The sequence below is a fragment of the Protopterus annectens genome, chromosome 5.part0, assembly GCF_019279795.1.
Source record: "Protopterus annectens isolate FY-2018-M chromosome 5.part0, PAN1.0, whole genome shotgun sequence".
In the NCBI taxonomy this organism is placed as follows: domain Eukaryota; kingdom Metazoa; phylum Chordata; order Ceratodontiformes; family Protopteridae; genus Protopterus; species Protopterus annectens.
In genome coordinates this window covers 499,367,737-499,511,915 of record NC_056735.1, presented here as the reverse complement: position 1 = coordinate 499,511,915, position 144,179 = coordinate 499,367,737, and positions in this window count along the sequence as shown.

Genomic DNA, 144,179 nt, shown 5'->3' with positions numbered 1-144,179 from the left:
CAAACATATAAATCTTACAACTCATTTGGTGACTCACTATTTGCTAATCACATTGCAAAAAACTGGAACTCAATCCCACAATACATACTCACTACCCCTACCAACTTCATGTTTAAACAACTACTCAGACAACACCTCCTTAACAACTGTCTCTGCACCTGTAGTACACCTGGCTAAACTCCTCTTTCTCATTTCACTTCCCACTGTACTACTAGGTTGCCATATAGTAAAGTATTTTTTTCCTTAGTATTATGTTAATGTTATATATCTATAAATTGATAATAATGTTTAGCTATATTGCTATTTTTATATTCTAATTTCACCATGTTTTATTTTATTATGAGTTTTAAATGTTCATATCTACCTTGTAAATGTTTATATCTTGCTTGTATAATCTATCTGCTATGTATGTAACTATCTTTGGAGCCTTTCTCCCCGGGTTTCCGCTGAAAATGGGCTACTAGCCCAGTCGGACTATCCCGGTAAACAAATGTAAAATAAAATAAATAATGCAGTCAAAATTATAAAACCTGTGGTAATGTAAGGCAAGCAATCTAGCATCATACGACTGAAGGACAGCTTTTTCTAAACATTGGTGAAATTATTAAGTCTTTAACACAGATAATATAACAGCATTATTGTAAACATTGATGAGAATTCCTGCATTCTGGAGAACTACACATTTCTTTTTTTTAATTTTTAAAGACTTTATTGCAATACAATGAGATGGAAAAGGAAAGGAAGTGGAAAACCTGGAACTTGGGTAAGAAAGGAATAATAGGCAGCCATAGACATTTTCATAAAATGATATAATTTTTGACAGTGTTTAAATGCAGCATTTCAAAATAATAACAACTCAAAGGGGGAAAAAGCATCAACTGTGTAACATCAAGCCCAACAAGATTTATTAGACTCTGTACAGCACAACTCTGTGTAAGCCTCTTAGTCTGCCCACAAACACTGATATTTTGCAAATGTCAGCTTTTTAGCATTTTCTGCTAGCATCAAAAGTAGAATCAGAGATTATCAACCAGAAAAACCTGATGTGAGAAACTAACGTGAGTTCTGTAAGTAGCCAGTAGGACACCAAACGTTAAAGTAATTGATAAAAAACACTCACTTCTCATTTAATTTTTCATGCCTGTATCATCTGTCTCTGGCAATAGTTGAAAATGTTTTGATAATTTTCTACAATATGTATCTAAGTAATATTGCCAGCACTGGTCCAGAGCTGTTGCAAATATATGGGCCAATCAGGTAGGGATAAAACTTCAGTCTAAAAGACGTAGCTCTCCATCACCCCAGAAAAGAAACTACCAGAATGATACAATAAGAGAAAGCCTCACATCTCTTAAGTTGGCACAGATCCTTGAAACTACACACCTGATGTCATCCATTGATAATACCTGTTTCTATATCTCCTCCACAGGAATCCACAATGTATTTATTGTCGTCATTTGTGATGGATATATTTTTCAGCTATTCAAAGTGACTGACACCATACCACTAAAACCTAAGTAACAAGCCTGACAATAAACCAAAGAGGAGTTAATTGTTTAACCTCCTTTAATGTAATACCTTTTGATCGTCAATGAGCTGAAGGCCACACTGGGACCATTTCCCACCTTATTCTTGGAGCCTATTTACTCACAGCATTTCCGTTTCCTTCAGACAGAAAAAGAACAGAAAATGTCCAACTTAACTCATTCCCATGAGAATTTACTCATATGAGGTTATAAACCTAAAATAATGTTCTTAATCATAGGAAATCCAATAAGCAAGTCTTTCATTTTACTTTTTGCTTTTTTTTCCGCCATCATAATCCTCACCTGTTCTGTGCCCTCTGTTAAGAGTCAACTTACCCCATTTGATCCTGAAGATCTCAACATCTATTGCATGCCATAGGGTCTGATAACTTTTGGGCACTCTACAAAAAATATAGAGTTTGGCATCCAAAGTCCAAGATCGATGAAGTACAATGTCTATTAGTCATCGTGTCAGGAGACAATAACCTACAAAGAAAATCTTCAATCTGTTTATTCACTGGCATGATTTTCAACTTAACCCTAAGCCTGATAAGTAACTATGAACACTATTACATAGTCTGTCATCATTTGGTTTACTATCCCTTTGAGGTTTAATTATATAGGTCAGCAGCAGATACAAAAGTTTAATCATAAGCACCACTGCATGCATACACATCTTACTTACTATTTGCAGTTTATTCCATCAGCTCTAAATGTTCTTCCTGAGGCATTTCCTAGCATTTGTAGCAAATCAAATATTGCATTTGTGTATTCAGAGTTAAGGTCCATAAGCAAATAATGTATTTGATTCAAGCTCTACTTAATGGGAAGATCTCTCAGTCATGTAGTGGAAGGAGAACAGACAACACAAAGAAACCAAGACTGTCTTATACTTTCATGTTCAAAACTCTTCATAGAAACAAAGAGATCCCCATGAAATTGTCCATGACTATAACCTTATGTTTGATAAGACTAAAAGCTGTGTAGAGGCAGCTTCCCTCACTGTCACCAGCTCTACCCAGAACTGCATAACAACCACCTAAATTGATGATAAGAACAAGCAGTAGGGATGAGACTATGTAACCCTGTTTTGTACTACAATTTGGAAACTTTTGCAGAGATGGTGATCATACTAATCAATGCATATGAACCCTAATAAAACTGCTTGCAGGGCCTAGAGTAGTCTAGAAGGGGACCAGACTTCCTTCATTACAACAAAGTGTTAAGGCCACAACAGCCTATCACAGGCTTTTTTTTTGTCTGCACAAATACTCATTGCAATTAAAGACAACAATGTATACACTTCCTTCAGACATCCCCAGGATTGACATCATTCTGACTTACAGACGCCAATCAGGTACAAAGTCAGTTTGGATAAGATATTCCAGACTAGGAATTAACTTCTGAAACCTCTTACACCACATAGATGTGTACCTTTTAGTCAATGTTTAGACACGAGATGAAATAGCAGTGAGGCCCTTGCCAGATTTCAAAAGCATGGATACCATAGTGGCCTTCCAGCAGTCAGGGGGGTGATTAGTAAAATTCTGGTAAGAAAGCACATACATTTAGCAGTAAGGTCTTGGCTTGTGTGAGTAACAGTTTATAATCTTCCACTGAGAGATCATTTGTTCCAGAGAGATTCACAAGTTTCAGTGTCCAAATACCTTATTCTTACTCTTCCCCCTGAAACATAATCCCAAGAGATTCCAGTTAGAGGGATGAAGAATGACACTGGCCACAAAGGCTTCAATATCTTCTGACAGATATTTTTGTATAGAACCAGCCTTTTCCCATGGGATCAAATCAGATTTCATCGGTCTCATTTCTGTAGATCAACTAGTGTAATCAGTGTTCTCAAATCCAAATGTGTGGTGGTATAACTTTTGTCCATTATCCAATCAGCAACAATATGAACCTATATATAAATTCTGGTCCCTAAGCTTTAAAGGTTAGGTAAAGATCAAACCCAACATCACCCTGTTTAATAAGTAGGGTTAGATGTGATACCAGGTACACAATTGTCTTCTTCCTAATGTCTTTCTTAGGAGCTAAGTAATCCACTGTGCAATCTGCCTTTAGAGAAATATTTTAAATTTTCCATGAGGATATGGAGCATGGAGTCTGACTTTGCATGATTTTCCTCCCAAATTTCCAACATTTCTTCAAGATTTTCCTGAAGCCCCTATAGATAAGCAAAAACTGAATCAGCCTACAGAGACAGAGATAGTCTCACTCCTTACTACTGGAATAGTTTGATTAGCCATCATCTGATAAACCAGAGAATGCACCTTGCAAGCTCAAAAGATCTCAGATACTTTGAGATGTACCCTTTGTTTACCTGGAAAGATAATCAATGGCTCATCAGTTAGTTAATAAAGACAATCCTTTTTTCTAAATCCCAGTATCTCAAACAGACCAAGCCACAGCCCACAATGGTCTTATTTACTTCAGGAGTTAAAGTGTTCATCTGCAGATAAAGGACATCACTGAAAAATCAATTATGCATTAAAGAGTTGAAATTACACATCCATTTAACTCCCTAAAGGATATTATGCACTACCACCTCAAATACCTTCCTAGCTGCAATTCTGCAGAACTGTGGGTACAGGTAGTAAGAAACTAAATTATAGCTATCATCACTCCAAACCATATTGACCTACACCAATGCTCACTTTGTATCATTAAAAGTATATAATAGTTTCAGCCCATGACAGTAACTGAACTCAAAATCACTATGTGTCTTTGCCTCCATACCCCATTTGAGAAGCAAAGTTGAACAAGATAGCCCTCTTCAGATAATATTTAATGCTGACCAGATAGCCCTCTTCAGATAATATTTAATGCTGACCCAATGCTGAATATATTTCTGGAACTATATAGCATTGCTCTAGAATGCTAAAACACAAACCACTGCCTTCGGAACACCAGTTTGCATAAATAAGTAGCCCGTAGGTGTAATCCTAAATTCTTTATTATACAATGACCCCCCATTAATATTCCAAAACGTGCACACTGATTGGTCAGCGTGCACGTTGCAAATCAGACTTATACTAATACAAAAAGGTCCGGTCGCCTGGACTTTTTCCATTAGTATGTCTTTTTTGTTTTTTACTTTTTTACAGCAACAGAGAACGCAAGATCTCCGTTACTTTTTAGAAACTGTCTCGCTATGCTAAAAGAGTTTAACATAGCGAGACAGCTTTAAAAAAAGTAACGGAGATCTTCCTTTCTCCGTTGCTTTTTTTAAAGCTGTCTCGCTATGTTAAACTCCTTTAACATAGCGAGACAGCTTTAAAAAAAGCAACAGAGATTCTCCGTTGTTTTTTTAAAGATGTCTCGCTATGTTAAACTCCTTTAACATAGCAAGACACTTTGTAAAAAGCAACAGAGATCTTGCTTTCTCCGTTGCTTCCACCCACAACTCTGATGTACTGCGTAAGCATACGCATGCGCAGTACATCAGAACTGTCACAGAATACCAGACAGCTGTGGAAGGGCAGCACAGAGGCATTATACAATGCCATTATTTAAGAAAAGTAAGTATTTTTTTCTTAAATAATGTCATTGTATAATAGCAATAACCCACTTCTGGGTGTGGGTAATGCTGGATTTACCCACGGTTGTCTTTGTTTGGCCACTCGGGCTTCGCCCTCATGACCAAACCACACCAACTGTGGGTAAATCCAGCATTACCCACACCCAGGCGTGGGTTATTGCTTAAATAAATCACAGTAAGTAAAACACAACAGTTTAGCACTTTCATCCCAACACCTTGTACTTCATCAGAACTAAAGACATAAAACTTCTAGTACAATACATATATATATATATATATATATATATATATAAATATATATATTTATATATATATATATATATATATATATATATATATATATATATATATACACACACACACACACACACACACACACACACACACACACACACACACACTCAAGTCATTTAAAATCCACCAATAAAATCTTTTCAATAAAACAATCAAACTTACTTAAAGATACAACACTATTAAAACCAGCATGTTAAATATAAACATAAAATATAAACATGTAAGTGTGTAAATAACTTGAAAAACATTTTTGTAAAACCTGTCCTAAAAACACTTGAATAATATGTTTGAATAATATGTAATAATGCACATACTATATAATTCTGCTGCTCTCAGTCTTAAAACTGGAATAATAAAAATGACTTCATTTAAGCCTGGATATCTATTGGCTTGTAAAGGCAATTGCCAAAACAGCATTCTATACTTTAAGTGGGTCTCTCATTTCCCTCCTCTTAGATTTTTTTGTACTATGTATGCAAAAGATTGTGATAATGCTCATTTAAAGTTTTTTGTTTTAGAACAAGTTCATAGGTAGGTTCATATGTAGGTACTAGGCTATTAGCCCTAGGGCCTATATAAGCCTAGCCAAAAAGGTACCCTGGCTTTTGCCACCCAAGAAAATTATTTTCCTGTACCCCTGTCAAGCAAAGCCACAGAAGTGATCCCTGAGGTGAATTTCCTATTTCCCATCCAGTCATCAAGATTTTTCTTGAAGAGTGCTAATGAGGAGCTCTGTTTGACATAGATAGGTAGTCTGTTCCAGAGTATGGGAAGTCTCTGGGAGGGATAGATTCCTGTCCCAGAGACTTCCCATACTCTGGAGCAGACTACCTATCTATGTCAAACAGAACTCCTCATTTGCACTCTTCAAGAAAAATCTTGATGATTGGATGGGAAATACAAAATTCACCCCAGGGATCACTTCTGTGGCTTTGCTCGATAGGGGCACAGGAAAATAAATTCTTGGGTGACGAAAGCCAGGGTATCTTTTTGGCTAGGCTTATATAGGCCCTTGGGCTAATAGCCTAGTACCTACCTATGAACCTACCTATGAACTTGTTCTAAAACAAAAAACTTTAAATGAGCATTATCACAACCTTTTGCATACTTTGCCAAAGCATTAGTCTCTACATTATGTGTTATATCATAAACATGTTCATATATACACTTTTTTAGTGCCCTCTCAGTTTTTGTCTATATAGAAGGCACCACTCCTACAAGTTCAGATGTATACTAAACCCACAGAATTTCAATTAAAATATGTCAGTGACCTTAACTCTTTACCATTGCTTTCCAAATAAATAAATTCAGCAGTATTGATATAAGTGCACTGTTTATAGCAACCACATTTAAAAGTACCATTTTTTAGTTGTTGAGCAGATAACTACATACACTATGTCCATACATATCTTTTAAACAAACACTCTTCCTGTATACAAACTTAGGAATTTTTTAAAAAATATCTAAAGTCCCAATAGTTGGCTAATTAACTTCCAATATTTTAAAATAATATCTTTAATAACATAGAATTCCTTATTATATTGCAGTTGTAGGTTATTCAAGTGTTTTTATGGCTAGTTTTACAAAAAAGTTTTTCAAGTTATTTATTCACTTGCATGTTTATTTTTTCTCTTTACATTTAACATGCTGGTATTAATAGTGTTGCATCTTTAAGTAAGTTTGATTGTTTTATTGAAAAGGTTTTTATTGGTGGATTTTAAATGATTATTTAACTTGAGTATATATATTGCACTAGAAGTTTTATGTCTTTAGTTCTGATGAAGTTTAAGGTGTTTGAACAAACGTGCTAAACTGTTGTGTTTTACCTGCTGTGATTTTTTTAAAGAATTTGGAATTACACCTATGGGCTACTTATTTTTGCTAACTGGTGTTCCGAAGGCAGTGGTTTGTTTTTTTAGTGGTACTTGGTTCTGCTTTTCTGCCACTTTTTGTTTTTATTGCTTGAGAATGCTCTTAGATGCAAAAACAGTGTAATCTTCAGTAAGGATAACCCGTTTAAATTTCATGAAGTTACACAAAGGCTCTTAGCCATGAAATCTATTTGAGATTCCAAACTTTCAGTTGTGTCATAAAAGGGAACATGTCCAGAAGGAAGGCAGGAAGTTCACCCAACTGTGTCCAAAGTTACATGATTATGAAACAGGCCCTAACCTAAAAACAGAAAGTATGCATTGTGCTGCTGAAAAAAATGTATACAAGTATAATATACTTCTATATCTTTATATATCTATATCTATATATGGGATCACAACTAAATCCCGAATACTTACAATACCGAAGACCGGAATCCTGAGACCAGATACCCGAAAGACAAGAAGACCAGAAGACCAAAAGCCTGAATTTCAAAATCGCGAAGTACGGAGATGTCAGGAGGTTAGGTAAGTATCTATGTTTGGTTGTATTGGTTAGGGGCTTTAATGTGTGTGTGTAAGTGTGTGTTGTGACTGTGATGTGTGTGTGTGTGTGTGTGTGTGTGTGTGTGTGTGTGTGTGTGTGTGTGTGTGTGTGTGTGTGTGTGTGTGTGTGTGTGTGTGTGTGTGTGTGGAGAATGTAGGTGTGTGGTGGTGTTTTCGTGTTTTTATCTGTATAGTGTGACCTTGGAGTTAGAATATTTAAGTAGGGGGGTGCAGCCCCCCACATGGGGGTGTGCAGGGTGGCTCACCCCCCTGCTTTTATGTAGTGTAGGTTTGTGTGTTTGTGTTTTGGGTGAATGTGTGTGTATGTGTGTAGTGTATGTTTAGTGTAGTATTCGGTATTTTAAATTTCACACTTCTGGTCTTCCGGTCTTCTTGTCTTTCTGGTATCTGGTCTCGGGATTCCGGTCTATTTGGGATTTAGTATGGAATCATCTTGGGCTAGGCTTATATACGCTCCAGGGCCATTAGCCGAGTACACACCTATGAACCTATATCCACATACATGTATATTTATATATATATATATATATATATATATATATATATATATATATATATATATATATATATGTAGCGAGAGAGAGAGAGACATATCGATATGTATGTGTATGTATGTATATATAAATATCTATCTATCTATCTATCTATCTATATATATATATATATATCTATATATATATATGTGTACAACCCTCATCTGCAAAGCCATGGAATGCATTATACACTGACCTTGTAAGCCAGTATAAAAAATCTTATTAGACCTAACTTTCAAACATTTGATTTTGTGAATAATAAATTCAATTTATTTAACCTGGTAAACTTCAAAATGGTTATGTAAGCTGTAAATAGTAGCTCTGTAGTGCATGCAGAATATTTTGACCAGACCTATTCCTTCAACACCATTCCTCATGTTGGCATGACACAAAAGCTAAATGCTTAGAGGGAGAGACAAAATAGCTAAGTGAAGACAGCAACTTTTTAGAGCTCCGGATAACTAGAATTAATTGCAGGAAAATAATTATTAAAAAAAAAAAAAAAAACTTCCCCACAAACTTATTGTTAGTAGTTCTGACTATTCAACTTAAAATTTTTGTGGGATTTCATGAAGATTTTCCTGTCAAATTTACTTGGAGACAGGTTTGTTGACTGAAAATGAGTAATTCTAAGCATTCTCATGCTGACACTTCTTTGAGAAAGGATCTGCAACTATTGGCATCTACTGATCAGGAATTATTCCTTAAGATGGATGGTTTTCAGGAGAATTTAGAAAATCTAAGTGAAAACTTTCTTAAAAATCGATTTCTTTAAAGAAAGACTATTACAACAACAAACCAAAATCTTTGATATGCAGAATGCCTTGAATGCCATAGTTGGGAGACTGAAAGAAGAGGAATCTTAAACGAACTTTTTACTAAAACAAAATACTTGGCTTCTAAACAAAATAGATGATTTGGAGAACAGAAAAAGGAGATGTAATATAAGGATCTTTTTGGTCTTCCAGAACAAAAAAAAAAAACAGAAGATGAGGATTTAACTTCATTCTTGAATTCTTGGATTCTAAAAATATTAGATCTTCAGGAAGGTTTTTCCTATGGTATTGAAAGAGCTCATAGAGCTATAGGCAAACATATTCCTTTTTCCTCATCTTCTCCTCTGAAATCTATTGTTATAAATTTTTATATTTTACTGATAAAGAATTAATACTCAAGATTACTTGGAGGAAAGCCCCTTTGAAATATAAACAATATGCAATCAGATTTGATAATGACTATTCCTCTAAAACAATGGAACTTAGGAAAAGCTGTTGGCCCCTCGTAAAATCTCTTAGACAGAATGGGCTCAAAGCTCAGATAATTTTTCCAGCTAAAATAAAAACACCTCTGTCAAATGAGATAAGGATCATTAATAATGTAGAAGAAGCATTTCTATTTGTTAAAAACAATAATCTTATACATATAACTGAAGACACTGACTGGTCTTCTCCAACTCTGAAAAGAACCTCAGACAAAAACACTTGGAATGATATGAAAAGAAAAAACAAAAGACAGGTTCTGCTTCAGCCAGCATTGGCAAGAACTCAAAGCATCTAGTCACAAAATAACTGTTACCTTTGAGTATTTTCTTTTATTTCTTGTCACATATTTATTCTGTATACAGTACATGATAATTTTTAAGAAGTATTCATTTCTATTATTGAAAACAACTAAATTGAAAGTCACAGGCCACATATTTTTCAGAATATGCTTTTATATCACTTCTTCTAAATTCAAGGTGAATGTATCAGGTCCCTATGTCAGACAAAACCCACTATTAACACACAGGTAACTTTTTTATTTTATGTCTCACTATTTAGATTATTAAGAATCCCCAGGATTTTAAAAAATTTGTGTAGGCACAGTGTAGAGCCTACATGGAATGTATCCATGTATATGGCCACGGTTCCCCCTTGGCAACCCACCATGCATGCATATAATACTTAGTTAAACTATCATAAATTTTACATATACATGTGATAAAATATGTATAAATAGTTTAACTAAGTTTTATATGTGATGTTTTATATGTGATGTTATATATTTGCTTCTTAACATAGGAAATTTTAGGAACATACTGATTGTTTCTTAATTACTTCTCATTGCTGATTGGCTGGTGAATGATGTGACATAGCATATATACTACAGTGTGAATTTAAATGGTATTATGGTCTGAGGAAATTGTATTTATCACCATGAAAGCACTTACCTGAATTAAGTCTTGTGGTTTTTGAGCATTGCATTGTGGACTGTGGCTTCCTACACTATTGGTTGGTTCGTTGTATGCTGTTAGTGAATATTTTGAATGTCCTGTTCATCAATGGACCATTTATTCAAGCTGTGACCATATTTGTGCTTATTGTAATTAATTATTTATTTATAGGAGTATTTAAGCATGTTTGCATGGCACGGCATGATGCTCAGCAACAAAAACAAGTAGTCTAGTAGTGTATGTGAAGGTATAATAGTTTTTGTAACATATAACTAACTACGTGGATAGAGTTATGGTGTTATGTGTACTAGATCCTGGGTTTGACTCCATAACAGACAGAATATGTCTGTAAATTAATTTTATTAAACTATTGTGAGTTTTGGCACTACTGCACTTAGCTAAACACTGCTCATCCATGCTAAGCAGTGCATAAACATGTTAATGGCTACCAATGTTAGCATGGCACTAAGCCTCTCTAAAACCATGGTACTGAGAGTTTTCATGCTGCTTAGCTTCACTTAGCTGGTTTGTGCACTGCTAAGTGACCCGGCGATTTTTTAAATATTGCTCACTGACATGTAAGGGTGGTAAAACAGCCTATATTAAGCCCAATAGGCAGGAATTCTGCAACAGTCATTGCAGTTCAATCAACTGTTGATATGGCTGGGGATTTGGTGAAGGTGTGTGCTTTTGGAGCCAAGGTGGGGTATTAAGGAGTCCTGGGTCATGTTCAGACTTCTTGTTAAAAACCATAAACCCTGGCTGATACATGGTAGATTCCAGGGCACAGATTGTAAGGCAGAGGCCTGGGATCATATGATCAGGGAACCCATCAGTGTTACTGGTGTTCCCAGCACAGGAGTGTTGTCACCATTATGATGACCTAAAAAGGGGAAAGACAGGAACATTGGACACTTGGGTCCAAGAGCAAGAGCAGGGAATGCCCCACAAATATGTAAGCAGTTTTTCCTCTGTTTTACTAATATGCAAGCTAAATGTCTGCAAAACTGGTATGCATAATGGTGTGTTTCTCACCCAACAGCTGCAGTTGAGATGGCTCACAATGTGGAGTCACATGCCGGGCACCTGACCAGGTTGCACTGTGGGCATGGTAAGTACAGACTTAGTATGCTAACTGTAGTGCAATAAGCAAGAAAGACTAAAACATTTAATGCAATGAAGTATACACAAGAAAATCTGTATATAGTTAGTTTAGTTATGAATAAATGGGCAGGTAGACCTGTAGTGCAATAAACTGGCAATTAGAGCTATAGTGCAATTCATGAACAATACTAATTGATGTTATGTTCAATAAGCAACAAACAATACCAACAACAGTAAACAAAATGGTGTTCAGCAGGATTGTGTTGTCATAACTATGGTAGTAGAGCCATATGCATTGCTTGTCTATGGTAAAGTTGCTGCAGTCAAGTATAACACTGCAACAACTGTGGAATGCAAAACTAATGGCCTGAAAACTGCATTGCTTAACTCATGGTACTGTGCAAGGCCATCTCCAGGCCAATTTTGGCCACATAATGCTCTCTGTTCCTCCTACTTCAAGTAATAAAGGTATATGGGTGAGGTCACCCACTCCATGGGCAGATATTGTGTGTGTACTTCACAGCTATTTTAAAGCAATAACAATACAAAATGCTCACCAACATTGTTGATACTACAATAAAGCTGTTTTAATATATGTAATTGGGTTGTATTCCATGCATGTGTGTTCTACTGTCACTGCAGTCAATTACAACACTATAATAGTTCTAGAATGCAAAAAGAAATGTCCTGTAACTTGTATTGTTCAACTCATAGTATGGTTCAAGGTTATCTCCAGTCCACTATCAGTCACGTAATGCTCACATTTTCTCTCTGCCAGGAAGAAAAGGTATATGAGTGAGGTAGTCTATGCTATGAACAGATATTGTGTTTAGATTTTACAGAGTCTTAAAATCAATAAGAAAAACGTGTTCACCAGCATTGTTGATTCATAAATAAATCTGTCTACTTCCAGTATGGCTGCATTCCTTGCATGCCTGTAGTAAGTTGCGGCAGTCACTTACTACATTATTTGCAGATGTCCCCTGCAGTCACAGCTATTAGGTTCTATTTCCATGCCAGGCAACTAAGGCATGACGGCTGTATTTTTTATAAACTGTACACAAACATGCCTCACAACTGTCACAATATCTCGTACTGATTTAATATTGTGAAATCTGTCTGTCACAGGATTACCACAGACATTATTACTTGGAATGCAAAGTCTTACCAAATCTGCTTAGACAATACCTTGGTAGTTATATTAGTTCACATGAAGTACAAGTGTTGTGTCTAGCTGTGTACCTGCATTTGTTAATGCTTGGCCCCTACTGTCCCATGAAACAGCTTGAGAGGTATGTAAGTGCTACATCACCTATAGGAGACTTGTAGTCTGTACACAAAGCTGACAATACACACCTGCAGAGTTAATATTACCAGTGTTTTCAGGGATATAATCTGCAATGTCACTAATGGAATGTTTTTCTGTCTCTCCCCTCCCCTTATCTGCATGTATATAATATTGTTATCTAGTTTTATGGTTTACTGTTAACATATTTTGTTAAAATAACTGCTTTTTGGGGAATGTGGGTTATTATTGTTATGTGTTATTATGCTTTCATATTGATATCTCTTGTTAAATTAACAATTTTATTGGCCTTACGAGGTTTATTATTGTTATGTGTTATTATGCCGTCATATTAATGTATATTGTTAAATTAACTGCATAGTTTCCCTTATGCTTTAACTGTTACTAACATGCTGTCAACATACTGATTGTTCTGTTATTTCTTGCTGTGTCATACATAATATACATTGCTATGTATGTGGGTTAATTGATATGATGTTCCATGCTGTTAATGCAAACAATGATTTGGCTCATAACTAACCTCAACTTATTGTTATACCTCAATTACCATAGCTTGTCAAGGTAGGCTAGTTCTGGCTGATCCCCCTACCTTGCCTCAACCATCCATGGTACTGGGTCCCAGCACATCTGCGAGCCAAACCGGTGTTGCCCCAGGTGTTGCAGCATCAGGCAATGCTGTCCCACAGGATGAGGCAGAGCCCCCCTCTGGGAGTGTTGGCAATGAGGGAGTTGTCACCCAGGCTGAGCTGCTGGTCTTGGTGCGCTGGATAGTCTACCATGGCTATGACTGCCACCTGTGTTGGACTGAGGACATACTGGCCAACCTGGTGGGACAGCCTCACCCCAATGTCCATCTTCCAGCACTGCCATCATTGGGGCATGGGTGGTTATGTGAGTCATGCTGATGCCATCTGTAGGCTCATGGGAGTTGAATTCCACAACACCCTCCCTATTTAAGATGTTCACCCCCATCATGTGTCATACACCTCACGTCTGCTATCTTATCTGTTTGCAAATGCATCCCCACCTACCCAGCTTACCTCCCCTACATGTATTTATGTCCCTTTCCCAACATAAAAAAATGGACACCTGTCCCAAAAAAAAAATTTCATCCCATACATAGCTCTCCATTTCACACATGTCCACTGGATGCATGTAATTTGGTCCAATTGGATTGACCAACCAGTTATGTTGCCTCACCCCCTCTCTCTGGGGTTTGAGACTCCAATTTCATCTTCAAATTCTCTCAAAGTGCACAATTATTGCTGTACAAGAAATGGATAGCTATGGTTCTTTCCTAAACCCTTCCTGCATATCCCTCCCTGCCTTTCACTATGTTTTTCCCCCTGCTTGCCACCATTTCACCACTTTCCTATCTCCCCTTTTTTTCTTTATATTTTTTATCAAGGCACTGAGCAGCACGCCATGTTGCACAACTTCATTAAGCTCAGCTAAATAGAGCTATAATGACTATATATGTTTATAGCATTGTAAGGCATGTATAAAATAAACACCTCTGACATGTTTCGAACCCAAGCCCATCACACCTGAAGAACACTGCATTAACCGCCATGCCATGCAACTCTTAAAACAGGTGATTTAAACAAAGCATAGTAATTGCCAATTACAGTCATTAGGCCTGTTTCAGTGGATCTGCGCACCATGCCACACCACACAAATTGGAATAAAAAGTAGTGGAAAACATGGGAGTGTACCTTGGACTCTGGTGGAATAGTACACCACTAGATAGCCAAAGACATGACAATGGATGTAATTGAGGCCTGTGATAGCAGGTAAATGTGCCCTTATATTAGCAACATGTAGAAAGTCACCTGCTAAAGCACTAATGGCAGAATACATTTCAGCTGGGACTCTGGTGCAGAATACTTCCATTAAAAAGCTATGCGCATACTGATGGATGTAGAAAATGTTTGTCACAGCCTATATGTGTGCACATATATCCTGCAAATACATGTGCTATAGCAGTGACTCAGTAGTTCAGTCTGTTGAATGCCTTGTATACAGTGCATTTTCCCACACAGTCCTGGGTTCAAATCCAGTGTTGTGTTGCATTTTAATTACATTATTGTGAAGACAGCAATTAATGAATAACTTATGCACTCATTATCCAAACAAAGCATTGCAAATTAAATAACTGCTTTACAGTGCTTGAAGTCACAGGCCTGCAGGTAGGGACACACTTCACATATCCATATAGCATTATTATATGTCATCTAATGCTCTGTTATTGACACAGTTGCCTAATATGCATAGCTTAAACACATGCTGCAACTGGAGTATAAAGGGTACCCTCACTCTGGCTCTGCCTCTACAACAAGGCTGACACAGATGACACAGATACACCTACAGCTTGTTTTCCTCCAAAGTGTTCATACTCTCTGCCTATTTCTATTACCTGTGGCAGCAGCTGCAGCCTGTGGTGCATACAGCTCTATGTAAATGTTTCTGCTATAGACCTACCCTCTGCAACAATGTAGTTTTCTCATCCCAGTAATGTCCATCTCAACACATAAGAAAGGGGCCCTGTTTTATATGAAGGTCTTATATATTGTACATTGGTTGCATGGCATTGGTTAATGATAGTGCAATTCCGTTCTTTAGACTGCAATTAAATCAGAGCTACAGATTGGTTTAGAGGCAATTACCTGCTAATGAGAAGCATGTTAAATGCAGCAGCTGGCTATGGGAAAACATTTTATATGAGACTTTTCTCACACAGAGCATGCCTTTGCAAAACATTACTAGTAGCACATTTTAACAAAGGAGTACTGCACTCCACCAGGTATGTAACTATTCATTGTGTATAACAGGATGCAGATGGGAGAATAGAGATATGGGGAATAGAGATTACAGCAGTATGCCAGTCTTCAACTTGTGGTAATGACATGCCATTGATTTTCTGCTGCCTTACACCTACACTGGTCATACGATACTTCAAGGTTGCATTGTCTATTGTCATTGTGACATACTGGTGTTGTTGGAATGTCCCTTTACATTGGCTCTAATATCACACTGCTATTTGTTCGGCACTGGTCTTATGACATATTATTGGGTGGATGGCCTTAGGGACACATGGAGTGTTGGGTGTATGATCATACAGCAGAATCGTTTATGGCACACAGGGAAATACCGCATTACTGATACTATCTTGGTTGTATCCACACACGTAGTATGTTGTCACACTGTGGGGTATGATATGTGTGACCAAGCAGTGGATAGTGCTGGCCATTATGTCCTTGCTGTATCTGTACATAGTAGATGCCCATGTATCTGATCCTGTAATGTGCTCCCCTTGTGTTGTCTTTCAGGAATAATGTACCATAGATGTGCAATAGACATGATGAATGCTGCATGATGAAGGGTAGCTGATGTAGCCAGGGATCGTGCCATCACTGGTGGAGGTCCTGTAGTGGAACAACCACAGTTGGTCACTAAGGAATTCCTGGTGAACCTAGGAACACACAACAGCTCCCAGGCATCCATCACACCATACATCCATGAAATGGGTGCCACATTGTCCATAGCAGAGGAGCATTCAGGTAAGCTTATTGTGATCATCATTCTAATACTGTAGCAGCTATTGTCTCAGGCTGTACATACTTTTACGTAGGTGTCAGGTCTATCTGCTTTAGTGGTGCTGGGGTTTAAGGTCAGTTGTACACTCATACACAGAATGTCACCAATACATCAAGTAACATAGTAGCTACTGTACAATTGAGATATATGTACATATTACCTTGTTGTGCTGCAACATGCAGTGGTACTGACAGTACCTCACATTCAACTTTTTACAGGTCCATCATGTGTTGTCCAAGGTCATGGTCCTGCCCCTGGAAAGCTTCATACTTTTTGTTACAGAACATATATCCGCTATTAAAGTTAAGGGCCAGAATAATGCCCTATGTACACTTAAGTTTGTGTGTAACCAGAGTAGAATGTTTGTATGTTCCATTCTGGAACATTTACCTAAGGTTCTTAGAGTGGGTAATCACAGGAGTGTAGTTAAATGAACAGAAACACTTTTGCAGTTATAGTTAAGATTGAATAAGCCTCCAGGTTTACATGAAGCAATTAATCCAACCTGCCTTTTAAAACCTGAAATGTTGATGGTACATACCTCAGGCATTGACACCTGTATTTGTATATATTTGTTAAGACAAATGTACTGTGTTTTATGTGTTGTTTTATCAAGTATAGTGTCATACTGAATAACTAAAAGGTAAACTGTACTGGTCAAGTGTCATTTGAAGTATGTGACATGCTTGTTATACAGGCCTTGAGTTGAATGTTGTGAGGAAGTCTGTTGTGCATGAAAGTGGAGATGAGAAGATGTGAAACTGGTAATGCAGTTGTTGATCCTCATTATTATAACTCTTGGTGGATTTTCTGTGAATAGTGCAGGTAGTAATGTACTGCTTTTGTCTTGGTTGTCACAGGGGACTGGGATGTTGGAGTCTCTCCCCCACACAACCTGATGTCAGTGTCTCTACAGACTCTGATGGTGATGGTGGCTACAGTGAGACACAGGTGGGAATCTGTCCCAGAGGATGACATCCCTCTTATTCCCCCATTGTCACTGCACACAGTCAGTATGCTCACACATACCCAGCCCCCACAGGCCACAGATATTGGACAGTCAGAGAGTGGAGGCATTGCTCAGGAGAGTGTGGAAACTATAGCTCCAGTGAGTGCAGATACTGGCCATACCAGAGAGTTGGCGAGGTCCAACACAGGTGAATTGACAGGGGCGCTTGTAGGAGAACCGCTGTTCATCCACCACCTGTTGCAGGTGTCACATCACAGGTCACTCAGAGCAAGTTTTGCGCCATCATGGAGGCACAGGCACATGCTGAACAGAACACCAGATGTATGCTTAGTGTTATGGATATAGCACAGTCTGACATCTGTGATTGCCTCCAAAACACTGGGGACACCCTGGATCAGTTCACTGATGCAGTGGACAGATGGTGGGCTGAGACAGTGTCTGTCTTGAACCACACATTGTCTGCTGGAGTTGGGCATTGGACCCATGGATGTAGGTCAGCAACACCATTTCCTGAGAGTCCATGTGACCATGCACAGTCACAATCCCTAATAGCAGTACATCCAGCGCTACAGAGGGGAGTGCACTGTCCACATCACAATTTGGCAGGCCATGGGTTTGAGGTCCTGGGTGGTTCTATGATGGACACGGTCCCAGCAGATAGTAGTCACCATCAGGTACTAGCACTGCATCTGACCTTGGGCATGATGGTGGTGCCAGTGCAACTCCTGCAAGAGTCAGTTCCCATGTTCAGGGCTAGAGATGGTAAACTGTCAACTCTACCATGTACAGTCCACAGCTGTCCAATTTACACAGTTGTAGGGCTAGCACTGAGCTTGACTGTGTACATGCACACACTCACACACCACTGTCACATGCAGGTCACCTACAGACACACACAGCACCTCTCCATGATCCATCTATCCCTCTACCCATGCTGTCAACCATTTGGGCCAGCTTAGGCCTCCAGCACCCCCATACAACACCCTCTGCATCTGATGATACCTGTGCATCCTTCCCATAGATCCAGGGAAATGACCCTAAGTGTCTGATTCACAGGGTGACTATATTACTTGACATGTATTTGTGTAATGCAGTATTGTTTTTCCATGCCACTTGAAGTGGTCACCAACAGATACTGTATGTTGGCATGTGTCATGAGTATGCAACATACTTTGTGTACCTTATGTTGTATGATGTTGCACTGGTGGTATTGTTGCACAATGACAGGTGTGTCATGGACCTCTGTATGTTTCTGTTCTAGGAGCCTGAGGGGGTTAACCTATGGACACATGGTGGCAATAAACTGCCAATATTATCATGGCAGCACAGCAGATATATGACTTCAGCAAAGTACAGCAGTATACGTGCATGCCAACATAGGTTCATATGTGTATAACAGTCTAACAAGGACAATGCTGGCAGTCAGTGTATTCAAGCATTCATAATTTGTGATAAGGTCTGCTACCCTTGATATGTGTCACCTGGGTATTTGGAACTTACACATACAAGCTGTGGTGATGGAGCTGACCTATCTACAAATATCCTGTGTCCAGTTTGGACAGTTGGCTGACATCACTTATGTTTGTCGTATTCTGCATCCCACTGTGTAACCTGCATATGATGTGTGTCACAGCAGATGTGTACTTTACATGCATGGGTGGCCTGTTTTGTGTAGTGTGTACTGTCTGTGTTACAAAGCAGTCCCCCCAGTATGTACTATGTATACCAAGTTGATGTTGTAAGTGTGTAGAACATGTGAGATGTGTTACTCCTGTCATGGCAACTCAGGAGGTACGCAGTGGGATCTGACACCTCTCTGTGTAGGAACACGCACATCATCTTCAAAGCATTTAGGAGATGGACTCATTTGTACGGTCATGACACAGACTCCATAGGACATATTATCTACACTGTGTATTGGTGTACCATGGCACCTGTGTGGGTGCTACAGTTGTACGATATGCCTGTGTGGTGACATGGCAAGGGTGCCATTGCACACAATGATAGGTGTGCTGGCTGCCACATTCAGTATAGCGATGACAGTCTGAGATTTACACCCAAACCTGTCGGTATAGGTGTTACAACAGTGAATGCATCCCCACGTCTTAATGAACAGTGACCGTCAAAGGGTACAGTACTGTATGTCCATACCTTCATGTATAATGGCACAAGTGTGTACAGTGTGTGGGCACTACAGTATTGTCCCAGGTTAGTGTGACATGAGTCCCAACATGTGATTTACATACACAGGGGTGAAAAGTGGGCACACAAACCTGGCCACATAGGTTTACACCTAATGTGCCTCAGATCACCATGTCTCTACAGTGGTATGGCAGGAATCATATGGCATAGCTGAGGCCACAATCACCACTAGATGACATATTCATGACTTCCACATAATCTTCCCTCAGCATGCCAATATCTTTTCAACTTGTACTGGCACTTGCACACAACAGTATAGTCCATCACAAGGTCACTTCACATCTTCAGTATGTGCTCACTGCTGATCTTCTGCAATGAGTGTCATTGCTGCCTGGCATATAAACTACTCAGAGGTGATCTGTGCCTTGCATACAGGGCAAGGTGTGACCCTGCTGGAGTGCATATGCTGGCTATCTGTAGGACGCACAGTTGAAAAATGACTCACTGTAAGGACATTAACCTACTATGTGACATTAGTACTATATGCTTGTGGGAAACATTTGTCTAACAAACTTAAACACAGCTTTGAATCAGACCCTGCCTAATGGTACACAGAGCATCTCAGTGCACTTCAGCACATGCTATCTGTATGACTATCTGGGTGACCATCATCTCAACACCGAGCATCTGCCTGAGTCCCTCTTTGACTGGGGCAATATGTGTTGATCCTGTACCGAGGTGATAATGATGCCTCTAATTGTAAGGGCTGTATGGCCATTATGCTAGTTAAGTTCACATGTCCTATGGCTCTGTAACATGTTGTTAAATGCCGTAACAGCTTCATACACAAACATGGCTAAATTCAGGCTAGCCCCACTTCCACTCACTGCATAAAGGACACAACAAGGCACACATGTAGTGTAAGTTGGCTGTATGTAGATTCAAACACTTACCTATGTACTGGTGTACACTACAGAGCACAGGACCTGATGCATGTAACACTCCTCATGTCTGCTAGCACTATCAGTTTACAACATATAATGCTTGCTGATATCAGCATCCCTGTGGTTGTCAGTCATTTGAGGGGGGCCACATCACCCACTAAAAATAAAGTAATACAAAACCCTACCTATGTCTATGTTGAAAAGGTTATCATATGTATGCCATATGGATGTATATATGCACCAAGTTGGGTGGTATGAGATTAAAAACCCTACTTATCTAGTTTCATACACTATAGCTCACAGTACCTATCATACATGGCATGGCTTTTGTATGATGTTAGAGTGTCAGCTGGCAGTCTTAGGGTGGATGACATCATAAGGCCATGTACAGGAGGGCAATTTAGAAGCCAGCAGCTAGTTGCAAGGCCAAAAGGCACATAACCATTGCAGGTGAATAGCCCATGAGGGTATATTATCCATTGTGTTGCAGGGGGATAAACACACACACACACAAACACACACACACACACACACACACACACACACACACACACACACACACACACACACACACACACACACACACACACACACACACACAGACACGCACACCAAGTTGGCTGGAGTGAGATTAGAACCTCTACCTACCTAGTCTTATATGCTATAGCTCACAGTACATATCTCATGCACCATGGCTTTTGTCTAATGTTAGGGCATCAGCCGGCAGTCTTCAGGTGGATGACATCATCAGGCCTTGTAGACAAGGGCAGTATGGAAGCCAGCAGCTAATTACAGGACCAGAGTCCATAACCATTGCAGGTGGATAGATCATGGGAGCATGTCCATTGTGTTGCAGGGGGACATATTCACACACACACAGTCACACACATATACCCACACACACCAAGCTGGCTGGAGTGACATTAGAACCCCTAGCTATCTAGTCGTATACACTATAGCTCACAGTACATATCACATGCACCATGGCTTTTGTCTGATGTTAAAGGGTCAGACAGTGGTCTTAAGATGGATGCCATTATCAAGCCTTGTAGAGGAGGGCAGTTTCAAAGCTGGCAGCTAGTTTCAGGGCCAAAAAGTGCATAACCATTGCAGGTGGATAGCCCATGAGGACAAGTCCATTCATTGTGTTGCAGGGGGATATACATACACACACACACACACAGTCACACACACTCACACACACACAACGATGGCTGGAGTGAGATTAGAACCCCTACCTATGTAGTCTTATAAACTATAGCTCACAGTACTTATCGCACATGCCGCAGGTTATGTCTGTTGTATATGTGATTGCAGGCACAGCACTTGTGGATTACACAAACTAGACTTGTTTTGCACAGCATGTGTGGCATGCAGAATGATATTGCTTTATACTATCTGCATCTAGTGTTCTATCAGTGAGAAAACTGTTGGTCTCCTTGCTATGTGTGTACAGTTACCAGTATGGCCATATGTGGCTGATTGCAGTATGACAGGCAAACCTGTGGCCAGGGATAATTTTCCCTGTCCATGTGTGCATTAACATTATACATTACACCACCTGCTCACCTGTGTCTGTCTACATGGTGACATCCAGCAGGCACAAGGTCTGTAGTAGAGTTGAATATGTACTGCTGCACCATTAGTTTGGTTCCTGTGAGCAACTGTATGGATGTGTTAGTGCATTAATATGGTATGTGGGACATTACATACATCCACACATATATCTGTCTATAACAGGGATGTTTCTATAAATGTACCTGTGTGTGCATGATTTGTATATGTATTATGTAGATATATGTGGAGTCTATTTATCATTGTAATATATATCACTACATGACAGTAAATAGCAATTGATATACTAATCAAGTGAGAGAGAGAGATAGGGACAGATGGATATGTATATGTATGTGTCTGCATGTACAGTGCATTTACAAATTGCAGGTCATTTTGAAGATGAAGCAACAGAATTGCGTTCATTTTAACTAAGTGTAGGAGCATGCCCAGTGGGACTGTGAGTATTTACAAGGTGACTCCAGGCCAGACCTACCTGTACTCCACTCCAGATTTTTGTGTTGCAGACATTGCCAGCTGTACCTGTTTCTGCAGGACTGCACTTCCCTCAAATTGTACATAACATTCCTGAGCTATCTGCTGTACTTAATATGTGACTGAGGTTCACACTATTACTCCACACATAGACTAACAGTTTGCATACCTCTCAACTGTACAGATTTTTAAGAATAAGGGTGATGTGCAGAGCTGTAGTAACTACAGGGGGATTAAACTGATCAGTCACAGCATGAAGTTATGGGAAAGAGTAGTGGAAGCTAGGTTAAGAAGGGAGGTGATGATTAGTGATCAGCAGTATGGTTTCATGCCAGGAAAGAGCACTACAGATGTGATGTTTGCTCTGAGAGTGTTGATGGAGAAGTACAGAGAAGGTCAGAAAGAGTTGCATTGTGTTTTTGTGGATTTAGAGAAAGCATATGACAGGGTGCCTAGAGAGGAGTTGTGGTATTGTATGAGGAAGTCGGGAGTGTCAGAGAAGTATGCAAGAGTGGTACAAGATATGTATGAGGGTAGTGTGACAGCGGTGAGGTCTGCGGTGGGACTGATGGATGCATTTAAGGTGGAGGTGGAATTACATCAAGGATCAGCTCTGAGTCCTTTCTTATTTGCAATGGTGATGGACAGGTTGACAGACGAGATCAGACAGGAGTCCCCGTGGACTATGATGTTTGCAGATGACATTGTGATCTGTAGTGAGAGTAGGGAAAAGGTGGAGATGACCCTGGAGAGGTGGACATATGCTCTAGAGAGAAGAGGAATGAAGGTCAGCAGGTCTAAGACAGAATATATGTGTGTGAATGAGAGGAAGGATAGAGGAATGGTGAGTATGCAGGGAGTAGAGGTGGCGAAGGTGAATGAGTTTAAGTACTTGGGATCAACAGTTCAGAGTAATGGTGAGTGTGGAAGAGAGGTGAAGAAGAGAGTACAGGCAGGATGGAGTGGGTGGAGAAGAGTGTCAGGAGTAATTTGTGACAGACGAGTACCAGTAAGAGTGAAAGGGAAGATCTACAAGAGGGTAGTGAGATCAGCTGTGTTATACAGTTTGGAGACAGTGGCATTGACAAAAAGGCAGGAGTCAGAGCTTGACATGGCAGAGTTGAAGATGTTAAGATTTGCACTGGGTGTGACGAGGATGGACAGGATTATGGATAAGTATATTAGAGGGTCAGCCCAGTTTGGAGACAAAGCCAGAGAGGCAAGATTATGTTGGTTTGGACATGTGCTGAGGAGGGATGCAGAGTATATTGGGGAAAAGATGCTAAGGATGAAGCTGCCAGGTAACAGGAAAAGAGGAAGGCCTAAGATAAGGTTTATGGATGTGGTGAGAGAGGATATGCAGGTGGTTCGTGTGACAGAGCAAGATGCAGAGGGCAGGAGGAAATGGAAACAGTTGATCTGCTGTGGCAACCCCTAACGGGAGCAGCCGAAAGAAGAAGAAGAAGAAGTCCAGAATGTTGCCTCATATTTCTGGTCTGTTCCTCATGCATTTGCGGTGTTCTGGTAAATTATTGTATATTGAAGTCAATGAATAACGCAAACTACAGACAAACATTTGAGTGTCAGACATTATATCCTGCAGATATTCTGTAATAATGCAACTCAATGTCATACTAACAACTGTCTAGGTTAATCAGAACAATTTGTACTGTCTGTCTCTATTTTTGGCCTTTTTCTGCATATTCTTCCTGGCTTGGTCCAGATTCCTTGCACTACCAGACTGAGAGGTATGACAGTCTGTGGAAACACCAGTATACTAACACCTCACATGCAAAAGCTGTGCATACTTCCAGATTCTAACCAACAACAACATTACCCATACTAACATCCCTAGTCCACTGTGCCACAAAGGCTGCCAGACAGAGATGTGTCCTTCATCACACAATCAACACCATACATATGTATGTTGTTATCCCTACATTACATGAGACATACACTGTGTCATCTGGTTCTATGTCAGCCCTGAGATTGACTGGTCTACTGATATACTACTGCTGGCTTACTGTTGCAGCATTTGTATTGGAATACTGATGTGTTGGGTTGGGGTAAGAACAGCACATGATCTGCTGGCATAGACAGTAGTGCAAATATGATGTGAACCCCCTGTTTAACATCTCCTTTGACTGCTGTAGTGAATATACCAACATTTAGGCATAGTGAATATTATGGAACACATAATATTGGACTGGGTATCTGTAGTCCCATGTAGATGTTACATCTCTCCAAATAGCACAAAATGTAAATAAATCCTCCCACTGCTGAGGTGAAACTGCCAAACAAAAACAGCAAGAACAGCAGACAACAATGACAGAAATATCACCCAGGCTAATGCTGTAAACCAAGTGGCTGTGAAGATAGAGCTGGAAACGCTGCCCACAAAAACACCTTAAATTTCCGTTTAAAACAAATTTAATATCTTTGAGGTTAAAAAGAAAATAAAAGTCCCTTATTGTTCACAAACAATAAGCACTTTCAAGAGAGAGCCTTCATCAGATCAGAATAGAAAGTGGGACACTCATTTTACTTACAAAAAATTATTTCTAATTGCTCAGCCAATGCGGGCTCGTGCTTTTTAGTTTTGTCCAATCAATTGTCTTACATTTCCATCCTATTTTAAATCAATAGGACCAATGAAGGTCCTCTATGGTTGCCACACCTCCAAATTCTTTACAAGTGCTTTCGTTGTCTAAAATAAAAGTTGCATGCATTTAGTTTGACGAAAGGTTTCAGCAAATAAAGGCCCAATGTTTCCAGTTGTAACCAACCATGATGGGTTCCTGATAAAATTATGTTAACACTTTTCAGCCAATACATTGCTTTTCTTTTCCTATTGGTATATTTTTGAAGTAAAAGCTGTATGCAATTTCAATTATTAGCAACGCGCATTATTAGAAAGATTAAACACATACGTTTCGTATGGTGTGCATCCTTTGATGTTTGCTGTGCAAAAAAAACATTTTTGTAATTCTTTTTATTAAAATATTTGATACTGATGGAAAAATGTCCTAGAAAAAAACAATCATGACTTCATATCTTATGTAAATAAGCTAAATGCTTCAACAAATCAAAGTCTTTGCTCTGCTGTTGCAAGCATTTGGAAATCCAATAATATTCGAGAGCTTAGTAACTTTTGGTTGGAAATTCCATTTTGACATCTACCAGTCCCAGTTTGCTTGGCCTAACGTATACAACTCTAAGAGAATTAAAGTCACTGTTCAACCTACGCAATGTTTTTCATTCCCAGATCAATATAAAAAATTTTTACGTAGTTGACAGCTCGCTTTCTTAAAAAGATTAAGCACATAAGATTCATATAGTGTGCATATTTTGGTGTTTACACATTTTTATGAATCTACTTGTTAATGTATTTAGTATTAACAAAAGGATATCCTATAGCAAGAGGTTTGTGGCTTCATAGCTTATGCAAATGAGCTGAGTATTTAAACAAATCAAATTCTTTGTTCTGTTGTTGCAAGAAGTTAAAAGTCCAATAATATTCAAGAACTTTAAAACTTCTATAGGATATTCCATCCTGGTATCTACCTATCCCAGATTCTTTTAGTTTTACGCATACAATTCTAAAAAGTTTTTGTGGCGTTTACCAATGCATTTATTCAGTTGCTAACATCTTTTTCACATTTGTAAATGCAAATCAGAAACAAATTAGGCAAATTTGAAATCCATTGACACACTCATCATAAGAGACCCCACCAAGGAAGTATTAATGATCTCAATTAATTTTGGTCCTATGGTTGGATGAAATTGTGTGCTGGAACTAATAAAATGCTGTCCTGATATATGATAGTCTTTCATTGTTTGATTCCACTGAAGCTGTCTTCAACAGAAGGCTATGCCATTACATATATTCCTATTTCACCCAAACATAATGAAAGGTGACAATGATGACGTTCCAATGCACTTGTATGTTAATGTGTGGCGTATTGCCTCAATAAGATAAGTAAATATAGAGTGGATGTCAGTATTTTCAGTCATTGAAGACAGAGGTCTTATTTCTTCACATGCCATCTGATTCAAACTTTCCATAGATAGCATAATGATCCTATGGATGATATATAATGTAATCAGCCTATGATAGGTTTCCTTTACAAAAATCTGATCTTTCCCGATCTTCATTCTCAACATCTGTATTTGTCTGTGAAGATTGTAACGTCTTCCATATCTTACTGATACTGATTCATAGCGTTGATTTTCATCCAGATGGGGATCAACCACCAAGCTTAAACAGTATCATACCCTTGAAACCTGTTCTGAAGATGAGAAGACCAACCATAAGTTAATATAATAAATCCCTGAATACAGGGTACTTATGGTGTAGATTAAAATAGTTGAAGTATATATGTATAAAATTCTCAATTTTTATTTTGACAGCCCATCCCTGCCCACCCTGTGGAGCTGTACAATCTCCAGCTCATGTAGCTCCTGGAAGGTTACCCTGGGTCTGTACACTCTTCTCTTTCTCTGCCTAGGCCTATTGTCAATAGCAGCAGCAGCACTGACTTCAGCATCTAGCACATACAGATGTAGCAGATCTGCAGCAGCCCCTAGCATTCTTTCAGTTAAAATTCCCAAGTCTGTACTCCAGTGGTGTCGAGTATGGGGGCAAAATCAGATTGTGTATGTATACTTTATAGTGCTCTGCTGTAGTTGCTTGACTATGTGGTTGGCTACCTATGATGCATTCCACCTGCCTAGTATATCTTTAACATCATTTAAAGGCCCCAGTTTAAGTTAAACAGGGGTTAAGCCTAATTAATATGTCATTGCCTTTTAGCTACACTCAGCATTGTGGCACACCACACAAATTTGCAGTCCATAGGTAAACAGAGCTTAGTACTTAGTGTACCCACCTCCCATACTTCCAGGCTCAGCACAGTAGCACGCCGCACAAATACATGGAGACGCACATCCCATAGGTAAACTAAGCTTAGCACTTATTGTACACACACCCCCAGACTTCCACACTCAGCATGGTGGTGCACAAAGCAAACAGGCACAGCTAAACTCAAATCAGTTTAGAAGTTATTGGACGCACTCTCCCTTGATGTCAGCTACCTCTTGTGTGAACACCAACATGGTTCTGTGCCTACACAGAGGGCATATGCGGACAAAGATTTCCATTTGTGCTATTCAGTAACTCCACCTCATTTGCATAGGGATCCATGCTCAGACCCTGGAAACAACATGGTTTAAAGCCCTACCATGCTAGCAACAGCATCAAAACACCACTGCAGATACTCCATGCAGGGTCCTGCACTACATTTCTGTCACATAATATTACTTTTGTTTTTCCAATATTTTGTTTTTTCATGAGGCATGTTTGTGCATTGCAGATTGCCAAGGAAACATGCACAGATTATGAAAAAAAAAAATTACTTTAAATTATTTCTGTTATTTTTTTAGACACACAGTGGATAATTTTGCTCATATCTGTATGTGCTATGCCATTTTTGCCCATCTACCTACATTTTTACAGTTCTTTTGTCTGTCTACATTCCTGTACATGGAATTTTTCAGTGTACACTACAGATACTGACAGGGGTTCTGCAGAGCTGCCTATATACTTGCTGGATCTCTCTACCTGACTCATTTGCATGGAATTAACATGCTTATGAGGTGATCTGCATGCTACAAATCTTTCATTGTTGGCGCATACATGTGCACCATCCACCTGTGTTTACTGAATCTACAACCTGCTTACTTTCATGTAAGCAGTATGGCGCAATGCCTACATAGAAAATGAGACCATGTAGACTTTGTTAAATTTCCCCCAATGTTTTCTTTCCTTTAATTTATAATTTTATTCATAGTTTTTATTTTTATAATAGTTATATTATCTAATCTACTCTTAAGAACTGACTGCTTCATAATTTAATTTAATTATATTTTTTCTTTGGCAAGAGAGTTCATATTTTTTTTTTACTCTTTTTATGATCTGTAGTTTTTTGTGTGCTCTTGGTGACTGTTTTCTTTTTTATTATGATGGTGAATAAATGTATTATTGAGATTGTTATATTATTTTTTACATAAGTCTGGTTGGGAGAATGTTTATTTGATGAACCTGCTCATTTGTGCTTCTTGTGAAGATTATTTCTCTTCTTTTTTTTGCACCATTTTCTTTACTAGAACAGTTTTTACTTTAAAATGTCTTTTTTTTTTCTCTGTACTTACCTCGAGGTGTGCTTCGTAAGTTTATTTTATATGTCTGAGACTGCTCGCATGTAGTAGATCTTATGGTGCTTTCTCCTCCAGTGTCACACTCTAAAGGAGGTAATTTGTGAATCTGCTATGCAACTTCCTTCCTACGGAATACGCTGATTTTTTAGTTTCCATTATTTTGTTTGGTAGCTTTCTAAAGGTTAGTACTACTGCAGATTAAAATAGGTTATTTTGTCTTTAGATACCAAAATTAGTAATAGGATCTGGAACTCATATGATTATCGCATTGATTTGTTGGCATTTCTGTAAACTCTGGGAAATCACATATCCACTGGGAAGCTTGCATGTTTTAATCAAAGAATGTTAATGCCACTGATGAGTCTTCAGAAGTTGAAAGGTAAATATACTAATGACAGTACTTTGTGTTATTTATTAGACATCGGTGTCTACAATCATATAGTTTGCCCTGGTCCCCTTCAATAGACACATTACACCAAATAATGTTTGATGACCTTTATTAAACTTCATTGAACAATATTTCAATTTATCACAGCATAGGCATCCATATAACGTTAACTAGGGCAGAGTGACCTTTCTCACCCTTACGTCTGCTCACTTCTTCTACTTATCAAACAGTGTCCCATCGCTCACTTTCATTTCCCACTTATTGAATTAAAGATTCAACCAAATAAGCAGTGTCCCTTCCTCTGCTCTCTTACTTTTACTTATCAAGCAGCATCCAACTGCTCACTTCCATTTCCCAACTCATTGAAATGAACATCCAACACCAGAGGGGGAACAGAAGAGGGACAAGCCTGCCCAACTTCTCCCCTACCCAAACTTAGAAAGCCACGCAATCCCCCAATGTCCAAAAAACAGGGAGGGAAGGCAGGTAACAATTTCACGTCAAAATGTGATTCCTTACCCAGTTAAACTTGCATAAAAAAATTTAGCTCCTCCCTATACTTACTTCATTTCCTTCCCATTGACTCACATTCCCATTTAACCCTTGCATCCCCTCAAACCAGCTTTCTTCCCCTACTGTCTTAATTCCCATTACTATTTCTCCTAACCCCCATGTGAAGATGTCCCAGGACAAATTGGTTTGTTACCAAACCTCATTTTTCCCAGTCCTTTTCAATAAAAACATTACACCAAATGACATTTGATGACGTTTATTATACTTCCAAAGACATAACTTAATTGACCGATATTTTAATTTATCACAGCATAAACATCCATATAATGTTAACTAGGGCAGCATGACCTCACTCACCCTGACCAAATAAGTAGCGTCCTTGCCCCTGCTCCCATCACTCACTTTCATTTCCCACTTATTGAATTAAACATTCAACCAAATATGCAGCATCTTACCTCTGCTCTCTTACATTTCCTTATCAAGCAGTATCCATCTGCTCACTTTCATTTCCCAGCTCAATGAAATGAACATCCAACACCAGAGGGGGAACAGAAGAGGGTCAAGCCTGCCCCTCTTCTCTGCCATTAGCCTGACCAGGCTGTTCCCCAACCTTCATACCAACACCTTTCACAAAACCAAACCATACATTAAACAGGTTGAAGCCAAACAACATTCAGTGCACTCCATCGTCTCTGAACCAAATTGGATCCCTGTCATCAACCTACAAATCCCTATCATATAAATACCCAAAGCAGCCAGTCACTTAAAACAGTTGAAATTAAACCAGTGATCCTTCTCAAACACCATCTCTTCCTCCTTTCTCCCTTTTTACTTTACTAAAAAAGAAAAATAACAATTTATTCAGCTACTTTTACAGTATTTGTGGTTACTCCTCCTACTCTGCTACTTCATCTTGCTTTTTCTGTTACTTGTTCCCTAAAGTGTTCAGTTTCATCTTTTCTGCAGCATTTATTACTGCTTGTTTTTAGCCTGTTTAAAGTGTAAGTGTTATTCTAAGCCTCTTAGTTTTGGTTTAAGTACTTGGGCTTTAGGCCTCCCCCTTAGCTCTCCCTGGGCTCTTTCCCTCAGATTCTGACAAATATGGATAGACAATTTCCTATAGTTTCTCCTGCCAGCCTGGTTGATATAGGCTTCTTGAGACACTGTAGCAACTGCCTGATGTACACAGACAACCCTCTACTACTACCACCTAGGAATACAATTTGTCAGAGGTGCAATTACATTAAGATCCTAGAGTGTAAGCTCGCTCCCTCACAAGCCAGTATATCCGACACTGAGAAGGTTGTCAATACAATCACTACACCTCAAACACCACTGACAACTACACAACACACACACACACACACACACACACACACACACACACACACACACACACACACACACACGCACATGCGGAGGTTCTCAACAAAAACAAACCCAAACAAAGGAAACCTCAGAGGCAAAAACACATGCAAACTCCACAACCCTCCACACCACATACCATGCATAATCCACACACATGTGGCTCACAACCACTAAGGCCTAAACATAAGCCCAACATATTAGTCATAGGAGACTTCATTGTGAGACACACAGATGTGCCCCTCACCAGGTTGGATAAGGAGAAAGTCACGGTTAGTTGTTTGTCAGGTGCCAGAATCTGCCATTTCACACACGCAATCAAGTTTCTCAACAACAGGAACTGTTATGACTCTGTCATAGTCCATGTTGGCGTGAATGACTTGAGATGTACCTCCCTGGGCTATATGAAGAGAGACATGATTGAGCTCACTGAATATGTGTCCCAGGCAGGTATGCCCCTAACCTCAAGCAGCTTTCTACTGTCACCCAGAATTATGCCTCAATGCAATAAATTCAAAAATACTTCTATTCACTGACATTTTAATAACCTTGAAAGATAATAAGAACTTACTTAATTGTCTATTCAAAATTGTCAAAAAATTTTAATCTAAATCGGGCCTTTCATTTAATGAAGACAAAACAAAAATATTATGTATAAACACTAATATTTCTGACATGCCAAAAAACTTTTCTAAATATGCAGTCAAAGATAATAAAATAAGTTATCTTGGAATTATGTTAACCTAAAAGATATAATTAATATAAATTATACCTCCTGTTTAAACAAAATTAAAACTCTAATTAACAGTTGGAATAAATGTATATTTACAATGGAGGAAAGATATTTAATAAAAAAGATAATACTCTTACCAAAAACATTATATGTTATAGAGTCATTGAACCTACCTACTACAGAACAGTATATAAAAGAATTCATTGATTCAATGCTTAAATTTCTTTGGTATCCCAACAAACCTAGGCTGGCACTTAATCATTTAAGATCCTGGACATATGGGGTAATAGATCTACCTAACATAGAATTGTATTCAAGCTCAGGTATTATAAAGACTATTATTTATTGGACAAATAAGAAATATTTTGCTAAATGGAAAGAAATACATGAAAGTATCTATCTAAACAGCAACCGTGCAAAGTATGACTGACATAACAAGTTAATCAACAACAACTTTCTTTAGATTCTAAAAGAATTTATATTAGAACAACAAAATATAGAGATACATTCAAGCTTTATTCTTACAACAATGAATAATTTCAGGAACATTGTTTACAAAGATTCAGAATATAAAGCATGGTTATTATTCTTGGCATTCCCTACAGTGTATACACAAAATAATATTAACACATTTAATGCATCTATAATGAATGATTTCAAAGACAAACCACTGATTTACTGGTATCAGTTTATAACAAAGAAAAAATAAATACCTTAGATTATATTTTGAATAAATTTGACATACATAATGAAATGCGGTTAGATGCACAAAATTGTAGGCTACACATAGAGAAAAAAATAAATCAATAAATCTGATGCATACATCAGTTAAAGAAGAAATACCTACATTTATAGACATTTTAATATTGTTGCTACATCAGGATGTCACAGATAAAGGATTAGTATTTAAAATATACAAAATCAATAAATTAAAAATGAATGATTGCAAAGATAAATACTGAGATTATTTTAGGACTGTTAACATTTGCCATCCAAGTAATAGTGAGAAAATCATAATCACCACATCTTTGGCACAAACCACAATGTCTTTGAAGTGGAAACTATTTTCCTGGAAATTTTTACATAAAACATGTATCACCCCACATAAAACTGAACTCATGTTTACTAAGAAAACCAATGCTGAAAGTGTGGTTTAGATATTAAAGCTGATTGACAACATATGATCTGTGATTGTAATATCATTAAACCATTTTGGAAGGATGTTAATTCTTTTCTACAAGCATTATTTACTGATAATTTCATTTTAAACAATTCCTTAATTCTTTTTAATACACCAATTACTTCATGTGTCAAAGATAATGATTACTCTCTTCTTTGGAGTCTACTGACTTTTGCAAGAAAAGTAGTCACAGCAAACTGGAAGAATGTCTCATCGTCATCAATAAAGGAATTTCTTAATACTGTAGCCGAAACCTGTCAAATAGAGATATTATTACTCAAAAGAAGAACCTCTAAAGCAACCTCTTTGCTTAATTCATGGATCAAACTTAAGAATTTATTAAACAAATAACAAACAATCACTAAGGATTTATAAGCTGAAAATAATAATTCATACAAAGTTCATTACTGACATTTTTCTTATTCATGCAGATACCTTGTAAATAGTTAATGCTACTGTTTTTGTGTTATTAATGAAATGTTCCTTTTATATTTAACAATGTAAAGTTCATTCTTATCGTTATCACTGTTATGTTATCGAATTAATATTTTTCAATAAACAGTTTTTGAGGGAAAAAAAAGAAAATGATTGACTTTAACAATTGGCTTATTTTCTGGTTTCATTTCTGGGAGGTCCACTACCTGACAGCCTGGGAAGATATGATCGACAGACCATGATGATTTGCTAGAGATAGCCTGCATCTGTCTCACTTGGGCTTCATGCTTCTGGCAAATGCCCTTGCCTCTCCCATTGTGCCTTTTTTAGGAAAAGTCATGAGGTCGATACTACCAACATAAAAATTTCCACAAAACACAAATTAAAGGTCATGCCACTAAATGCTAGCAGTCTAAGCATGAAACTGTACTTATTGCAAGCATTCTTAACACTGGAAGATGCTGACATTTGTGCAGTCAAAGAAACCTGGTTCAAAGCTGGGGAGAGCACCCTAGCCTTACCTGGTTACTCATCCTATCATACATTCAGACCCCAAACTGTGGGCAGCAAAGCCAAAGGAGGTGGAGTTTCAATATATATTAATTTCACACAAGTATAAGTAGTAGAGTTTTGTCCGTCAACTATGGGATGCAAAGGGGGGTTTTGTAAATTTTTGTAAATCTTGGGGGTGCCAAAGATTACTGGGACCAAGGGGGCAAGCATAGAAAGTTAGTTAAAAATCTTAACATTTACCCTACCTTTAATAAATAAGTCATTAATACAAATTTTAATTTTCTGATGAGCTGAATTAACTTCATTGATGGAAGCGCTAGAGTAGTTGTCAGAACAGTTGACAACTACTCTAGCGTTTCCTTGAATGAAGTTAATTCAGCTCATCAGAAAATTTAAATTTGTATTAATGACTTATTTATTGATGGTAGGGTAAATGTTGAGAGTTTTAACTAACTTTCTATGCCTGCCCCCCTGGTCCCAGTGATCTTTGGCACCCCCAAGATTCACAAAAATTTACAACCCCCCCCCTTGGGTCCCATAGTTGATGGATGAAACTCCGCTACTTATACGAAATTCGTGGAGAATATTCTCAAAAAAAATTCTGGTGGGGGAATCACAGATTTGTAAAGATTCTTGGTCTTTCTTAGATAGTACCAATAATTTGTGATTCATATCTGACTTTAACATTTTAACGATTGACGTTAAAGATCTATATACAGTAATACCCCATGATTTAGGAATAGAATGGGTTGGTTTGTTCATGAAGCAAAAGCATGCAACTAATATAGAAATTTCAATAGTACAGGAACTCTTCCACTTCATTCTAAATAATAAATATTTTTGATTAATAGAGAGTTTTTTCTGCAAAAAAAAGGGGGTAGCAATGGGTTCCCCCTGTGGTGCATGTTTTGTGAATATCGTGATAGCCTTTTGGGAGTGAGAATTTTTGTTCAGGAATGTTACAGTTTGGTAAAATTTACCCATATACACGTTACCTGGATGACATTTTTGTCATTTTCAAAGGCAACCAGGAAGAAGTATTGAACTTAGTTGAATTTTTAAACAGCACAACTGAGTTTTTATCATTCAATGATTCATTTGATACAGAGCATATAGCTTATTTGGATGTAGATTTGTCTAACGATAAAATGAATTAGAAATATATAGCCAAAATTTACAGGAAGGAAACATACTCCAATGACTTCCTACACTATTCCAGTGTCCACCCTGCATATCAGAAGAGATCGGTTGTCAAGGGGCAATTAGTCAGGGCAGCACAAATGGTATCAGAACACCAAGATTTTTTGAATGAATGCAACCTCCTAAGGGAAATGTTTTGTAAATGAGGCTATCCTGATATGTTGTTAGATTAACTTGTTTCTGAAGTCCAATCAAAATGTATATCGGGACATTTCTCACCAATATTAAGTTCCACATACAATATTGGACTTTCTTTAGCAGATGATAACATGATAATTGAAACAAGGACCCATATTAAAGAGGTGAATTACACACTAATCTTTTCTACCCCATTTAGTATTGATGCTTATGCCATTAAACAAATTTTAATTAAAAATTGACCTTTGATTAAGAGTGATAGTTCCTTGGGCCCAATGTTGGAGGAGAGACCAAGAGTCATATTCAGAAGAGGACAGAATTTAAAGTCCATACTTGAACTTGGACAGAAAAGGATAGGTAGATGCCCACGGATGGGGAAATGTGAGGCCTGCCCTTATTGTAAATACATTGACGTAGGTGAGTCTTTCACCTTACAGGGGAACAAATATAGTAGCAAAAACAAATTCAATTGTAATTACAAAGGGGTAGTATATCTGGCAAGGTGCCAGCTGTGTCCATGCTCTTATATAGGCAAGACGGACCACAAAGTTCTTTCTTCTTCTTTCGGATTTTCTCTGTTAGGGGTCGCCACAGCGGATCATCTGTCCACTCATGATTGGCAGTGGAGTTTTACAGTGTCAAGTTGCCAGCCCAGTGCCCAACCTTCCATAGAAGGCACACACACACACACCTAGGGCCAATTTAGAGTGTCAAATCCACCTACTGCATGTCTTTGGGATGTGGGAGGAAACCGGAGCACCCGGAGGAAACCCACGCGACCACATGGAGGACATGCAGACTCCGCACAGAAGACACCCTAGCCAAGAATCGAACCTCCTTGCTGTGAGGCGACAACGCTAACCGCTGCACCACCATGGCCACCCACAAGATGGACCACAAACTAAAGGAGAGAATTTACAAGCACCTATATAGTATTAGGAAGAACAAAACAGAAAATGCTTTAGCTAAGCACACTTCCTTGAACCCTGGGCATTCTTTTACTTTTAGTGTCATAGATCACGTTTAATTAAATAAAAGGGGTGGCTCAAAATCTTTATTCTTGGAACAGCTTGAATTATACTGGTAAATTAGACTGGACGCTCACATGTACCATGGGTTAAATGATTTTTGCTCCACCTCTTGTATATTGAAGCTCAAGAGTTTGGAGAGATAGACAACACACAATTTTGCAGTATAAATTGTATATACATTGTTCAAATATTAACCTTGGACCTTGTGTTATTTTATTCTGCAGCTTAATATTTTAGTTTAATTTACTTTATCCTATTCTTTCCCTTGGTTTTATATAAATTGGATTTTAAAATGGCACCTTTTGTCATGTATTTTTGAGATACTTTTGTGATACAATTTTTTATCATATGATTATTTGTGATCAAGTGATTGTTAATGTATCATGTGACCTGGTGTAAGACTATTTATTAGTCCAATAAATGTTTTTAACTTTGTCTGAAGATGTTTAGTTACTTAACTAAATGAAAGTGCTCACTGTGATTTGGTTCAAATAAACTGTGTTGGTTAAGAGTAATCCGTGCAGTTCCTTTGTGTATTTTATCAGTCTGTGGCTTTTGGTTTTATCTGCTTACCCAAACTAATGACTGGTGCCAGAAGCATGGCCTCAAATTGAATTCCAAGAAATGCATCATTATCCCCTTTGAGTAAAATGTCATCCTCACTAATTATCACATTAATAACAATGTTCTAAGCATGCAATCAGTTGTAAGGGACTTGGGCACCCAGGTTGATAGCAACCTGACGTTTGACCACCGTGTTGCCTCCGTTTTACGGAAGGCTTTGTACATAGCCCATCTCATAAATAAGGGTGTTTCTTCCAGGAACAAGGTGGTCATAACATTCCTGTACTCCTCCTTATCAGACCCATTATTGAGTGCAATGCCCCCTTTGGCATGTACCTTTCCAAGCACATGCAGCAGTTGGAGAGACCACAGAGGATCCTGACCCGGAAAATCCAGGATCTCAGACACCTATCCTATACAGATAGGCCAAAAGCTCTGTCCCTCTAATCAGTCTCATACAGACTGGTCAGAGGTGATTTGTGTCTGGCATACAAGGCCATTTCAGACCCAGCCTTGATGGAGTTGCTGCATATCCATAAGACAAACTCCACTCACCCAACCTACATGCAAGGCCTTAACCTGGTCTGTGACATTAATATAACTTGCTGGTGGGATAGATTTGTGTCCCAAAGACTTCCCCATCTGTGGAAAAGACTCCCTTGCCATGTCAAGCAGGGTACCTCTCTATCCCTCTTTAAGAGGAAACTGGGTGACTGAATGGGGAACAGAAAATATACCCCTGGGATCCCACCTGTGTCCCTGCTGGACAGGGAAAGCAGGTGCTGACTTTGAGGGAACACTGGCAAAATTCTTGGCTAGGCTTATAAGGGCCTCAGGGCAAATAGCCTAGTATCATCCTATGAACCTATGAACCTATGAACTAGGCATCAATCCATATGTTACCAGATGGATAGCAAGCTGGCTCACTGATAGAACCCACCTAATCAAAATAGGGGAAGCAACCTGAAGCAGTAGACCTGTAATAAGCAGTACCCCAGGGATCAGTCTTGGAGCCTCTGTTATTTGGGATATACTTCTCTGAGGTGCAGGCTAAAACCAGTAGGCATTAGCTGACCAAGTTTGCAGATGACTGCAAGCTGGGCATGGTCATCAATTCCCCAAGTGATGTGGATGTCCTCCAAGAGGGTCTCACCCAAACAAATGACTGATGCCAGAAACATGGCCTCAAGCTGAATGCCAAAAAATGCATCATCATCCCCTTTGGGGAGAGTGATCTCCACACATATTATCACATTAATAACAATGTCCTAAGCACGTAATCAGTTGTGAGGGATTTGGGCACCCAAGTTGACAGCAACTTGACTTTTGACCACCATGTTGCTTCTGTTGCATGGAAAGCTTTCCACATGGCTCACCTCATAAGTAAGGGTATCTCATCCAGGGACCAGGAGATTACAACATCCCTGTATTCTTCCCTTATAAGGCCAATTATTGAGTGCAATGCCTCCTTTGTCATGTACTTTGCAAAGCACATGCAGCAGCTGGAGAAACCACAGAGGTTTCTCACCAGGAGAATCCAGGGCTTCAAACATCTATCCTACACAGATAGGCTAAAAGCCCTGTCCCATTACTCAGTTTCATACAGACACCTCAGAGGTGACCTTTGTCTGGCATACAAAGCAATCTCAAACCCTGCCTTGATGGGACTGCTGCATATCCACAAGTCAAGCGCCACTCAAGTAACCCGCACATGTGACCTCAACCTGGTCTGTGACATCAATAGGACTTGTTCACAGGACAGATTTTCCCCATTTGTGGAATAGACTCCCTCTCCACATCAAGCAGAGTAACTCAATATCCCTTTTTAAGTGCAACCTAGACAACTGGATGGGAAACAGAAAATACACCCTGGGATTCAATCTGTGTCCCTGCTGGACAGAGGCTTTGGTTGCTGACTTGTCTAAACATGGGCTAAACTCTTAGCTAGGTTTATAAGGGCCTCAGGGCCAATAGCCTAGTAACTTCCTATGATCCTATGATCCTATGAAATACCCCTACCCTTGTATAACCTCTGTAAATCAAACATATCCTCACTTATCTTACTACTAATGGTAGCTTTGTAATTATTCCAAGGTCATTATCTGTGAAATGTACCACCAAAATGCTAAAAATTCAACACCAATCAAAACAAAGCAAGCCCAGATGCATGCCATCCTACCTAAACACAATGCCCTTTTGCCACCCAAAGGATATAATAATGACAAAAATGAGGTATCCTTTTCTAAAAGATCGATTTAATATTAATCCAATTACTATGCCCACTATGTATTATAAGGCAAAACATCTGAAAACCCAAACAACAATTGCTGACCAATGAACCAACCATTTTAATGATTTCCATCCATCCATAAAGCCAATATCCCCCAAACTGTAACACAATGAACCTCCATTTCCCAACACATAACCTCACAACCAAACTTATCTTGTCAATAGCCATGTTCTGTAAATTTTCCAGCTATCAAACCTACCCCAACCCTTCAAACATATAAGCCAGCGGCCAAAATTTAGAAAACTTACATAACACTGTCACCTGTGCAACTATACTAATCAGAGCAAAATCCCCCCTTAATCCGCCCTTGTCCAAAAATATTACCCCTCAACTTTTTTTTTTCTTTTTATAATATATATATATATATTTATCAAATTACCCTCACATCTGGTAAAATCTAACAAACCATAGCCTGATCTACTAGCAACCACAAAAACACAATGCCTCAAGCTTCTGTGCAAACACATCCCCAACACACCTGCATACCTTACAATGCTCTGTCAAACCCCTCACCTAGCCGTAAAAAAAAAAAAAAAAAAAAGACACCGGCTCCCCTGCCTCCATCCGATTGCCTGCCTTCTATGCCAAATCCAAAGAAGCAAAGAAGAGCAGTGCTACACTCTCAAAGTAGTATCAACCACTGAGCAACCCATCTGCATAGCCTTACTCCAGGCAAACTCAAACCTAACTACCATGACCAAAAAACCCGACCCAATGTCACATTGTTGTGACTCTACTCCACCTTTGAGCAACTCCAAACTCCCCATAAAATTATCCCTAACCTACTGTACCCTGCCCTTAACATACTTCATCCTCACTTTCTCCCACACTACTCCCAAACTGCACCAACTCTGATGTGCCTTAATGACCACATAATAAAACTGGATTACCTGCGGCCTCATTGTGCACTACTCTAGAGTCTAGCACATCTGGCCCAGCTGAACCCATCACCTTTCAAAGCCATTCCCTTCAGGACCCTGACTGATGCTCACTGCACACCCTTCCATATGCAAAAGAAAAGAAAATTGTAAATCCTCTGTACACATATCAAAAACTTCTTAATGACAACATTAGGTGCTGCCAAGGGCCTAACTTGTTCATCAACAGCACAGCCGCTACACTACCCCACCTCCCCTATCCGCAATAACCTGGCACCACTGTATCTCCTAGTAAATCCTTTAGCAGCCAGATAAGGAACACTGCAGCAAAATGATGTTATGCCACAAACAGCAGTAACTGAACCTATACATTCACATGACACCTATTGAAACACAGAATGTAAAGTGAGCCACCAACTCGAGTAGGAAGCTACTAAACACTGTGGATGAGGGCTCAGTTGAATATCAAAATACCCGGGTCATCTTGTGATTTCCATAGAGAAACCAATTCAACAGTTTATGGTCCAAGTGAACTTATTTCCTAAAACAGTCTTGGAAGCATTTCTGTAAACAAACCCTACAAGAATATTCTCAAGCAATCACTGTTACGCAAATTAAAAGATTAAACCAAAACTACACGTACCTCGGTTAAAGAATGCGACTATAGACAGCTTGTCCCATGTGCTGCTGTGTTCTGTAAGTACTGTAACATCAACTTGTACACCACAATGAAACTTAGTGTTTAAAACAAACAGTACAACACCTCCATAACCTACCATACCTCTCAGGCGTATATCATCTCAAGGAAAGGTCCTCATTTGTGGTCATAAGATCCACATCAAAAGTGTGTCACTCATTCCCTTTTAACAATTTAACTGATTATCCATGATAAATATTACATTAAAAGGCCTAATCTATAAAAAAAACTAGAATACATACACTGTTTAAAATGGGATAAAGTTGCTAGTGAGCCCTTAGAAAATGTCCCCCCTTTTACCCATTTGCTCCACATTGTAAGTGGCAGCATTCCTCATCTTGGAGATGAAGGAAATACAATAACTTGGATAAAGAAAAAATTAAACCATTTCATACTCCGGCCAATACAGCAGAGTACAGAGCCTGTGATGGCACTGGAGATAAAGAGGAGGGTTTACCTGATACAGCAATGATGGATCATGCAATGGCATCTGAGAAAAAAGGAGGGTTTACCTAATATCACCCCCATAACATTATCAAACTTACAAGTATTAGATGAGATGTGTGCATGTAATAGCAACACTTGCAGCCACAGAAAGCCACCATCTTCACTCAACCACTCATTCTCACAAGAGACAAACACTCAGACCCCTCTTTCATGACATCCCTTTACTTACCCTATCAACTCATTGAATAGGTGCCGTACTTAGCATTATGCATCAAACACACATTGCCTGCGAACTTCTCGGATAACAAATTAACACAAAGAGGCACAAGTAACTTAGCAGCATGAAACCTCCACCACAGCAGCATCCATCCTGCCAAGTCCATGTCCTTCAGGCCACTGGCTGATGCAAATTGTGTGCATCTGTTATCTGCAAAATATTAAGTAAAGAATATAAAGTCTGAGACCCAAACACCTGCCAGTGCCCAGTGAATTTACTCCTCACTAATTTGCCACAAAATCTAGACATTCTGCAAAAATCTAAACAGTTGAAGGGCATGGCCATGTTCTTCAGCCTCTTAGAACACAATCTGGACAAAGTCATGAACAATGGGGAACAAAAGCTCAAAATGGGGACAGCTTCAAATACTGCTCTTTTAAACTTGAAAAGTTAATATAATAACAGTTGTACAATAGCCTGACTTTTCTGAATGGCATGAAATCTGAGACTGAAATGCCTGTCAGTATTCTCTGGCTGCAATCTTTAATGATTCACTAATGCTTTACCAACAAACCACAACTGTATTAATATAGACCCAGAATTATGGGGCAAAATTCTGGACATTCTGTGAAAATCTGCGCAGTTAAGAGGTATGAGTATGGCAGGATATCTGCACCAAGAATAATCCTCCGCCATCCATCATGACAGTTAATGCCACCCCATGCACACACAGCAAGTGACTGCTACTCATGGGTAATTTGCTGCGAGCACAAAAACACCCCACCAGTCACTCACTGCATGATTGAAAGCAGCCCCAACACTGAAAGCCTCTATACCACCCTACCAAATGAAAAACCCAAGGGATCATGTGCCAACAGTGCTCTCTGATTCATATTCACCACCACCAGTCCCATTTCCCCTTTCCTGTTTTGTCTCACCCTCAAGAGTGTGCAAACCTCCATCACAAGTTACCACAGTCCATATAACTTGCAGGTGCAAGGTACCACAACCCCACATCCTGAAGTGCTAAAGCACTGTCAAAGCCCTAAGTGTCAAAAATGCATGCAGTGCAAAAGCCCATCCACCATAAGGAACAGCAATCTCAATTATCACCAAGCATGCCAAAAGCTTCCTCAACTTGGGAACTGCACTCCTCTGATGCACAACCACACAATGCATCTCTGTGCATCTCTTCAACAGAAACCAAACATACTCGACCATACTTCCAAACTGCTTAGTGCAAGAAATCTGGACAAGGCCTAACCTCATGGAGGGGCAAAGGCCCAAAATAGGGACAGCCATTAAATATCACTCCAACAAACCCAGAAAGTTTTCATTGACAGGTTCCATTCTAGCATGCATCCTCTGAAGAACACAAAGTCTGGAAACCAAATGCATGTCCCCATTTTGTGATCCCAGCCCTTAGCAGTTTGACAGAAACTACCAACTCCACGAGGGAGAGACCAAAACATGAGGCAAAATCTGGGCCCACTGCAAAAATGCACTTGACTCTCCAAAATGCCAAAATACAACATACACCCCACCAAAACAAAGCAAATGATTGCCCAAATTACCATCCTCCTCAGTCTAAAATAACTAAAGTAACATTCATATCAACTGCTTATTCCAGTGAATTTCTCAGTTATTTAAGGATTCTTAGAGGCTCGACATATTAAACTTTCCCTTCCAGTTTCAAAGAAGAAACTGCATGTCAAGAATAGGACCCCTTACCTTAACTTCCTGTGAAATAAATAGCCTGCCTGACAATGACCATTTTCCCTGTTAGTTCAGTACTGCTTCAGCACTGAGCCATACAAAACCAAAATAACTGCTCATGCTCACAGACATGAACATGCATATGCCATCAGCACCAAGCCATACAAAACCAAAATACCCTCTCATGCTCTCAGACTGAACATGCGTATACCAGGGCTTAATTCATCCTTCTCTATGGCAGCTGTCACTCTATCACACTTTTCTCCATTTTCTTTTCCCCTTTATTGTGCTTGTCACACTCACACCTTGAGTCTACCAGGGAAGCAGCTCTCAGCCACACTGCGCATGCCCAGCAGCAAAACTTAAATCATGGCTGTTCTTCAGCCTGCAAACAGCCCACAGCCTCGCCAATGACCAACCATTCATAACCAATGGAACTCTACTCCATGCATATTCATCCATTCCCCACCTTTATTTTTAATGCTAGTCTCCGATCCACACACCACCAACAAACAACTTGACTTCCCTCAGTCTTGACAAAATGTGATTCCTTACCCAGTTACACTTGCATAAAAACCCATTAAGCTCCTTCCTACACTTACCTCATTTCTTCCCAATCAACCCACATTCCAACCCTTACATCCCCCCCAAACCAGCTTTTTTTCCCCTGCCCTCTTAATTCTCATTACTATTTCTCCTAACCCCCACCTGAAGATGTCCCTGGACAAATTGGTTTGTTAACAAACCTCATTTCTCATAGAGTGACTTATTACTCTTGATCTTAAAAACAAGGTGTTGAGTCTAGTCTGCTGGTTACATATACTACATCTGAGCTCAATTCAGCTAGCTCATGCTGCTGTCACAGGTCTTTTCTGGTTACTTTTTCAGTTATATCAAAATATTAAAGTATGAATTAATACAACTTAATAACTGGAGATTATTTTTTTTCTTTTACATACAAATTATTGAAGCTGAGATATTACCATAGTCTTTATATATGACTATATTATGAAAATGACTATTGAAACAAAAAAAGTGTATTATTATAATAGTGTTCAATTTACATATGGGAACTGTTGAACAGAGGAATGTTATGAAGGAAGAAAGGAGTTGAAATGTTTGTTTACTTCATTAATATGCAATAGTTCACTGTATTTCTTCTATTTTATTTCATTTAACCTTTAATTGTTGGGATGTTGCATAAATAATAAAAAGTTAATAATTAATTAACATTAATAGTTTTATTTACAGTAATATTGAATGTACATTTAAACATTGCTCGCTATTCATTAAAATTTAGTCATCATAATTACTATAACTGTTCAAAGTGTCTTCTATAAAGCTGATTTCTAATATAATACAGTCTATATTATTGTTGACCAATTTAATACTTATTTTGAAAAAAGGAGACTTATGAATGTTTTAATAATATGTTTTGGGTGCAAAATGGAGTCAGAGTGACCTGTTTTGTTAAATATGTAATGATCTTTTTTTTTTTTCTTTTTTTTTTTTTTAAGTAATGAGATGATAAAGCTATAATTTTGTTCAGATTATTTCTGTATTGCATTGTGACCTATACATATTATACAATGACTGGCCATTAGCATTCAAAAACGAGCATGTTGATTGGACAACCCAACCAGCTTGCCCATTGTAAATCCAAGACTATACCAACGGGAAAAGTCCGGTCACCTGGACTTTTCCCGTTAGTATATCTCATATTTTTTTTTTACTTTTTTTAATACAAAATGAAAACAGAAGACATTTTACAATTGGGAGATGGCACAGACAGAAATAAAAGGATATTTCCAGTTAGTATATCTCATTTTTTTTTTTACTATTTTGTTAATACAAAATGAAAATGGAAAACATTTTACATTCAGGAGATGGCATTGACAGAAATAAAAGGATAACCAGGTATGTTCCACACAACTTAAAAAACTTACCTGATTATTCTATTATTTTGTCTGTTCCGACTCTCCCGAACATAAAAAGTCTCCCGGGTTCTTCTTTTTTTTTTTTTTTGTATTTATTGATTATAACAAAGAAGAAGCAATGGAGATCTTCTTTTCCTCCATTGCTACCTTTTCACAGCCCTGATGTACTGCGTAAGCATTGAAGCGCAAGTCACATACACATGCGCAGTACATCAGAACAAGGCAGAAATATACCACCAGCACCAGAAGAACAGTAATGCACCATTATACAAAGACATTATTTAAGAAAAGTATTTCTTTCGTAAATAATGTCATTGTATAAAAGCAATAACTGACTCCGTGGTTGTGGTATATTGAAATTTACCCATTGTTGGCCTTATTTAATCACTCAGGCTTTGCCCTCGTGATTAAACCACACCAACTATGGAAAATATTCAATATACCACACTGACGTCGTCAGTTATTGCTATAATACATAATGCTAGGTCTAGATGGGGTTTAGGCGCCTAGGCAGCGAGACATTTCCCTGTGGTACATTTGACTGGAGACACATGGCAGAAGTGACAGTCAGCTGCAGAGAAATATGTCTGTTACAAATTTCCTGTAGTACCGAATGGGTATCAATATTAATAGAAAGAGACAGTTTTAAGAGAAACAAATTATTAGTAGAAACAAAAAAACTGTGTGAAGAAATCACTAATATAACATCTAATTCTGCACTAGAATCTTTTTTAACCAACATCAACGATCGACTTTCATCCTATGAAAAGGATTTAATCAATCGGAAAAAGAGCAAACTTCAAAGAGATATTCGAGACTATGAACGGAAGAAAGCCTTTGTGCTCTCATCCAATCAACAACCAAAACTACGGAGCGTTAGTTTTCAAAAGGAGACGAATACATCAGGGCAGCATAAGAACAGGAGTTTTTTATCTGGAGAGAGTGGGGTGTCTTCATTGGAAGAAGAAGAGATGGTAGACCGAGAATTTCCAGATCTACCGAGACCTAATAATGCCGAGTCTTTTCGGAGAACATTTCGAGGTTCCAATGGACAATACAATGGAACCAGGAAACGTGGCTGGCAGGGACAGGACAATTATCAAGACCCGGGACAGGGTCGATACAAACGAGGCAAATGGACAAATTAAACAGGTAGATAATGTTAACACAGTACAATATGTTGTGAATTTGTCCGATTATGTTTTTGATGAAGTAGAACTGTCGGTCTTACAGAAAGGTTTAAAATTTGTACCAACAGTATTGCCGAGATTGTATGAAATGAAGGGGGAAATATTCAGGTTAGTACATAAAATGTACTTAAAAGATTATTTTTATAATAATGGATGTAAAAATGATAATGTGCAAGGAATAGAAACTGATTCAAGCAACAATGACAGTTTTTATTCCTGTGATTCTGGAACTGAGAGTAATGCGTATAGTTTGTTTGATACAACTAAAATAGTAACAAAAAGTACTTTTATGCCTCCATTCAAAAATGTTTATATACAGCGTTTTGTTTTTTCAATGTCTTTAATTTGATATTAGAAAAAGAAATGTATGACTTTGAAGGCATGGGTAAAGAATACAATTTAACCAAAACAGAATGGATGAAGCTAAAACAAATGAGTACTAATGATAGTATAGTATTTAAACCATCAGATAAGGGGCTAAACTGGTGGTCATGAATTCTTTGGATTATTATAAAATGTGCATGCAACATTTAAGTGATGAAGCAGTATATAGTAAAGTGGATGACATTACTTTAATCCAAGCACAACATGAATTACAAATATTATTAAAGAAGGGGGTTAGATTACATTATTTTACAGTTAGTGATGTGACAAATAAATTCATAAATAAGGAAAACGCAGTGGCAAAGTTTTTTTGCGTACCTAAAATCCACAAAAGTTTAACACAACCTCCAGGACATCTAATAGTGTCAGCAACAGGTTATTTTACTCAAAATATAAGTTGTTTTCTACATGAATTCCTGTTAAAGGAAGTACTAAAATTGCCATTGTATATTAAAGATTCCTTTGATTTTTTTTGAAAAAAATAGAAGGAATAGTATGGACAGAGGACATGTATTTTATAACAGCAGATGTAGTACATTTGTATACAAATATACAACACTGTCATGGTTTAGAGGCAATACAGCATTTTCTAGGGGATAATCCCAGAACACACTATATTAAAGAACTATTATATTTTTGTCTAACGAATAACATCTTCGAATTTGATGGTAGTTTATATAGACAAAACAAGGGTACAGCAATGGGGGTGGCTTTTGCCCAGTATATGCTAATTTGTTTATGGGGTTAGTTGAAAATGTGCATATATATAGAAGCACATTTTTAGAAAACACGTAATTAAGTACTTTAGGTTTATAGATGATTTAGTATTTATATGTCAAGGGGGAAATAGCCAAGTGCAGGCATTTGTACAATATCTTAATGCTAATGAATATGATATTCAATTTGATGGAATTCAGGTAGGTTTAGAAGTTAACTTTCTTGATATAACTTTAAAAGGTATGATGAGGACAAAAATTCATACCAAAATACATAGGAAATTCGATCAGATTAATTGGATGTTACATGCTAGTAGCTGTCATCCTAATCATACATTAGCTTCCATTCCCTATGGAGAATTGTTGAGAATAAAAACATTGTGCAGTGACGGAAATGAAGCACGCGATGAAGCTAGAAAAGTTGCAGCTTTGTTTGTAAATAGGGGCTACAGCCCGGAAGAAGTGTTGAGAAGTTATGCTAAAATTTATGACAATATAGGAGTTAAGACTCCAAAATTATATGGGGAGAATATTAGAAATGATAGTAACAAAAAAGAGACATAGAATAATTTTTTTTGTTTTTTGTTTCTAAATATACCCTTTTTTCGGGTAGATTTAATGAATTAGTTAGAGGGTACTGGAAACAAGTGAAGAAAGAAGTTCCTTCACTCTCTCAAATAGAATTGAGAATTTTGACGGAATCTAAAAGATTTTTTAGTTCATAGCAGATATTCCAAACCTAAGGAAAGAGTTATAAAAAGTTTGACAGAATTAGGAACTTTCCCATGTGGAAAATGTTCCATTTGTCAATATATTACAACTAGTTTTGACAAAATAGAAGGAAAAAAATTTGAGACTCAGGGTACTCATACTTGTATGAGCAGAGGGATAATCTATGCTATAGGTTGTTTGTGTAGAAAATATTATATAGGTGAAACTAAAAGGAGTTTAGGTGAAAGGATAAAGGAACATATAAGAGATATTAAGAAGAACAAGATTATAAGTCCCATAGCGGAACATTTTAATAGGGTACATTTGGGAGACGTTAAGAATTTGAAGGTAACAGTTTTGGAACAAGTCTCATAACAGTATGGAAATGTAGAAATGTTGAAGCATTTATTAAGGAAAAAAGAATCTATTTTTATTATTAAATATAACACCTTACAACCGAACGGTTTGAATAAGGAATACAATTGGCAAAGCTTTGTTTAATGTTGTTTTAACTTTAAGAAAAGTATGAGCTTAATTTTAGTAAATTGAATGTAATTAATTAATTGAAGGAAGTGAAATGATGTTAACATAAAATGAGAGGTTTTAGTAGAAGAAGTTTTTACTCTGTAAAGGCTGATTGTGGCCGAGGTGCTAAGAGAATTTTATTGTGGCATTAAATAATGTTTGGTGAACGGAAGAACAATTTTTCACTGGTCTTTTTTCTTTGTTGTGTGATTCTAAAGAACAATTTTGGTGGTTTTATAATATTTATCTTATTGACTCAAGTTATCCCACTTTTATTCTCTTATGTGAATTGCTTATCAGTTCTATTCTCCCTATTACTATAACTGCATATCCTTAATAATGAACAAAAAAACAAGAAAGTGGAGATAGAAAAGTAAAGTGAGATAGTAAGAAAAAAGAAGATGGAAATAGGAAAGGATGATATAAGTCAAATGAGTTTCTATCTTATCATCATACAATAGCCAACTATAGGTTTTACATATTCTTCACATTCAATTTATAGAACATTGGGACTTGTTATATATAATCTTGCAAAAGATATTAATGTCTCTATTATGTATATTGTCTTCTCCAAAGCTCAAATAGATGTTTTTCTTTCCTGTCAGTTCATAAGGTTTTAATTTGGTTAGGTAGTGATGGTTAGCTTAATAGATTATTTGTTTATCTTTTGGACTAGAAATTTTGTTAATTCCATGTTGGTAAATAATATTTATCATTTGCAACATTACTATAATCATTTTTATATTTCTTTTTTCTCTTTTTTAAATTATTTGACCTGAAATATTTATCTTTAGACTCCTTAATCACAAGAGGCATTCTGCTATATACTATATTAGTGTGCTCTATTCTTTTAAATATAGAAAAGAAACAAAAATAACCAGTTTATTATATACATGGAGATATCATTGTTATCTTTAAATGTCAGTTGTTTAAACAATCCAATGAAAAAATCAAACATAATGCATTATTTGAATACAAATACGACTCAAGTGTTATTTCTTTAAGAAACACATAATGATACCACAGTACAAACAGAAAATGATTGACTTCAACAATTGGCTAAGTTTCTGGTGTCATTCATAGGGGATCCATTATCTGTCTACTTGGGATGACATGATTGACAGACCTCAATGTTTTGCCAGAGGTGGCCTGCATCTGTCACCCCTAGGTTTCTGGGTACTGGCTAAGGGTCTTGCCACCCCTATAGTGTCTTTTTTAGGTGGTGTTCCAAAGACCAAATTATCACTGCAACAGCTATAAATAAATGCAATCTGAGGGTCATGCTGTTCAATGCTAGAAGTCTAAATCTCAAAATGTACTCACTTGAAGCACTCCTCAAAATGGAGAACATCGACATTTCTACTGTAACGGAGACCTGGTTTAAAGCAGCAGAAAGCACCCCTGCACTACCAGGCTATAACTCATTCCACACCTTTTGGCCTCAAAACATGGACCGAAGCTCCAAAGGTGGTGGTATCTCCATATTCATAAAGGAAATGCACACCTCCAGACTAGTAGCCCAGCATAACGCATCTGAGGTACTCCAGGTACAACTAACATTGGGTAAGATGGCAATTCAGGTCATAGCCTGCTATCGGTCCCTAACCATGTCCCAAGACTCTCACTCCACATTTCTAAGCACTCTGGAAACTATTAAGATCCAACCCAACACTCTCATACTAGGTGACTTCAACTACCCCTCCATCAACTGGGAAAACTACTCATGCACCAATGCACTGGCCCAATACTTCCTAGAATTCATCACTTCCAGTGCCCTGGACCAGATCATTCTTACCCCTGCTAGAGAAAGCAACATCCTTGATCTGGTTATTACTAACATGGGCAACCATTGCTCTACACCAAGAGTCAATTCCTCCATGGTTAGATCCAACCACAAACTAATCACCATGGAAATTCCCATCTCATCCACACCACCCACAAAGGCATCCACCATGAAAAACTTCTCCAAAGCTGACTCTGGACTCCTAAAAACAGAGGTGGCTAACTTCACTGCACCCATGCCAATGGAAAATAGATGCATGACTATGGAATCATACACCAATGCACTGTATGAACACATACATAAATGCATGGAACTAGCCATGCCCAACAGAACCAAGATGCTCTCCTCCAAAAAAAGGAAGCCAATCTGGTGGCCCCCTGCCATTAATAAACTCTACAACAGAAGGAAGAAACCATTGCAGAAAAAGGTGAAGTCCCAAGACTGGAAAGATTCCCTTTTTAGCCTCAACAAAAATTTGAGATCACTCATCAAAACCTTCAAAGCCAGCTATGAAGGCAGAATTGTGGCAGACACTATAAACAACCACAAAGCCTTCCATAGTTATATCAAGAATCTCCATGGCAATACCTGGATTTGCTCCAAGTTACTGCACAATGGTATACTGAGCCAACAGATATTGCCAACATACTGTCTGACAGATTCAGTGCCAACTTTACCCCTCTCTTTCCCCCAAAGGAGCAATCTCAATACCAGAAGAATGCCAGGCGCCCACCATTACTGCAACACAAGTTAAAGCTGCATTGTCCAAGCGCAAGAATACACCTTCCATGGGGCCTGACAATAGCGCTGGCTGTGATCTACATGAATTACAAAGTGACCTGGCACCATATCTATGTGCCCTGTTCAATCAGAGCCTCACCTCAGGCTTTATCCCTATGGATTTGGCACACTGCTACAGTCATCCCTCTCCTTAAAGGAGAAGGGACTATAGACCCAGTAAATTATCACCCAATTAGCCTGACAAGTCTGATATGTAAGGCTATGGAGGGCATCATCATGGACCTAATTAACAAGGATATAGGGAATCTCCAAACTCTATATCCCATGCAATTTGATTTTGTGAAAGGTAGATCATGCCTCCTCAACCTGGTTGACTTTTTTCAGTCAGTCACCAGAGCTGTGGATGAGGGTAAGGCAGTTCATACAGCCTACCTCAATCTGGACAAGGCCTTTGATACCATTTCTCACTCAGGAATTATTGATAAACTCACCAAACTATGCATCAACCCCTATATCATCAGGTGGGTTGCAAACTGGGTCACAGATAAGACCCCACAGTGTAAAAGTAGCAGACACCAAGTCAGACTGCCAACCAGTCATGAGTGGAGTCCCACAGCGATCAGTCCTGGGTCCTCTCCTGTTTGGCATCTACTTTTCATAAGTCCAGGCCAACAAGGAGGGACTCTGGTTGACCAAGTTCACAGACGACTGCAAGCTGGGAGCCATTATTAACTCCCCAAGTGATGCAGAATTCCTACAGAAAGGCCTCACTGAGACCAATGACTGGTGTCAAAACCATGGCCTTAAGCTTAACACCAAAAATTGTGTCATCATCTCCTTTGGGAAAAACTCATTTCCCACTAATTTATTTATTTATTTTTATTTAACATTTGTTGACCAGGAAAGTCCGACTAGGTTCCACAGATCCTGTTTTCAGCGGAGGCCCAGGGAGAAATGCTCCAGAAGCATGTTTTTAGAGTTACCACATCGATGGGAGCCCACTGAGCACTGAAGGTGTTATAAGAGATCTGAGAACACAGGTTGACAGTAGCCTCTCCGACCACCACATTGCCACTGTGGTCAGAAAGTCCTTCTATGTGGCACATCTCATTACCAAGGGTTTTGCATCCAGGAAGAAAGAGATCATCATTTCACTCTACTTTTCCCTCATTAGACCAATCATAGAGTATAATGCCCCATTTGGCATGTACCTCACTAGACACCTGCAACAGCTGAAGAGGCCATAAAAGTACCTCACAAAGAGGATCCTAGGCCTTAAACACATGTCCTACATGGCAGACCCAAAAAAGCTCCAGTTATTCTCTGTCTCATATCGTTTACAAAGAGGTGACCTGTGCTTGACTTACAAAGCCATGTCTGACCTAGCTCTGTTAGTAATGCTACATCTAAAGAAATACCAATCCCTCCACACCACATGCTCCAGAGACCTCACCCTCATTACCACAATCAACAGAACATGCTGGAGGGACAGGTTCATAACCCAGAGACTGCCCATGCTCTGGAATAGACTTCCCATACATGTCAAGCAGAGCATCTGACTGGCCCTCTTCAAGAGAAATCTTGATGAGTGAATGGGAAATAGAAAGTTCACCCCAGGGATGACTCCAGTGGCTCTACTTGCTACGGACACTGAGAGTTAACATCAGGTGGCACAATGCCAGGGCACTTCATTTGGCTAGACTTGTAAAGGCTCCAGGGCCATTAGCCTAGTACACACCTGGGAAACTATGAAATAGATGAACAAAACATTTGGAAACTTAGTAATTATATAATGTTAGCTCAGTCTTCCTTTACAACTAAGAGAAGAGGAGTCATGATTCTTTGGAAAAATATTGATTTACCACAATGGAAAAAATATTGATTTACCATTAATTATTCATAAGTATGAACATCAAGATGGTCTTATTAACCTTATAGTTTTAAAGTTTAATAATAGAATATGGACTATAGTGAATCTATATTGGTTCCAAGGAATGGGGCAAAACCAGGTATATATTACTTTGTCAAAGGTTCAATACTGCAAACCTTCCTTCATTGAATCAAATACAGTGAATGTACACTCCATCAAACATTCACCTCAATGAATGACTTGCCCAGGGAAAGGAATGAGATGACTATCATCAGAAATATTCCTTTTCCCCACTGTAGTGCGATCTCGGAGTTGGCATATATAGTTGGGTGGGTGTGGAGGGTGCAGCCCCCCACCTGGGCAAGTTTGAAATACTGTGCTTTGTGTGACATTCAGAATGCTGGGCAACTCATTCCTTACCCTGGGTAAGTTGTTCATTGTAGTGTAAATACCAAAAAAGCCAAAAACAAAAAAACACAAACTGGATAAAAAATCTAAAAAATCACTCCACTGGTCGCCCACAAATGAAATATAAGGTATGTTTTATTAAGATCTGATGGGTAGTGTTATCAAACTACATTACCCTTAAAGATGTCTGTTATCTGAAGAAGTCTCTTATAAGGAGAGACGAAAAGCGCTTAATAAAACGGACCTTATATTTCATTTGTGGGTGACCAGTGGAGTGATTTTCTAGCTTTCTTATCCAGTTTGTTTGTTGTAGTGAACATTCGCATAAGTGAGTGTTCACTTTATTTATTTCGATGAATAAAAGTTTGAGGTAATGAACCTTCTACAAAGTCATATAGACCTGGCAAAACCTTGCTAAGAAACATCTGCATTTTACTCTTGATAATTATAAAATCAATTTAATTATAGGTAGAGATTTAATTGTATTCTTAAAGAATATGATGAATCTAAGGTTGAATTCCACTGTGAAAACACTTAAAAATGGGTTGAATCTTTTAATTTAAATGATGCATTTGATATGAGAGATTCTTGTTCATCACCAAGGTTATAAATGTAGTACTCAGACTAGAATTGATAGAATACTAATTTCTCAAGACATAATCTCCATGATATCAGGTTTTAATACCATCCCATGTTCTCTTTCAGACCATGATACCCTTCTTTTAAAATTTCAATCTAATTTTAAAAGATTATATTTTTAACTAGAATCAATGCAGATATAACTAAGTTTAAAGAGTTTAAACCTTTGCTGGACTCTGAACCAAATTTATTGTATTTCAACTATTCTCATGACATTAATAAAGTTATGATCTGGGATTCAGTAAAGGCTTACATTTTTGGCAAAACTTTAACTTGGTATAAAAATAAAATTAAGGAATGGGATTCAGAATTACAAAATATTCAATCGAAACTTCTAGTAGATAAGTCTAAATTTACAAAAAATAAATAAATCCAATATAAATGAAATACAAATATTAAATATACAATATCTGGACATTTTAACTCATAAATCAAACTTTGCACTAGAAAGATTAAAAATGACTTCCTATTCTTTATTACCTAAACATATGCATATTTTATCAAAAAAAGTAAAGATGCAATCAAAAATTGATAATATTCAAAAAATTTAACATGAAGAAAATACAAAAGATATCACAGAGATAGGAGAAATTGTAGATGCCTTTAGATTACATTACTCATGCCAAAAAACAAGATACTAGCTCTGATATTAAAACTTCACTATTAAATCTGGATTCTCTTAATATTAAAAATAAATCCCATTGAAATTAAAAGTTGGCTTACAGAAACAAATCTCTCATAAAGAAATTATAAATACAATTAAAGCATTAAAATATAACAAAGCTTCAGGTATGGATGGAATAATAACATAAATATATAAACTTTTTCCTCCTTCTATCATATCCTTTTCTCATAAAACTTTGATTGAGATTCATTCTCAAGAAAAAATCCACCTTCCTGGAAATATTCTTTAATCACTCCTATACTAAAAGAAAATAGAAATCCTTAATTATGATCTTCCTATAGACCTGTTTCTCTTTTAAACACTGATTATAATATTTTCTTGTCTTTCATTACAGATATAATAAAGATATCCATAGCCCAGATAACTGATTCTGACTAGGCAGTTTTTATATATCAAAGACAAACTCAGGATAACATTATCCTTATACTAACCCTTTTCAATGAAAAAGCGTTTGACACTGTGAAGTGGAATTATTTATTTAAAATTCTAGAAATATCTAATTTTCCTAAAAGTTTCATTTCAGTTTCAAAGAATATTTATAAAGATAATATTGTTTACGTTAAAATTGGTCCCTTTACATTAGAATACATTTCTCTGATTACAGGTACTGAAGAAATCTGCCCACTTTCTCCAATTCTATTTGCACTAGCCATTGAAGTCATTGCTATTTAATTCAACCAAACACAAATATGTTAGGCAAAGATGTCTTTAACCATTATTCCTCTAAAAGTATGTTTTATTTATTTATTTTTTTGGATGATATTTTATTAACACTTTCAAATTCAAAATCAACTCTTATGGAATTAGACTTTATAATAACATTTTTCCAGTCTATTTATGGTCTTCAATTTAATTTAATCCTACATCTAAATTTATTGTTCTTAATAAAAGGATGACTTCCCAAATGCAAAGAAAAATATTTTATAGACAATCAAGTCTCCTGATTTCAATATTTGGGTATTACCTTACTGACGTCTATAGAGAAAATATTAAATGTCAATGATGATAATATCATAAAAACAATAATCAGCATTATTTCTAAATAGAATGAACTTATTTCCCTTCAAGATAGACTTCAGTTAATAAAATGATTATTTTACCTAAAATATTATATGTAGTTCAAGCCCTCCACATAAACACCACATTAGTGAGATAAACAAACATTTATTACAATTTCTCTGGTTTCCTAATAAACCCAGAATAGCTTTACTATAACACATTAGACCATAGGATCTTGGAGAAATCAATTTTCCAGAGATAGATACTTACATTAAAGCCTCTTCTTTCAAAATTATACTATACTGGATTGTTTCTAATTATAATTCTAACTGGGAACAATTATATTTAATTCTTCTTAAAAACAGCTAAGATATATTAGGTAAAAACAGTTCAACTACTCAACATAATTATCTATGGCAATTTCTTTGTAATTGTTTACATTAATCTCTCAAATTATGTGTATATAAGTCTTATACTAAACAACTTTAAAAACACAATCCTTTCGAATATAGATATTAACATTTGGTTCAAAACTTTAATTCCTTTTTAATATAACCAGAAACTTTTTAGTAACATATATGATCAAATGTTCACCATTTGGGAAACTAAAAAATGTGTTTGTTGACAATGTTTTAAAGAACTGAAAGTTAAAAAATGGAATAACTTATTAAAGAATTTGACTTAAACCCCCAAGATGGTTTACTCTTACAAAGTGTAAAAATACAGACACAGGAAGTATGTTTATCCCCTGCTCACTCGCACTACAAAGAAAATCCTAAATTAATTTTTCTATGAAATTATGTATAACAAATCACAAATTGATCATTTAATTTCAAAACTTTGCAAGATATCTATAAAAATAAAATACATTTCAATGTTAAATTTTGTAATCACATTACTTTGTGTCATTCTTCTTGTTTGTCTTCTCTTCCAATTATTATCCTCTGTTAAATATATCTATTGGTCTCATTATTGGCATATATTCCCTGGAAATTTTTACATAGAGTATTTTTAACTCCAAATAAAATAACTACATTTAAAGAAAATGATAAAATACGTTGTTGGAGATGTTTACATGAATGTAATGCTGACTGGATATATGTTTTCTTTCATTTTCTTTCTTTAAGCCTATTTTTGTGTAATATTGATGACTTTTTGAAAACTATATTTTTGACACCTTTTCATTATCCAAGTTTTCAGTTTTGTTTAATGTAAATGATGGATGTGACATGAAAAAGCATAATCATTTTTGTTATGGATAATTGTTGTGATAGCAAGGAAATGTGTTAGTAAAAAATGGAAAAAGACCACATCACCATTATTTGGAGATTTCTTATCACTCTTAAAATAAACAGGTATTAGAAAAATTAAAGATATAGAATAAAGGTTATATCCCAAATCATTCACCAGTAATCCTTTGAAGAAAATGATCATAGGATTGTAGGATCATTAGAGGTTACTAGGCTATTGGCCTGGAGGTAATTTCATTTCAATGTAATATCATAGATACTCTAATCAGTATCTAGGATTGTATTTAGTAATGACTGTCCATGTCTGGGAGGGTTGTGAGTGGTATCCCTGGTATGAATTTACAGTGCTCCATCAACTTGTCCAGGATCCTTTTAAACAGTGTCATAAAGGTGTTCTGCTTCACATGAATTGTCAGCACATTCCAAAGATGTGACAGTTCCTGGGAGACAAATCTGTCCCTCCAGCACATCCTATTCAAGTCGCAGGAGATATTTAGGTCCCTGAAATGGGTATCTCTAGTCCCATTTGATTTATTGATGTGCAGCAAATTCATTAGGCTTGGGTCAGAGATTGCTCAGTAAGCCAGGCATAAATCTCCCCTAACAAGTCTATATGATACAGAGTATAGTGATAGGGACTTTAGTCGGTCTGTGCAAGGCATGTGTTGGAGTCCCTTGATCTTCTTTGTTAGAGACCTCTGAGGTCTCTCCAATTGCTGCAGGTGCTTTGTATGTAACATGCCAAAACGGGTGCTATACTCAATTATGGGCCTGATTAGTGATGAGTATAGCGGAGTTATAACCTCCTTTGCTCTAAAGGCTATGCCTTTGCTATTCAAGTGAGCTATGTAGAAAGATGTCCTTACTACAGTGGACACATGCTGGTCAAAGTTAATGTCACAGTCTACTTATGATACCAGATCCCTTACCATTTCATAGGTACATAGGGTATTGTTGTTAATTTGATAGTGTGAAGGGAAATTGTTTTTACCGATGGTAATGATGATGCATTTCTTTGCATTTAGTTTGAGACAGTGACTAAGAGACCAGTCATTGGTCTGTATAAAACCCTCCAGAAGTACACTGACATAACTTGGGGATTTGATAACTGCACCCAGTTTGCAGTCATCCACAAACCTGGTCAGCCACAGCCCCTTAGTTTTGGCCTGAACTTCTAAGAAGTATATACCAAACATTAGGGAGTCCAGCACTGAACTTTGTGGCACCCCACTGGTGGCAGGTCTGCTGGTTGATGTGGAGTCACCCACTTTGATAGTGTGTGACTGGTTTGTGAGTCAGTTGGCAACACATCTTACAACAAAGGGATTTACATTCACTTTACTAAGTTTATCGATAATGCCTGAGTGTGGGATTGTGTCGAAGGCCTTGGCCAAGTTGAAGTATGCTGTGTGCACAGGTTTGCCCTCATCGGTGACCCCAATCACATTTCTGAAGAAATCCACCAGGTTTAACAGGCAGGATCTGCCCTTGATGAAGCCAAATCAGGTCAGATACAGGGTTTGGAGGTCACCTATGTCTCCATTTATGATGTCAATGATGATACATTCCATGGCCTTACAGCCAAGTCTGGTCAGACTTATGGGTCTATAATTCTCCAGATTTGTTGCCAGGCCATCTTTGTGGAGGGGAATGACTGTTGCTGTTCTCCATTCCTCAGGAGCATAGCCTGTGATTAGACTGTGATTGAACAGGGTACTTAATAGTGATGCTAGTTTATTTTTAGTTTGTTTAGAAGACAGCCTGGTTTGCCATCTGGTCCTATAGAGACTGTGTTTTTTGACTTAGACAATGCTTTAGTGACATGCTCTTTGGCTATGTAGGTTGGGGCAGAGAGTTGGTGGGAAGTTTGTGATAAGTTTGGGGGGGATAAGGGGGTGAAATTTTTGCCAAATCTGTCCACCAGCAGGTTTGCTATCTCTGCAAAATCAGTGTGTGTGATACTGTTCATCACTAGTTTGGCACATGCTTGGGTCCTACCTTTTAGGATATGTATGTAGTTGTAAAAGGCCTTATGGCTATCCTTGGCTGTGATTGCTAAGTTTTTCTCAAAGTTACCCTTAAAGGATTTGACATGTTGTCTTATTTGCCTGTTGAGGGTTAGGAGGGTACTTTTCCATTGTTGGGGCCTCGCCTTAATTTTCCTAGACAGCAACTTTTTGTGTTTGTTGTAAAGTTTGTTGATGCTAGATGTCTAGTAGGGCAGCTTGTTTTTACTTGGGGCTCTGGCTTTGATTCCCTTTGGAACAGCCAAGTCTATGCACTTATACAAGTGATTGTACAGGCTTTAGTGTAAGCTTTGGTGTAGTTTCCACTTCCATCTGGAGGTGTGGCTTGGAAAGCATTTATACCTTCCTGTATGAGGGTGCAGTTTGCCTTAGTGAAGTTTTTTAGTCTAACTTCACCCTTTGTGAGTTCTGGTGTTAGTGTAAGTTCAAAGGCAACTGAGTTTCAGTCAGATTTAACTAAATAGGGTCCAGCAGTTGTTGTGGTGCATCTGTTTGTCATGTTAGTGAGGACCAGATCTAGTATGTTTGTTCCTCTTGTTGGAGCTGGATCAACGTTTTTCAGGACATTTGAGTTAATGAAGTCAAAGAACTTTTGCACTAGGGAGTTAGGGCTAGTGTAGGTTTCCCAGGTGATGGTGAGATAATTGAAATCCCCCATGACCAAAGTGTTTAGCAATATTTTGATTGACTCCAGTTTGGTCAAGTAAGTCTCATGCACATGATGATCCTGTCAGAGGGATCTATAACTAGCTATGACTTGAATGAGGGTCTTACCCACAGTAATCTGAACTTGGAAGGTGAATTTATCTCTAATATAGACTGAAATACTGCCTCCTTTGATTCTCACACATTCCTTTTGTGATCTGAAGGTGTGGAAGGCATTGTAGCCTTGCAAGGCTGGGGTAATATCTGAGGCCTTGAACCAGGTTTCTGTGACTGCACAGACATCTACATCTTCCAGTGATAGGAGCACTTACAGGGTGGGCAGTTTTTGGTTTAATCTCCTAGAATTTAAAATCATAACCCTTATTTTGTTATAAGTGGCACATTTCACATTGGCAGTTTTGTTTTTGAGACCTTGCTTAAAAAAACGCACTATGGCTGAGGCAAGAGCCATAGTGGTGCCAAAAGCAAACAAGCTCTGGAAAAGCAAAGAGGTTTGTCGACAATGTCATCCTAGGCAGACAGAAACTATCCCCTTGGAATGACACCAAAAACTAAGCCAGTTATTAAAAGTTATCATTTTTTATTTATACTGTAGCATCATTCTAGGTGAGGTTATATACTCCTCAAGGCTATGGCCATCCCTGCCTGTGACACATATTCAGATAGCACAATCATGTCTGTCTTCATATAGACCAGTGAGGTATGTTTCAGGTAGTTCACGCCAACATGAGCGACGACAGAGTCATAATGGTAGTTGTTGCCAAAAGACCTGAGTGCATGTGTGATTTGATGAATCCTGGCACTGGACAGGCAGCTGACCATGACTTTTTCCTTATCTAACCTGGTGAGTGGGACACCCCTGTGTCTCACTACGGAGTCTCCAATGACAAGAAAATTTGTTTTATGACTGTTATAACTTAAGGGCTTGGTAGATGAGACATTGGTGTTGCTATGTGTCTTTGGTGCTGTGGGAACTGTGTTAGTTGTAGCAGTCTTGTGTTTTGGAGATCTCTGGTGTTTCAGTAAGCTTTTTGAGAGAACCTCCATGTATGTTGATTTATGTATTTGATGTGTACTATGTATATGAGTACTGGTACTTACTATGTGCATGAGCAGTGATGGGTGAGTTGACAACCTCTACAGTCTTACTGTTTTGAGTGTGAGAGAGCAGGGATTCAAGATTCTTGGTGTACATAAATCTCTTGCACTCTGTACTAGAGTGAGTTATTAGTAGAGGGTTGTCAGAGTACATGAGGCACATGCAATACTGCCTCAGGAGACCTAAGTCAACAAGGCTGGCAGGAGAAACGGGTAATTCCACTGTTCATAATGCCAGGTATGAAGAACTGTTATCACAATGGGGGTGCTTTCAGGATTGATCTAGGAGGTGCTCTGCAGATGGATGTTTCTGACAGGGTTTTTGGCTGGTAGTTTAATAGGTCACAGCTCACTAGCAATACTTCTTATACTGAAATGTACTAAAGATGAGGACAACACTAATGTACCACAGCTGTATCTAATGGACACATTTTTGGAATTATCTGTCTGGCTATGCCACAGAATTGTGTGGCAGTGTGCAGTGCTTCACAATGAGCAAACAAGCAGAAACCTCTCAAATGCGGGGCTTAAATACCAGAAGCTAAAAAAAAAAAAAAAAAAAAAAAGCTAATGAGAGTGCTTACTCCAAGCCATAGACCAATCACCCTTCACCAGACAGGTTCCAGTCAGCACACTTCTCTCACAAGAGTGCAGAAGGGTCTCTTCCAATCAAAGATGGCTTGAAAAATGTGCTCAGAGTACAACAGCTGCTATAAACAGACCCAGATGCAACAAACCTGTATCTGGACTATGCTACAACTGCTACAACTATGCTACAAATTAGCTACACTAATTCAGAGACAAGACAATAAAAAATAATTTAAACAGCAGAAAAAAAGCAGTGAGGCACTAAAAATGTTTTAAACAGCAGACAAACAGCAGGAAGACACTAAAGAATGTTTTAAATAAATAAATCAGTTATTTAAAACACTGTCTGGCAGGATAACAGAACAAATAGATCAGATGCTTAGAAACTGTGAAAAGTAGCAACAATTACTTTGTAATCAGTAAAACTACCAAAAAAGCTTTGCAAACAGTGAAGACAGCAACAAAGTACAATTTAACAGGCACAGTAAGGCAGGCAAATGCAGTGCAAACAGTGCAGTTTAGTTTGCAGTATTAAAATACAGTACTGAATAAGCAGAAGACAATAAAAAGTAAAGTAAATAGTATAATCAAGCAAAAAAAAAAAAAAACAAGCAACTTGTGGCTTATGGGAGCTCAGAAGCCTCTAGTCATCTGGAATCTCAGCTCAAAGTTGTGGCTGGTAGCCCTCCTCAGTTCAGCTCGATACCTCGTATTTACCTCTATCAACAGTATGTTGCCTCTGACCTTTAATGAAAGGAAGTAAGAGGAGGGAAGAAAAGGAGTAGAAAAGGAAGAAGAAAGGAAAAATAGAAAAAGGTTTATTTTCTTTTGTAACTTTAATAATATTATTTAATGTATTCGCACTTTTGTGTATATATTGCATATAGTTCAGATTGTTCTTCATTTGATATTGAATTACACGTTTATTATTGTTATATTATTATCAAAATTCAACGCTTAATACGTGTTACTGAAAAAAAGAATCAATAAAGTTTCTTTGAACAAAAAAAAGCTAAATGCTTTAAAATAAATAGCACAGTCTGAGTTGCAGGTGCCTCATCAAAAAGTACGTAAGAGAACAGCAGTGTACTATGAGTCTTGCTGGTGGGACCCCTCCATTCTGTCATTTACTTCTCAGATGTCCAAGATGAGAGCCAAGACTTATGTCTAACTAAGACTGCAGCTGATTGCAAACTAGGGGTCATTGCTAAATCAGCCAATGACGGCCAAACCCTCCAGAATGAACTGTCCATAGAAAACTCTTGATGTACTAATATAAGCTCAACTTGAATGGTAAAAAATTACAGTATCATCAGTTTTACTAGACAACTCCTCCACCTAACACTCTATATAAACAACACTACACACTGAAAATGCACTCAAGAGCCTAGGTACTTGGGTTGACAGGTCATTCCCTTTTGACCATTATGTGACAGTGGTTGCCAGGAACTCCTTTTATTTAGCCTAGCTAGTTGTCATAGGAATATCATCAAAAACTAAAGAGGCAATCACTCCAATATAATCAGCATTAATTGGGACACACACACACACACACACACACACACACACACACACACACACACACACACACACACACACACACACACACACACACAAAGTGGTTTCAATGACCAAATGACATGAATCTATCCAATTTATCAAAAGTGGTATAGCAAAAGGAAATTAATGGAAGTTTGGGGGAATAACTTTTGAACTGAAATCACAAAAAAGCCAGTTAACTACCTACTACAGCAAACTGCTCAGAAACATACATAATTATAAAGTCAGTCCTCATCCTGTTGATATAAAATAGCAATATCTTTGAAAAAAAAATTTTAAAAAAATACGCTGAGGCTTGTAAGCTTAAAAAAATCTGCCATACAAATTTGTACTTGAAAGAACACTACCCCCATAAGTAGCTAAATTATTGTAAAACAAGTTTATACTGAGTCAACGTATTGGTACAAGTAAGGAAAATCAATGCACGACTACAGACCTAAGAAGGAATCAGAACCAATGATTTCTAAACATGGTCAAGTGATATGTAGCAATAAGAGTTAAAAAGAAGGCACATACTAATGGGTTTTTCAGTATAGCAATTACTGTAGAAACATCAGAAAAGTAAAACCATTGATGGAATACCACATGTTCCACCTAGTTATCCCTAATGAAAATTCCAGATGTATGAGGATATTAGAAGTCTCTTCTTACTTTGCCAGGCCCATTCCATAGGTTCATAGGTTCATAGGTTCAATGGTTCATAGGTTGGTGCTGGACTAGCGGCCCTAGGGCCTATACAAGCCTAGCCATAACAATTCCCTGGCTATTTCTTTCCACACTATTTATTCCCTAGACCCCTGTCTAGCAGGGTGACTGACGTGATCCCCAGGGTGAATTTCCTTTCTCCCATCCAGTCACCAAGGTTCCTTTTGAAGAGGGCCAAAGAGGTGCTCTGCTTGACATGTATGGGCAGACTATTCCAGAGTCTGGGGAGTCTCTGGGTCAGGAATATACCCCTCCAGCATGTTTTGTTTATTGTGATGACAAGGTTTAGATCCCTGGAGCATGTGGCTCTGAGGGATTGGGATTTCTTTAAGTGTAGCATGTCCAACAGCTCTGGGTTTGACATGGCCTTGTATGGTAAGCAGAGATCGCCTCGGAATAGACGATATGCGACAGAGTATAGCTGGAGTTTTTAAAGGCAGTCAGCATAGAGCATCTGCTTTAGGCCTGCGATTCTTTTACTGAGGTATGTCTGCGGCCTTTCCAGTGTTTGCAGACGTCTTAAGAGGTACATACCAAATGGGGTGTTGTATTCTATAATGGGTCTAATGATGGATGAGTACAGTGGGACAATGACTTCCTTTTTTCTGGATGAAAAGCCCTTAGTGATGAGGTGTGCCACATAGAAGGATTTCCTGACTGTTGTGGCAATGTGGTTATTGAAGGTGAGACCACTGTCCACCTGTATCCCTAAGTCTCTTATCACACTTTCAGTGTTTAGTGTACTGCCACCTATGTGGTAATTCATGGGTACATGTTTTTTCCCAAAGGGGATAACTATACATTTCTTGGCATTGAGCTTGAGCCCATGGCTCTGGCGCCAAGCGTCTGTTTCTGTAAGACCCTTTTGTAGAGTATTGACATCATTTGAGGATTCAATAATGGCGCCCAGTTTGCAGTCATCTGTGAACTTTGTTAGCCAGAGTCCCTCAGTGTTGGCCTGTACTTCAGAGAAGTAGATGCCAAACAAGAGTGGTCCCAGGACTGAACCCTGAGGTACTCCACTTGTCACTTGTCTGGAGCTGGATTTGGAGTCAGCTACTTTTACAGTGTGGGTTCTGTCAGTAAGCCAGTTGGCAACCCATCGAGTGACATAGGGATTAATGCCCAGCTTAGTAAGTTTATCTGTGATTCCAGAGTAGGGGATGGTGTCAAAGGCCTTGGCGAGGTCCAGATAGGCTGTATGGACTGCCTTACCCTCATCCACAGCTCTGGAGACTGATTTGAAGAAGTCAATCAGGTTCAGAAGACAAGATCGGCCCTTCACACACCCAAACTGTCTGGGGTCCAGTGTTTTAAGGTTGCCACTGTCTTTGTTTATAAGTTCCATGATAATGCGTTCCATAGCTTTGCAGGTCAGGCTCGTCAGACTGATGGGGCAGTAATTCCCAGGATCCAAGGTGGAGTGCGATAACTGTAGCTGTGCGCCACTCAGTGGGCATGAAGCCTGTGGTGAGGGTATGATTAAACATGACACTTAGGTGAGGTGCCAGTTCATTTTGTAGTTCATGTAGTACACAGCCTGGGATGTCATCTGCTCCCATGGATGCTGTATTCTTAGCTTTGGATAGTGCGTTTTTTACCTGTGTGGCCATTATTACCAGAATTTGGCAATCTTCCGGTATTGAGATCGGCCATTTAGGGGGTGAGAGGAGGGGTGAAGTTGGCATTGAATCGATCTGCCAGGATATTGGCAATATCCTTGGGATCAGTATATTTAATGCCATTTTATTGTAGCTCAGAGCAGATCTGAGCATTGCCATTTAGATTCTTGACATAGTTATAGAATGCCTTGTGGCTGTCTTTGGAATCTTTGGCAATTTTTTTTTTTGTAACTAGCTTTGGAGGATTTTATGAGGGATCTCAGCTTCTTACTGAGGCTGGTAAGGGAGTTTTTTGCATCCTGGGATTTTCCTCTTTTCTGCAACAGTTTATTCCTTTTGTTGTAAAGTTTGTTTATGGCAGGGAACCACCAGATTGGCTTCCTTTTTTTGGAGGAGTGCATCTTGGTTCTACTTGGGATGGCACGATTCATGCATGAGTGTATGTGCTCATACAGTGCCTTAGTGTAGGACTCAGCAGTCGAACTTTCAGTTCCCGTCTGCATGGGTGTCATGAAGTTTGTAACTTCTGGCTTGAGTAGCATGACGTTGGCTTTGGAGAAGTTTTTTATGGAGGTTTCCTTAGAGGGGGGTGGGGGTGGGATGTGGATGTTAAGGGTGATTAGCTTATGGTCTGACCTGACCAACAAGGGGGTGACCATAGGTGTGGAGCATCAATTTCCCATGTTGGTAATGACCAGGTCTAGGATATTGGATCCCCTGGTGGGACTATGGATTAGTTGATCCAGGGCATTGGAATTTATGAATTCCAAGAACCGTTGGGCAAAGGTGTTGGTACATGAGTAGTTTTCCCAGTTAATGGCAGGGTAGTTGAAATCACCCATTATTAGGGTGTTTGGTTATATATTAATAATTTCCAGTATGTTTAGAAAGGTGTAGTGAGAATCTCGAGGCATGGTGGGGGATCTGTAGCAACCTACAATTTGGATTGCAGTCTTAACTGGTGTTAGTTGCACCTGGAGAATTTCAGACACATTGTGTTGGGCAATTAACCTGGTGGTGTGAATATCCTTGATGAATATGGACACTCCTCCACGTTTAGTGTTTCGATCCTGGTTTGGTGGCCGAAAAGTGTGGTAAGAGTTGTAGCCTGGTATTGCAGGGGTGCTCTCTGGAGCCTTGAACCAGGTCTCAGTTACTGCACAGATATTGATGCTCTCCATTTTTAGGAGTGCCTCGAGAGAGTGCATTTTGAGGTTTAGACTTCTAGCATTGAGTAGCATTACCGTCAGATTTTGCATACTTGTACCTGTTACAGTGGTGGCTTTGTCCTTTGAATTTTGCCTAAAACAGGCACTATAGGGGTGGCTAGAGCCTTAGCCAGTATCCGGAATCCCAGGGGTGACAGGTGCAGGCCATCTCTGGCAAAGCATTGTGGTCTGTCGATCATGTAATTCCAGGCAGACAGATACTGGATCCCCTATGAATGACATCAGAAAATTAGCCAATTGTTGAAGTCAATCATTTTGTCCTTGTACTGTGGTATCATTCTGGGTGAAGGCAGGATGCTACTCAGGGCTAGGGTCATACCTGCCTGGGCCACATGATCTGAGAGCTCTTCCATGTCTTTTTTCATGTAGTCCAGGGAGGTACGTCTCAAGTCTTTCACTCCAACATGGACAATGACAGAGTCATATTTGTACTTGTTGTGGAGTGACTTGAGTGCATGAGTTATGTGGCAGATCCTGGCACCTGACAGGCAGCTTACTGTAATTTTCTCCTTGTTCAGCCTGGTGAGTGTGACATCAGTGTGCCTGACTATAGAGTCATCTATGACTAAAATGTTAGGTATGTTGTCTTGCCTTAGGGGCTGTTGCTGGGTGGCACACTGGAGTTGTGAGCTATGTGACACTTTGGTTGTGACTGGTGTTTGTTTGCGTTTCAGCTTCGGAAGTCCTTGTTTCTTGTGCAGGTTACAGTTAAGGGCCTCCACATATGTGGATTTAGTGTTGCTATGTGTGGGTGTTGGTGTGAGTTTAGAAGGGCTATGTGTTGCTTGAGGTGTAGTGTGGGTGTTAACCTTCTCCTCTTGACTGTCTAGCACAATCATGGGTGGAGAGGGCTTTGCTTCCAATTTGGCTATGTAAGTGTATCTCTCACAGGTTGTAGTGTTGGGTGGTAGGAGGAGAGGGTTGTCTGTGTACATGAGGCAATTGCTGCATTGCCCCAGTATGTCCAGATTCACCAGGTGGACAGGAGAAATCAACGGAAGCTGACCCTTGGACATGCCTGGCTTGGTGCTTTTTTTTTTTAAAAGTACAGGAGCTGTTTTCCCTTACCTTAGCAAGGTACTTTGCAATTATAGGCTGTTTAGTGCCTATGATTAATTTCTCCTTATTAATAAGGAGAGTTGAGTGCTTGTATCAGTTTAAGGCTTCCAAGTGCTTTCCAGCAGGTATTAAAGCAAGTGCTAGTCACAGGGATGCTTAAAGGTAAGATGAAAAAAATGTTTTATCCTAAACACTGCAGTGTGCACTAGAGAAGTTAGATGTGAAAGTAGTTAACTTAAGTTTTACCTGTCTAAAAAGTTTTAGTGGAGAGTCACTATTTTTAAAAAAGCAAGATAGATTGAAAGGGGGTGATCACTTTTGCATTCCGGTACTATAGAATACAGTAGAATGGCCAATAAATTGATATAGTTGAAGGGGGGTGATTTCACAAAATGATAATTTAGTGCTTACTCCTTCATAAATTAGTTATGTCAGGATTAATTATGAGGTCTGAGAGCAAGGCGACCAATTAGGAGTAAAACAAGAGGGGAAAGAAGAGGTAGGGGAGAAGAAAATATAAATAATGAGCAAAGCATGAGATAACAGCCACAAAGATAAACTGCATGCAGATAATACTCACATAGTGAACTGCAGGGGATATTCTCCCCAGACTGTTAATATTGTTAAGAATATGCAGACCTTCTGATGGATTGTTTTGTTTGAGCATAGAGTCCAATATCAAAAATCCAAAAAGTACATCCATCTACTTAACTGTTGCTCATGCACCTTAAGGTGGTTAAGTAGCAGAACCCATGAAGTATACATGCAGCAACTCATATGACACAAACCTAGTGTGTATAGTTCCTAAAGATGTATCCCACAACCATTAGAATGACATTAGCTTCAAAGAAGAAATGAGCTCCGCTATTAGGAAAAGACAGCACATAGTTTGTTAAATGCATGCATGATACACTATTTACAATACTTTGCATATATGTTATCTTAAAACAAAAAAATACAATACCACAGAAACCACTTAATAATGGGCAAGAGAACAACAGTATAATGAAAATATATGAGCAGGAGAACATGTATTAGCATAAAATACTTTTAATCATACACTTTCAAAAACACTGATCTTTTCAGAAAACAAAACAAGCACACTACAGCACAATATTTAAAACACCTTTATCCAATAAAAATCCATACCTAATTAACAACAATAATTCTTCATTTAATTAATTTTAATTAAAAAAAGATGCAAAAATAAAAACCTATCTGACAAATCATTGTAATAATATCTTGAAACATTCCTAAAATAAAACCAATATTCAGTGTTTAATGTTTAATCTTACACCTTTTGTTTTCTTAAAAAAAACACAATGTTAATACTATCATTTAACCCAGTGTATTGCTCTGCATTTGATTTTATTTGCCAGCGGGTCTCTAAACTTTCTATCTTGTTTTTATAACCCCCCCCCCATATCCTTTGAAACTTGCTATAAAACAGCAAATAAATATTTATTCCACTTATTACATATTATATAATGTTTATATAAGGGAGCCTGCATGTCCACCCTGTGGTCGCGTGGGTTTCCTCTGGGTACTCCGGTTTCTTCCCACATCCCAAAGACATGCTGTAGGTTGATTGGACACTCTAAATTGGCCTAGGTGTGAGTGCATGTGTGTGTACCTTCTGTGGAAGGTTTGGCGCAGTGCTGGCAACTCGACACCGTAAAACTCCACTGCCCATCATGACCGGACAAGGTGATCCGCTGTGTCGACCCTTAACTGTGAAAAGCTGAAAGAAGAAGACGAAGATAGAATGTTTATATAAGACATTTTTAGGTCTCTAGATTTTATTGAATATAAATGTTCTTTAATTCTCTCCTCCAATTTATGAGTGGTCATTCCTACATAAACTGAAGGACATCCAGAACACATAGCAATATATACCATCCCCATCATTTTGGAAGTATATCTCCCTTTAATTTTAATGGTATATGCTATGTGTTCTAAGGAAATATAAGGAGAAACATAAATATATCTACAAATCCTACACGCACCACAAGCATACATCCCTAATTCTTTTTTACTGGTAAGAGATATAATATTGGTATCATCTCTCTCTAACATACTTTTAATACAATTATATCTCTTATATGCAAACTTGAGCTTATCCGCAATCAACTTATAAAGCTCTGAATGCCCTTCCAATATTTTCTGGCCTTTAGGGATGTTCTTCTTCATAAATTTCGGATGTAGACTCTTAAAATGTAAGTAGCAATTAGAAAAAAAACTCTGAAACTGCAAACTCACAAACGAATAACAGAAAGAATACACTGTAGAATAGTAGTCTCCACAAATTTATGGAAGTGCTTTTTGTTCAAGTACCATACAGAACTTCATCAGAATAAACAGATGTAAGTACAAAGCTTCTTTTATAACAATTATAAGTTGTGTGGTGTATATTGCTATGTGTTCTGAATGTCCTTCATTCTATGAGGGAATGACCACTCATAAATTGGAGGACAGAATTAAAGAACATATTTGATAAAATCTGGAGACCTAAAAATTAATTATATAAAACATTCTATAATATGTAATAAGTGGAATAAATATTTATTTGCTGTTTTACAACAAGTTTCAAAGGATATGACAGGGGTTATAAAAACAAGATAGAAAATTTAGAGACCCAGTGGCAAATAAAACTGAATGCAGGTCAATGCCCTGGCTTAAATTAGAGTATTAATTGTGTTTTTTTAAACGTAAAAGGAGTAATATTAAACATTAAACATTGAATACTGGCTTTATTTTAGGAATGTTTCAAAATATTATTACAATGCTTTTTTAGATACATTTTTATTTTTGCATCATTTTCTTTAATTAAAATTAATTAAATGGACAATTATTGTTGTTAATTAGGTATGGATTTTTATTGGATTAAAGTGTTTTAAATATTGCATGCTGTAGTGTCCTTGTATTGTTTTGTGAAGAAGTCAGTGTTGACAAAAACATATGATTAAAACTATTTTATGCTAATACTTGTTCTCCTGCTAACCCAGCCACTGGTGATGCACAAGCCAGTGCATTTCTTTGTGCCGGTTCCAAGCCCAGATAAATGGGGAGGGTTGCGTCAGGAAGGGCATCCAGCGTAAAACTTTGCCAAAACATTCATGCGGACAGCAGTAAATATTTACATACCGGAACGGTCGAGGCCCGGGTTAACAACGACCGCCACCAGTACTGTTAGCCAACAGGGTGCCGGTGGAAATTGTGCTACTGTTGGCCGAAGGAGGAGAAGAGGGAGAAGGCATGGCTGAAGGCAGGAAGAGAGGAGAAAGGCTAGGACTGTGGTATTGAGGGTCGGAACGTTGAATGTTGGCAGTATGACTGGTATAGGGAGAGAGCTAGCCGATATGATGGACAGAAGGAAGATTGGTATATTGTGTGTACAAGAGACCAGATGGAAGGGGAGTAAGGCTAGGTATATCAGAGGTGGGTTTAAATTGTTTTATCATGGTGTGGATGGGAGGAGAAATGGCATAGGAGTTATCTGAAGGAACAGTATGCTAAGAGTGTTTTGGAGGTGAAAAGAGTGCAGATAGAGTGACGTTTATGAAGCTGGAAATTGATGGTGTAATGATGAATGTTGTTAGTGCATATGCTCCACAAGTTGGGTGTGCGATGGATGAGAAAGAAAAATTTTGGAGTGAGTTGGATGAAGTGGTGATGAATGTACCCAGGGGTGAGAGAGTGGTGATTGGAACAGATTTCAATGGGGATGAGGAAGTGATGGATAGGTATGGTGTTAAGCAAAGGAATGCAGAAGGTCAGATGGTAGTGGATTTTGCAAAAAGGATGGACATGGCTGTTGTGAATACGTATTTTAACAAGAGGGAGGAGCATAGGGTGACCTACAAGAGTGGAGGAAGATGCACACAGATGGATTATATCTTATGTAGGAGGGCCAGTTTGAAGGAGATTGGAGACTGTAAAGTGGTGACCGGGGAAAGTGTAGTTAGGCAGCATAGGATGGTGGTTTGTAGGATGACGTTGGTGAGCAAGAAGAGGAGGAGGGATGTAAGGGCAGTACCAAGGATCAAATGGTGGAAATTGAAAAAGGGTAATTGTGAGGTGGAGTTCAGGGAAGAGTTAAGCCAGGCACTGGGTGGCAGTGAAGAGTTTCCAAATAGCTGGATAACTACAGCAGACCTAGTAAGGGAGACTGCTAGAAAGGTGCTTGGGATGACATCTGGACAGAGGAAGAATGACAAGGAGACATGGTGGTGGAATGAGGAAGTACAGGAGACTATACAGAGAAAGAGGTTGGCAAAGAAGAAGTGGGATTGTCAGAGAGATGAAGAAAGTAGATAGGAGTATAAGGAGATGAGGTGGCGAAGGCTAAGGATAAGGCATATGAAGAGTTGTATGAAAGGTTGGACGCTAAGGAGGGAGAAAAGGACCTGTACTGATTGGCTAGACAGAGGGACCGAGCTAGGAACGATGTGCAGCAGGTAAAGGTGATAAAGGATAATGAGGGAAACATACTCACAAGCGAGGAGAGTGTGTTGAGCAGATGGAAAGAGTACTTTGAGGGGTTGATGAATGAAGAGAATGAGAGGGAGAGAAGGTTGGATGATGTGGGGATAGTGAATCATGAAGTGCAATGGATTAGCAAGAAGGAAGTAAGGATAGCTATGAAGAGCATGAAGAATGGAAAGGCTGTTGGTCCAGATGACATACCTGTGGAAGCATGGAGGTGTTTAGATGAAATGGCAGTGGAGTTTCTAACCAGATTTTTTAATGAAATCTTGGAAAGTGAGAAGATGCCTGAGGAATGGAGAAAAAGTGTTTCGGTACCAATTTTTAAGTATAAGGGTGATGTGCAAAGCTGTAGTAACTATAGAGGGATTAAATTGATCAGTCACAGCATGAAGTTATGGGAAAGAGTAGTGGAAGCAAGGTTAAGAAGGGACGTGATGATTAGTGATCAGCAGTATGGTTTCATGCTGGGAAAGAGCACTACAGATGCGATGTTTGCTCTGAGAGTGTTGGTGGAGAAGTACAGAGAAGTTTAGAAGGAGTTGCATTGTTTTTTTGTAGACTTAGAGAAAGCATATGACAGGGTGCCTAGAGAGGAGTTGTGGTATTGTATGAGGAAGTCGGGAGTGTCAGAGAAGTATGTAAGAGTGGTACATGATATGTACAAGGGTAGTGTGACAGAGGTGAGGACTGGAGTGGGAGTGACAGATGCGTTTAAGGTGGAGGTGGGATTACATCAAGGATCAGCTCTGAGCCCTTTCTTATTTGCAATGGTGATGGACAGGTTAACAGACGAGATCAGACAGGAGTCCCCGTGGACTATGATGTTTGCAGATAACATTGTGATCTGTAGTGAGAGTAGGGAACAGGTGGAGGAGACCCTGGAGAGATGAAGATATGCTCTAGAGAGAAGAGGAATGAAGGTCAGCAGGACAAAGACAGAATATATGTGTGTGAATGAGAGGGAGGATAGAGGAATGGTGAGGATGCAAGGAGTAGAGGTGGCGAAGGTGGATGAGTTTAAATACTTGGGATCAATAGTTCAGAGTAATGGTGAGTGTGGAAGAGATTTGAAGAAGAGAGTACAGGCAGGATGGATTGGGTGGAGAAGAGTATCAGGAGTGATTTGTGACAGACGGGTACCAGTAAGAGTGAAAGGGAAAGTCTGCAAGAGGGTGGTGAGACCAGCTATGTTATATGGGTTGGAGACAGTGGCATTGACAAAAAGGCAGAAGTTTGAGCTGGATGTGGCAGAGTTAAAGATGTTAAGATTTCCACTGGTTGAGACAAGGGTGGACAGGATTAGGAATAAGTATATTAGAGGGTCAGCCCAGGTTGGAAGGTTTGGAGACAAAGCCAGAGAGGCAAGATTATGATGGTTTGGACATGTGCTGAGGAGGGATGCTGAGTATATTGGGAAAAAAGATGCTAAGGATGAAGCTGCCAGGTAACAGGAAAAGAGGAAGGCCTAAGATAAGGTTTAGGGATGTGGTGAGAGAGGACATGCAGGTAGTTGGTGTGACAGAACAAGATGCAGAGGACAGGAAGAAATGGAAACAGATGATCCGCTGTGGCAACCCCTAATGGGAACAGCTTAAAGAAGATGATGACGCGTTCTCCTGCTCATATATTTTCATTATACTGTTGTTCTCATGCCCATTATTAAGTGTTTTTTGCTGTATCATTTTTTTGTTATTACATACCCTTATCATTCTTTCTGGTTCACTTTTTTTTCTTAAACGAGCATCATAGAGTTCCAGATGTCTCCCTGAGCATAACTCACCCCCCCCCTCATAAAATAAAACTCTAATCCCACTGAGGTGGTCCCATAGAAATGCTGCCATCTATCAAAGTAGTTATAGACAGAGAGTGTGTGTGTGTGTGTGTGTGTGTGTGTGTGTGTGTGTGTGTGTGTGTGTGTGTGTGTGTGTGTGTGTGTGTGTGTGTGTCTGTGTGTGTGTGTGTGTGTGTGTGTGTGTGTGTGTGTGTGTGTGTGTGTGTGTGTGTGAGCAATACCCTAGACTATTCATGCCACAGGGGACAGACAATGGGAAGTATCAACATCTCACCATGAGACATGGCCAGTTCATAACAGAAAAGAATGCCCTAAGAGACAGCAACAGTTATTAATTAATGAGAAATATTTCAGGCTAAATAAGGAGCAGAGGATGAGAAAAGAGCTATACGGTGGGACTGCAGGCAGATAATTGTCATGCAGTAAGCTACAGGGGATATTTCACCAGGATTATTAATATTTTTAACAACATGCAGTGCTCCTGATGTGTTTTTTTTTTTTTTTTTGTGGGGAGGGGACACAGAGTACAATATCAAAAATCCAAAAAGTGCATCCATCTACTTGATTATAGCTCATGCACCATAAGGTGGTTAATTAGTAGAACTTATGAAGTACACATGCAGCAAACCACATGACACACAAAAGTACTTCTGTACTTGTCATAAAGATGTGTTCCACAACCATTAGAATGATATTAGCTTCAAAGAAAAAATGAATGTCACTATTAGGAAAACATAATACATGTCTTGGGAAAATACCTTCACTATATGTTTCTTTTTTTAACCAGCATCATACAATTCCAGTTGTCTCCCTGAGCATAACCAAAACAACCCTCTAATCCAGCTGAGGTGGTCCCATAGAAACTCAACCATATGACAACGCAAATATAGACAGAGTGTGTGTGTGTGTGTGTGTGTGTGTGTGTGTGTGTGTGTGTGTGTGTGTGTGTGTGTGTGTGTGTGTGTGTGTGTGTGTACATGTGTGTGTGTGTGTACATGTGTGTGTGTCTGGGTGCCTGTATATAGTTAGGACGGTGGCCTAATGGTTAAGGTGTTTGCCTTACAAACACAAGGTGCAGGGTTTGAATCTCACAAGGGATAATTGGCTAGGTTTAAAAGGGCTCGCAAGGGCAGTTAGCTTAGTACTAATCTATGAAGCTATGAACCTATGAGCAACACTCAAGACTATTCATGTCACAGGGGCAAATACCAATGTCTCACCATGAGACATGGCCAGTTCATAACAGGAAAAAAATAAATTAAGAGGCAGCAGCATGTATTAATTAATGAGACATGTTTCAAGGGTTATGGGTCTTACTGCCATTAAGATAATATGAAAGATCATATCTATGGAATTTAAACAATTAATAGTATAATAGGTATACCAGATCATACTTAGAAGTACAATGTCTATCGGTCATCACAGAATTGTGTCATGAGACAATATCCTACAATGCAAATAATGATTCGGACTTTCTAACAAAGATGGTCCTCCCCAACAGCAACAAACAGATATAAGAAGCAGACTCAGGGGAAATGATGCAAAAAACTGTTAAGCATTAAAGAAGCATCACTCATGTAATAATAATAATTGTAATAGAAATCCATTGATCACATGCATGTTTCCAAGGTGCATCACATGATTAAGAAGTCACCATGCTCCAGGTAAACAAAACATCAATCCACTCAAATAGAAAAAGGAACAAGTCCAGTCAGCATTCAACCAAAATGTCAGCAAAGTTTCAACACCATGTTATCCTGCCTGGTAGTGGAGGATTTATTCTTGGTAGTCCCTGTCAATTATGTGCTAGTCAGTTTAGTCTTTTCTGCTTCAGTATGCTCCTGATCTCCATTTCAGTTAGGACGCATAACTGCAGACAGGATTATATTTCATGCCACCTTTTGTAGTCACTGCTTCACTCTGTTGTCTGTCTCTTACCATGGCAAGATATGTAAGACATGACTTTTCAGACATATTGCTGCAAGAATCATTGAAGATCCAGCACTCTGTAACCTCCTGCATAGTATGGAATAGCATTCTCGGACATGCTAAAGTTTCAGTTATATTGAATGTGGCACTTTGACTAGGTGTTCATTAATATCTTTGGATTTGAACAGGCTGACAAGTTGAAAACTCTCAAACTGTTCTCTTTTCTATTAAAGGTAGTAACAAGTTATTAAGTTGGTATGCAATAACTTATCGGGGATTGTTTCAAATGTATGTATGTGTTTCAGTTTATAGTAGAAATCTTTATTTAAGTGGACTTTGTATGTGGGTGTTTTAGGGACATGGATATGATGATATAAATCCAATAAGCCATGGGTGGCTGGGGAATTGTGGGTGGGAGAGGATCAATGTGGGCACATCTCCTGAGCCAATCAGCAAGCACTTGTGCACAGTTGAGAGAAGGATGGAAGGAAATAGTGAAAATGTGGGTTTGATTATGAGCTGGCTGTGAAAATCAATGAAAATTAATCTCATCAAATCTCTTTTAACAGAAAAAGGCTTTATTTAGGAGTACTAAGTTATAATTTTAATGACAGTGCATAACACTTGCATAAAGAAAGGCACTACTTTAAAAGTATATAGAGTGAGGAAGAGCAAGAGTTCAGGTGGAAACAACACATAGCTACAACAACAATGCTTGATGCTGACAGTTCCTATTTAGAAGCTACTGAAAACACATCAAATTAAGTAATCAGAGTACTTTTTGTTACAGGTGCTATCAGCCGAATGTAGCTTGACAAGCTCAGAGATGGGTCCTGAAGCAGAAGGAAAGTACCCCAAGAATGAGGACCTGATCTACTCAGAAACAAAGTACATAAGAACTAAAATGAAGGGGAAAAAGCAGTCAGAGTAAAATGTAAGCCTGACAAAATATTAAGCGTCAAATGTTTCCAATATGCACATTTACATTGATCAGTTTCAGAATCATAAAAGCAATATATAGATATTCAACTTATTCAGAGAGATTTACTAGGCTTGTAGTCTAGGAGACCATTAAGAAGTCTAGCCCAAACTCCCAATTGCCCCTAAGCAACATTTGGTTAAGTGATATGCTCAAGGTCATACAGTAGTTAAATAAAGTCATCAAACCCTATACTTGAGGAACTATAACTCACAGCCTTGATCCTCTTTCTCAGTACAAGGAACAACAAAACTGCTGCAATATTTGTCTCTCAACATAAGATGCTTTAATCAGCATGTGCAATTCAGAGTTCAGTCTGAAACCTTCATAAAAATAATAGCAACTTTGGCTCTGTTTGCTTGACTCTTCCTTTTAAAACACTTCTGTCACAATAGGTACATTACCTTTCAATTGAACCTACTCCATTAAAGTGGTGGAGCAACATATACCACTTTACTGTCATACAATTATTAGCATTGTCTCTTTTCTTCAAGCTTTCATTTCTGAGCAACTCATGCATATGACTGCTTAACTCCCAAGCCAGTGGAAGCTATGTCCTACTTTGCTCCCCTCCCACACCCAATTCCCCAGCTAACTCCCAGACTACCCATTTTTACTTGTTCTTTTCTCCACCCACTGTCTCTCCATCAAGACACACCTCTTAAAAGATAGAACAATAAAGCCACACAGCCCACTTATCTCGCTACCCTGATAGTTAGCACTACAATATTACTGAAAGTCTTATCTCCCACTTACAACTTCCTGTACAACCACAGCATCCGTCTAATCAGTAATATTTTCCCATTTCCACACCTAACCCTGTTCTACTTCCTTCTTTTCTTTTTCACCTCCCTCTCCTCCTATTACTAGAAACAAACATCTTCATAAAATATGTACTGAACCAGTTATCATATCACTATGTGTTACCCTCTTCTTCTGTAACTTCCTCACCAACAAACCACCATCACAGCCCTCAGTAGTCAGACCAAACCTATTTCCCAAGATACCACTGTCAGAGTCATTCTTTTCTGGCTGCAAGACAAATTATTCCCACTTATCCACAAGCTTTATAAACCCACCAAAACTGAATGGCTATCCACTGAACTCAAATGTCGTTTAATTCTAAGGGATGAAGCATGGTCACAATTGAAATATACTCCCGCAGAACTGACAACTGCACCTCCTTTATAGTCTTGTGTAACCTAGCCAATAAGTTAATCAAAAGGCACATATGAAATCTCCACACAAACATACAAATTGTCCTCTTACATTCCTCCAAACACTTTTGGAAAAAAGGTTAACCTACTTATGAGAAGAAAACCTCATGATATCCTGTCTAAAAATGCCATTCAATGCAGTACAGTAAAACTTTCTTCTGAAGATTTCCTTACAGAATTTAGCAATCTCCCATTAATAAACTCCACACCTCCAATAGATCATGCACTGCTCATCCTTTTACCATTCACCCCCTCTTCTACTTCAAATGCATATGTCCTAAAAGTCTCTATTCAACTTGAAAATATTTCCACTGGCACCCCTCCTGCCTCTAATAACATAAACCCCCTGATTCATATATTACTGCAGAAATTATCTACATCTTCCTATCACCTACATACATTATCTATGTCTCACAAAACATCATGACAAGGATTTGGAAAACTGCTCTTATTAAAACCCTCCCAAAACAAACCAACCCAAAATATACCTCTCACTTCCATCCAATATCAATCCTCCCAATTCTGGGCAAACTTCTTGAAAAGATAGTCTGTACCCAACTCTCCTGCTATATCCAGCAGTACCACCTGCTGTCCTCCAAACAACATGGATTCTGACCTGGACAAAGTACTATGACAGCACTTTTGCCCCTAACTGACGACATCATGCTAAACAATTATTGTGGCCTACTTACATGTGCTCTATTTATAGACCTGACAAAGGCATTTTTACCTCATCAGCCACTATCTTTTCCAAAACAAACTAATTAAAATTGCTATCAGTCCAAACTCTGATCCCTGGTTTAAAAACTCCCTTACTGACAGACACTTCAGAGTTAAAATAGAATCCTCCCAATCAAAATCTGCACCTATTAAAAAAGGTGCATCACAATGATCCATTCTTGACCCCCCCCTCTTGTCCCTAGTCATTAACAAACTTCATTGTGACCTCCATAATCTCCCACTTATCCTCTGATGACACAGGCATTTACAGATCAGGTCACTCTCACACCAGCATTCCATGCCAACTCCAGTTAGACTTACATGATCTCCATCAATGGCCCATAAGCCATAAACTACTTATCAACCCCACCAAGACCAAAACAATACTTTTTGTAACTCCACAGAAAATTCATTAAGCACCTGACTTTATAACTATCTTTGGCCTACACATCCATTCCATAGAGATAACGTCTACCTTCAAATACTTAAGACTATGTCTTGATGAGTAACTAAACTTCCATCTCCACACAGACAACATGAGATCCAAAATAAACTCCATCCCCTTCTGGACCAAAAATATCTACCTTTTTCTATCCCAACCAGCCAGAATCAGCATTGATAAAAGAGTTCTTTCTCAGCTTAAATATGGGCTTGTAATTTTTGCTTCTTCCTCCAAGAAAAACATTGTCACACTCCAGGCTCCCTCTGTATCACCTTAGAAAAAGCCAAATAGCTACCCATAAAACAAAGATCTACAAAAAACAAACTACTCCAACTCCACACATTTACTCACCTTGCAGCTAGACTTCACAAAAAGCTCCTCATACAAGTGAGGCATTACTCACAAGCTACTCCAACTCTTGTTTTCCCTACAGCGAAACCCCACATCACTGCAGATATATTTTCCTCTTTGAAACCTACTCTTTGGCAAGCTCTTGTTATTGATATTAAGGAAATTAATACTTATTCCACATTCAGAATGCAACTCAGAAGGTACTTCTTCATCAAAGCCAAATGTTTCTGCTTCAACTCAGGACTTATTGTCTAACCTATCTCCTTTCCAAGTATCTTCTCCTCTCTCAAGTTTCACTGAAGACTGAACCACATTAGAAACTGATGTTTATATTGTACATTACACTCTGCTTAATTGTGCATTCACTGGAATGCATATACACAGTTTTTTCCTGTGTAATTAGTCTGAACTATTTTGTTATTGCTTACATGTCTGCATTTTTTGTTTGCAAAATGTTTTATGTTTCACACAGGCTGAGCCCAAAATTGGCCAATATTGATCAGTGAACTACCCTGGTAAACAAATCTATCCATCCACAACTCCTTTTCCCATATTTGCACGTGGGGTTGGGGTGTCCCTTCAACAGTGACAATCATCAACAGCCAGGTGGCTAGACCTGCCATTGCTGTTCTTCCATACCACACACTTACACCTATGTTTAATTTAGAGTGTCTAATCTACCTACTATATGTCTCTGGAATGTGGACGGAAACAGGAGCACCTGGAGGAAACCCACGGGAACACAAAAAGGACATGCAGACTCTGCACTGAAGGCACCCCAGCCAAGAATCAAACTAGAGAACATCTTCCTGTGAGGCAACAATGCTAGCCACTGCACCACTGTATATAAATAAATAAAGAATTACAATCATCATCTGGGAGAGAACTAATACTGTCCACGCTAGTAAATGAAACAACTTATGGAATTAATTAATGAAAGAAAAAGTATGTACCACAACCTTCTAACTTTTCTTTCTAGCTAAAAACAGTATATATTTGAGTCATATCCTAACATAATCTCATCAAAGCCGGTAAGATCCAAACCCTGACACACATCATTTATGTAGTAGGTAGTTACCATGTAACCAAAGCAACTTACAAGACAGGTGTAGCAAGAAAAGAGACAGCAAGGAAAAGTGGTTACAGAGGATTCATACATAGGAGCAGGCAACAGTACATAAATGACGTTAGTAGCACCCAAGTGCTTAATTCCAGTGCTGTGTATAATTTACTTCGATGTGAAATAAGGAGATGGCATGGATTGCTAATAAAAGATCTGGTAAGGTTATAAACAGAAAAAAATAATAAAAGGATAGAGGTGTAACAAGCCTGGCCAAACCCTCTGCCTGTGCAGGAACCAATCAGCTAGCATGATTGCAGAGCTGGGAGAAAGTTAAAATGAAGACAAGTGAAAAAAACTGGCTTCACTATAAGCTAGTTCTAAAAATGTCTAATCCCTTTTAGTGGAGACTGATTTTATATAAACTGAATGTATTTATAATTTTAATGGCAGTGTATAAAATTAGCAGAGAGAAAGTGCTTACTGAACAAGTATATAAAACAAGGAAGAGCAGGACTTTTGCTAAGAACTACAGGGTATAGCTCCAGCAACAACAGAGTGGGATACTTACCATTCTTATTTAGAAAAATGGTAAAACCTATATTATATTAGGTAAAAGAGATTACAAAGATCACAGGACTGCTTGTAGTAAATGCTGTCAGCAGACTGTACCTTGACAAGATCAAATATATCCCTTGAAACAGGGAGCGTTACAGCAGTGAAGAGCGAACCTGCTGAGCAGACAAAGTATGTATGGATCCGACAACCTCAAAGATATGCCTTGACACAGGAAGTTAAGTATCACACGAGCCTCATTTGTTTCTTCTGAGCTGTTCAAAAGTCTTTGTATGTACCATAGGTTAGTTTTGATACTTTGATAAATGTGAAATAATGCTTGTACTTTATGGCAGGTTTAGCATGGATAGGGTACCCAGAAAGTGACATAAGCTACTATGCAGATGGTTTGTCCATACTATGTTAATGATTAGTCATGGAGAAGTGGGGCACAGAAGCAGCCATGCCTACTTTATGTAAGTTTATTTAAAAGCAAACACCTTGCTGTAGATAATCTGTTCAATTTTAATATACAAAAATATAATAAAATAAATAAAAGTTTTACAAAAGTGAATGAGTATGTTGTAAAGCATGATACAAGGTTTTCACACTCTTCTCAAAATTTATCACAAACCACAGCTTAGGAAACTTGTGTAACTATTGAAATAACCGCTGTTCATTTGTTTGTTTGTTTGTTAACTAGTAGGTGAGCTAGACATAAGATCCATTTCAATTATGACCCAGGCCATTGGCTACACCTCCTGCCTGTAAGCTTTTCACAGAATATCCAGATTTTTGCCTTATATTTTTGGTCTCTTTCTCACAAAATGTGTGGTTTTCATGTAACTCAATGAGAACTGAAGTCATTAAATAATGACAGAAATATGAGTTTCAGACTTCAAATTCTTCAGAAAAATGCATGCTAATGCAGAACCTGTTATTCTAGTAACTTTCTAAATGTATAATAACAATAATTAAAATCTGTTCCTATGTTTGGGACTTTGCCCACCATAATTTCTGGTGATGTCCAGGCTTCTTATACTGAGAGACTGAGAGGTATGCCACTGGCATGTATAGGAAAACACTCATTTACATAAAGAAGTTGGAGATAAGGAAACAGTCTAACTGGGCATTTCTAGACTTGGAGAAAGTATATGACAAGGTCCCAAGATAGCTGATTTGGCAGTCCTCCAATGGTCTGAAGTTCCAGAGACATTGATAGAACTAGTATAGGCTATGTACCTGGACCCAATGTTACACTTACAAATTGTGCTTGGAATCACAAAGGGAGTTTCCAATGAAAATGTGTTCACATCAGGATTCATTTCTGAGCCTGCACCTTTTTTCTATGGGTGACAGGCTGCACCACTAAACAGGCTGGAAGAGACAGTCAACAAAGCAGCTTTTTTGCAATGACATGGTACTAAAAGCAGAGTCTGAACATGATTTTTAGCAAATGATAAGGGAGTGAAAGTAAAACTGAAGGGATATAGGATAAAACTGAATACAGACAGAACAGTGCTCAAAGCAGCAACTGGAGAAATTAAAATAAGTTTAAAACGGATTTTGAATTGAATGGAAAACAGTGGAACAGGTTAAAAGCTTTAATTTTCTGAGAGGTATGGCTGAGGAGAAGGGAAGTCTGAATGAGGAGGTCAAAGTTAGGATCAAAGGTGCTTCAGCAACTCTCACAAAGTATCAGGAGTAGTGCATGAAAGAAGAATGTCAAATAATGTGAAATACAAGATGTACACAACAGTGTTGAAACTGGAGCTACTACATGACACAGAAACCTGGGAAGTGAAGAAAAAACAGTTGTTGAAGCTAGAAGTGATGGAGATCAACTCAGCAGGAAATGCGAAGAAATGATGACATCAGTGCAGAAGCAAAAGTAGCTCCAGTTGCAGAGAAAGTCAAAGGAACAGATTGCAACGGGTCAGTTATATGTGCAGAAAAGTAAAAGGCAATTTTGTAAATCAGATTTGCGAAAGACAAAAAGGATCAAGAAAATATGAGGATAACCAGAAAAGAGGTGGATGACTTACATAACTGTTGAAGAAGGAAGAAGAGTGGCGTAGAGAAGTGATGGTCATACCACTCAACCACTTAGCACAACAGTTCTAGTCAAAACCAGAAATGATGTGGGGATAAAGGTGTAAATCAGGGTCAGAGTTTAAATGTTGCTCTTGTAAACTAGCACAACAAAACCCATTACTGGGCAGGTATACACAGTAAGGGAGTTATTAATATAACATGTATTACATTAGCATGCATTTTATGAAGCATAGGAAGTCTGAAATTCAAGTTTCTGTTATTATGTAGAGACTTCAGTCCATAATGATTTGCCAGAAAACCACAATTCTGATGCAGAACAGACCACAAATATGAGTCAGAAAACTGAACATTCTGTCAAATACTGGACAGTTGAAATGTATGGTGGTGACAATTAATGCAAAATGCTGGCCCCAAGTAAAATAGGAAAAAGGGGTTAATGATGATGACACATTCACTTATATTTACAGGAAGTAATAACTTGCTAATGTGATTACATTAAAACATATGTTATACAGAGAAGTAATATGATTACTAACACAAGTACAGTGAAGGACTTTATATAAAACATTCTTGTAGATCAGAATGCAAGTGAAATGTGCTGTATCTTTAAGAAGCATGTCAAGGCTGTACATACACATATAAATTCCAGACATGTGCAATCCCTAGTGCCATTTTGTAAGAGCAGCCAGAGTGAGAGCATGCATGATCGCAGTTGTTAGTTTATATAGAGGTTACTCAAGTTAAAGTCAGGAAACTTCTCTAGCGATATGTTTATATAAATGTTGCTTGAACAGAAACCATGAAAACTCTTCTATTCTGTCCAAAGTAGGAGAGCAACATGGTGTCAGAACTGGGATTGAAGAGAATAAGATCCAGAGCCATGAGGTGCACAGATGACAGTGAAGATAAAACTTAGAGAAACGAGCACAAATAAGAGCCAGAAAAGGATCAAAGGTAATGAGAAGTAGCACAAACTGTTTTTTTTTTGACAAAAGAGACAAAATGGCGCATTACAAGGGCACAAACCACATTACTGAGAAAGTGGAAGGCATGAAAAGTTTGTTGGCTAAAAGAAATGTTTAAAATAAAGGTATTTGATGAAACTATTAACATTAAAGCAAAATGAGTATGTTTAAAGATAAAATGAGCATGTTTCAAATAAAATGAGTGTGTTTAAAGCAAAATGTGGTATATTTAGAGTAAAATAAGCACAAGAAAAGTACACTGGACATGAAAAGGGCTTAAACGAGCAAAACAAATATAATAAGGACAAAAAGGGCACATTAAGCAAAAATAAAGCAAGGCGACTGCATGTGTTTTGGAATAACTACAACTTTGTATTTTATCAAGGGCATAACTAAAGTTATTCAAAGTATTTCAAAGTGTACAAAAGTGCTTACAGTGTGTGCTTATTGCTGTGCATGTATTGCGATATTACAAGAGTGTTAAAACGCCCGAGAAGTTTATTTCGCAAAGTCCAATTATTCAAAGGTACTACAAGTTTGTTATTAACATTATTTCAAAAAGCCTAAAAGGTATAAATTCAGAAGCATAAAGGCATTGGACAAAGTTACAAATATTGGCATAAGTTTCTGGCATATGTGCATGAATGTATGTTTGTGCTTATTTGCAAAACCCTTCACTGGTATGTGTTAATATAGCAGACAGATTTCAAATGCCCCTACCACTTGTATTTGATCAGAATATTGCAGAGAATTGGAGAATATTTGAGCAAGAGTATGATATTTTTATACAAGCAGCTCATACAGATAGAGATGCACAGACCAGCGCATTCATTTTGCTAAACCTAGGTGGGTCAGAGGTCATAGAAAGAGAGCATTCATTTGTGTATGCACCTGCAATATATGAAGGAGAAGGGAAAAATAGTCATATTGTTGTACAGGTTGAATCAAGAGAAAACCCCAAGTGTTTGAAGTGCAAATTCAGAGAAATGCTTAATCCTCAGAAAATACTACATTAGAGAGGGAGTTGTCTTACATGACAGATCAGAAACCAAGGGAAACATCTGCAGCTTATATCACTTACCTGATAAAGCTAAAATGTGTCAGTTCAGTGACTTAAAAGATGAGCTGATAAAAGACAGGCTTGTGTGTGGTATTAACAGTGCTGCTGTGAGAAAGAATTTACTTCGTGACAGTGATTTAACACTGAGCAAAGCCACAGAGAATTGTCAAATCTATGAGGTGACAGAAAAACACAGAAGTATGTTTGCGAGTGACAAGAACATGATTTCAGTTGGCTCCAGAGCAAATGTAGATAGTATGCAACACATGGCAAACAGATGTAGGGCCATGCACATGGCAGCTACAAGGTTTACAGGGAAGACATGTTTCTTTCCAGGAAGTTCTAAGAAAGGAGCTTGCTCCAGCTCAGTGCAGTACAAGCATGAATCAGCAAAACCCAAGTCTAGCTTTATTGTTAACTGTCGCAATTGTGGTGCAAATCATGAGTGTAAAAGAGAAGTACTTAGCATTTGGTCAGCAATGCTACAAGTGCAAAAAATGGAACCACTTGCAAAAGTTTTGTAAATCAAGTAAGCCTCACACAGTTGTAGAGAAAGGTCCCACAATGAAGCAAGTTGATCAAGTAGAGCTGAAGCAGAAAGATTTCTATGTAGATGGTGTATCAGTGCTTGATGAAAGAGTTGATGCAGTGAATTTATTAACAAGAAGCAAAGTGTTTTGTACTGTCCAGATTAATTGAAAATCAACAAAGCTTAAAGTAGACACTGGTTCAAAGTGTAATGTTATATCAGCAGACACATTTGCTTAAGTGAGAACTAACAAACAACTCATGTAGCCAGTAGTGTGAGACTTGTTGCTTATGGAGGTGAAGAAATTCAAACCAAAGGTTCAGTGATGTTTTCATGCTATTTGGCCGAGAACTGTTACAACTTGTTATTCTATGTAGTCCGAAGACCAGTGTATTCTTTATTGGGTCTCAAAGATATTTTAAGAACGAATCTCGTTTCTTTTGCTAAAGAAGTCCATCATGTAAGTGCATTTACGAATTTAAAATTTTCTGAAGCCATTTTCTCAGAATATGCTGATATTTTCAATGACAAGTTACGCAAACTTCCAGTTGTGTATTCCATGAAGTTAGACCTTGAGGTCAATCCAGTAGTCAGACCAGCAAGAAGAGTTCCGATAGCTATGCAGGATAAAGTTAAGACTCAGTTGGATAAAATGGTGCAGCAAGGTATGATTTGTCCAGTCACAGAACCAAATGAATGGGTGTCGTCCATGGCAGCAGCTCACAAAAAAGGCTCATATGAAACCAGAATATGCATTGACCCAAGAAATTGAATAAAGCGTTAAAGAGATTGTATCATCCAATGCGCACAGTTGAAGAGGTTGCAGCCTTAATACCGAAATCCTCTGTTTTCTTTGTCTTGAATGCAAAGGGTTCATTCTGGCAAGTGATGCTTGATCGCAGATCATCATTTCTAACTACCTTTGGTACTCCATTTGGCAGATATAGATTCCTAAAGATGCCATTTGGAATAAATTCTGCAAGTGAACTCTTTCAGCATGCATTGGAGCAATTTTTTTCAGGTTATCCTTGTGTCATAATAGTAGATAATTTGTTGGTTGGAGGCAAATATGAAGCAGAGCATGACAGAAACCTCAACAAAGTTCTAGATAGAGCACCTGAAGTAAACTTGAAGCTCAGTCCTCTTAAGTGCAAACTCAGACTACCAAAAGTTACATATGTAGGTCATTTGTTCATGAGTACAGGCTTGAGACCAGACCCTACTAAGCAAGCAGCTATTCTTGAGATGTTAGCACCAAATAATGTACAAGCTGTACAACATTTTTTAGGCATGATCAACTATTTAGGCAAATTTATTCCAGACTTCAGTGAGTAAACATCACCTTTAAGACAGCTAATGCACAATAAATGTTGCATGGTTATGGTTGGAACAGCACCAGAAGGCATTTGAAGACCTTTAGCAGAAAATTGCCACCCCACCTACCTTAAGATATTATGATGTGAACAAACCAGTTACTCTTTCTTGTGATGCTTCAAAATTTGGTCTCGGTGCAGGTATACTTCAAGAGGGAAGACCAGTAGCATATGCATCTAGAACACTAACCCAAACTGAGATGTAATATGCTCAGTTTGAGAAGGAGATTTTAGCAATAGTATTTGCATGTTGTAAGTTTCCTGATTATATTTATGGTTGAGCTCTTTAGATTGAAACTGAACACCAACATCTAGTTACTATTCTAAAGAAGCCTATGCATTCTGATCCAGCAAGATTACAAAGTATGATGCTCAAATTGCAAAAGTACAATTTAAAAATGGTCTACACAAAAGGCAAATTGCTCAGTCTGGCTGATACCTTATCCAGATCACCCAGAAATACAACAGAACAGCTTGATGCAGAGAATATTGACTTTGAAGTGATGTCAGTGCATAATTTTTCTACCATTAGACTTAATGAGTTGAGAGATCACACTTAGACTGATACAATTTTGTAGAAGCTTAGTTACTACATTAATGTTGGATGGCCATCTAAGCAATTTAGTGTACCACCTGAAGTGCAAACCTATTTTCCTTACAAAGATGAACTGTTGATGGAAGATGGCATTATTTTCAAAGGTCCCAATATCGTTGTCCCTGCTGCCTTACAACAAGAATACATCCAGATTTTGCATTGTGGTCACCCAGGATCTGCATCCACTATGAGAAGAGTGACAGCATTAGTATTTTGGCCATTACCAAACGACATTGATAATGTACGTTCTTCTTGTTCAGTATGCAATAGTACTAGACTGCATTTGCAAAGACAACCACTTCAGCTAAGTCCAGTTCCTGAACTACCTTGGTCAACAGTTGCAGCTTATATATTTGAGTGGAACAATCAACACTACTTGGTTTTGGTAGACTCTTATTCAAATTGGTTTGAGATTGATCTAGTACCTAACTTAACATCCACTTCTGTTATTACTAAGTTGAAATGTCATTTCTCAGTTCATGGTAGTCCACGCAAAATTCTTTCTGATAATGGTACTCAATTTACTAGCCAGTTGTTTCAGAAATTTGCAAAAGAATGGAACTTTGGACATGTCACTAGTAGTCTGGAATATCACCAGTCAAATGGTCTAGCTGAACACGTACAGAGTGCAAAGCGATTACTTGAATGGTCAAAGCGTGACAATAACAATGTGTTCTTGAATTTGCTTAACCTCAGAAACATACCCTGTGACAATATTCTTGGCTCACCTCCTCAAAGACTACTTTCCAGGCAAACTAGAACTATGCTACATATTACTTCTAGTTTATTGAAGCCTAAACCTCACAACAATGAAACCATCAAGGCTCAAATGGTTAAGAAGTGTAATATCCATAAATCTAGTTACGACAGATCAAGCAGATTACTTTGTCCATTGAGGGAAGGAGAGACAGTATGAATCCAGACAATGAAAGGTTTTGATTGAATTGAACAGATTACACGCATCTGTGCCAAGCCAAGATCTTACCCGGTAGACTCCTAGGGTGTGGAATATAGGAAGAACCTTAAACATCTTCTTCCTGTACCAGAATCATCATCATCACCATCACAACATTCTAAGTGTGATTCAGACACTGATTCCATTCCAGAAAATGTTCCAAGCATTCCACAGCTCAAACATTTTGCAGAGACAGTTCCAGTTGCTAAATCTAATTTGCAGTTTTATGTCACACGATATAGATGAGTATGAAATCCTAGTGTGAAATATGAAGCAAAGTGGACTTGGTTGTATAAATATATGTGTACTTAATATTTTGTAATGCATGACAAAGAATGACCTGTGATTTCTGCATGCTAAATAGACTCATAGCATTGTATGATCTATTTCTCAAAGAGGGAGGATGTAGATCAGAATGCAAGTGAAGTGCGCTGCATCTTTAAGAACCATGCAAAGGCTGTACATGCACATATAAATTGCATACACGTGCAATCCCTAGTGCCATTTTGTAAGAGCAGCCAGAGTGAGAGCATGCATGATGGCAGTTGTTAGTTTGTATATAAGTTACTTAAGTTAAAATCAGTAAACTTCTATAGTGATGTGTTTGTATAAAATAAAGCTGCTTGAATAGAACCCATGAAGACTCTTCTATTGTGTCCAAAGAAGGAGACAGACAATTCTTCTTTATCAATCTGAGCAATATCAAAATTCATAATAATTAAGCAGTGTACTAGAGGGGTAGCTGATCAGACATTATCCATATAGCAGATACACGTACAGACTGCAGGTTTATTTTCAATCCTGACAGTCTTTGGGAAATGATTCCAGGCAGCAGGGTTAATTTTATTGATGGGATTTTCAACACCAGCTTACCCAAACAGCAGCCTTTTCAGTCTTGATTACTAGATTGTTTAAAATAATATATAGACGGTATTTGCAATCTAGTGCATCGGTAGTGTCGTCGCCTCACAGCAAGAGGTTCTCCCATTCAATTCTCGGCTGGAGCGCCTTCTGTGTGGAGTCTGCATGTCCTCCCCGCAGTCGAGTGGAGTTCGAAAGACATGTGTGAATGGGCGTGCCTTCGTTGAACACTGGGCATCGAGCTGGCATCTTGGCACCGTAAAAAAAATCTACTGCCAATCATTAGCGGACCGGAGTTCCGATGTGGTGACCCCTAACTGGGAAAAGCCGAAAGAAGAAGAACAACAACATTTGCAATCTACTTGCTAGTCAAAGACAATGTTCAGGATGCAGAAACTTGTCTTGAATGTAAATGATTTTAATAGCAGCGTGGTATGTGCAGTAACTGGAATCTAACTGGCTTTCTACTTTAAAAGATAGTGATACTAACACATATTGGGAAGGCTTGCGTATTTGAAGATATTGCCTAGAACATTCTTAAGGACTAATTAGTTTCAGTTTTCTTTTTAGCTCTTTCGATGATTTACAAGTGGGAGAAAAAGTTAATTTTTTGGATATAACTCTACAAGGTAGCAAAAATGGTGTTATACAAACCAGAATACATAGAAAGTTTGAACATTATGACCATTTATTGTTTGGTGAAAGCTGTTACCCTCCCTATACATTAAAATCTATTCCCTATGGAAATTTTTTAAGAATAAAAAGGTTGTGCAATAACAAAGAAGAATACCAGTATGAACTAGAAAAAGCCATACAAATATTTTAAGCAGAGGTTATGATAGGAATGTAATAAAAGATGGTATTAAAAAATTAAAAAGTAGATCTGCAGATTTAGATAGATGTGAAAGAAAGAAAGATGAATTAAGAGAGAAGGATTAGCGAAAGTACTTTTGTTACTAAATATACGTTGTTTTCAGAGAAGTTAAATAGCATAATATGATAATTTTGGGAGATTCTTTGTAAATGTAAATATTAGATCCATTATTTAAAAAATCAACCTCAAGTTTCTTACACAAGGGGCAGAAGCATTAATGATTTTGTGGTACATGGGAGGTTTTTGTTTAACTAGCACAGAAACGAATAGACAGTTTTGAAGGCTACTTTCCCATGTGGAAAATGCAAAAGCTGTAGATACATATTAAATGGTTTTGAAAAAATAAATGGTAGAAGATTTCAAATGAAAGGGACATATGACTGTCAGAGTGAAAGGGTGATATACGAACTAAAATGTCTGTGTAACAAATTCTACATAGCGGAATGTAAAAGAAGCTTTTCAACTAGGCTAAGGGAATATATTAGAGACATCAAAAGGGGTAGAATAGAAAATCCTGTAGCTCTATTTTTTAAATGTCCATGACAGTAACCCACAAGGATTACAAGCCACAATTTTGGAACAATTTAGTTGTGATGGGGTGAATATAGATAATATAAAAAGAAGGTTATGGAGAAAATAATTTATTCTTATTTTAAAGTATAATATTTTATCCCCCGGTGGGCTAAACAGGGAATGCAATTGGAAATGTATGCTGTGATTAATTAATTAAATAAATTTGATTGTTTATTTGGATAATGGTTTTATGAAGCAATGTATTTAAGAAGTGCAAGGCAGAAGGAAGGGTATACTCTGTAAAGGTATAATAGCAGAGGCGGTAGAGGTATTCACTGTTTGAAGACCTTTTATTTGTTATTTTAATAAATGTTTATTCAAGTTTTGGATCACTGGCCATATTTTCTGTGGATGCTATATAATATATCGAAGATATTTGCCATCTACTTGCCAGTCAAAGACAATGTTCAGAATGCAGAAACTTATCTTGAATGTAAAGGATTTTAACAGCAGGGTTGTATGTGCAGTAACTGGAATCTAACTTAGTTTCTGCTTTATAAGATAGTGATGCTAACACATATTGGGAAGGCTTGTGTATTTGAAAATATTGCCTAGAACATTTTTAAGGACTGATTAGTTTCAGTTTTCTTTTTAGCACAGAGATTCCTCATGAAAGTATACTGTGCCTAGAGACTGTGTCAGATTTACCACTAAACAAATAAGGACTAAGACCTATCTGAAGTATAGCTCATCAGTAAGCCTCTTTCCACTTTAAGACAGTAAATCTGTGTGTGTGTGTGTGTGTGTGTGTGTGTGTGTGTGTGTGTGTGTGTGTGTGTGTGTGTGTGTGTGCGTGTGTGTGTGTGTGTGTGTGTGTGTGTGTGTGTGTGTGTGTGTGTGTGTGTGTGTGTGAGTGTGTGTGTGTTTCAGACAGTAGATGGAATGGACACAAAGCTGACACTCAGGAGATCAACATTAAAACATCAAATAAGCAAATGTTGACATATTCTGCACATGCTCCAGGGATTATCTAGATTGGACTAAACAAACTAGAAGCTCCTGTGCACTCCTTACACCCCCTGCTAATAATATATACTAACTCTAAGACTGCACAATCCCCAGGGAAAAGGAATATTCCCCTACCTGAGGATTGTTGATATCGCACACCTGTCGACCATCTGTCTATCTGTCTGCACTGACCAAATAGTGTCTACATTGTGATCATTTGATCAGATGTCCAATAACTATATACATCTAGTATATAACTAGCTAAATAGACATATATATATATCTATATATATATATATATATATATATATATATATATATATATACATACATATACACACACACACACACACACACACACAGACACACAGACACACACACACACACACACACACACATATATATATATATATATATATATATATATAGATAGATATATATATATATATATATACACATATATACAAGAAGTATATGTAAAATTCTGCAAGTGAGTGTGCAGACACTTTCACGTGTTTTGAACTCAATGTGTAAAAGACATAGCAGGAGATGTTCAGTCATTAGTCTACTAGTCCTTCTACTTGAGCTACCATCAAACACATGGCTCAAGCATGACTACAGTAATGACCATTAATGCAGTATGCAAGTCATGAGGGGAATACTTCACTTAGTTCAAATTGTCAACAGAACAGTGATGTGCCATTTTGTTAGGTATGGTTTGCATAACACATTAAGTAGTTTGCTTTTGAAAGTTCTTGTCAGATATTTGTTTGACATCAGTGTAGTTCACAGTAAAAGAAGCACAAGATTTACATGTGAGTCTGACATCCCTAGCAATGAAATTGTTTCGACTGCCTGCAGGTTTTAGCTGTAGACTCTGCAGATGCACAGCATTTCTCCACATACTTATGCAAAACACCTTGTAAAGTCCATGTTTTGCTGCACTGTGCATTATGCTTTGCCAGTGTGTGTGTGTGTGTGTGTGTGTGTGTGTGTGTGTGTACTAATGCAACATACCTTCTTCAATTCCTCTGTTGTTGTTCTGCTCAATATGGGCTGTGATTCAGAAAAGGCTGACACCAGCAGTAAGCCCTAAAATGGGCTTGGATAGCTGGTGGCAGTCCTTGCTGACCAACAGATAGGTTAACTGCAGTGATTCTACGCAATCTTTAGAATCACTGTGGTGGGTAATCTGTTAATGAGGTATTCTGGGGGAGTGACCTATGCTAATTAGTCATGTGCCCCTCCTCAAGAAATACATACAGTAAGCGATTTATGCACCCAAGTGATTCAAAAAAATCTCATGGCTGTGTATGTTAGCTCAGCTAGATGATTTAATTAACTCTGGGAAATGTTTCCATTCATCCATTAATTTCAATATTTGGGATCACATCAGAGGTAAGTGCTGGGGAGTTTACGAAACAGGTAGCAGTCAGGGGTTAGCATGAGTGAACCTTTGTGGCTGCATGTGTGAACATAAGCAGAGGAATGAGCAGTCTCAGGTGAGCATATATTTGAGTGTGTGTATGTGTTTGCATGTGTGTGCTTGCATGGTTCTTTATAAGGGAAACAGTCACACCTTTAAACTCCCCTAGATTAACAATCAAACTGTGCTTAGAGTGGAGATGATAGACACCAGGGAATGTTAACAGATAAGAGCTGTATGGGAAGGGTGGACACTACACACTGGGGAAAGTTAAGAGCTTAAAAGTTTTGCAGCACAAAAGACGTATTGGCAGGGGTGGAGGGTGGGCACTAGACACTAGTGAATGTTAATAGAATGACAGCTTTACAGCACAAAAGCTATATGGGAAGGGGGAACACTAAGCACCAGGAATACATGTTGCATATTACCTTGTCACTTAAAACATTCTAAAAGGGTTAGGACACTGTAATGTTGTTGTTGTTGTTGTTGTTGTTGTCGTGCCAGCTCAATGCTCAACCTTCAACAAAGGCACACCCATTTACGCTCTTTGAGCCCCACCCAACAACGGGGAGAAGAAGACACAGACTCCACAGAGACACTCCCTGCACTCTGGTGGATACTACTAGTTCATACCCATATCACCTGGTTTCCAGAACTTTTTTGGATTAAGTGATTTACCAGCTAATAATACACAGCATAAGAAAGGGCAAGGGGTTATTAACAAAACAAAACTGAGACTGTTTGACTAGTATAAATTGCAATGGAGAAATTAATCTCTGTTTTCCAATTATTATTCATATATTCAAATTAATGTTCATCATTTCATAATTGAGAGACCTACATGTTATTGAGGTCTATGACATGAAACAACAATGTGGGAGACAAGACAATTCACTGTCAGTGCTGGTTTATATCACACTATATTGGAAATATTGCTAGTTGTTTTGCTAGTGATCATGAAAATAATCAAGATTTTCATAAGTACATAATACTTCAAAAAACAAATGACTTACAAACTGTTGCATGAGATTAAACACTAAATGTTGTTAAAGAAAATGGCCTTTTGTATTTGCACTGTAAGTTGGACATCTTGAGAGATGTCCAGTATTATTTATTTTGTTAATTATAAAATTAAGCATATGTTTTCATATTTCTGTAAATATCTCATAAAACATGCACTTATATGGGCATTTCTTGTTATCATATGAAAGATTATATCTGGTTAACAAAAATGTTCTCACAATATATGCCTAGGTTATAGAGTTTTCAGGATATGAAATTTTGTTACTGTTTATAAATAATATACTTTGGGGTTTGTGTGCATTATAATATATTACAGTATTCAAAACTATGAATGCACTGACTATTGCCACTGTAAAGAATACTTCTAACTGATAAGATTGCTATTTGTGCAGTTTTCATAGCTTTTATTGTTCACAAAATATTTGCATTCCCCAGGATTTAATAAAATCCATGTAGGCACCATGTAGCGCCTATAAGGAATGTATCTCTGTACACTTTCATGGTCCCCTCTCGGCAGTGCACCATGCATATTAATGATGATGCACTGCCGAGGGAGAGCATGGGAACAGGGATATTGAATCGGTGTAGGGAGAAGTGTAGAGCTACATATGGTTGTGGACGTGTACAGGGTGAGGCTCTCTGTTCTGCTCCCTGCTACTGCTGAAATGCTGTGAATTGGTTCAAATGTGTAACATTTTATTTTAATTTTTTTTCTTTTTTGTATGTCTGCATGCTGCAGTGTGGAGAGCAGCTGTGCTCACATATAGACAGCTGACACCTGCCAGACATCTAAAAATAAAAACTGGATGCCATTAATTATCATATTTATGCATTTTTCTTATTTTAAATGTTTTTTTTCTGTTTTTTGTTAATTGCTGTTTGTGTGGTGCTCATACATACATAGCTGAAAGTTGCTATACATCTAAAAATAGAAACTGGACGTAATTAATTATGGCTGGGTCTATTTACGTTTGTTTGTGCAGCGTGCTACAGTGATTAGCAATGCTAAAAGGTAGCCCAGTAGTATATATGATATATGAAGGTATACTAGTTTTCATAATATCCAGTTAGCTAAATGGGTAGAGATACAGCTTAATGCTTAGTAGGTCCTGGGTTGAAGTCCGCAGCAGAGATGAGATGTCCGTAATTTAATTTATTTTATATGTTTAATTTTAAAAACAAATTTGTGAAATATGGCACTGCTGCGCTGTGCTGAACACTGCTTAAACATGTTAATGACTACTTCTGTTTATACAGTGCTAAGCTCAACTAAAACCCCAGTTGTGCAAGTTTTCATGCTGTTTAGCTCTGCTTAGCTGGTCTTTGCACTGCTAAGTGACACAGCACTTTTTTGAATGTTGCTCAATGATGTGTAAGGGCAGGCAAACAGCCTATAGTAGTCACAATAGGCAGGAATTCATCAACAGTCTTTGGTGTCTAATCAACTGGTGATATGATGTAATTTGGTCTAATTGGCCTGGAAACGCAGTTATGTTGTCCTCACCCTCTCTCTGGGGTTGAGAGTTCAAAATCATGCACAAATTCTGTCAAAGTGCACAGTTGTTGCTGTACAAGAAATGGATAGCTATGGTTCTTTCCTGCACCCTTACTGCATATCCCTACCTTCCTTTTACTATGTTTTTCTCCCGGCTTGCACCCCATTTCACCACTTTCCTATCTATCCATTTTTCTTTTCTTTATATTTGTTAGCTCGATGCTACAAGGCAGCTTCTCTAAGTTAAGCTAAATACAGCTATATTGACTATTTGTGTTTTGAAAGTTATAATACACACTTAAAAATTAAACATCTGCCCCATATTTCCAACCCGAGACCATCTCACCTCCAGACAACTGCATTAACCTGCCAGGCCACACAACTCTTAGGTAAAACAGGTGGTTTAAACAAAACATAGTAATTGCCACTTACAGTCATTAAGTATGTGTCAGTGGAGCTGCGCATCATGCTGCATTGCACAAACTCATTTAAAAAGTAATGGAAACAATGTGAGTGTACCTTGGACTCTGGTGCAATGGTACACCACTAGAAAGCCAGAGACATAATAATAGATGCAAGTGAGGACTGTGATAGCAGATAAATATGCCCTTCAGCAGCAACATGTAGGAAGACACCTGTTAAGGCATTAATGGCAAAATACATGTTCAGCTGGGACCCTGGTGCACACATTCATCCATGTAAAGCCATGCACATACTGATGGGTGTAGAAAAGTATGCCACAGCCTGCATGTGTGCACATATATCTTGCAAATGCACCTTCTGTAGCAGTGACTCAGTGGCTCAGTCTGTTAACTGCCTTGCAAATAGTACATTTAGCCACACACAGTCCTGGGTTCAAATCCAGTGATGTGTAGAAGTGAATATACAGTATTGTGAAGGCAGCGATTAATTACTGAGTCATGCACTCTTTAAATACACAATGCATTTCAAATAACCTGTCTGCTTTTCACTGATGGAAGTCACAGGCCTGTAGGTAGGAACACACTTCACATATCTCTAGAGCAAACTATATGTGCATAAAGTGTCACATCATCATGCATTAATATGCATTTACAGAGAATGTCAACACATGTACTGCAAATGAAGGCAACTAATGTCAGAGTGCACCACACAATCTTTCCAAAGTTACTGCTCAGATTATGACAGCTGCACAGCTAACATACAAATTGGAAGTCCCTGTTTGCAACAAGGCCTGCTCTCATACATGCTGCAGATTACTACTAGACTGTAACAAATGACCAGGCAGTTGCCAAAATGGTGGACATATTCCTGTATTATACCCCATCTTACTCAAGGACACACCAAACATGTTGCCTAGTACTCTGTTAATGATACTGTTGCCTAACATACTTACCTTAAACACATGCCTTAATTGGAGTGGAAAGGGTAGAGTAACTCTGGCTCTGGCTGTACAACTAGGCTGACATAGCTCCCACAGTTACTCCTACAGCTTGTTGTCCTCCAAAGTGTTCACACTCTCTGCCTATATCTATTGCCTACAGCAGCAGCTGCAGCCTGTAGCATACGCATCTCTATATAAAGGTTTCTGCTACAGACCTACCGTCTGCAACAATGTAGTCTCCTCAGCCCAGTATTGTCCAGCACAACACATCAGAAAGTGGCAGTAATCTACATAAAGACCTTATATATTGTACAGTGGTTGATGTCATTGGCTAATGATAGAGCAAATCAACTGTGTTTGCTGAAATTAGCATTTCAGACCCACAGATTGGTTTAGAGGCAATCACCTGCTGATGAGAAGCATGTTTAAAAGCCAAGCAGCTGGCTATGGGGACCCATTCAGCATGAGAATGTTCTGCACACAGAGCACACCTTTGTGAAGATTATACTATCACCATATATCAACAGAGAAGTATTGCACCCCATCAGGTATGTAACTGATTTTGTGTACAACAGGATGTAGATGGGTGAATAGACTTATGGGGAAAAGGGATTACAGCATTAAGTACAAAAAACACAAATGAAAATAAGAAATAAAAAAAAGCAAAGAGATCACATCAAACAAGTTCCACCAACAATTTGATCGTGTTACCTCAGCTTGGCACATTCAAGGGATACTCAATACAAAAAATCTTCCACTTTAAATAATCAAAGTCATCATCATCATCATCTTCTTTCGGCTGTTCCAGTTAGGGGTCGCCACAGTGGATCATCTGTTTCCATTTCTTGCTGTCCTCTGCATCTTGCTCTGTCACACCAACCACCTGCATGTGCTCTCTCACCACATCCATAAACCTTATCTTAGGCCTTCCTCTTTTCCTCTTACCTGGTAGCTTCATCCTTCGCATCTTTTTCCCAATATACTCAGCATCCCTCCTCAGCACATGTCCAAACCAACATAATCATGCCTCTCTGGCTTTGTCTCCAAACCTTCCAACCTGGGCTGACCCTCTAATATAGTTATTCCTAATCCTGTTCACCCTCGTCACACCCAGTACAAATCTTAACATCTTTAATTCTGCCACATCCAACTCAAACTCCTGCCTTTTTGTCAATGCCACTGTCTCCAACCCATATAACATAGCTGGTCTCACTACCCTCTTGTAGACCTTCCCTTTCACTCTTACAGGTACTCATCTGTCACAAATCACTCCTGACACTCTTCTCCACCCACTCCATTCTGCCTGTACTCTCTTCTTCACCTCTCTTCCACACTCATCGTTACTCTGAGCTATTGACCCCAAGTATTTAAACTCATCCACCTTTGCCACCTCTACTCCTTGCATCCTCACCATTCCTCTATCCTCCCTCTCATTCACACACATATATTCTGTCTTAGTCCTGCTGACCTTCATTCCTCTTCTCTCTAGAGCATATCTCCATCTCTCCAGGGTCTCCTCCACCTGTTCCCTACTCTCACTACAGATCATAATGTCATCTGCAAACATCATAGTCCACAGGGACTCCTGTCTGATCTTGTCTGTCAACTTGTCCATCACCATTGCAAATAAGAAAGGGCTCAGAGCTGATCCTTGATGTAAACCCACCTCCACCTTAAATGTATCCGTCACTCCCACCGCAGACCTCACCGCTGTCACACTACCCTCGTACATATCCTGTACCACCCTTACATACTTTTCTGACACTCCTGACTTCCTTATATAATACCACAACTCCTCTCTAGGCACCCTGTCATATGCTTTCTCTAAGTCTACAAAAACACAATGCAACTCCTTCTGACATTCTCTGTACTTCTCCATCAACACTCTCAGAGCAAAGATCGCATCTGTAGTGCTCTTTCCCAGCATGAAACCATACTGCTGATCACTAATCATGACATCCCATCTTAACCTTGCTTCCACTACTCTTTCCCATAACTTCATGCTGTGACTGATCAATTTAATCCCTCTGTAGTTATTACAGCTCTGCACATCATCCTTATTCTTAAAAATCGGTACCAAAACACTTTTTCTCCATTCCTCAGGCATCCGCTCACTTTCCAAGATTTCATTAAACAATCTGGTTAAAAACTCCACTGCCATTTCACTTAAACACCTCCATGCTTCCACAGGTATGTCATCTTGTCCAACAGCCTTCCCATTCTTCATTCTCTTCATAGCTATCCTTACTTCCTCCTTGCTAATCCATTGTACTTCATGATTCACTATCCCTACATCATCCAACCTTCTATCCCTCTCATTCTCTTCATTCATCAACCCCTCGAAGTACTCTTTCCATCTCCTCAACACACTCTCTTCACTTGTGAGTATGTTTCCCTCATTATCCTTTATCACCTTTACCTGCTGCACATCTTTCCTAGCTCGGTCCCTCTGTCAAGCCAATCTGTACAGGTCCTTTTCTCCCTCCTTAGTGTCCATCCTTTCATACAACTCTTCATATGCTTTATCCTTAGCCTTCGCCACCTCTCTCTTTGCCATGCATCTCATCTCCTTATACTCCTGTCTACTTTCTTCATCTCTCTGACAATCCCACTTCTTCTTTGCCAACCTCTTTCTCTGTATACTCTCCTGTACTTCCTCATTCCACCACCATGTCTCCTTGTCGTCCTTCCTCTGTCCAGATGTGATACCAAGCACCTTTCTAGCTGTCTCCCTTACTAGCTCTGCTATAGTTACCCAGCTATTTGGTAACTCTTCACTACCACCCAATGCCTGCCTTAACTCATCCCTGAACTCCACCTCACAACTACCCTTTTTCAATTTCCACCATTTGATCCTTGGTGCTGCCCTCACACTCCTCCTCCTCCTCTTCTTGATCACCAACGTCATCCTGCAAACCAGCATCCTATGCTGCCTAACAACACTTTCTCCGGTCACCACTTTACAGTCTCCAATCTCCTTCAAACTGGCTCTCCTACATAAGATATAATCCACCTGTGTGCATTTTCCTCCACTCTTGTATGTCACTCTATGCTCCTCCCTCTTGTTAAAATACATATTCACCACAGCCATCTCCATCCTTTTCGCAAAATCCACTACCATCTGACCTTCTGCATTCCTTTGTTTAACACCATACCTACCCATCACTTCCTCATCCCCTCTGTTCCCCTCACCAACATGCCCATTGAAATCTGCTCCAATCACCACTCTCTCACCCGTGGGTACAGTCATCACCACTTCATCCAATTCACTCCAAATTTTTCTTTCTCATCCATTGCACACCCAACTTGGGGAGAATATGCACTAACAACATTCATCATTACACTATCAATTTCCAACTTCATAAACATCATTCTATCTGACACTCTTAAATAATCAAAGTAATCATTCAATAAACCAATTACATTCAAAATCTCATTATTTAAAGTGACCAGTGCCCCATATAACATTTTGATAAACATCTATCCCTATCTGGTCACTTGGGATTGTCCATTTATAGTGGTTGTAATAGCACACTGCTATTTGTGTGGCACTGTTCTTATGACGTATTATCAGGGGAGTGCCCATAGGGGATACACCACAGTAGACTCGGGAGTTGGTGTCTCATCATGCAGCAGTTTCTGTCATGGCATAATATGGGAATATCTGATTATGGTTTCACTTCATAATCTCGAATTACTGAAATCCTGAATATCAGTAATCTGAGACTATAAAGTCAAACCATTCACAATAACAAAACCCACAATCACGAATCACACAATCACGAACATACATATACCATACACCACTTAACACACACACCATTCCACCCACAGCACACAGACCACACAACCCTAAACTACATATAAGCTGCACCCCCACAACTTCTATATACCAACTCCGAGAATGCACATAACATAAAAAAAAGACCCTCACACCATGGCAACCTCCACTCGCTCGCACACAAATACACATCACACATACACAAACACCAACAAATCCAACACTCACACTCAGACTTACACCTCCCTACCCTTACTCACACATACAACATAAAAAAACACACACAAACACTCACTAAATGGCAACTTCAGGTACCATAACACTACGTACAATGTACCTGAAATACGTAAGCGCGGATCCGAGATATTCAAATTCACTCTTATGCACTTTCGGCATTCTGGTTTTCTACTTCATGGTCTCAAATTACTGAAATTTGGGATTTCAGTAATTCGAGATTATGAAGTGTAACCCTGATTATTGCTACTGTCTCAGTTGTATCCACATACATAGTATGTTTGCACACTGTGGAGTATGACGTGTGAACAAGTGGTGCATAGTGCCAGACATTTTGTCCTTGCTGTATCTCTACATAGTGTACTTCCACATATGTGATCTTGTAATGTGTTCCCCTTCTGTTGTCTTTCAGGAAACGTACCCTAGACATCATGCACTCTTCTCTGATGTGGAAAATGAAATTATACTGGAAGGACTAAGGCAACATCATCACATCTTACTGTCCAGGGGAGGCAAAACAGGGAACAGCCAGCTGTACTATGGGCAGACCTTGTCTGTGATGTGAATGGCAGAGGCCATCAGGGCAGGACATATGAACAGGTTCAACACCACACAATGGACATGATCAATACTGCATGACAAAGGGCAGCAGATGTAGCCAGGGATAATGCCATCACCGGTGGAGGGCCTGCAGTGGAACAACCACCTATGGCCACTGAGGAATTCCTGGTAAACCTAGGCACACACGACAGCTCCAGATATCCATCACACCATACATCATGGAGGTGGGTGTCACAGTTTCTACAGCATAGGAGCATGCAGGTAGGCTTACTGTAATCAGCATTGTAATACCGTAGCAGTCAGTGTGTCAGGCTGTACATACTTTTACATGGGTGTCAGGTCTTTGCTCTTTGAGGGGTGAGGGTTTAACCCCAGTTCTACTCTCATACTCAGAATGTGACCAATACAAGAAGTGACAGAGTAGCTACTGTAAATGTGAGATATATGGACACATTACCTTCTTGTGCTGCAACATACATTGGTACTAGCATTACCTCACCCTCAACTTTTCACAGATTCGTCAGATATTGGCCAAGGGTGTGGTTCTGCTCCTGGTAAGCATATGACACTATTTTGTTAAGGAACATTTATATTCTATTAAAGTTAAGAGTCAGAATAATGTCCTATTTAAACAAAAGTTTGTGTGTAAATGGAGTGGAATGTTTTTATTTTCCTTTCTGGAACAGGAAACTAAGGATCTTAGAGGGGGTGATCACAGGAGTGTAATTGAACAAAAAGAAATACTTTGGCAGTGACAGTTAAGAGCAGGTAAGACTCCTGGTTTAAATGAGGCAATTACTCTAAAATGCCTTTTAAAAAACAAAAGGTTGAAAGGAAAATAAATTAGGCAGTGAAACGTATTTCAATATATTTGTTAAATAGATCTACTGGATTTTATGTGTTGTTTTATCAAGTATAGTTTCTTATTCATAGTTTTACTTGATTTACTTGAAGTGATTGTTATAAAGGTCTTGATATGAATGTATATGCTGCTCTGAGGAAGTCTTTTTTAGAGGAAAGTGGAGAAGAGAAATGTTTGATTGCTAATCCTGTTGTGGTTCTTTGTTATTATGAGTACTGGTAGATTTTGCATACACAATACTGCAAGTATTCATATAATGCTTTTTTCTTTCTTATAATAGGTGACTGGGGGGGTTGATGTCTGTCCTTTCCACAACCTGATGTCAGTGTCTCTTCAGATTCTGATGATGATGGTGGCCACAGTGAGGTATGGGTGGTGGTGTCAGGGGCTGAATCTGTCCCAGATGTAGACATCCCTCTTCTACCTCCATTGTCACCGCACACAGTCAATATGCCTACATTACCTGTCCTCGGAGGCCACAGATATTGGACAGTCAGAGCACGGGGGCATTGAACAGGAAAGTGTGGCAACTATGGCTCCAGTGATTGTAGACACAGGTCATAGCCATAGAGCTGGCGAGGTACTAAACAGGCAGATTGACAAGGGTGCTTGTAGGAGGCCTGCAATCCTTCCACTACCTGTTGCAAGTGTCACGTCACGGGTCACTCAGTGCATGTTTTGAGCCATCATGGAGGCACAGGCATGTTCTAAATGGAACACCAGATGTATGCTTAAGGTTATGGGTGCAGCACAGTCTGACATCTGTGACTGCCTCCACCGCATTGGGGACACCCTGGATTGGTTCACTGATGCAGTGGACAGAAGGTGGGCTGAGACAATGTCTATATTGGAAAGCACATTGTGTTGGACCGGGTGGTTGGAGTTGAGTGTTGGACTTTTGGATGTAGGTCAGCAACCTCATCTGAGGAGAGTCCACTTGGCCATGCACAATCACACTCCCATAGTGGCAGTACATCCAGCACTACAGAGGGGAGTATGCTGTTCACAGCATGATATGGCAGGCCATGGACTCATGGTCCTGGTTGTTCCTGTATGGGACATAGTCCCAGCAGACAGCAGAGCCTCAGCAGACAGCAGTCACCCTCAGGTACTAGCACTGCTTCTGACCTTGGGCTTGGAGGTGCCAGTGCAACTCCTGGCAGAGCCAGTTCCTGTGTTCGAGGCCAGATACAGTGAACTGTCATCTCTACCATGTACAGTCCTAAGCTGTCCAACACACACACATGTATGGCTAGCACTGAGCTTGACTGTGTACATGCACACACTCACACACCACTGTCAAATGCAGTTCACCTATAGACAAACACAGCATCTTTCATGGTCCATCTTACCTCTTCCCTTCCTGACTCACACACATGCTGTCAACTATTTGGATCAGCCTAGGCCTCATGCATCCCCACACAACACCCTGTGCAACTGATACCTGTGCCACATCCCCATCATCCTTACCATCAATATAGGGAAATGAAGCTATGTGTCTGATGCACAGGGTGACTATATTACTTAACATGTACTTGTGTAATGCAGTGTTGTTTTGCCATGTCACTTGTAGTGGTCAATGACAGATATTGTATGCTGGCATTTGTCATGAGTACGTGACATACTTTTGTGTATCTTATGTTGTATGACGTTGTAATGGCTGTATAGTTTTACAATGACAGGTGCATCACGGACCTGTTTATGTTTCTGTTTTAAGAGTCTGTTGGGGTAACCTATGGATACACAGTGGCAATAAAGCAGCAAAAGATGGCATGTCAGCACAGCAGAAATATGTCTTCAGCCAGGTACAGCACTATAAGTGCATGGCTCCATAGGTTCGTATGTGTATAACAGGCTAACAAGGATAATGGCAGCATTCAGCTTACTCATGCATCCCTAATCTGTGAACAGGTATGTTATCCTTGATAAGTATGACCAGGGATTTGTGAATTCACACATCTACAAACTGTGGTGACAGAGATGACCCATCTAAAAATATCCTGGGTCCAGTACAGATAGTTGTCCATCACCAGTTATGATTGCTGTGTTCTGAATCCCATTTTGTAATCTGCAGATGCTGTGTCATGGCGTATGTGTGTTCACATGCATGAGGAGCCTGTTCTGTGTAGGGCGTACTGTCTGTGTTACATTTCTGTCTCTCCAGTATGTAATATATATACCACAGTGATGTTGTAGGAGTGTAGAACAGGTGAGATATGTGTTAGCCCTGTCATGTATATGCGGGAGGTACACAGTGGGATCCGACACCTCCCTGTATGTAGCTATACACATTCCCTCCAAAGCCTTTAGGAGACAGACTACACATTTACAGCTGTGACATGGATTTCATAGGACATGTTATCTACATTGTGCACTGGTGTACCATGGAACCTGTGTGGCTGCTACAGTTGTATGATATGCCTGTGTAGTGACATAGCAAGGATGCCATTGCACACAATGATAGGTGTGATGACTGCCACATTCAATATAGCAGTGACATTCTAGGATTTACATCCCAAACCTGTCGGTATAGATTGTACAACAGTGAATGCATCCCCACATTTTACCGACCAGTGAGAGTCAAAGGCTAAATTACTCTCTGTGTCCATAGCTCCATGTGTAATGGCTCAACTGTGTGCAATGTGCAGACACTACACTATTTTGTAGGGGTAGATGATTTCTTACAGGATAGTATTGTGCAGTCGTTGGCAGTTAGTCTTTGTCAGTGGCTCAGAGTACAACTGACTGTGTCTTGGGCCACACTGCATAACTGTTGGTTCTGTGATGGATTCTGTGACAGCTCCTGATATGCAATCACCTGCTAATGTACTCAGTCAGAGGGCACTGACAGTGGCTGTGACTGCAGAGAGGGAATGGGTAGACGAGATAGGCCAATAATGGAGGATGGTGAACTCCACTGGTGACGGGTGTCATTACAGTGTAAGTCTCCCAATGCTATCTTCCCAGAGTATGGCTATCAGACACTTGCCTGCCCACCAGCTGAAATAGCACTCTGTATATGATGTACACAGTTTCCAGCAAGACCTGCTGGCCTAATATTGTCATGCACCTTGTCAGGCCATGGTTGGTGGAGTGAGACATATGACTGACATCCATTGCATAGCATAACAGTCAATAGTCTCCACTGGTTACAGTCAGTAGGCATGATCTGGGCTTGAGTAAAAGTTACAGTATTTGGTCCAGTGTCAGTAGGTGTATGACTGTGTCAGTGCTCATATCCATGCTAATTCCTATCATGACATTTCAGGTGACATGACTCAGAGATCTGGGGATACCACTTGGCACTACATGCTAGTTGTCCTCTGTGCAAATAAGCATTGCATGCACTTCCAGCATGTTGCAAGAAGAGAGGCATGTAAGGTATCAGTACAGAGCACAGACAAACATGCTAGGGAAGTGTAATATGCACACATTGTGTTGCTTAGTCATGCTGGGGCTCACTTGCCCAAAGGATGGTGCAAGGCCTTACCTACAATGCTCTGCAGCAGTTCCGTGACATCCCCAGACATGGAACCAACGTAGTACATCATGTGTTTGCCAATATGGGTGACCAGTACAGCACCCCCAATATGAGGTCCTCCCTGATGGGATCTGGCCACAGATCAGTCTCATTAAAACTACGGGCATACACCCCCCCTTGCAAACAATACAGATATATATGTTAAGACAGCCATTTATTTCTTCCTGTGGGATGGTTGACATAGTGTGACTGCACCTCCCTCTTCAGATGGGACAGGCAAGTATGTAGAGCTCTACTCCCATGCATTATGTCAGCAGCATTATAACTGCATGAACTCAGCTGTATGGGACAAGAGAGACAAAGGCGCATCATGGCTCAGCAAACCTGACTGGCAGACAACTGCCATTAGCAGGCTGTACAATAGCAGATGGACAGTGCTGTATGACAGCTGGGGTGAGGGTGCCCCTCCATACATGGAGGCACTACCTCCTCAGCTAAAAGAAGCACATAGTGTTGTTGTGATGTTGTGTAGACACGGTAAGTGGCAAAAAGTAAAAACAAAAAAAATACTCCACAAAGCGGATACACAGAGAAGTAGAAATAAATCCATAGTTTATTACAAGCAATACCCAAAGCTTTCAGGTAATGGCCCTTCTTCAGTATGGCAAAAGTAGCCACCCACACAAAGCAGAACCACAGCGCACAGTGTAGTTACATGTGTGACCTCAAAGGACAGGCCCTAATTGCCGGTGACCTCATACATCATGATGCCACATATGATAGGTCTGTACTCATACCTAATATGTACACCCACATTGTCTGCGTCAGCTACACTCCCTTCTCCCCAGCACATGTGACACATGATATTCCTACACCCTGTCTCATAACTTCCATATTTACAGAGCAGTTCATAAATCGCCTCTATTTGGAAGATACACAGCATCTATTGCACATGCTAACATTCCAGGCTGCATCCCACATGTGATATGACAAGGATGACTAACACCATTGGGACACCCTTGCAATCAAACCAACACTACTGGCTGCATGCCAACTGAGTGTACAACAGTAAATGCTTTACCCTTAAATAGAGGTGGTGCATCCACTGATCAGCATAACTATACACTTCTTTATTTGAGTATCCATATCTGTGTGCCCATAGGGGTGATCATCATGGAACTGATCAGCACACATATATGTGTTCTACACACAGCTGATTGTACTCAGTTTGGATGTGTGACAGGGGGAGCATGACTGTTACACTTGGACATTTCTGAGGTAGTCAACATGGACCCGGATGAGGGTATATCAGGGCATACAACACCCTAGACAGGGCCAAGCTGTCCGACTATATCCCCTGCTCAGGCAACATTTACAAAGCATCCACTTAGTCATCCACTATATTGTCATTGTAGGGGTCAATAAGTGGTCCATTGCTGGCACACATATGCAACATAGGGACATACTCCTCCAATAGCTGATCTGTAAGCAGCAGTGCTCAACAGGGTGCAGTCCTGGGTTCTCTACTGCTAGGAATCCATTCAACCACAATACATGTGACTACTGACTGAGTGTGGCTAACAATGTTGGCTGATGTCTGCAAATTGTGAGCACTCATAGAGTATCTGTGGTATGTCACTATCCTGCAAGAGGGTATTGTGAACTCATGCTTGTTGACATACTAATGGCCATAAACCCCATGCAAATATATATGTAGTATCATTTCCAGCAGTTGGACCTATGTACCTGGCAAGTAGCATATCATTTGTAACATGTGATGTACATACTCAGGGGTGAATGAACTGGGCACACAGACCTGGCCACACAGGTTTCCACCTAATGTGCCTCAAATCACCATGTCTCTGCAGTGGTATGGCAGGAATCATATGGCATAGCTGAGGTAACAGTCACGTGTAAGTGACATACTTATAACCTCCAAGTACTCTTCCCTCAGAATGCCAATATCTGGTGCAATGTCCATTTGGTAATGTACTATTCCAAGCAGTACTGGTAACTGCACACAGCAGTATGGTCCCTCACAAGGACACTTCATGTCTTCAGCATGTGTTCAATGTGGATTGTCTGCAATAAGTGTTATTGTAATCTGTGGCATATAAACTACTCAGAGGAGATCTGTGCCATGCATACTAGGCAATGTGTGACCCTGCTTGATTGCAAATCCTGACTATATGTAGGTGGCATATTAGATGGATAACTCACTGTAAGGATATTAACCTCATATGTGACATTAGTACTACATGCTTGTGGAAGAGATTTGAGTAGCAGACTTACATACACACTTGAAACAGAACCCTGCCTAATGGCATACAGAGCATCTCAATGCACCTCACCACATGCCATCTGTATGATTGGCTGGATGACCATCATCTCCACACAGTGCATCTGCCTGTGTCCCTCTTGGACTGGGGCAATATGTGCTGATCCTGGATCTATGGGTATAAAGATTTCTATGATTGTGAGGGCTGTATGGCCATTGTGTTAGTGAAGTTCAAACATCCTATGGTTCCATAACATGATGTGAGATGCTCTAACATGCTCACACACAAACATGGCTACACTGAGGCTAGCACCACTTCCAATCACTGTGTATAAGACATGCCAAGGTACACCCATAGGGCAAGTTGGCTGTATGTAGATGAGAACAGTAAACACTGCAGATCACAGTACATGATGCCTGCAGCACACCTCATGTCTGCTAGTACTATCAGTTCAGGACATATTATGCTTGGTGACATCAACAGGCCTTGTTGTGATCAGTTCTTTAGGGGGCCACATCACATGCTACAAATAAAATACTGCAAAACCCTACTATTTTGAAGTTACCAAGGTAATCATATTTATAAACCTCTGGACATACACATGCACCAAGTAGCCTGGAATGAGATTAGAACCTCTACCTATCTAGTCTTATTCATTATAGATCACAATACTTATTGCATGCACCATACCTTAAGCTTGATACTACACTACCAGATGGCAATCTTACGGTGGATGACATTATCAGGCCTTGTAGAAGAGGGAACCTTGGAGGCCAGCAGCAAGTTACAGGGCCAAAATGTTCATAACCATTGCAGGTGGATAGCTCATGAGGGCATATCAGTTGTTTTGCAGGAGGATACACACTCATGCATCAAGTAGCCTGTGGTGAGATTTGAACCCCTACATATCTAGTTTTATTCACTATAGATCACAGCACATGCCACAGCTTAAGTCAGATACTACATTGTCAGCTGGTAGTCTTTAGGTGGATCATGTCTTATAGAAGAGGACAGTTTGAAAGCCAGCAGCAAGTTACAGGGCCAAAACATTCATAACCATTGCAGGTAGATAGCCCATGAGGGCATGTCAGTTGTTCTTCAGGGGGATATACACACACAAAGTAACCTGTCGTGAGAGTAGAACCCTTACCTATCTAGTCTTATTCACTATAGATCACAGTACTTATCCCATGCACCACAGTTCATGCTTGTTGTACATGCAATTGCAGGCACAGTACTTGTGCATTACAAAAACTAGGCTTGTGTTGAACAGCAATTATAGTCTACAGAATGATATTGCTTCATACTATTATATGCATCTAGTATCCTAGCAGTGGGATAACTGTCATTACCCTAGCTAAATAGGTACAGTTACCAGTATGGCCATATGTGGCTTCTTGCAGTTAGATAGACAAAGCTATGGGCAGGAACAATGTGTCCTGTTCATGCATGCATTGAGAACATTGTACATTATACCACCTGCTCACCTGTGTCTCTCTATGTGGTGACATCCATCAGGCACATGGGGTCTGTACGTAAATGGATTATGTACTGTTATGCCCTTAGTTTGGATCCTTTCAGAAACAGTATGGATGTGTGATAGTGCAGATTCATTCACCATTATTGGGGCATGTAGGCAACACAGACATCTACACACATATTTATGTAATTAACAGAGATGTATTTATAAACATAGCTGTGTGTGTGTGTGTGTGTGTGTGTGTGTGTGTGTGTGTGTGTGTGTGTGTGTGTGTGTGTGTGTGTGTGTGTGTGTGTGTGTGTGTGTCATGTAGATATATGGGGAGAGTCTATGTATCATTGTTATATATGTGTGTGTGTGTGTGTGTGTGTGTGTGTGTGTGTGTGTGTGTGTGTGTGTGTGTGTGTGTGTGTATATATATATATATATATATATATATATATATATATATATATATAGATGTATGCATCAGTGTATATCTATTTATTTTATTTGTTTACCAGGAAAGTCCAGCTGAGTAGAGCCCATTTTCAGTGGAAGCCCTGGGAAAAAAATCTCCACATAGAGTAGACTACATAACAGTAAATAAAAAATACATAATTACAATAAGTTCAAAGCGAATATATAAGTTCCCAGACATTTACACAACAATAATATAAACATAGCTGTAAATTAATAAACAAGATAAAAACAACAGGCATAGACTGATAAGTGAAGGTACTTAAATTAGGACAGGAGTCAACATGGTGATATTCTTGTTGTACTAGTTAAGGTGTAATGAGATAAGGAACAAGGATGATGGAGACAGTTAGGGTGGGGGGATATACATATTATGTGTTATATTTTACTTAGAGTGGATGGAGTGAGGAAGAATGTTGGTGGAGGATTTATTTGACACTACATAGCGATAGATATACTATGTATGTGAGAGAGAGAGATAGTGACAGATGGATATGTATACTTATATGTCTGCATGTGCAGACATATCTATACATAACAGGTCATTCTGATGATGGGACAACAGAATTTTACTCATTTTAACTAAGTGTTTGGGCATGTCCATTGTGACTGTAAGTACTTCTAAAGTGACTCCAGCCCACAACTACCTGTACTCCAGTCTAGGATTTTGTGTGTTACAGACCATACCTCTCAACTGTCCAGAGTTTTGGCTCATATTTTTGGTCTGTTCCTCATAAAATTTGCGGTTTTCTGGCAAATTACTTGGATGAACTGAGGACTGAAGTCACTAAATAATGACATACATTTCAGTTTCTGATGTTCAAATCCTTCAGAAAAATGTCTGTTGAAACAAACCATGTTATTCTAGCAATTTTTGAAATTTATGAGAGCAGTATTTAAAATATGCCCCTATTTGTGGGCCTTCGCCCCCCCCCATTTTGTTGGGCTTTGTCCAGATTTCTTGCACTACGAAGTTGAGAGATATGTTACAGACTTTGACATCTGTCCCTGTTTCTGCAGTACTGCACTTCACTCAAAACATCCACGGCATTCCCCATCTGTTTGCTATACGTAATATGTGACTGAGGTTCCTAATGTTACACCACACACAGAATGACAGTATGTGAAAACACAGACATAATAATATCTCATGAGCAAAAGATGTGAATACTTCCATATTAGAGCCTTCAACACTATCACCAATGCTAACTTCCCTAATCCACTGAGCCACGCAGATTGCCATACAGAGAAGAGTCATTTGTCACATACTCAATAGTATAAATATGTACGTTGTTATTTCTGCTTTACATGGGACATACAATGTGTGTTAAGAGTACTAGGTTACAGCCCTGAGATTGCCTGGACTGCTGATATACCATTACTGGCTTACTGTTAATGCAGTTATATGGGAATACTGCTGTGTTGGGGTGGGGGAACAATGGCATATGATCTTCTGGGATAAACAGCAGTCCAAATATCATGTGACCCCACTGTTTAACATGTTTAACATCTCCCGTGAGTGATGTAGTGAAAATTCCAACTATGAGGCATAGTGATTATTAGGGGACACATTTTAGGTAAATTTGGCTTCCCGGGCCAAGGGCAACCACAAAGCATTCTTTAGCTATGTCCGCAACCTCAAAGGTAATACACAATTACATGCAGAGCTCATTGCAAATTGAGCCACCTATACTGAGCCAGAAGATATAGCAAATATCCTGGCTAATCACTATTTGCACTCATAACTACTGTATAGCCAGAGAGGCTCAGTACAATCATATGAATTTGAAAAACTGGCCAAACACAACAGAAGTTTCTTTACTTTAGCATGAAATGATTTGACAAGATACATTTTCTGGTTGTACAATATCATTCCCTTCCATTCAGACCACTTTTTGTCACACCTTTCATGTTAAAGATGGAGTTAAAAAATGGAACTGAAATTTCACACTGAAAGTAAAACATCTGCTATCAAGCCAGTGCTTATCTGTTTTGCAGATTTCAGTTTGAGCCTAGGGAGTCAGATTAAAGTCTTACAAAAGTCTACCCTTCTCTTGCTGACAGTCCTGCTTCAGTTTACAGGAAAACCATATATTTTCTGTACTTTTGCATCTTTATCAGCAGTATGAGGGATATTCTATAACTGTCAGAGTTGCTGCTGCATACAGGACTATAATGACTAAGAAGTGAAGTGGGAGGGGAAGGGGTGTGGTTATAGAGTTTAACACCTCAGTAAGTGTTGCTAAGCAGTGTTAGCAGGTCTAATAGGAGTAAATGTTTCCATGCCTCCAGTCGCTTGACATCTACATCTATATTACTATACATTATACAGCTATCCACTACAATAATTTTGTAATTCATATTTGGCTCCAAAGTTCTACTTTTCTTAATTTATATTAAATTATTTCTTATAGCTCCTTCTTACCACAACAAACACCCATGGCATTTGTTATTACACTCATAGTACATTGTGACTTTATGGAATTGATTATTTTGTGCAATGCTGACATTTATTTTCATTTCAGAAGATGATTAGAATAGTGATAATACTGAAAGACACTAGGCCATATAATATCATCATTTTACACAAGCAGATTCACTGCTGTATTAGAACTATGCTGTGAAACTTTTGCATACTGATTACAGTTGTAAAATTACATGTCTAGTATCATCCAATAGTTATGTTGCTATGAGTCTTATTGTAGTCTTCCGGAATAAAAAAGGCAAATTATGAAACAATGTGATAAGCTATCCTTATATCCTTACAGTCAGGGAAGGTTCCTGCTATGTTAACTATTAGTCACTCTGGAACATGCACATCTGAAAAGCATCTGCTAGCTTTTTTGGGTTGCTATTATGTAACCTACACCCAATTAATATATGGCTGAAAATCAGTGAAACTAAGACGTGGCAGCAGTCTTGGGTAAAAAGTAAACAAGAAGCTCAGGTTACCAAAGGTATCCACATACTTGAATGGCCTTATGTAATTGATAAGTCCTGGGTGTTTACATTCCTCCATCTTAGTCTAGGAGAAAATGTGAATATAAAGAAGAAAGCAGACCCAAAACTGTTAGCAAACCCAGTCAGTGTTACTGCATTGCTACAAAAAATAGAAAAATAAATGATGAAATGTATCCTAGCATTCTTGCCTCAATGGTTAAGTTTCTTTTATTTTACTAAGAAAACATCTTATAATGGAAACTTTTTTCTGTAAAACATGAGAAAAAAAAATCCTGCAGTTTTATATTGAATAACCCGGCGCCCAAGAGCGGTGAGATCACTGGTCCAGTTAAGGCTAATATAGGCAATTCATCATTTATACTCACCTGATTCTGAAAATTACTGGCAAATTAGCCTGAAGTAATAGTTTTCTTTTTTCCTGACTTTTTTCTTATGCTTTAGTTCCACAAGTTAGTCAACCAAAGTAAGATGTAATATCTTATTTATAGACATTTCCTAGTCCTGTCTTGTTTTGACAGCTGGTATAATTTTTTTGTACATGGATAGTTTCACTTATGTGAAGCACATAGCTTATATGGCTTGTGTGTGTGTGTGTGTGTGTGTGTGTGTGTGTGTGTGTGTGTGTGTGTGTGTGTGTGTGTGTGTGTGTGTGTGTGTGTGTGTGTGTGTGTGTGTGTGTGTGTGTGTGTGTGTGTGTGTGTGTGTGTGTGTATACTATTTTCGGGGCAAGCAGTTAAACTGTAAAACAATTGTAAAACATACTGACACATTCAGACCCTGACTATTATAAATAATCAGACATTATTAAACTATATGAAAATAAGGTGTTTTAATAAAAGCTTAAGAAAAGGCTTCTTCATATGGTGGAATTTAACATAAGATATTGTGGCACACTTCCTGCATCTCTGAACAAACCGTGTTTCTAATTCAATACATTGTTATAATTCAGTACTCAGTACAATGTTATATACATATATGTCTGTCTATCTATCTATAAGTCTATATGTTACATTCAAGAATGCAGCTGTGCTTTTGCTTTGCGTATATCATTAGGAAAGTTTACATCATTTTTTTGTATTTCAGATAATACTCAGAAATGTCATATGTGGAGAGGTGCATGTTGTCCATTATCTTTGGCTCACGGTATGTTGTTATACTGATTAACTCAGTCTAAGGACAAGATCGTGAGACTGAGAAATCTGGAGAAAAGCAGCTTGACAAAAGGCATGCTTCCATAAAAGGCAGGCAGTTATGCATAATGAGTTTCAAAGGAGGCAGGAGTACTATGCACCTGTCTTAATGGCAAACACTTGTCCCTGTGTTCAAAGCTTCCATATATGGCCTGTATCAATTTACTTGCTTGGATGTTTTTTTGTATACATTGTATGCTGCCTTAAAAAGCTAGAATTGTGGGCAAATCAAAAATCAGTATGCATTATGAAATGCATGTAACTTAGGCTGAAGGACGTGATTGCAGAGACTAGTTGTTAATAATTATTTAGTCAAGCTGCAAATGATCCTGGGGTGGCTATTAACACATCACCAGCTACTTACTAAATGGCATTTCATCCTCCTTATGTTGTGACTTCCTGGTTTATAATGCACCTGCGTGTCATATAATTTCAACACATGAATCTAAAGCTTTACAGAAAATGGTCTTTAAGTTGGTATTTTGCCCTTTACTTTGCTTAAAATGAAAAGGGCAGTCTAATATTATCTCCATCAAGACAGATGGCTGTTTAGAAGAATGTAGACAGTGCTTGCTCAAATGCATTGTTGTCACACATGGGATCTGAAAACACTGGCTTTGCGATTTGTTTTCTATGCAACCAAAGTAATTTAACTGCAGGAATCTCACCACTGCCCTTTGCCAGATCTTGTTTTCAACCAGTTTTAATCAGCAACTTTTAAGTATGTTTACTCAGGCATCTAACTGTAGTAGTCCCAAGATTTAAGTCCATCTGCTCATTTAAAATGATAGCTTGTGGTTACACTACACTAACTTAACAGAAGGTGTTGGAATATGTTGACAAATTTCATTATATATTACTGACAGATATGTAATATTACATGGACAGTTATTACTGCCACCCTGGCAATTAACATTACAGATGTGCACATTTTTGTTGGCTGTATCTCAACAACATGTTATAGGCACACGGGATGCTACTCAATGATTTTACATATGTACTACCTCTGATTCTGGCATTACCCATGGTTGATTGCCACTTATAAAAACATCAGCAGGTCTCCCCCACTTGAATATCTCAACACTGGAGTTTAATATGTGCATCCAGTCATTATGAAAAGAAAATAGACAGTAAGTGCTTTTTTCAGACATCACTATGATTCATGAATATATCCCAAGAATAGCTTACAACTGGATAAAAGCAGTTCAAGGAAAACCACAACAAAACATTTCAGGAAAATTAGCTCATCAAATGGGTTACCAATTATTAGTACAAAAATGGAGAAAAAATGTAAAGCAATAATTTGTCAGTGCTGAATCACATATTTGCATTTTAAGATGTATGGTAAAATGATGAAGAAAGAGGTGATTTGTTACAAAAAAAATATTAATGGGCTGGATGTATTCTCCACATTGTGTTAAGTGAAGTTGTACAATCAAAAAGAATGAGCAGGGTGTTCAGGAATGCACTAATATGATGCCAGCAGCTGGAAAACAAGCCAAAGTCAACACATCTGCTAATGACCATATAATGAACTGTGCGTGTGCAAATGAAGTAAAAAGAAAGATGCTGGAGTGATTCAGAAACTTATACATGATGTGGGGATGAGTCAAGCATGCATTACTATTGAACAAATGTATATACTTGCATTCCAAGAGAGGAAAAATCATAACTATGTTGGGGGTTGCTGCAGCAATTGTAAACTTGTAGCTACAAGACACTCTTATAGTAGCCCTAGTAGTGCTGTCTAGGGTGTGACATCTCACTCAGAAATGCCAGGTCTTCTGACTGTACTTAAGATTGCAAGGCTTTCATGATACTGACATACTGGACCACTAACATGCACAAGAACATAATGCATGAAATAGTGGATATGTGTTAGCTTCGTCTGTAGCTCTGTGGGTGGCATGAATTACCCACTCCAGTGGATACTAAAGTATGTGTTGCTTTATGTATATTAGCTATAGTTCCTCTGCCATCTACATCTAGAATACTTCATTGGTTCTTCAATGCTATACTTAAGTATGTTAGTGACCATATCTGATTGCATATACCCCAGAGGAGAGAGCTGACATGATGCAGGACTTCTATACTATAGCCCATTTCATGAAGTCCTGCCATAGACTGTAGCCACATCAAAATAAAAGTCCCCACCTGGTAGACTGGCAAGGAGGTACATGAACCACAAAGGGTAACAGTCCATCAACTGTTAGACGGTCTGCATTGCACAGGGTATCATCTACAATGTGTGTGCAGCCAGGCAGTTTCCTCAACTTGCACTTCTATCACATAACTGAACTTTACTAATGGTTTGCAAGGGCACTTCCCACAGGAACACCTAGTGGGTGAATTTTGATATGCCCTTGAACCATGGCTCATGAATCCAATTAGAAATCCACATAACCCAACAGATCAAGGTTACAACCATGTCCTATCATAAAGCAGAAACATCAAAGAGTGTGCATATGGGCTGCTGAAGTCATGGTTCTGTTCTATGGATACATCTGGTGGAACACTACACTATGATCTCACCAGGTCTGCAAAATCCGAACTGTTTTTGCCATTTCACATAAGAGAATAGTGAAGAAGCAAATACAGCAGGGTGGCAGTGGACAGGGACTATAGTTTCCAGCACCACAGGCCGGAACAGCTGAGACAGGCAAGCAGTCAGAAGAGAAGCCAGCAGCAGGAGATGTTCATACCATATGGAGATGGGCACAGTACATGGTGGCACTAGCTAAGAGGATGCTGATTACACATAGCTTTACTCTGCAACTATAGAATAGATAAGCTGATATAGACAGCAAAATGATGCATACAAATACACCGGACTGCTTACCCATGCTTTAGATGGCCATTCTGTGCAATAGACATAAGCACCCAAGTCAGAATGTGCAGAGAGCAGGACATTTTCATAATCATTTCCACAATTAGGGAAGGGAGCTTTATTATATAACTATGCAATAATTAAGCAGATACAGACAAGTAAAAAGTATGCACACAATAACACCAGACGATTGTGCTTACTCATATATAAGATGGCCTCTTTGTATATCGGACATAAGCAACCCAAAGACACTATTTTCAAAGAGAAAGGCACAGTTGTCATCTTGTGCATAGATGGGGAAATGGGGTACAGGAGTGGATGTCCCTCACAGAGAAGTGTGTCTGCCAAAATGAAGAAGTGCATTAATGGGCAGTGTAAAGAGTTTTTTTTTTTTGGGGGTGGTTACTCCGTTGAAGGACCTGACTCACTATTCTATGTGTGTGTGTGTGTGTGTGTGTGTGTGTGTGTGTGTGTGTGTGTGTGTGTGTGTTTGGGGGGGGGTGAGTGAGGGAATGCAACCGGCTGTGGTGGTATGTGTGTGTCTGTAGTTACATAGCTTTACCACGTGGAGCAATATAGCTTTACCATAAGGAGCAATACTGTGCTGTGGCCTAGTGGACAAGTGCAAGGCATCCATAGCAGGGGTTCAGTTTTCCCATTTATGCTCCCACCCACAAGAATTTATTCTGTCAGGAGTTGCACTGGCTATCCCATGACCCAGGCTAGATGTTGTTGTGCTACTTGAAAATCCATTGCCTGATGGGGAGGTGCCAGCATGACCACAAACATTGGGACAGACTATCCTGGGTGAAGACACACCTATAAACAATGAAGCAGTGGAAGTGTTAGCACTGTGAGAGTTGGAACTCGCTTTTCCATGGCCTGGTCAGCTAACATCGGAGTATATACCTTATGACTGGCCTCAGGGATGGCCCCTCACCCCCAGCAGATGACCCAGAAGAGGCACTGCACAATCCAATAGGTCATTCATCCTGCAATGAAACACAGTCATGTTTCATGCAATCCTGTGAATCAGCTTTCATTACTTAGATGAACCACACAACTTCCACCAATGGCCTTCGTGGAACTCACCTGTGCATCCATGAAGGGCCTGCACATGTGTTGGATGGCAGCTACTGGCATCCCAATCCCAGAGGGAAGATGGTAGCCTTACTTCCTGCCAGCAACAATATTGACCCCCTTGTGTATTCCCTACTGCCAAAGTTGGCTAGGGGCAGATTCTGACATGTCCATACTTGGGTCCACCTCACTACTGTGAGCTACAGTTTCCCCAGCAACTTGTCCACTCTCAGATTGGCATGTGCAGTCAGAGAAACTGTGTTCATACACTGTAGAGACGATGAGTGAGTCACACTCCCTGTGCCTAACACATGCACTGCGCCCCAAACTGTGCCTGTTCACCTCTGTGATTATCATTAACATCATCAGAGACTAAGGATCCTACATCAGACAGGATAGTTTCACAGTGGCGGTGCCAGACAGTGATTCACATCTGATTACACCCAAAAAAACATATCTAGTTTAAGTTTGTCAAAGCACTGCAACTACACATGAAACTGATATTATTGCAACTATTAACTGAGATACTGACGTATAACCATGTCCTTACCTTGTGCAGATGGTTGCCACACCTCAGCACCAGATATACCTATGCACAATAGTAGAGGTAAGTATTATAAACAGCTAAATGAGGCAAATAGTAAAGGTAAGACTACATAACTGGACTTCACTCATAGAAATCCTCTGGGGCCTATCCATGTCTGCCCCAATACCAATCACCATGCTGTGGAACTTTGCTTTGGTGGTACTGCCTTTTAGTTTGACCAAGAACTCCTCCAGCTCTATAAGTGATGGCTCAGTAGACATCCCACTGGCTGTAACCTTCCACTCCAGTGCCATAGCCTCCAATTTGTGGGTGGCAGCAGAAATCATATCACTAGCTCTCTGCGGGACCATGTCATAGATCTGGTCATAGCCACAAACAGCATTAACATTGTTCACATCTTCCAGGCAGACACTGTCATAGAATAACTTGCCAGAATTTGCAATGCAATGAGCCATCGACAATGGAGGTAGAGGGCCTGTAGTATGACATCATTTTCAGCATCAATGAACAAAGGCTTTCGGATGGATTGGGGCTATAGCCACTAGTTTCTTAAGCACATCTCTGCTGGTATGGAAAACACTGAAATCAACAGCCTTGGTCCTACATGGGCATTACACATCATAACATACTGAAAATTAAATTAATAGGTCATCTATTATGGTTTACTATCAGCATCACAGTCTAAGCCATTACCTTCTATCCTAATACCCTCCACCAAAGGAATAACAGATGCCTGAATGCAACTTATCAAACATGCATCCACAAATATACCTACAATACCTACACATGTTCTATAGTAATGATAGTGTATAAAAATGCATTAAATATGTACAATATTACACTGGCCCATTGCCTCCTACTTTCAAAACATCCACATTTACCATGCAGACATGCTACTGCAGCCAGTACACTTGGGCCAAAGTACTAATGCAGACAGCTACACTCATAGAAAAGCTGAAACATTTTTTAATCCCTTAAAGTACACAACATACATGCATGCAAACATTGTGCAGGCAACCAGATGCAACAAGTAAAATCATACCTTAAAATTGGCAGATTATTGTACTGCAGCAACATGTTCTGTCAGTATTCTGTCTCCTGTAGCACAGTAATGATTCCTGATTCATGTCTCTCTTTTATTGCAGTGATTTCTCCCTCTTGCTGCAATACCCAGGCTAATTATTGTTTCCGAATCACTCAAGCTGTACAGTGAGCAAAGCAGACAGACATCATACTGAGTTCTACAAGATGCAGTGCACATACCTGAGCACCTCTGGTGAGCTCTGTGCACACACAGGAAGCCCAGAAATCAAGTTCATACCTTCTGTGTATAACTTATTAGGCATAATGATCCACAAATTACATTTTAAAGAGACATGCTCTTAACACTTATACATTGAAATGATCTATTGCACATTCAAGAGATTAAATTGTTTTAACTAAAAGCCATAGTAAATAGTACTAAATTATATTAATATAGCAAAATAAAGTAGTATAGCAGTATATTGTCACATTGTAACCAGTCTGTGAGATCCCTACTTGTAGCTGTTCGCAAAGTGTCTGTAGAGTATTCTACATATTGCCCATTATATTAAACAATTATGTGAGCTGGATGTTACATAGTATACAGGTGGAAGGATGACAGAAATGGTCATGCTATCACCAGCAATCTGAATTTGGCGTCACTGTTGATCATATATTCTCAGCAGCAAACTGAGGGATGGGGGTCTGCCATGTTTCACACATTAAAGTGCCAGTAGAACCATAACACTACGGGACATACATTTTGTTAATATGCCATCTGACCTTCTGTTCCTCTTTCTTTTTTTTTGCTTCCCATATTCATCTCTGTCGTTTAATCCAATTTAATAGCTTTAATCTGGTCAAAAAAGCATAAAAATAATACACACGTCAAAAAAAAAAAGCCTTACGAACTGAAATTCCTGTTTTCATATGCCTGCTTTTCATAACTGTTGACACAAAGCAATGTCACTGTCTTTCAGTGTCTAGACGGAAATTATATTTCTCCTTCTATGGCAAAAATGAATACAATTCCTAGGCATGAACAAAGAATTTGTCGTCGGCCATGCAGCATAGCTGAGCATGTGTGCACGTCAGTAATCAGTTGTGATATAAATCAAAGTAAGGTAAAGTGATTCTATTCTTTGTAACCACTTCCATGGCTCAGTGTATTAATAATGTCAGAATTCTGTTCCATGGCACTCAGTACAGGGCTCTAATCCACTGAGGGTGGGATGCAGTTTTACAATTTTGTTTTCAGTCAACAACTGCATTCCATTCCACTGAATATCTTTGATGTCTTTCTTCTAATAGCCTCAGCAGCAAGCTAGCCTAATACTCTGTTTGGTGGACTAAAGTCAAAGTCAAAGTAAACTTAATTGTCGATCAGTTATACACAGCAATGCAAGCTGAATGAAATTACGTTGCTTTGGTCCCAGTGCAAGACATAACAAAAAACACATTGTTTGAATGACAGTAGGACTAATGCACATACAGTAATAATTAAAATATTAACAACTCAATAAATGACCGCAATCGGACAGCAAGACATTAAACAGTATTATACTAGTAGGTATTGCAAGACTATGAATTCACATTGTGATTGCTTAGAACGTTACACTTCATCAGTAGTAGTATGATATACTCATATTGCACATGTATGGAGTGGTGGCACACTCCTCACTACTGCACATTGAGGAAGTAATAGCATAGGAAATTAGGCTAACTGTACCAGTTGTTGAAGCAGTTTGCCAGTAAGATTACTATAGCTGATACTTCGTAGCAATTGGCAGATTGATCTAATTATTCGCTGTCATACCTGGCATTCGTACTACAGCCTTATGGATAGAGGGAAGAAGCTCTTGTTCAGTCTATATGTTTTGCAGTGTAAGCTGCAGTACTGCCTGTCCGAGGAATGGCAGAAGTACATGCCTTGAGTAGGGTGAGTGGGATCGATGATTATCTTCCTAGCCCTTCCCACATACTGAGCCTTGTGCAGATCATCCATGGATGGGAGCGAGGAACCAATGACTTTTTCCACTGTCCTCACTACTATCAGGACAGCCTTGCAGTCAGATGATTTGCAGTTATCATACCAAACTATGATGTTATTTGAGAGGATCCTCCCGATAGTCCCCTTGTAGAAGGCCTTGAGGATGGACTGAGGCAGGTTTGTCTTCCTCATTTTCCATTGGAAGTGCAGACATTGTTCTGCATTCTCCACTGTGTGGCTAATATGAGTTGACCAGGATAGGTCATCAGAGATCTGCGCTCTCAAGAACTTGGTGTGTTTGACTCTTTCCATTGCCACCCCTTAATTTCCAGAGGTTGATATATCTCCTGAGTCCTCTTGAAGTCCACTATTAATTCTTTGGTCTTGCTTACATTTAAGGCCAGATCATTGCTGTCGCATCAGCCTATCAGATGCTGCACTTTATCCCTATAGGCTGTTTCCTCACCATTTGTGACAAGACCTATGACAGTGGTATCATCTGCGAACTTGATGATTTTGTTACATTCATGCTTGGCCATGCAGTCATGCATCAACAAGGTGAACAGCAGAGGTCTCAGGATGCAGCCCTGAGGGATACATATGCTCAATGTAATACTGACTGAACGGATGTTTCTCACACATACTTTTTTGGGTTCTGTTGATGAGAAAGTCCGATATCCAGTTACATACGGGGTGTTGATGGCCAGCTGGATCAGCTTTGATATCAGATTTGGGGGATGTCAGTGTTAAAGGTGTAAATAAAATTGATGAACATTATTCTGACATAGCAATTCTTGTTCTCTAGATGTGCCAAAGATTAATGAAGTGCTATAGCTTTTGCATCAGCCATTCAGCAGTTAGATCTATAAGCAAACTGTAATGCATCCAGTGTTGCAGGTAGGCTTGAAGAGATATGGTTTTTGATCAACTGCTCAAAACACTTCATTACTGTTGATGTAAGAGCAACTGGATGGTAATCATTTAGGCTTGTCGGTTGGGATTTTTTATGTAAAGGAATGACTGTCGTATTTTTGAAGCAACTGGGTACAATGGTTAGTTGCAGGGATGTGTTGAATATATCTGTTAGTACAGTGGACAGTTGGTCTCTTAGAACCCTACCCATAATATTATCAGGACCAGCTGCTTTTCTTGGTTTACATGCCTCACGGTCTTCAGAACCTCAGATGTTCTTAGACATAGTACCTCCTCACCCTGTTTGACAGGGAACTTATTTGCCACAGTGTTGTTGCCCATAAAACACCTGCTGAAGTATGTGTTTAGTTTGTTCAGAAAGTTTGTGTTCTCATCACATGGGGAGGATGCAGGCCTGTAGTTGGTTATGGCTTGAATGCCTTGCCAAAGACATTTGAAGTCCCTTTGGTCAGAGAAGTGTCCCTGAATTTTAGTCTGTATGACTATGACTGTGATATGCATGGGTTCAAATCTCATTATGTAAGTTTCTGTTTTCTTGATGTCCTTGGCTATGTTACCTTGAAATGTGTTTTATTGACACATGTTCTGTGAAAGATTTTATGGCATACATAGAAAAGTTCTGCTTAGGGAGTGCCTACTCATACACTAAAATCCATTCTAGTGCAATATTCTAATGCTATTACTTAATATATCATCAGGAAATTAAGCATTTTATTCTCCATGTTTAAAGTGGGCAGCCGCGGTGGTGTAGCAGATAGCGTTGCCACCTCACAGCAAGAGGTTCTCTGGTTCGATCCTCGGCTGGGGTGACTTTTGTATGGAGTCTGCATGTCCTCCCTGTGGTCACATGGGTTTCCTCCCACATCCCAAAGACATGCTGTAGGTGGATTGGACACTCTAAATTGGCCCTAGGTGTGTGTGTGTGTGTGTGTGTGTGTGTGTGTGTGTGTGTGTGTGTGTGTGTGTGTGTGTGTGTGTGTGTGTGTGTGTGTGTGTGTGTGTGTGTGTGTGCCTTCTGTGGAAGGTTGGGTGCCGGGCTGGCAACTCAACACCATAAAAACTCCACTGCTAATCATAAGCGGACAGGTGATCCGATGTAGCGACCCTAACTGGGAAAAGCCAGAAGAAGAAGAATTCTCAATGTTTAAATTATCTTAGTGAGTTTTGCACTTTCTATCAAAATCTATTTATGCATTTCTGTTTTTTTTCATAAACAGGTTAAAATATAATGTCAAATAACATTAAAGCTAAAGCTTGGAGTCTACCTCCTTCACTGGTGCATTGCCATAATTATTTATACTGGAACAGAGCACTGTTTTGTGATGGGGTGTTATGAAAATACTGAGTATTGTATACTGTTCTACAATGTTGCATTTGCAGTCTGCAAAGGTTTTACATTTCCCAAGTATGTGTGCCTCATGAGCTCTGTGTAGCTGCATCCTGCACATTCAGTATTCACTCACATTCTTAGCCTTTAACATGGCACAAAATTGGATTAGCCAATCACAGATACACAGAATACACTTAGAAAAATGTAACAGCACATTTCTGTGGTCAAACATTGTGAGATGATTGGCAGAGAACAACTTCCCTATGTGTAAATAGGAAATGATAAATAACAGTTCTCATCTTATGGCAAAAAATTGAAAAAAATCTTTTGGCCACACTAATGCTTTGGTGACAGCTGTGCATCTTAGTTCACCCTTGAGGAGTGACAGAAAGCAATAATGATATAAGCATATGTTGCTCTTGCTTGTTCAACTGTGACAGCTTTGGTGATTCATTTTACTCCTGATATGATGTTTAACTTGTCAGTAAGTTATGTGTGGGCTTGTGATCCCTTGATTATTAGAATTATGATTATTAAAATTGTACTCATTTTACAGTCTTCTACTCTGTTGCAACACTTCCTTCTAATGTGTGTTTTCTTTTTTTTACTCAAATGATTTTTATTTTGATGAAATAACACAATAATTTAATACATTCATAACATTTAATAACTATTTACAGTATTTACATTCAGCCTGACAAAAAGGATTCAGATAAAAACATTTGTAGTTAAATAATAAGTTAATATATAAACTATGATAGGAAGAGTTTGGTTCCATCTGTAGGGTATCAATCAAGTTCAAAACTTTCCTCCACAGACTATTAACCAATGACTTAGGAAACATTCTTAAGTCTTTAGTTCTTTTCACCATTAGTATGCATTTCTTCAGTGATGATAGGAATTCCTCCATTTTGGGTGCTACATTACAGTTCCATCTTCTAGTTATACATTTTCTGGCTATTGCTAACATTGTCCAGAACAAATACAGGTCATCTTTCTTCATATTATTATTAACAACATTCAATAAAATTAAAAACTTTGTCAAAACAAATATATCAGTATAGATAGCTTGAAGAAATGTGTTAATCTCATTCCAATATGGTTTACTATTAGTGGTATGAGACCAGTCAGCATTAGTGGACAGATGACATCTCCAACATAATTTGCTGTTTGAAGGGTTCATTTTTGAGAGTTTCTTAGGTGCCAAAGAGGATCTGTGTAGAAATTTCCAATGTAAAATCCTCCAGACCTGTGAGTAAGAAGTTAGTTTAACTGAAAATAAAATGTTTGTTTTATCTTCCATTGATAATGATACTTGAAACCCTTTATTTAGGTATTGCCAGTAAGAATCTTTACGAGCTGTCTTATAGACAATTAAAGTGTTATATAGATAATTTATTCTTAACATTGATATTATTATATAGAATTCCAAAAATCCAGTTTATAATTTTTGGTACAGTTTTAAAGGATGAGTTATGTATTATTCTACACAGATCCTTAGTGTATGCTGTGACACTCTGAAGAACCAACCAGTCATTAGGCAATAAGCCATAGGTTGACAATATACTTTGTGTGTCCAAAGCTTGTTGGTTTTCAATACATTGCAACCAACAAAATAGGTTATTATTTTCCCATAAACAAAAAATCTCTCTATGTGTTTTATCAGGGAAATTCCTTGTAATAGTAAATGGCATTGAAAATCTATGCCACAGTTTTATATCTAAATTTATGTTAATGAATTTTCTAAACACATCAAAAATATTGTTTATTAGTGTTAGTTTAGTTAATTTTGTTGTACTATACTGTAAATGTAAACTTAAATAGTGCCATATCTTGTTATCTTTGTCAGTTACCAAAGCATTCTTTGATAAATAATTTTCATTCATTAGTATAATGGAGTGTAACTGTTTCCATCTGGAAGAGTATCTACGATTTATCCAATTCATCATTGTTTTAATTATAGATGCCTTTATATAAGTTTCAATCTCTGGGAATTTTAACCCCCCTTGTTCCCATTTTCTGATATGATGAGAATACGCCACTCTGTTTCTTTCGGGGTACCATAGGAATTTCATCAGAGTTTAAGTGATTTCTTTAAGGATTTTCTTTCCTGGTGGAAGTATAAGGGCTTGTGCTAAATATAATATTTTATGTAACAAAACCATTTTTATCAGTTGTAACCTATCATCAAATGTTATGAACAAATTATTCCATTTGCTTATTAATGTCTTAAGTCTATGGCTTTATCATAGTTAAGCTGTAAAGTTTCCTCTATATTCTTGCCTAGGACTATTCCTAAATTGTCTAGAGTTGAAACTTGGTTTCCAATAATATGATTAACTGGAACCTGTATGTTCTTTTTTTTATTTAATAATAAATATTTTGATTTAGATTTGTTGAAGGAGAGTCCTGAGATTTTTTTGGAAATTTGTTGTTACTATATCCACTTCACCTAACACTTCCTTGGAGTTGGGTAAGGTAAGTAAGATATCATCAGCAAACATCATTTATTTAGAAATGTATTGGTCATATATATTTATACCTCTTATCTTTGGGTTATTATGCATTAAAATGGCAAATATTTCTATGGCCAGAGCAAATAGGATAGGGGACATGGGACATCCTTGTCTAGTACCTCTAGAGATTTGGATTGCTTTGGAAGTAAGGGGACCTAATTTGACATATGCTAGATTATTTTCATAGATTTTCTTTATCATTGTTATAAAAAAGGGTGAGAAATCAAATAACTGTAAGACTTTAAATAAATAACTCCAATTTAAGGAGTCAAAGGTCTTTTGAATATCTAGACCTATTATCAATGCTTCATAATCATAAGCGGACAGGTGATCCGATGTGGCGACCCTAACTGGGAAAAGCCAGAAGAAGAAGAATTCTCAATGTTTAAATTATCTTAGCAAGTTTTGCACTTTCTATCAAAATCTATTTATGCATTTCTGTTTTTTTCATAAACAGGTTAAAATATAATGTCAAACAACATTAAAGCTAAAGCTTGGAGTCTACCTCCTTCACTGGTGCACTGCCATAATTATTTATACTGGAACAGAGCACTGTTTTGTGATGGGGTGTTATGAAAATACTGAGTATTGTATACTGTTCTACAATGTTGCATTTGCAGTCTGCAAAGGTTTTACATTTCCCAAGTATGTGTGCCTCATGAGCTCTGTGTAGCTGCATCCTGCACATTCAGTATTCACTCACATTCTTAGCCTTTAACATGGCACAAAATTGGATTAGCCAATCACAGATACACAGAATACACTTAGAAAAATGTAACAGCACATTTCTGTGGTCAAACATTGTGAGATGATTGGCAGAGAACAACTTCCCTATGTGTAAATAGGAAATGATAAATAATAGTTCTCATCTTATGGCAAAAAATTGAAAAAATCTTTTGGCCACACTAATGTTTTGGTGACAGCTGTGCATCTTAGTTCACCCTTGAGGAGTGACAGAAAGCAATAATGATATAAGCATATGTTGTTCTTGCTTGTTCAACTGTGACAGCTTTGGTGATTCATTTTACTCCTGATATGATGTTTAACTTGTCAGTAAGTTATGTGTGGGGTTGTGATCCCTTGATTATTAGAATTATGATTATTAAAATTGTACTCATTTTACAGTCTTCTACTCTGTTGCAACACTTCATTCTAATGTGTGTTTTCTTTTTTTTACTCAAATGATTTTTATTTTGATGAAATAACACAATAATTTAATACATTCATAACATTTAATAACTATTTACAGTATTTACATTCAGCCTGACAAAAAGGATTCAGATAAAAACATTTGTAGTTAAATAATAAGTTAATATACAAACTATGATAGGAAGAGTTTGGTTCCATCTGTAGGGTATCAATCAAGTTCAAAACTTTCCTCCACGGACTATTAACCAATGACTTAGGAAAAATTCTTAACTCTTTAGTTCTTTTCTCCATTAGTATGCATTTCTTCAGTAATGATAGGAATTCTTCCATTTTGGGTGCTACATTACAGTTCCATCTTCTAGTTATACATTTTCTGGCTATTGCTAACATTGTCCACAACAAATACAGGTCATCTTTCTTCATATTATTATTAACAACATTCAATAAAATTAAAAACTTTGTCAAAACAAATATATCAGTATAGATAGCTTGAAGAAATGTGTTAATCTCATTCCAATATGGTTTACTATTAGTGGTATGAGACCAGTCAGCATTAGTGGACAGATGACATCTCCAACATAATTTGCTGTTTGAAGGGTTCATTTTTGAGAGTTTCTTAGGTGCCAAAGAGGATCTGCGTAGAAATTTCCAATGTAAAATCCTCCAGACCTGTGAGTAAGAAGTTATTTTAACTGAAAATAAAATGTTTGTTTTATCTTCCATTGATAATGATACTTGAAACCAATTATTTAGGTATTGCCAGTAAGAATCTTTACGAGCTGTCTTATAGACAATTAAAGTGTTATATAGATAATTTATTCTTAACATTGATATTATTATATAGAATTCCAAAAATCCAGTTTATAATTTTTGGTACAGTTTTAAAGGATGAGTTATGTATTATTCTACACAGATCCTTAGTGTATGCTGTGACACTCTGAAGAACCAACCAGTCATTAGGCGATAAGCCATAGGTTGACAATATACTTTGTGTGTCCAAAGCTTGTTGGTTTTCAATACATTGCAACCAACAAAATAGGTTATTATTATCCCATAAACAAAAAATCTCTCTATGTGTTTTATCAGGGAAATTCCTTGTAATAATAAATGGCATTGAAAATCTATGCCACAGTTTTATATCTAAATTTATGTTAATGAATTTTCTAAACACATCAAAAATATTGTTTATTAGTGTTAGTTTAGTTAATTTTGTTGTACTATACTGTAAATGTAAATTTAAATAGTGCCATATCTTGTTATCTTTGTCAGTTACCAAAGCATTCTTTGATAAATAATTTTCATTCATTAGTATAATGGAGTGTAACTGTTTCCAACTGGAAGAGTATCTACGATTTATCCAATTCATCATTGTTTTAATTATAGATGCCTTTATATAAGTTTCAATCTCTGGGAATTTTAACCCCCCCTTGTTCCCATTTTCTGATATGATGAGAATACACCACTCTGTTTCTTTCGGGGTACCATAGGAATTTCATCAGAGTTTAAGTGATTTCTTTAAGGATTTTCTTTCCTGGTGGAAGTATAAGGGCTTGTGCTAAATATAATATTTTATGTAACAAAACCATTTTTATCAGTTGTAACCTATCATCAAATGTTATGAACAAATTATTCCATTTGCTTATTAATGTCTTAAGTCTATGGCTTTATCATAGTTAAGCTGTAAAGTTTCCTCTATATTCTTGCGTAGGACTATTCCTAAATTGTCTAGAGTTGAAACTTGGTTTCCAATAATATGATTAACTGGAACCTGTATGTTCTTTTTTTTATTTAATAATAAATATTTTGATTTAGATTTGTTGAAGGAGAGTCCTGAGATTTTTTTGGAAATTTGTTGTTACTATATCCACTTCACCTAACACTTCCTTAGAGTTGGGTAAGGTAAGTAAGATATCATCAGCAAACATCATTATTTTAGAAATGTATTGGTCATATATATTTATAGCTCTTATCTTTGGGTTATTATGTATTAAAATGGCAAATATTTCTATGGCCAGAGCAAATAGGATAGGGGACATGGGACATCCTTGTCTAGTACCTCTAGATATTTGGATTGCTTTGGAAGTAAGGGGACCTAATTTGACATATGCTAGATTATTTTCATAGATTTTCTTTATCATTGTTATAAAAAAGGGTGAGAAATCAAATAACTGTAAGACTTTAAATAAATAACTCCAATTTAAGGAGTCAAAGGTCTTTTGAATATCTAGACCTATTATCAATGCTTCATGGTTTCCTCTATTGTGGTAATCTATCAGAGTTAATACTCTTTTACTATTATCCTGTGTATGCCTGTTATGTATGAAACTAGTTTGATCTTCATTATTATTATTTTAGATATGGGTATTTTCAATCTATTGACATAAATAGTTTATAATCATTATTCAACAAAGAAATTGGTCTATATGAGTTGCAATGATTAGGGTCCTTATTCTCTTTTAATATAGGGGAAATTAGAGAATATCTCCAAGAATGAGGAATATTTGCTAATGTTTGAACTTCAAGAAAGGTTTTATGTAGGGGAGAGATTATAGAAGAAGGGAACAATCTATACATTTCGAAATTCATAAAGTTTCTATCTTATTTGAACAAGGAGTTGGTCCTAATATCTGCCTGGAGGAAAAGTCCATTAAAATTTAATCAAAACCCAATTAGGTTTGATAATGACTATTCTACCAGGGTTTTGGAACAGAGGAAAAACGCTTGGCCATTAATAAAACTGTTAAAGCAAAATAACATCAAAACTCAGTTTGTCTTTCCTGCCAGAATAAAAATTCTATATCAGAATGAAGTGAGATCATTTAATGCCCTAGAGGAAGCTACTGCCTTTATTAAAAACAATAACATTATTTCCTTATCTGAAGATATGGAATGGGCATCTGCATCTTTGAAGAGAGTTACTGATAAATCTTCTTGGACTGAGGGTAAAAATAAAAATAAAAAAACTGAGTCAAAGATTGTTGTTCCCACTAAATTTCTCAAAGCATCTACTGCAACAGGACTTTAATTTGTTTTATACTTGCATTTTAAATCTTCAAGTAAGGTATGTCATGACAATATTTTTCTTATTGCTTTTCTTTTTCTTTTTGCTTTTTCATTTCTATACTTTATTTTGTTCATATACAAATTAAATAACTGTTTATGCTTTTAGTATATTAGTAAAATGTGCGTTTTCTGACATCTGACATGTAAAGTATTCATTGATGTCATCAGCCAGTTATGTAGGTCAAGAGAATATGAATTAGAAAGGTAGGGTGTTGGCTGTAATCAGGTATATTTGTATCCAAATGAAAATGTTTATTATTCAGTAATGACAATGTTTATTATTCAGTAATGAATTAGTGAACAATTGGATAGGAGGTATACTACGTGGATGTGACAGTTTGTCAGGCCAAGGGTTTTGATGCCTTGAGTACTGTAATCTATATAAAATGGCTCAGTTTCATTCTCACACACTGTCTACTTCCAACTTTTCAATAATTATATGATAGTTTATAAATTCTTTGTTTTAATGACCTTTCATTATATTATAGCATGATGAGACAAGATAGAAATAATGCACTGGCAAAACATACGCTGGAATGTGTTGACCATTCATTCCATTTTATAAGGGCGGCCACGGTGGTGCAGCGGTTAGCGTTGCCACCTCACAGCAAGAGGTTCTCCAGTTCGATCCTCAGCTGGCGTGCCTACTGTGCAGAGTCTGCATGTCTTCCCTGTGGTCACATGGGTTTCCTCCGAGTGCTCCGGTTTCCTCCCACATCCCAAAGACATGCTGTAGGTGGATTAAACACTCTAAATTGGCCCTAGGTGTGAGTGTGTGTGTGTGCCTTCAGTGGAAGGTTGGGTGCTGGGATGGCAAATCGACACTGTAAAACTCCACTGCCAATCAGGAGCAGACAGGTGATCCACTGTGGCGACCCCTAACCGGGAAAAGCCGAAAGAAGAAGAAGAATTCATTCAATTTTATAATTATTGAAAAGTTGGAAGTAGACTCTAGAGGGGGCCCTTGGGCTTTAAAACTTGAACAGAGAGAGTTACTATGGCAACTGAAAACAAATGCGTTTGCCTATCCTGGACTTAATGAATGTTGCTCACTGAAATGTGTCCTGAAATTGAAAGCATTACTGAGATGAAAAACATTTTATTCTTACATTTATTTTTACTTTTGTTACATATAATATAAACATGTTGCATATATGTATAGGTTTGAATTTATACATACAGAAAGTTTTATACTTTATATTTTATATTTTATAACTGCAAATGGGAGGAGTTATGATGTCATTGTTTATTCATGACTATTTGAACTGCATAGTGTTTTTACAATGTGTCTGATGAAGTTCCTCCATTGCAACTGGATGAAAGTGCTCACATTAAAAAACTTCAGTAATTTATCATTGAAAAGGAGTGGTGTTTTATCTTCTGAATACTTTTGCTGTTTTGAGTCTTCAGTTTTTAACAGTTTGTTGGGCTTCCACTATGTACTACACATTTATAGGTTCATAGGTTCATTGGTTCATAGATTCATGCTAGGCTATCTGCCCTAGGGCATTTATAAGCCTAGCCAGAGTGTGTTTGGCTTTCACCACCCATTTTAAATTAATTTTGCTATGCCCTTTTTCGAGGTTAGTATACTGTGCCTCTGTCTAACAGTGGCGCAGAAGTGATATCCAGGGTAAACCTACGATCTCCCATCCACTCATCAAGATTCCTCTTGAAGAGATTCACTGAGGGACTCTGCCTAACCTGGACTGGGATTTTATTCCAGAGTGAAGGGAGCCTCTGGGTTATGAATCTGTCCCTCCAGCATGTCCTATTTATTTCAGTGCTGAGGTTCAAGTCTCTCGATGGCGTGAACGATGGGATTTGGATTTTCTGAGATGCAGCATGTCCATTAATTAGGCACAGATCGCCTCTGAGCAGGCGGTATGCCACTGAGTAGAGCTGGAGTTTCTTTAACCGGGCAGCATATGGCATCTGTTTGAGCCCTATGATCCTCTTGGTGAGGTACTTTTGGGGTTTTTCCAGTTGCTGCAGGTGGCTGGTAAGGTACATCCCAAAAGGGGCATTGTACTCAATTATGGGCTTGATGAGGGATGAGTAAAGAGGCAAGATGACCTCCCCTGATCTAGATGTGAATCCCTTCATGATTAGGTGGGCTATATAAAATGTTTTTCTAACCACTTTGGCCACGTGGTTGTCAAATGAGAGATTGCTATCAACTTGAGTCCCCAGGTCCCTAATTACTTCTTCTGTACTCAATGGATTACCACCTATGTGGTAATTTGTGGGAACTTTGTTTTTGCCAAAGTGGATGACTATACACTTTTAGCTTGAGGCCATGGCTCTGGCACCAGTTGTCTGTTTCTATGAGGCCCTTTTGGAGGATGCTTGTGTCGGCTGGAGAGTCAATTATGGTGCCCAGTTTGCAGTCATTCAGCCACAGTCCTTCCGTGTTGACCTGTACCTCCGAAAATATATAGGTCCCAGGACTGAGCCTTGTGGGATGCCACTTGTAACTGGTTTGGAGTCTGACATGGCTCCAGCAATTTTAACCATGTGGGTTCTGTCCTTGAGCCAGTTTGCAACCCATCTAGTGACATAGGGGTTTATATTTAAGCTGGTGAGCTTATCTATAATGCCGGCCCGAGGGGTTGTGTATTGAAGGCTTTTGCGAGGTCCAGGTAGGCTGTGTGGACCACCTTCCCCTCGTCAATGGCCTTGTTGACTGTTTCAAAGAAATCAACCAGGTTTAAGAGGCAGGATCTGCCCTTAACAAAGCTGAACTGGGTAGGATCCAGTGTCTGTAGGTCCCCAATATCTTTATTTATGAAGTCCATGATGATCCTTTCCATAGCTTTGCAGACCAAGCTAGTCAGGCTTATAAGTTTCCAGGATCCGTTGAGGCACCACCTTTGTGGAGAGGGACCACTGTTGCTGTACGCCACTCTTTGGGTACATATCCTGTAGTAAGGCTGAGATTGAACAGTAGTTTTATGTTTGGGTTTAGCTCTTCTTGGAGTTCATGTAGGATGCAGCCCGGGACACCATCTGGTCCCATTGATGCTGTGTTTTTTACTTTGGAGAGGGCAGCTCTTACCTGAGCATCTGAGACTGCTGGGATAAATATTTGCCCTTTTGGTGGGAAGGGGGGGAGTTTGCTCTGAACCTGTCAGCTAAGATGTTGGCAATGTATGTGGGTTCGGCGTATTTCTGTGGGTTCAGTGTATTGGTAACCCTTCCATGGAGGATACCACAGCATTACTGCAATAGCAGCCAAGTTAATTATCAGTAAACAGTACACCTCTAAACACCTGGGTATCAACAAGTAGGGGGCACGCACAATCCTTAGCATAAATCTTGGATCATTTTCCTTACATGGTATTTAAGGAAACAAACCTTAGAATTTCATTTAACTGAAACTGTCACATCACACCCCCTGCTATGGCAGTACACTCATAGATTCATAGATAAGTACTAGGCTAGCTACCCTAATGAGCCATTTTAAACCTAGCTAATTTCTCTCAGAGGTGAGAATCAAACCCTGTACCTGTGAGGTAAACAGCTTAGCCATTTTTTCAACAACTCCCCCATGTATTTTAAATTCACAGGTAATTACTTGACTAGCGGCCCATCCAGGCCATTTTAAGACTAGCAATTTTCTGTCATAGGTGACACTCAACCCCTGTACCTTACTTCTGTGAGGTAAATATATTAACCATTATGCCAACCCTCTATACCTACATCCCTGTGTACAATCCTCCCCACAGAAAATGTACCGATATTGACATTTACACTCTTTACCTTACCCCCTCACCCATAGTATCATAGTGTCATGTATGTCCTCAAAAATCACACAAATAAAGAATTAGTAGTGCAGCAAAAAATATCACACAAGTAAAGAATTAGCAGTACAGGAAAACTAGAAGAGTGCTAGTTTCCCTTCTCTTACATAGTAATTACTGATAGCCTTCTGAATAGCAGTTCTATGGTTTGCTGTTCAGCGGTCTTCTGTAGCAAGGTAAGGTTATCAACAGCCACAGTTCCTTTTATTGTGCAAGTTTGAGCCTTATATAATTGAATATTCATGAATTGTGCATTTACCTCATCATACAACTCACCTGTGCCAAGCAAAGTGTTACAATCAGCTTCTTCGACTTGCACAAGTACCAGTAAAACACAGTGAGCATATGTTTGTGTAGGTCAAGGACTTTAGTGAGGACATGATAAAAACTATTTAATTATTATGACATGTAGAAGTCCTAAAGAGAAATAATATTACCAAATGGAGGTACTGTGATACAGCAGCACTCTTTCATTGCTATTGCTCGCACCCTAACACCATTATGCCATGCTATGAATTTTTCATGATTTGAGTAGTGTTACCATGACTGAACATGCTAACTAAATTCTAGAGGATGTGCATCATGGTATGATAGCAACAGTATGGATGACTGAGAGAGGGCTACCACATTTCTTTGGATTGTGATCTGGTGAATGGCCATGGTTTCCAAGGGCACCGAATGTTGCAGGGCTCCTACCAAGTGCTCTAAAGGGAGTAATATATTTTTGAACTTACTCTACAAGGAGCACCTGATTGGAGGCTCTTATGAAGACCCCCCCCCCATATAAAATGGATACTTGTCACAGTCATGTCTGGGCAGGGACAGTTGTGTCCAATATAGGCTGCTCTAATGAGAAATGCCTGCACCACTATAGTGACATAAGCAGATATCATCCTGATCTTTTTAGCCAATAAGAAGAAGAGGTGAGAGATAGGGCTACCGAGGTATATTTTAATTATGCAGGGATGATTACTGCCCTGTTATTTTCCATATACTTAAATAGTTCCTCTACAGACATTTAATTGATGTGTGGTGTGTTTGTTTTTCTTGTTTTGCAGTATAGAATGCACTTCCATACCCTGGAGAATGCAGCGACTCTCCAGGCACAGGAGTGATAATGACTGTCATCACTTTATTGACTAGTGAGCTATATTAGATCAGCACAGAGGTACCTAGTGGCATAGCCTGCATAGTTACTAGTGACACACCTCTAAAACAGTCTTTAGTAGATTATAAAAAACTCTGTAGATATACGATGTCTTGGACACAATGTACATGTTTAAGAGATGCAGACATTACTTATTTGGAGGAAGATTATTGGCTCTGTCTGACTGAACAGCATACCATTGCCTCATGGTGCATGATATGCTGAAAGGCTAGCACATCCTGGCACCATATTCAGTAATCCAGGCAAGGTATATGTACCTCAGTGGTGCCAGGGGGTCATGTGATGATTGGTATCATGACGAAAGAGGCATCAAATGACATAATAATGTCCATACATCACACCAAAATATGCCCATGTTAATGACACCTTTATCTGTTATACCAGTGACATTGCACCCTGGTGTGCAGCAAACTACCCTATAGTGTTTGCAAAGCATATGTTGAAAACTTCCTATGCTGGTAATGATTACTTGTTTGCCATTGGCACAGTGCAGTGCCATCACAGGCATATTGAGCTGTATAGAGGGTTGCACTGTCCAGCCACACAAGGTCTCTCTGTCACTTTGTTCTATAATGTATGTGTGCAGGTCCACAAACCCATCCACTCCCCATAGAGTATTACATCTAACATCCTCATTCTGCCTTAGTAGCCTCAAAGCATCCTTACCCAGCCCTGGCCACAGGTACAATGAAGCTGCACACCTGCAAGCCTGCAAATCATACAGTAGGGACTTCTTGTTTATATAGCTAGTGACAATCATCAGACATGGCAAAGTAGCTTACTTAACAGCTGTGTAGTACACCAATAAATATCTGTATGAGTACAAATGTCATTTTTCTGTTTTGCTATCTCCCTCTCCCTCTCTTTGGTGCCATCTTTTTTATATACTTTATTTGATGTTTGTTGTTTAATTTCTATCCATTTACTTTAATATTTGTTTGCAGTATCTACCACAGCTATGCCAGTGCACAGCACCATTCCCTCTGCCACCATGCCCAACCTTCTCCTGCCAGTACACCATATTTCTACAGGCTTCCCTCCACATTTAGTGATGGATGATCTGTAGTGGAGGATGACTCTTGGACATTCCCAGTTGTTGCTGGTGGTTGCATACTGGAGGTAGAGCTGTTGTTCCCTCAAGTGTTGATCGAGGGATGGATCACAATTTGTCACCTGATGGGAGTTGACAGTGGTGGTGGAGTGTTAGTTGAGTAGCAGCTGGAAAGCAGCATGGCTGCTGGTGGTGGTTTCTTGTGCAATTTATGGTATCACACCACTGTTTGGCCCTGCCATCTACAACATCACAGGTAGTGCTCAGTGAGAAGGGCAGACATAGTGCTGACTGATCTATTCTTAGTTCTAGCTGAAGCAATATGGTATCAGGAGTAGAATGCCTACCTTATGCACCATCCTGGTGTTCCTCTGCCTTGTGTGTTGCCCAGAGCCAAAGCTAGAGTGTGGCAAAGGGAGGCAGCCACCCCAGGTGCAAAGTGTTTGGGTACACAATTGACATATCCCAATCATTCTTCACTGCATATTGGCATTTAGAAATAAATGTAGGTATTGCATTTGTGGTCAACACTGAAGTACTATAACACTCCACATGTGGCATAAACTGTAGACTATGGCAGCTGCATTCTTGTTCAGTCCTTCCAAACTCCTGTCAACCTTCCTCTGTCTGTATATCAATGCATCCATTGTTTAATCCATCCCACGCTTATGTCAGCTCCTCACCTGTTGACCTTTGTCTGTGTATTTTTTGTTAGTTTATACACCCCAGCTCCCATACCTCTACTCTCCTTCTAACCACTGCCTGCCCTTTACATCCTTCACCATCTATCCATCTTACAAAAAAGGGTGCCTCTTCCACAAAAAGTATACCCTTTCCCTCCCTCCCCACTCTCACTCTCACCTTACCAGTGTCTTTGTTCTTGTTCCTCAGCTTGCTCTGCTCACTTTTCTGACATTCCTGTACACCTTTTTCTTCCCAATTTAAAACAATAAAACAGTATAGAAGCATTGCTTCAAGCCACTTCTTGTAGCTCCTAGCCACTCCAATAATGTTGTATAACAGAACTTTTGCCATGTACGTATACAATCATCTGCATTTGCATGAGTTGATGTCTTAATTAGTTGCTGCTTGAGCCACAAGATTCTTGCTGGTTATTTCATAATTACCTTCAAGGTGCTATGTGCCTCTCGGTATCTCCATGGTAGCCTTTGTGCTGTCAACATAGGCATGTTTTTGAACCCGAGGGAAAGAAGTTACCAAATGTTCCAGGAATCACTGCTGGGGCAATTTTTAAGTGTACACAATTTCTAAGTGCGCACAATTTATAAGTGTGCACCATGCACCAGCAATTACTTTCTGTAGCAAACAGAGATCAGTATTGTGTCTTTCTGTGTCTTGTGTCTTGAGCTACTGATGCCTGACGAAAAGTAAATCAGTAACAGCCTGTGACAGTCCAAAGTTTCAAAGTTAAGACGAGGGCTTTTAATTCTATTTAATCCAATACATGACCCAAGATATTAGAGATATTGCTAATGTCTATCTGTAAATTCTGTTGTATTGTTTAGTTGTCCATTGTTTCCCATTATGTATCATTGTGCCCACCCCCAATCCATTTTTTTAAGTATTAGCAGCTAATTCTCCTGTAAATTTCATGTACATTATTTTTCTTGGAGTTAGGGATGTAAGAACTTTGCTGCTAGATATGTATTTTTAGTATCTCCACAAGTGTGTGTTTCTAGGAATATATGTAGCTATATACTTCATAGGTTCATAGGTTGGTACTAGGCTATCAGCCCTAGGGCCTATATAAGCCTAGCCATAACAATTCCCTGGCTATTTCTTCCCACACTATTTACTTCCCTGGGCCCCTGTCTAACAGGGGGACTGACATGATCCCCAGGGTGAATTTCCTTTCTCCCATCCAATCGTCAAGGTTCCTTTTGAAGAAGGCCAAAGAGGCACTCTGCTTGACATGTATGGGCAATCTTTTCCAGAGTCTGGGGAGTCTCTGGGTCAGGAACCTATCCCTACAGCATGTTTTGTTTATTGTGATGACAAGGTTTAGATCCCTGGAGCGTGTGGCTCTGAGGGAATGGGATTTCTTTAAGTGTAGCATGTCCAACAGCTCTGGGTTTGATATGGCCTTGTATGTTAAGCAGAGATTGCCTCTGAGTAGATGATATGAGACAGAGTATAGCTGGGTTTTTTTAAGGCGGCCAGTGTAAGGCATCTGCTTTAGGCCTGTAATTCTTTTAGTGAGGTATTTCTGTGGCCATTCCAGTTGTTGCAGATGTCTTGAGAAGTACATACCAAATGAGGCGTTGTATTCTATAATGGGTATAATGAGGGATGAGTACAGTGGGACAATGGCCTCCTTTTTTCTGGATGAAAAACCCTTAGTGATGAGGTGTGCCACATAGAAGGATTTCCTGACTGTTGTGGCGATGTGGTTATTGAAGGTGAGATCACTGTCCACCTGTGTCCCTAAGTCTCTTATCACACTTTCGGTGTTTAGTGTACTGCCACCTATATGGTAATTCATGGATACATGTTTTTTTTCCCAAAGGGGATAACTATACATTTCTTGGCATAGAGCTTGAGCCCATGGCTCTGGTACCAAGCATCTGTTTCTGTAAGGCCCTTTTGTAGAGTATCCACATCATTTGGGGATTCAATAATGGTTCCCAGTTTGCAGTCATCTGTGAACTCTGTTAGCCAGAGTCCCTTAGTGTTGGCCTGTACTTCAGAGAAGCAGATGCCAAACAAGAGCGGTCCCAGGACTGAACCCTGAGGTACTCCACTTGTTACTTATCTGGAGCTGGATTTGGAATCGGCTACTTTTACTGTGTGGGTTCTATCAGTAAGCCAGTTAGCAACCCATTGGGTGACATAGGGATTAATGCCCAGCTTAGTAAGTTTATCTATGATTCCAGAGTGGAGGATGGTGTCAATGGCCTTGGCAAGGTCTAGATAGGCTGTGTGTACCACCTTACCCTTGTCATTGGCTCTAGAGACTGATTCGAAGAAGTCAATCAGGTTCAGGAGACAAGATCGGCCCTTCACGAACCCAAACTGGGTGGGGTCCGGTGTTTGAAGGTTGCCAGTGTCTTTGTTTATAAGTTCCATGATAATATGCTCCATGGCCTTGCAGACAAGGCTTGTCAGACTGAAAGGATGGTAGTTTCCGGGATCCAAGGTGGATCCCCCCTTGTGGAGTGGGATAACTGTAGCTCTGCGCCACTCAGTGGGCACAAAACCTGAGGTGAGGCTATGATTAAACATGACACTTAGGTGAGGTGCCAGTTCATACTATAGTTCATGTAGTACACAGCCCAGGATGTCATCTGCTCCCATGGATGCTGTATTCTTAGCTTTGGAGAGTGTGTTTTTTACCTGTGTGGCCATTATTACCAGAATTTGGCAATCTTCCAGTATTGAGATGGGCCATTTAGGGGGTGAGAGGGGGGTGAAGTTGACACTGAATCGATCTGCCAGGATATTGGCAATATCCTTGGGATCAGTATATTTAATGCCATTCTGTTTTAGCTCAGAGCAGATCTGAGCATTGCCATTTAGATTATTGGCATAGTTATAGAATGCCTTGTGGTTGTCTTTGGAATCTTTGGCAATTTTATTTTCGTAACTAGCTTTGGAGGATTTTATGAGGGATCTCAGTTTCTTACTAAGGCTGGTAAGGGAGTTTTTTGCATCCTGGGATTTTCCTCTTTTCTGCAACAGTTTCTTCCTTTTGTTGCAAAGTTTGTTTATGGCAGGGGACCACCAGATTTGCTTCCTTTTTTTGGATGAGAGCATCTTGGTTCTATATGGGATGGCACGATTCATGCATGAGTGGATGTGCTCATACAGTGCCTTAGTGTAGGATTCAGCAGTTGAACTTTCAGTTCCCGTCTGCATGGGTGTCATGAAGTTTGTCACTTCTGACTTGAGTAGCATGAAGTTGGCTTTGGAGAAGTTTTTTATGGAGGTTTCCTTACTGGTGGGTGGGGGTGGGATGTGGATGTTAAGGGTGATTAGCTTATGGTCAGACCTGACTAATGAGGGGGTGAGCATAGGTGTAGAGCATCGATTTCCCATGTTGTTAATGACCAGGTCTAGGATATTGGAGCCCCTGATGGGGGTATGGATTAGTTGATCCAGGGTGTTGGAATTTATGAATTCCAGGAACCATTGGGCAAAGGTGTTGGTACATCAGTATTTTTCCCAGTTAATGGCAGTGTAGTTAAAATCTCCCTGTATTAGGTTGTTTGGTTCTATCTTAATATTTTCCAGTATGTTTTGAAAGGTGTAGTCAGAATACTGGGGTATGGTGGGGGATCTGTAGCAAGCTACAATTTGGATTCCAGTCTTACCTAGTGTTAGTTGCACCTGGAGAATTTCAGATGCATTGTGTTGGACAACTAGCCTGGTGGTGTGAATATCCTTGGTGAATATTGACACTCCTCCAACTTTAGTGTTTTGGTCCTGGTTTGGTGGCCGAAAAGTGTGGTAAGAGTTGTAGCCTGGTATTGCAGGGGTGCTCTCTGGAGCCTTGAACCAGGTCTCACTTACTGCACAGATATCGATGTTCTCCATTTTTAGGAGTGCCTCGAGAGAGTGCATTTTGAGGTTTAGACTTCTAGCATTGAGTAGCATTACCTTCAGATTTTGCATGCTTGTACCTGTTACGGTGGTGGTTTTGTCCTCTGAACTTTTCCTAAAAAAGGCACTATAGGGATGGCAAAAGCCTTAGCCAGTGACCTGAATCCCAAGGACGACAGGTGCAGACCATCTCTGGTGAAGCATCATGGTCTGTCAATCATGTCGTCCCAGGCAGACAGATACTGGATCCCCTTTGAATGACACCAGAAGCTTAGCCAATTGTTGAAGTCAATCATTTTGTCCTTATATTGTGGTATCATTCTGGGTGAAGGCAGGATGCTACTCATAGCTAGGGTCATACCTGCCTGGGCCACATGATCCGAGAGCTCTTCCATGTCTCTTTTCATGTAGTCCAGGGAGGTATGTCTCAAGTCATTCACTCCAACATGGACAATGACAGAGTCATATCTGTACTTGTTGTGGAGTGACTTGAGTGCATGCGTTATGTGGCGGATCCTGGCACCCGACAAGCAGCTGACTGTAATTTTCTCCTTGTTCAACCTGGTGAGAGGGACATCAGTGTGCCAGACTATAGAGTCACCTATGACTAAAGTGTTAGGTACATTGTCTTGCCTTAGGGGCTGTTGCTGGGTGGCACACAGATGTTGTGAACTATGTGACACTTTGGTTGTGATTGGTGTTTGTTTGTGTTTCAGCTTCAGAAGTCCTTGGTGCTTGGACAGGTTACAGTTAAGGGCCTCTGCATATGTGGATTTAGTGTTGCTATATGTTGTTGTTGGTGGTGTGGGTTTAGAAGGGCTATGTGTTGCTTGAGGTGTAGTGTGGGTGTTAACCTTCTCCTCTTGACTGTCTAGCACAATCTTGGGTGGAGAAAGCTTTGCTTCCATTTTGGCTATGTAATTGCATCTTTCACATGTAGTGTTGGGTGGTAGGAGGAGAGGGTTGTCTGTGTACATGAGGCAATTGCTGCATTGCCCCAGTATGCCCAGATTCACCAGGTGGACAGGAGAAATCACCAGAAGCTGACACTTGGACATGTCTGGTTTGGTGCTTGTTTGTTTTTTTTTTGTAAAGTACAGGAGCTGTTTTCCCTTACCTTAGCAAGGTACTTTGCAATTATAGGCTGTTTAGTGCCTACTATTAATTTCTCCTTATTAACAAGGATGTTTGTATCAGTTTAAGACTTCCTAGTGCTTTTCCAGCAGGTATTAGAGAATGTGCTAGTCACAGGGATGCTTAAAGGTAAGATGAAAAAAAAATGCACACTGCAGTGTGTATTAGTGAAGTTAGATGTGAACGTAGGTAACCTAAGTTTTACCTGTTTAAAAAGTTAAGGTTTAGTGGAGAGTTACTATTTGTAAAACAGCAAGATGGGTTGAAAGGGGTGGTCACTTTTCTATTCTGGTACTATGGAATACAGTAGTATGGCCAATAAATTTAAATAGTTGAAGGGGAGGGATTTCAAAAATGATGATTTTGTGATTACTCACACAAGCCAGTGAAAGTAGAGAGGAAATGAGATATATGATCAGATTAACATAAGAGGCAGGCAACTAGAAAGACAGTGGTATTTGACAAGACAACTGTAACTGGGTGAGAGGGCAGGAAAACAAATTCTGCCTGACGCAGAAGAGAGAGAGCTGTGGTCTCTCTGAAGTTTTAATATGCTGTTAAAGCAGAATGCAAGTAAAGGACAAGGTAAAGAAAACAAACCACAGCATTCAAAATATAGAAAGACAATAAAGTAATACAAAAAATAAAAGCAAACTAACCTTTCCTTCACAGCAAAGTGTAGCAGAGTCTGGATGAGCTTTTCTGGTAAAGTCATTGTTTCCCTTAAGTCTAGAGTTGATTTATAAGATGGTGGTAGTATTATTAAATGTTGTTTTAAATTACGTCTTTCTGTGTATGTGATTTCTTTTTTGGCTGCCCCATGATAAGCTGATTGCATGGAATATCATTTAATCTACACTTGTGTAGATCTTAATGACAACATAATTACTTTTGACCTTGACTTTACTGGCTCAGATAGAATTAAGGAAGCCATACCCCTTAATAACTCCAGCAGTCCATCATTCTCCACACTGTTAATTGTTTTGCATCATATCTATTAATTGAGCCAAGCAACCTTCCCCATTATTTTCATGTCTCACATCATTAGTCCTATTAGCATTACACTTAATTAATTTATTTGTAAATCTACTTGGCAAGGTACATGCATTAATATCTCATTTAGATTTCTTACAAGTAATATTACCTGAAGCAACACCTATACGTTTTTACTTTCTCAGTCTGAACATTATGAATACAAGCTTCTTTATATCGTGCAGACTTTAGATGTTGTTCTAAGTCCAAAATCTTAGATTCATGTTCAGAAATCTCTTTTTCAGAATTCTAGTATTTCTGTACAAAATTTCAAAAGTAAGTTTGTATATGCAAAATGTGTATGAATGCCATTTAAAATATATATATATGCTTCGCACTTTTGGATCCATATCAGTGTTATTTGTGACTCTTAAACCAGTCTTAAATTTAATAAACATGTTAAATAAAAATCTGATCTCACCATACCTCTCAATTGTACAGTTTTTCACATAATGCCCAGATTTATGCCT